The 144,179-nt window shown below is 31.5% G+C and overlaps 13 protein-coding genes across 20 annotated transcripts; 3 read left to right on the top strand and 10 right to left on the bottom strand.

Annotated features, from left to right (window-relative positions):
- The first annotated feature begins 3,776 nt into the window (after positions 1-3,776).
- LOC100816232 (probable polygalacturonase) lies at positions 3,777-7,610 on the top strand. The gene is made up of 6 exons (XM_003552363.5): positions 3,777-4,084; positions 4,231-4,566; positions 5,752-5,872; positions 6,183-6,357; positions 6,480-6,550; positions 6,701-7,610. The coding sequence occupies exons 1-6, from the start codon at positions 4,049-4,051 to the stop codon at positions 7,414-7,416; spliced, it is 1,455 nt and encodes a 484-aa protein (XP_003552411.1). The 5' UTR covers positions 3,777-4,048; the 3' UTR covers positions 7,417-7,610.
- Positions 7,611-8,199: 589 nt separating this feature from the next.
- On the bottom strand, positions 8,200-13,153 carry LOC100815697 (mitogen-activated protein kinase). The gene is made up of 6 exons (NM_001255284.2): positions 12,840-13,153; positions 11,712-11,841; positions 10,757-10,894; positions 10,119-10,451; positions 9,252-9,435; positions 8,200-8,530 (listed from the first exon to the last, which is right to left on the bottom strand). Exons 1-6 carry the CDS (start codon positions 12,998-13,000, stop codon positions 8,355-8,357), a joined length of 1,122 nt encoding a protein of 373 aa, NP_001242213.2. The 5' UTR covers positions 13,001-13,153; the 3' UTR covers positions 8,200-8,354.
- A 2,709-nt stretch (positions 13,154-15,862) lies between these two features.
- LOC100816751 (BPS1-like protein) lies at positions 15,863-20,129 on the bottom strand. 4 transcript variants are annotated; one of them, XM_041011641.1, is made up of 4 exons: positions 19,951-20,129; positions 19,744-19,813; positions 17,485-18,590; positions 15,863-16,574 (listed from the first exon to the last, which is right to left on the bottom strand). In XM_041011641.1, exon 3 carries the CDS (start codon positions 18,576-18,578, stop codon positions 17,526-17,528), a length of 1,053 nt encoding a protein of 350 aa, XP_040867575.1. In that variant the 5' UTR covers positions 18,579-18,590; positions 19,744-19,813; positions 19,951-20,129; the 3' UTR covers positions 15,863-16,574; positions 17,485-17,525. The 4 variants fall into 4 exon arrangements, with proteins under 4 accessions (XP_040867575.1, XP_040867573.1, NP_001354265.1 ...); XM_041011639.1 differs by having other exon boundaries at positions 15,863-16,633; NM_001367336.1 differs by lacking the exon at positions 15,863-16,574 and having other exon boundaries at positions 17,294-18,590; positions 19,951-20,101.
- Positions 20,130-26,437: 6,308 nt separating this feature from the next.
- On the bottom strand, positions 26,438-30,273 carry LOC100817295 (probable serine/threonine-protein kinase At1g01540). Its single transcript, XM_003552365.5, has 7 exons — positions 29,335-30,273; positions 27,936-28,040; positions 27,709-27,831; positions 27,449-27,619; positions 27,172-27,301; positions 26,870-27,079; positions 26,438-26,777 (listed from the first exon to the last, which is right to left on the bottom strand). The coding sequence occupies exons 1-7, from the start codon at positions 29,937-29,939 to the stop codon at positions 26,652-26,654; spliced, it is 1,470 nt and encodes a 489-aa protein (XP_003552413.1). The 5' UTR covers positions 29,940-30,273; the 3' UTR covers positions 26,438-26,651.
- Positions 30,274-41,994: 11,721 nt separating this feature from the next.
- On the bottom strand, positions 41,995-48,828 carry LOC100817827 (uncharacterized). 2 transcript variants are annotated; one of them, XM_003552366.3, is made up of 9 exons: positions 48,434-48,828; positions 48,260-48,342; positions 48,040-48,168; positions 47,814-47,929; positions 46,833-46,914; positions 45,839-45,898; positions 45,648-45,755; positions 42,982-43,027; positions 41,995-42,306 (listed from the first exon to the last, which is right to left on the bottom strand). In XM_003552366.3, exons 2-9 carry the CDS (start codon positions 48,335-48,337, stop codon positions 42,092-42,094), a joined length of 834 nt encoding a protein of 277 aa, XP_003552414.1. In that variant the 5' UTR covers positions 48,338-48,342; positions 48,434-48,828; the 3' UTR covers positions 41,995-42,091. The 2 variants fall into 2 exon arrangements, with proteins under 2 accessions (XP_003552414.1, XP_006602822.1); XM_006602759.4 differs by having other exon boundaries at positions 48,260-48,345.
- Positions 48,829-51,766: 2,938 nt separating this feature from the next.
- LOC100818360 (CAAX prenyl protease 1 homolog) lies at positions 51,767-59,645 on the bottom strand. Its single transcript, XM_003552367.4, has 14 exons — positions 59,484-59,645; positions 57,964-58,111; positions 57,730-57,814; positions 57,551-57,646; positions 57,158-57,223; positions 56,891-56,989; positions 56,643-56,756; positions 55,966-56,076; positions 54,899-54,961; positions 54,024-54,116; positions 53,621-53,734; positions 52,857-52,928; positions 52,573-52,638; positions 51,767-52,140 (listed from the first exon to the last, which is right to left on the bottom strand). The coding sequence occupies exons 1-14, from the start codon at positions 59,512-59,514 to the stop codon at positions 52,024-52,026; spliced, it is 1,275 nt and encodes a 424-aa protein (XP_003552415.1). The 5' UTR covers positions 59,515-59,645; the 3' UTR covers positions 51,767-52,023.
- Positions 59,646-60,874: 1,229 nt separating this feature from the next.
- LOC100818896 (50S ribosomal protein L5, chloroplastic-like) lies at positions 60,875-64,004 on the bottom strand. The gene is given in 3 exon segments (NM_001289352.1): positions 60,875-61,410; positions 63,011-63,211; positions 63,733-64,004. Coding segments are annotated over 3 exon segments (804 nt in total). The 5' UTR covers positions 63,994-64,004; the 3' UTR covers positions 60,875-61,068.
- A 3,849-nt stretch (positions 64,005-67,853) lies between these two features.
- LOC100791243 (uncharacterized) lies at positions 67,854-74,403 on the top strand. 3 transcript variants are annotated; one of them, XM_006602760.3, is made up of 11 exons: positions 67,854-68,800; positions 68,904-69,002; positions 69,178-69,377; positions 69,549-69,742; positions 69,837-69,942; positions 70,099-70,409; positions 70,929-70,959; positions 71,173-71,339; positions 71,598-71,676; positions 71,787-73,355; positions 74,086-74,403. In XM_006602760.3, the coding sequence occupies exons 1-11, from the start codon at positions 68,739-68,741 to the stop codon at positions 74,238-74,240; spliced, it is 2,973 nt and encodes a 990-aa protein (XP_006602823.1). In that variant the 5' UTR covers positions 67,854-68,738; the 3' UTR covers positions 74,241-74,403. The 3 variants fall into 3 exon arrangements, with proteins under 3 accessions (XP_006602823.1, XP_006602824.1, XP_003551671.1); XM_006602761.3 differs by having other exon boundaries at positions 71,176-71,339; positions 71,595-71,676; XM_003551623.4 differs by having other exon boundaries at positions 67,855-68,800; positions 71,595-71,676.
- A 2,054-nt stretch (positions 74,404-76,457) lies between these two features.
- LOC100791774 (protein REVEILLE 6) lies at positions 76,458-81,964 on the bottom strand. The gene is made up of 8 exons (XM_003551624.5): positions 81,627-81,964; positions 81,240-81,297; positions 80,149-80,272; positions 79,891-80,067; positions 79,642-79,761; positions 78,577-78,686; positions 78,327-78,386; positions 76,458-77,005 (listed from the first exon to the last, which is right to left on the bottom strand). The coding sequence occupies exons 1-8, from the start codon at positions 81,791-81,793 to the stop codon at positions 76,898-76,900; spliced, it is 924 nt and encodes a 307-aa protein (XP_003551672.1). The 5' UTR covers positions 81,794-81,964; the 3' UTR covers positions 76,458-76,897.
- Positions 81,965-85,334: 3,370 nt separating this feature from the next.
- LOC100819434 (C-terminal binding protein AN) lies at positions 85,335-94,343 on the bottom strand. Its single transcript, XM_003552369.4, has 7 exons — positions 93,672-94,343; positions 89,556-89,709; positions 89,325-89,455; positions 86,817-87,593; positions 86,615-86,662; positions 86,280-86,393; positions 85,335-85,700 (listed from the first exon to the last, which is right to left on the bottom strand). Exons 1-7 carry the CDS (start codon positions 94,227-94,229, stop codon positions 85,629-85,631), a joined length of 1,854 nt encoding a protein of 617 aa, XP_003552417.1. The 5' UTR covers positions 94,230-94,343; the 3' UTR covers positions 85,335-85,628.
- Positions 94,344-101,450: 7,107 nt separating this feature from the next.
- On the bottom strand, positions 101,451-105,621 carry CRK62 (cysteine-rich receptor-like protein kinase). 2 transcript variants are annotated; one of them, XM_014771248.3, is made up of 7 exons: positions 104,782-105,621; positions 104,074-104,202; positions 103,721-103,836; positions 103,379-103,589; positions 103,026-103,263; positions 102,557-102,707; positions 101,451-102,405 (listed from the first exon to the last, which is right to left on the bottom strand). In XM_014771248.3, the coding sequence occupies exons 1-7, from the start codon at positions 105,599-105,601 to the stop codon at positions 102,058-102,060; spliced, it is 2,013 nt and encodes a 670-aa protein (XP_014626734.1). In that variant the 5' UTR covers positions 105,602-105,621; the 3' UTR covers positions 101,451-102,057. The 2 variants fall into 2 exon arrangements, with proteins under 2 accessions (XP_014626734.1, XP_040868072.1); XM_041012138.1 differs by lacking the exon at positions 104,782-105,621 and adding an exon at positions 104,302-104,494.
- Positions 105,622-124,605: 18,984 nt separating this feature from the next.
- Positions 124,606-127,496, top strand: LOC100305540 (heavy metal-associated domain-containing protein). Its single transcript, NM_001249873.2, has 3 exons — positions 124,606-124,799; positions 125,237-125,312; positions 126,743-127,496. Exons 1-3 carry the CDS (start codon positions 124,794-124,796, stop codon positions 127,189-127,191), a joined length of 531 nt encoding a protein of 176 aa, NP_001236802.1. The 5' UTR covers positions 124,606-124,793; the 3' UTR covers positions 127,192-127,496.
- A 7,594-nt stretch (positions 127,497-135,090) lies between these two features.
- On the bottom strand, positions 135,091-138,855 carry LOC100775969 (1-aminocyclopropane-1-carboxylate synthase 1). Its single transcript, XM_003552373.5, has 4 exons — positions 138,594-138,855; positions 138,323-138,454; positions 138,046-138,206; positions 135,091-136,442 (listed from the first exon to the last, which is right to left on the bottom strand). Exons 1-4 carry the CDS (start codon positions 138,759-138,761, stop codon positions 135,461-135,463), a joined length of 1,443 nt encoding a protein of 480 aa, XP_003552421.1. The 5' UTR covers positions 138,762-138,855; the 3' UTR covers positions 135,091-135,460.
- Between the last annotated feature and the right edge of the window lie 5,324 nt (positions 138,856-144,179).

The following is a 144,179-nucleotide window of genomic DNA, read 5'->3' on the forward strand; positions in this document are numbered from 1 at the left end:
GCACTGTCTTTATCTTACTCCTAAAGCAAGCCTATTTCTGGTATGTATATATATATATAAAATTAAATAAATCTACTATTTTTTAGTTTTTAAACTTTTTTTAAATAAAAAAATTGTCTTTGAACTTTTTAAACTATTTTTAGTCTTTTAATTTATTTTTCTTGATTTTTAGTTCCTTGAAAGGATTAAAAATAAAGATGGAAAAAATGTTAAAATACTAAAAGTAAGAATGGTAAAAAAAAACTAAGGAACTAAAAATAAAAAATTTAAGGACTGAAAAGATAATTTATTTTAATTAAATATACAGAAAAAAAAAACACCCAGCTTATTTTATAAAATAAGAGATTCTCATGAATCTATAATTTTTAATAAATTTCAAATAAAAAAAGAATATGCATGTTAAATAGAATGTGTTGCTAACCTTCTTTAAAAAAAAAAAAGTTATTAATATATATTGTCACTTTTGCCTATCATAACAACGATAATATAACACCTAAACCGTATGTGAGAATCTTAAACGTGTTCTAGTGTTTGGATTATGGAAAATTACGTTAGTTCCACTACCGACCAAGATTTCTCGTTGTTTAATTAAGAGTACCCAACCCTTTGTCATGTGTTTCTCTTCTCAGCCACCCAATCCAAGAGGTCATTGCTCCTTGAAAAAGACAAATTAATAATATCATTTTCAAATAGTTAATAATTGATTTAATCTCCTTATCCATTATATAGATATATATAAAAAGAGTCTACACTAAAATTAGATTAATATAAATTCTGACAAGAGTACAATTTAGTGCATCAAGAAAAGGAACAGAAGGGGCTCTCGTGATGGTTTTGAAGAGAAAAAGGTGTCATCTTCATGGAATCACATCCACAAAGACCCACTAAGGGAGGTGTGTGCGACCATGGATGAATGCGTTTGTGACTCGTGAGTGACTGAGTGGAAAAGAAAAGTTTCAACATATGTAATATTATATCCTCCAGAAGCCTAATAAACCAAAGAAAGACCCTACCACTTAGCTATTAATCAAACAATTAAATAATATAGCATTGGGTATTTTAATGTTGAATTTAACTTTAATATATGCATAGTGTAAATTTTTTTATATTATCATTTAATTATAGAATGTTACATAATATATAATTATTAGCTTATGCAGATTTAGGTAATAATTATTCTAAAAAATATTAATAATTAGTTTGTGTGTAAATTCTTTGCTAATAGTGTATTAAAATTAAATTTTTAATTTAAAATAAAACTAAATATATTCTAACATTTTTTTATGGACAATGAATATCTTTAAAGAAAAGTAATTTGTTCTGGACGAATAAAATTATTATGAGCAATAAGTTATCTTTCCAAATGCAACATAAATACATACACATAACAAAAATATTTAAACTTTTTACAATATTAAATTCCAAGTTTAATGAAATCAAATACTTGATTACTCTTCAAAGAAAAAAAAAAAGTAACAACTGAAGTTGATATTAGGTAGAAGTAAAAATAAGCCAAGCGATCTAATGAAAATGGTTGGAATGTTTATTTTATGCTTGATACTAAACCAAACCGCAACACAAACACTCTAAATTTAATCCACAATATTAAAGTTGAATAAGGGATAATCAACTTTTAAATATTAAGTAAATCTAACCAGACTATCAAAGTATTTACTTTATAATATACTATTTTATAATTAGACTATACATATATCCTCACTTTTACTTTTTTTGTGTGTTACTTATCACATTTTTAAAAAAAATTCTCTTCATTTCTCTCTTTTTTTAACCTAATCCCACACATTACATGGTGGGGATTTAGTAATTTTGTTTGAAATATAGTTAGCGGCTGAAGCAGAAAGAGGTGGTGCTGAGAATTGAGATTGAGACGGGCATAGGATTTGTGCACCCGTGAAGAGGGTCGGCAAGGGTCGGGTTGAGGGACACTCACGAGACCAAATACCAAAAAGTGAGAACTCCAATAAAGTGAAACCTTCTGGGCCCACTTGGTCCCATCTCATTTAGATAAATATATTTGTTAAATAAAAAAATAATGGCTTTCTATTTTATAATATATTTGTTTAAATTGTTTTTTTAAATAATTATTTACTTAAGAAGCAAATTCTATCTATTTGTTTTTTAAAAAACACTTATATAAAAATATTTGTTTTTAACTTTAAACAAAATTATTCTAACTATAATCCAACATAATTTTTCTATAAATTTTAGATATTTTTTTAATAATTAAGTATGTAAAATCAATTATTATTATTATTATTATTATTATTATTATGTATAATACATTGCGTTTAGATAAGTAAATGTAAAGTAATTTTAAAATTATTTATTTAGTTTGAGTTGTATAAAATGATTTTTAATGAAATTATAAAATGAATATAAAATCATTTTTAATAATTCATTTTGTATTTAGATTCATTAGTATTGGTAATAAAATAGAAAAACAAAAGTTGTAATGTTCAAATTTTGTTTATCATAAAAATCATTTTTTTTCTTTTGTTAAGATTGTAATGTAAATTACCAAACAAATTTAAATATTAATACCAATAACTCTGTTAAGTTTTGTCTATTAAACATTGAATCCCTAATCCAAAGTTTGAAGTAGTAACCACATGAACCCATTAATCATCCTTCTTTAAAAAAAAAAAAAAAAACTGACTCGGAGTGACAAGACTCTTAATTAGTAAGAGCAAGAAACAGAAAGCCTACAAAAGAAGAGCAATAAAAAGAAAACTTAACAATAGGTTTCTTATGAAAGTCATCTTTATATTGCTATCCTATTATATAGTAGAGATTCTTTTCTGAATTAGGTTTAGTAAATTTTTTTTGTCATGTTAAAAGGTTTTTCATGTTAAAAATTTGCTCTTTTTTATTTCTTGTTTCAAAATTTATTTAGTGTCCATTTTAAGTTACATATAGAGCAGGAAAAAATTTTAGTTATGGTTGAACTATAGTCTAAAATCGTCTCATTATCCTACATAGTCCTACATTTGCCAACAACCCCAGATGCAGATAACTCTACAATTGTATGGAGTTACAACATTTATTCTATACGTTTAACATAAATGTATGAAGTGTAGACCAAGAACATGTGGGCACAATATATAATAAGATAGGAAAATGAAATTCTACCACAGAATAATTGACGATGTGCCGTTAACATCTCGTGACCAATGTGACAGCAGAGATGATGAGATGAAGCATGGATTTGATAGATCAAGAGTGAAGATGCAAATTCAACATACCTAATTTTTCTCGAGCCTTCGTATAAACACTTCATAGGACCACAACTTTGAAGTTGATTGTGTTAGATATGAGACTAAGAAAGTTTGTCTAAAGATTTCAAGCTGGGAATTAAACAGTTTTAAGTTTCACTTGAAATTTCAGTAATAGAATATTGATAAATTCTAACAAATATCTGAGACCAAAAAATTCGTTACCAAACGCTTCATCAATTACTAAAAAAAGAAAGCATAAACGAAAGCAAAAGATAGATTCTAAACAAAGAAATGAAGGGTTCGTAATTCACAGAATAGCTACTTGAATTTTCCTTAACATGTTCTGTTTATGAAAATCCTTCAAAGTATAAAGAAAACAAAATAAGCATGCACTCAATTTTGTGGAACGAATGACGTCAAACACAACTCCCATGTCAAATTTGCAATTAAAGATCAAGAATTGCACTATCATTCTTTGGTATGTTATGCCTACTTTTTTTATTATTCATGAAATAATTTCTACCAAAAGTGATGATTAATTCCTTGAGAATCATAAGCACACATTAGACAAATATTCTCCTACTAATGACAATTACTTAATTTGTACCCATAAAAATAGCAATCTCTAAGAACATACAGTGCTGGTATGTTTTTTGGCTTCAAGAAAAACAAAAGAAATTTGTGTAGTTTATACTATTTTTATGTTTTAGAAACCAATGAACCTAGAGGCCATAACTTAAGTTCCACTATAAATAACTGTCATGGCTTCACTCTCCACTCGTACCTAAAATTCCGAAGTTCTTTTTCTTATAATGGGGCTCTTGTGGAAAACTCACACGAGGATACACGTGAGACCCTTTTTCCTCCTTTCTTACTCTATCCACTCTAAGTAATATTCTCACATTCTGTTCTTAATATGTACACTACTTTAGTGAATATACTAGTAGCTTCATTTTCTAACAATTTTATTTTCATGGATGTGTTGTTTTTGCAGGTGATTAGAACATTTTTTGCAATCCTTTTGGTTGCACTGCTGAGTTCAGAGAGAGTAGAGAGCAGAAAAGCCAAAGTTGTGACCACTTCCTTGGAGTACAATGCTATAAACTGCAGAGCTCACAGTGCTGCATTGACAGATTTTGGTGGTGTTGGGGATGGAAAAACATCCAACACAAAGGCATTTCAGTCTGCAATAAGTCACCTGAGTCAGTATGCTTCTGAAGGTGGCTCTCAGCTCTATGTTCCTGCAGGAAAATGGCTCACTGGTAGCTTCAGCCTCACTAGTCACTTCACCCTCTATCTTGACAAAGATGCTGTTCTCCTTGCTTCTCAGGTATCTCATTTCTACTCCTTTGATGACAAATTAACCATAGACATGAGGTTTTAAGGCATAGTGTGTGTACATTTTGTGCTTTTTGAAACATTGTGAAGTTTGTTCAAAATCCATCATTTGTGCTACCCCACAAATTTTCACCACACTGATGTTAGATCAGAGACTTCCATCTGTCAGAATATGCTGTTTTTTGAACATTATAATAAAGTCTCTCACATCACTGCTGTCCAGCATTTGAATTTTCAAAGTGTTATTATTGCTCACAAGCCTTTGAAAGTAGAACCAAAATCTTTTGTTGATTCTTTTTCTACTGACTCTGGTTTTTAAGAAAGTGTTGCTGTACCAATCACTTGGCTTCATCTGCCTGTTCTTGCACCTTTCCTTTTGGCAGTATTTTGCTAGAACTGTTTCCAAAGTCTGATGACAGATCAAAACAGGATATGAAATACATTAAGATATGCTCTATGATTTCATCAATTTTGTTGCATGATACAGACATTTAAGAGATTTAATTGGGAGAAAATCAAACAGTATTCTTTGATTTTTTTTTTCCCCCAAAATCTTTAATTCATCAAAGAGTATCAAGCCTCTTGTTATTGAGAAATTATTACATGTTCTGAAACCACCACATGTTTATGATTCCGGTCAATTTTCACGTTAGTTGAAGTTTATTAATTTTTTAGTATAAATTGAAAATTTAAGTTACGCATTACGTAAAGATTGATTATAGACGCAGTTCTAGACAATACAATAATTTCCCCACTATTTGTCACTATCATAAACTCATCACTCATTTTTTAATATGGAAATAGAGAATTTTAAAGGGGTTCACGTGAGTTACATACAAGGGAAGATGTCCAATAAATGAAAGGCAAAGAATGTGTCACAAGATTCCCCACTTTCTACCGAGCATATGAGAGCAATATTAGGTTCATGAGAGCAATAGTCTTAAATAATTCAACAATACACAAAAGTCCAATGACTCCCACAACAACCTCTTTACCCTGGCCACTTTTGGTCTATTCCCACATCCAGACAACAATTTTAAGAGTGCCATAGAGTGGTCCATTACACACTTGTCTTGTGTTATCTAGGAGAACGGTTCCAAGTGTGACACATTTTTGGCACTTTCATGTATACTACTGCCAACTCTTTTTCTTTTATTGAATTAATGAAATGGTTTAGGATATAACTGAGTGGCCTGTGCTTGAACCCCTCCCATCATACGGTAGAGGAAGAGACGCACCAGCAGGAAGATTCACAAGCCTCATATTTGGAACAAACCTCACTGATGTTATTGTCACAGGTAAAGGGGAAAATAGTTTCAGTTGTATGTATCCAAAGGTTGTTTCAGTTCTAATTACAAAAATTTACTTACTCACCTACAATATAACTTAAATAAATAATATATGTACTGAGAATCTAAATTTTTTTTATGATGTCATCCAATTATAAATCCCTATACATAGTATAGTAAGTTTGTTAATTAAGTTATAATATTTTTATTGTATTGACAATATAAAAACTTACACTCATAGTACATACATATTAAACTCTTATTACTATTATTATTATTATAGATAAATGATATCAATCATGACCCTTTTTGTTAACAGGTGAAAATGGCACCATAGATGGTCAGGGTGAGTTTTGGTGGCAGCAATTTCACAGGAAAAAGTTGAAGTACACTCGCCCATACCTGATTGAATTAATGTTCTCAGACAACATTCAAATCTCAAATCTAACTCTACTCAATTCCCCATCATGGAATGTTCATCCAGTTTACAGCAGGTAATCCCACTTCACTTGTATTCAAGTCTTATAAAAAAATGTCATTAGATATACTGATATAGCTACTTTACTCTCTTATTGTCTTTGAATATTATAATAACAAATGATTTGATACTATGCAGCAATATTATTGTGCAAGGCATCACCATTTATGCTCCTGTCACATCTCCAAACACTGATGGCATCAACCCAGGTCAGTATTTCATGATCAACTTCAGATTCTTCAAATATAGAACAATGGATAGCAAGCATTTGATACAATGTAACCAAAGAATAAAAGTTTGATTTGAATTGCTAATATTTGCTCTACCTATGTTTCTTTCTTTTATCTTTTTCTCAACAGATTCTTGCACAAATGTAAGAATTGAAGATTGCTATATAGTTTCTGGGGATGACTGTGTGGCGGTTAAGAGTGGATGGGATGAGTATGGCATAAAATTTGGGTGGCCCACCAAACAGCTAGTGATAAGAAGGCTAACATGCATCTCACCATACAGTGCAACCATTGCCTTGGGAAGTGAGATGTCAGGTGGAATCCAAGATGTGAGAGCTGAGGACATCACAGCAATCCAAACAGAATCAGGTGTCAGAATCAAGACAGCAGTAGGGAGAGGAGGGTATGTGAAGGACATATATGTGAAGAGAATGACCTTGCATACTATGAAATGGGCATTTAAGATGACTGGTGATTATAACTCACATGCTGATGGCCACTATGACCCTAATGCCTTGCCTGAGATCAAAAACATCAACTATAGAGATGTTGTGGCTGAAAATGTGACCATAGCTGCTAGGTTTCAAGGAATCTCCAATGACCCCTTTACAGGAATCTGCATTGCAAATGTGACACTAAGGATGGCAGCCAAGGCCAAGAAGCAGCCTTGGACCTGCACTGATATTGAAGGGATGACGAGTGGGGTGACCCCTCCACCTTGTGGTCTGTTACCTGATCAAGGGCCGGAGAAGATCACAGCATGTGATTTCCCAGCAGATAATCTACCTATTGACATAGTGGAGCTTAAGAAATGTACTACCACCATGACATATGTTGAAGTGTAGTAGTTTATGCAAGTTATTGTTTTAGGAATAGTCCTTCTCAGATTATCAAAAAAACATTTCTCAAGTTAAGAAATGAATGGTGTTTCAAATTATAGAAATGGAACGGTTGTCTTTTCTTCTCTCGTTTATGGAACTTGGTGGCTTGATGCTGCTACAAGTTTCATAGCTAATATTAATCAAAATTTACTGGTTAAGTCTTGCTGTGAGTATCCTATGCTTATTCATTCAAATTAGGCACAAAACTGAAAAGGCTACAAACTACAAAGAGTGATCATGACAGTTGAGCAAACCAAGGTATTTTCTGAAAACATTTTCAAACACTAACAAACTGTTGCATTTTATGTCATACAGTAGGATAATGTCGGTCCCCACAAATGAAAAATTTCTCATAAGAACCTTGAGAGAACTACACAAAATATAGTTGTCATAATTGAAAAGCCCAAAAACATATAAACCCTACACTAGAATCCCATAGTTTCAATATAGGACTCAAGTCCCATACCTTGTAATTGGATCCATACAGTGTCTTGTCATAATATTTGTGTGTCTACATTCTAAAGGATGGAGAAACTGACTGAATCAGTTAACTGCACTAAAGTGTTTGTCCTAGTCTAAGCTGAAGGATAGAAATACACCAACAAGCAACAAGGAGCCAGAGCCCATGGATATTCCTGCTGAAACCTTAAAGTAATGCTAATTGGCTTCTGATTACTCCAATTGTACACCTCAACAATAAAATTATCCGAGAATGTTAAATAATAATCAAATGAAATACACCTCACAAAACCTCATTAAATCTCAAATATAATTTACCAAAAAAATCTCAGTATATCCAATACGTTAATTACTTCTGTAGAGAACCAACAACTCCTCGGTAGTGTTGTAATCCAGTCAAAAAGTATTTTTCACTATGCACAGACGATAGTAAATGCAAAATTTCAATAAATAGGTGGATCAGGATTGAATAACACAGATTCTCTCCAGATGAGTTCCTTGATATCTTCTTCAGTGAAAGATGGTTGCTCAAAATCAAAACTGAAAGGTCTAACGCAAACAGGTTCCTCATTAATATCATGAAGAGGTGCCAAGTATGGGTGACACAGAGCTTCTTTAACTGCAAAGCATCATAAGTAACATACGATTAATAAAAATATATACAAAAAGAAAATCCAACAGCTATAAAAGATTATTGCAGATAAATTGTCAACATTCAAGAAACAATAGAATCTTGACCAAAATGGTCAACCATATCACAAGCAGTTAACAGGCTCTGGATATATTAATTTTTTAACATTTTTAAATTAATAGAAACAAAGAAAAAGAATACATAATTGAGATGAAAATTTTTCTTTTGATACCCAATTAGTTTGAATTGTAACCAACGATTAGGGTATGGACAGAATTAAATGGCCTCACTGAGGAATTGGTCTTGGACAAAACACCGTAGCATAATTTGATTCATGTTACCAACCCCATATTGTGGAAAAAGGTTTTGACTGTTATTATTTTCATTGTAACCAACATTTAGTATTCAATGTTATCAGAGACTAATACATTTTCCTTTCATATTCAGATTTCAGCTACAACTTTATGAGCTTGGTATAGCAAGTTAATCATGGTAAGCATATTTGAACAGGATGAAATACAAACTACAGTTAGAAGCAACTGAGTATACCCATTTAACCAATAACAACCTCGTCATTGATTTGGTTGTTCTAACTTAAGAAATTTGCAGAGGTCAGCAAACTCTACATGGATTTAAAAGGGCAATTTATAAAATAAAATTACAAAGGTTGTACCCAAAAAGAAAGAGAAGAAAAATTATGTCATTTTACCTGTAATGCGCCTATTTGGATCAAAGACAAGCATCTTCTCTAACAAATCAACAGCACCAGGAGACATACTTGGGAATCTAGTAGCAAATTGTTGCCTTGGATATTGTGGAAGCTGTCTCACATATCTACGAGCATTATCACTTCGTAGAAATCCAAGGCTATGGTCATCAGGTGAGCCTATGAGCTTTTTAAAAGCAAGGAAATTTGTCAAAATTAAATCATTTTTTAAACATGGAGACTTAGTATGAAAATGAGAAAGAAGTTGCAATCTATAGGGGGAAATGCATAACCTACCTTCCCCCCATGCATTTAAGTTCTTAGTTTTTGGTTTAGAATGAGTGAAGAATTTTTTTTTAGGCAAACACCCTAGCCATTAATGTTGTGATGCACAGATAATAAGTCCCTTTCTCTTAGGTGTGAAAACCTAATGACACTGAGGGAGATTCTCAATTTCTACAGCTGTCTTTACTTGTCTTTATGGATCCTTGGGATAACAATCAAATCTCAGCCCTTAAGAGTATTATTCTTTGAGTGCCTGATAATTCTTTAACCCTTATTCTTTTGCTTGCAGACCATCAATCCCCCACCTATCACATATGCCTCTTCAGTTTGACTAATTCTTTTTAATAAAATTTCCCTATTTTTTACCCTTAATTCTCACAACAAAACCCTAACTTTGATCCATTGAATTCTGTGCCTTCTCTGTCCTGATTTAAAGGTCCACACAGAATTTCTCTCATTCTATTTAATTGCATGTGGATCCAACATTCTGATCTATAAAATAAAAATAAAAATAAATGAAAGAATGTTTGCAATTCAGGAACCAGATGTAAAAAGTATCATTCAGGATTTCCAACTAGCTAATACCTCTGTAATCAGCCTGAGCTGATGAACATAATCTTTCCCCGGAAATAGGGGTTGTCTTGTTATGATTTCACCAAGGATGCAACCCACAGACCATATATCGATGGCAGCAGTATATTCTGAGCAATTAAGAAGTAACTCTGGAGCTCGGTACCACCGAGTAACCACATACTCAGTCATGAAATCAGTCTCAGATGTAGTTCTAGCGAGACCAAAGTCTGCAATCTTAAGATCACAGTTGGCATTCAGTAGCAAGTTGCTAGGCTTTAGATCACGGTGCAGAACATTTGCTGAGTGTACATATTTGAGTCCTCGTAGCAACTGATAAAGAAAATACTGGAAAATGTATCTTATCAGTCACTGTGAGACAGTATAAATATCTTTGGTTATATAAACCAATGTATGATGAGTACTCTTTTAATTCAAAACAAAAAGGTGAGAGCCCAAGGAGATTCCAGACAGTAAATAAGAAAATTCAAAACTGCCAAAAGCTCTTGGGAATTTTAATTAGCCAATTCAGACATATTTTTGAGCTTCAATTTGGCGATAATACTAAAAAGAAGAATAATCGAGAGATCTTTCAATATGGTAGACATTAAATTTAAAAGGCATATGCAAAAAGAAATGGTAATAGTGCTAACCCGACAATGATCATCAGTCAATTGTTGATTGGATCGAATTATTTGATGCAGATCAGTATCCATTAACTCATAAACAATGTACACATCATTGAAGTTATCCCTCTGTGGTGGTCGTATAATGTCTTTAAGGGCTATCACCTGCATTAGAGAAGTAATTGGTAAGTGAGCAGCCTTGTTTCAAATTGAATTCTAATAATGATTGTAGAATTAAAATCCAATCAGGAAGCTCCCATGAAACAAAGTGAAAATATAACACCAATACCAACTCTTAATAGGTGCTGACTCACAAAATCCGTGTTTAACAATATACTAATTAGAAAACAAAAGAAGAAAACTTTTTTCGAAAAATTAGATATAAAATATTATGAAGGGTATAAATTTCTGAGTAAGCCAAAAACATGGTAATCAAAAGCATATATTATATAATGTAAATATATCAAAAGGTAAAAGTTCTATTCTATCAATGTATCTTGATATCAGTTAAAAACATAAGCCAGAATACACAGAAGAGATATTTTGATATGTTGCAATTTTCAAGAGTTTTGAATTTATCACAATAGAAAGCGTAACCAAAAGTACATCAATTAGTACTTCTAGAAAATTATAGATATGCTTATGAGAACTAAAGCAAATGTCCAATTTAAGCCAAACAACAGAATTATGCTTAAAAGGACCTTCATCACTAGTAAATTATGGAAAATTTGCCTATAGTTGCAGTACGACAGATACAACCAAAAAATAAGAAGCAGAAACAAAGAAATCAAAATATGAGGCAACAATAAGTCAAATAGGAAAGTCCATAGTGCTACATGGAGCACTCCCTTAATATCCAAATTTGAGAAGAAAAAAGTAAGATAAAAAATAAAAAGTATAATAAATAAATAAATAAGCAACACAAATGGGGGAAACAAGGTTTAGATATGAGAACGTGAGTAAAAAAGTTTATTTAAATTACATTTTCATGATCCATGTGCCGAAGAAGTTTAATTTCTCGTAGAGTCCTTTTGGCATCTATTCTGTTGTCAAATGCATTGCCAACCTTCTTAATGGCAACTTCTTCACGTGTCTCTGCATTTACAGCAGCACTGAAAGAAAATGAAAAAACAACATTGTCCCTCACATTGTTGATAACAGAACTAAAACCATATTAATGAGTATAGGTCATTGCCTAACACACCAAATTTAATAAACCATCCACAAGATACAAATTATCTTCAGTTTAATGAGTCTGAACATCATGAGGATTGTGTTATTTACAGTGCCAATAAGTACACCAAATTCTAATAGCCTGGCTATCACAATCAGGTAGCTTCAGCCAAATGTAAATTAAACTCTATAACAAGATAATATGAGGCAGAATCCGAAACGCATGAAACTAGATATGAATACATGATTAAATAGACCCACAAGACTAAAACTTGATTCTCTTTCAATTACTCTACTCCAATCAATCAATCCCAAACAATGATCACAAAGAATATATTTTTAAACTCAAGAAACTCAATCATCTTAGCACAATAACTCACATTCAGCTCAGGAATCACATCAATCCCATATTAAAAGCATTGAAGAAAAAATACAAATTTTCAAAATCACTTCAATCCCCTATTCACATAAATAACAGATACATGTCAAACATCTACTTCAAATAAACAATCACCTATATTCTGAACTTCCCCTAACATTCAAACATCAAATCCAAAATCAACAAAAAGGCCTTTGACCACCACCAGCAACCACTTCCTTGCTTTCAAAGCCAAGAGTTCCAAACCCCCAAAAGATGCGAAATTATTGTATGGTCCGGAACCACTACATGTTTATGGTCCTGAAAAATTTCTAAGTAACACATACCAAGTTTTTATTAATTCTTTCTGGTAAAATGAAAAACTTGGTTACATATCACATGAAAATTGGTCAGGACCCATACAAAAATTTCTCCCAAGATGCAAGCAATACATACATAGCTAAAAAAAGAGCAACCCTTTATCCTCAAAACACCCTCACAAACAACAAAAACAACACAGAAAACAAATGAATTCAGCCAAAACAAAAGCTCAACCCCACAAAAAAGTTTCTTCCTTACCAAACAATACCATATGCTCCTCTTCCCACAGGGCGAATAGGAGGAACATACTTCCTAGAGACCTCAAAGAGGTTTCCATAGATATTGTACTGAACATAGCGTCCACCATGAGTGTGAACTCCTCTGATGTCAGCTGAAGCAGGAGCAGACTCAAGAGCCATGTCTGTCTGGTGCTAGATGATCCAAAACCAGAAGATGAAAATGAAACAGACCCAACAGGGAAAGCAAGGATTTTTATGAAAAAGGAGCTAAATTGGTGAAGTGGGGGTGTGCTGAATTTACATGGAACGTGTCCGTTAGAGTAGTAAAAGTCGTTAGCATTTTCGTTTGGGTTAGAGAGAGAAAACGAGGATCTAATAAGAGAGAGGGAGATTAGGTGTGTTTTTCGTTGCATACATAAGCGATTAAGCGTGTTTATGTGAACATTCAAGTTAGGCTTTTGAACTAGAAAAGCTCGTGTGAACCCGTGAAGATGTAGCACTTTTTAGAGCTTTTGTTAATTTTTCTTCTCATGCTAATGCTATTTCTGAATTCTTAGTGTGATTTTGGACTTATTTTTTCATTTTTTTTTACTCATTTTGTTTTGACATTTGATAATAGGTTTTCATTGTGGCAAGGGGAAATCAAGTTGATGTAGTTTTTTATTTTCTTTGTTTTCATTTTGGATCAAATTGTTTTGTTTACTTTTACTTTCAATTTTCAACTAAATAAAAAGTAGAATTAAAGATGAGAAAGTTAATGTTGAAAATTGTTCACCAATGAAGAAAATGAAAAATTGGTAAAAGAAATTCTATTCCAAGTTTCCAACCGATTATATGTTAATAATAAAATTATAAATTTTGAATTATTTTTTGTATTATATTATTATATTAATTTTTATTTTATATTTTATGGTAAATATTTTTTATTCTTAATTTTTTTAAAGGAATTTGAATTTAAATTCTTTTTTATTTAAGTATACATTTCTTTCTTTTTAATTTTAAGCACCTTTGTTTTAATTTAAACTTTTTAAAATATATAGTCCGACGAGTTTAACTCGAGCGTAACTTTTGCTTGCAAGTTTATAATAGGATTGTGATAGCACCCCTAATGAAACAATCATTTTTTGCTTTATTTCTCCTTTTTCTTTGTGTGTGTTTTATTTTAAGCATTATTATAATTGTGGAACTTCCTTAGGCCTTGTCTTTCTCCTTATCTTTTTTAGTTTTCTAGTTGAGATCTCTTTAATGGTGGTGAAACTTCCTTATGCTCTAATAAGGTCTAGTATACTTTTCAAAAAAAAATGTACAACTATTATACAAATGTGTTCTTTTACATTGACAAACACATTAAAATTGTTTAAACGCGATCCTTGACAATTATGTTTAGCAATCGTGATTAAAATTACTTCATAAAAATTGCACAAAATTTCCCCTCATGTTTCTTTTTAAGAACGGATAAAAAAAATAAAAATTGAGCGTCTAGGCTCTACAAGTTAGGGCGACGACTATGATCCACCAAAAGGGTGAAGTCAACTTGTTTGGAATTAGACCAACCAACAACTACAAGTTGTATCAAAAGGGCATGTGTAAGTACGAAACAGTAATCAGATTTCTCAGCTTCATTACTTATCAAATCCAATAATTAGTTTATAAATGCCGATTTCCATATGAACATGCCATTGTCCAAAACTCCAAATTAACAATTGGTGTCAAAAAACAAAGACAAAGGAATAGTAGGGGTAGACCAAAAGGAATTTCCCCCCATCTACACGTGTTGTGTAGGATATAGGGTGTAAAAATAGGGATTTAAATATAATGCATAATTATTATACTCCTATCTTATGTAATAATAATAATTAAAATCGTCAATGTTTAATTAGTCAACCTAAAGGAATAATAACTTTTTTTAAGTAAACCTTTGCATGCTTCGTAGATATTACATTGCTATATACAATATTCAGTCAAAGTTGGAGCCAAAATGTATAATCCTCATCAAATTAAAGCAATTTAGTGTTTCCTAGTCAGTCTTCGTCTATTGTTCTTTATCTGTTGTTCCCTTTTATCTGGTCCCAAAAATTGACCATTGAATTTGAATACGAATAGAAATAGAACTTCCTAGTTGGCGGCTCTCAAGGTCCTGACTAGTGGGTCTTCAATTCTTCGTTATCACGTCATATCTAAATATTATGTGGTGAACTCTTTCATTTAAGCTTTATAAACTTTTTATTAGCATTTATCTTGGTTTCACATGAAAAAAATGGTGTGATTGTTAAAAAAAAAATCAAAGAAAATGAGAAAAGAAAAATCGTTAAAAAGTATTAGCATTTATCTTGGTTTCACATGAAAAAATGGTTTCATCCAATATTGGATACAAAACACAAGGAGAGAAACGTGCGTGTTAGTTACAAAAACAATTGTTTTTTTTTTCTTTTTGATGAAACCATAGACAATTAGATAAAATAATAAAACTAGTAAACTAAATTATTTTGTTGTACAATTTTATTTTGGCCAAAAAAATTATCAAGTTCAAAAATTGCAAACACACTCAAGTAATCAATGCTTCCTTTTGAGGATTTGTGCTTTTGAGACTACCAAAGCAACCCATTTTACAGCATAACACAACTCTAGGCTTGGGAAGTCAAGCCCACTATGAGAAATAATGGAAGGAAAGCCCACTTGAAACCATCTACAAAATGAGTAAAACAACATTTTGGTGCGTGATATGACAGATATGAGGTGAGTCACATTAGTTTCTTATTTAAATCACTATTTTAATCCCTGAAAAATAAAAATGCCAGTCAATTTAATCCATTTAAGTGAAAAAAGGACTCATTTGATTGACTTCTAATTTTTCGGGTCCAAAGTAATTTTCATCTTTCAAAATTTATGGGACCAATCACAAACCGTTTTTAGCTTTCAGGAACATGGTATGTTACTACCCAGAGAATACTACCATACAATGCTAGTAAACTTGCAAAGTTCCATCAGAACTGTAGAGCAAAAACGAGTAAACAAGGTTGCAAAGGCAGGAGCAAATAAATGTAAACAATGTAAAAATCACAGTTTTTACTTCCTCACAATTTATGCTTTGGCAACTTTCTGCAACAGATTTGATACTTGACCAAGATAAGACACGTACATTATTAAACATGAGTTCCCATCTAAAACTAATCTAAGTGCAAAGATTCAATTATAACTAAAATCCAAAAAAAGATTTAAAAAAATAGCCAAGAACAACACCATGCGAGTTTTGTGTGGTTCATGGTTCTTCCATTACCACCTCATCAGACTGAGTGAGCGACTCAAAGCAAATGTTCACAGAGAGAGACCGTTAGGAGAACTTGATTTGCTCAGTTCTCCATTTTGTGATCCATACAAATCATCTTCTTGACAAAGCTTGGTCTCTGTTCTCTTCAACAGAGCTTGCAGGGGTCACTCGTTTCAGCTCAAAGCATGATCACAATTGAGTAAAGAGGTTCACATTTTTAGTTTCTTTACCACCCCAGATTCTGAGGGGCTTAACAAGGGAGACGAGACAGATCATCTACCTCACATGACTTGGTCTCCGATTCCTTCAATAGAGCTCAAAGCTCTTATCACTACAGCTCAGTTGATATAGAAATTGAGTGTGTAGTCCACCAAAAATTCACTTCAGTTTTCAGATCTCAAAAGCAAATCACTTTTCACAGATCTGAAATGCAAGGCGGCAAGCCATAATTATTGCCAAACTGACAATTGCAAGAAATTCTGCAAGCTGAGGTGCCAGGAGATCAGAATCAGATGTGACCTTGATACCAAGGAGTTGCAACTGATCTGTGAGTTTCACATTGTCAAATGATAAACACATGCAATATGCTAAGTAATACGTGATACTTAACAATGTGCTGCATCATATGATATTCAATCAAAATTGTTCAGGGTGATTAGTTTGAGAAACATTTTGTTTTAAATTTGTTTCATGTATTCAAAAGTTTATATAGTGAAAAACAACTTATTGCTTTCTGTTTTCACTTTTTCTTGTATAAACTTCAGAAAACAGGAAATAAAATGAGACAACAATTTAGATGTAGCCCAACTGGTAAATCTGTGCTCAAGAACAGAGAGGCAAAGCATCGTAAATGAATCTGAGACTTATTTCGTATGTACCTCATTCTGCTGTCTTTGACATTCAAAGAAATTTAATCAAGTTTTGATTGTATACTAAAATGCTACATATCATATTACATGGAATCACAAAAAAAAAAACTGTTCATTGCCCTAAAATAATCTGTTAATCCAGTTTCAGGGCAAAAATCCTTCCCAATCCAGACGAAAAGATAGGTTCAGAATCAGCAACCAATGGCAGAAATTACAATCCCCTTCCCCACTCCTCCAAAAGAAAAACCACAATCACATTTTATGTTTCATGATTCTATCACAAAATGGAAAAGGCAGTGGTTTCATGAACTAATAAATAGAAAGAATTACAGGGTAGCAAATTGCAAACTTCAGTGAGCACAAGCAACTTTCTTATATATATTTTATCATATAATATTACACAGAACATCACAAATATACATTTCAGAACCATAATATAATCATATAACCTATTACTCATTCTAACTTGAATACAATAAGCCAAACATGATTGAAAACCATCAATCTTAAAACAGAAAAACCAATACCTAGATCCATCGGTATGTACCAGAGTTAGGCTGCAACACATTCAATTGACTATTTGTGCATCTCTGTTACCCGCCTGAATGCTGTCAATGAAAGTTGCACCTGACCTCAAACTAGATAGCAAGGCATCACGACCAGTCAAGACCACTTGGAAAAAGCTATCGACTTCCTTTGTAAGAAGATCTAGTCCTTGTGAAAGCTTCTCTGTTGCTCTGCCTAATTCCCCAACAATCTTCGCAAGTGATTCTGTCTCAATGGCATCTGAGACGCCCTGGATAATAGGATATAATTCCTTCACAGAGGAATCAACTACTTCCAACTCATTCAATATAGTAAATCGCCCACTTCTAACTCTAATTTCCCCATTTACAAGATCTTGCAAACTTTTAAAGGTTGGAGCCCAAGAATATACATCAGCCACATCCAAATCTGACATATTCTTTGTAGAGCCCGAAAAAGCCGCAGCAAACACACTGCATAAAAATACTGTCTGCACCTTTACTCCATACATAGCTTGCATCAAAACCTTCCCTTTAGCAGACTTTTTAACCTTTGGCAGATCAAGTGACCGCAGAAGATTATCCAAAATGCTGCCACATTTCTCAATCCTAGGGTTTCCAGAACCAATATGCTGTTTCCAACCATCAAGTGAAGAGCATGCCCGAACATACTGCTCTGAAGAGGAAGAACCTAAATTGTGCAATGCACAATGAAGTAAAAGATGACCCTGGTTCAGGCGTGATAATTCAGAGCTAAATGCAATGCATATATCTAGTAACTTCACACTAATGTCCAAGTACACATCTATCCATTTCTCATCCCAATCATGTACAGGAAGCTCAAGCTCTGTTATGAGGGTTTTAATGTCATTATGACTCTCACAAAGTGCCTGCATGGCCAAAGTCATCCAAGACAAGCTGAGGATCTCATCCTTGCTCTTGGGAATAAGCTTTTTCAGCCTCTCTTCCAAAGTTGCTTCAAAAGCATGTAATATTAACAACAGCTGTGAAGAAATTTTTGGGCCTTTCGGTGATATCATCCTAAAAGGATTTCCAAAAGGGAAGAATGATCGGTTTGCATCCTGTGCCCGGCTCATTTAGAATTTTTACTGAAACATGCAAGATTAGAAAGTAAGATGCAATATTGTTGAATAAAAACCATACAAAATCAATTATCAGTCACACATGAAGAAGTTCACTACATGTTATTTATGCACTAAGTTCATAATTACCGAGCCCAAATAGTATGTTCCAAAACAATGTTATTAAAAAAGAAAATGGAAAATGGCATACACAAAATTCTGATAATACTTGCATGGTCAATGTCAAAAAACTACCATTGGCCACTCCAAACACAATTTCTTCCCCTTTCCATGCCCCATCTAATAATTCCATTATTATGATAAGTTCAAAAGTATTTAGTTTGCTTTCAAATTCAAGCTGCAACAAGGTATGAGATAAGTTTGATCAACTAACCCTAAATAACTAAATGATAGTGAGCTAAAACAAAGTCAAAAGTACCTAAAATTCAAAATACAAAAATTCCAAGATCAGAAATTTTCACTTTAAGGGGGCATTTGACAGGAGAGAAGTAGGCCATTGGGAATCTTTGAATATGTTTCCCAGAAATCAAAGAGTTAAGCATATTTTTATTAATTATTTTAATTATTTACCACATTATATAATTTAATAAAGAATAACATGATGTTTTTACCGGAATAAAAGAAAAACTAAAATTGAGAAACCTCATGAGAAAGTTTTTGTGGGAAACTTTCTAAAAACATTCCCGGAAAACATCTTTTTCCAAGAATGTTATTGTTTTCAAATGCATGCCAAACATGGGAAATTAAATTTCTCAACCTATGATTCCCGAGAACCAAAAACTTCTTTCCAACCAAACGCCCCCTTAAGTTTTTTTTATCATCTTGAAAACACAAAAGGGAATCAGAAATTAATAGACAACTAGCTAAACTTTCCTACAAAATCAAATGAAAAAAAAAACACAGAAAATAGGGAAATCAACAAAACCTAAGACCAATCAAAATTCCTCCTTCCATTTTCCTACAATTTTTCTCAAAATTTAAAATCCTCCGTCCCACTTCGGGCTCAGGAAAGGTAAAAATTCTAAACAATATCTACCCATCACTCCCTCACCACACCTGAAGGAAATAGCCATATAAATACTTTTCAAAGGGAAAAACACTTCTCTTTTAATTTTCCAACAAAACTATAAAAAAAATACATAAATCGTCTGAACCTCACCAAACACAATAGATCGAGGAGCTGGACAATCAATCAAAGCGAAAATCTTGACCAATTCTCAGATTTTCCACTGAAAGACAAAAAAAATTGGGGGTAGGGGGATTCTATTTATAGAGATTTTCAGAGAGAACAATAAAAAAAAAAAAGATCGAAACTTTGGTTGAGAAAAAGGGTAAAGAGAGAGGATCAAAGAGTGAAAGAAAGCACCTCACAGTGATCAGATCGGAAGAGTTGAATTAGGGTTGGGTGGGTTGTTTCGGGTTTGTTCCTTTGATAGGGTTTGAGTGTGTGTGAATGAAATGAAATGAATGAATGTTTGTGATAGCTGGTGAGATGATAAAGCTACCAAGTTTGGCCTCAGATTCTGTGAACCTGGGAAACGTGGTGTCATATTGTTGGTCCGTTGCCCATCGTATTAATTTCGTTAATCATATTTTTGTTGACCTAAACACACGTTGTGAGATTATTTTTTTTCCCAAAAGTATTTTCAGTCTTATCATAGTTCTGTTCTGTACTCTTTCTCTTTAAATTATCACAGTTAATGCGTGTGAGAATTTTTTAAATTTTAATTTTAAAAAATAGAAAACAATATAATTAAGATTATTACATTTTTTAGGCATCGATTTTATTTTATTTATTTATTGAAAAAAGCATAGATTTTACTCTAAAAAATTTGCTTATTTTCTTTTTAAGTTTCGTATTATTTCTAAATTTTATTTTATTTACATTTTTAAAATAATGATTTTAAATCTATTGAAATATAACTGTCTGTATATTCAAAATTATTACTTTTAATTTTTAAGATTTATGTTTTTTTCCTTAAAATTTAATTGTTTATACTTAAAAATAATAATTTTAAATTCACTTTATTTATTAAAATAAATATAGTATTTTATAGTATTACTATATTTTATTATTTTAATGATATTCTTTTAATTTGGGCTCATTATAATGTTTCTTTATTATTAAAAAAATTGTCGGCAGGAGCGTTGAAATTTGACGAGCTTATCTGCAATATCATTCATTTCAACGGGCTAATTGAACGGATCATTTTGGCTTCCAAATTTTAATTGAACGATTCATATAGATGGGCAGTTTCACCAAGAAAATTAAGGAAGAAATTTTTAATTTTATTTTAAGAGCTTGCTTTACATATATTATTAGTACAAAAGTTTTTTCACTCTAAATTAATAAAAATTATTACTAATATATTTTAAAGATAAATATTATAGAATTAATAAATTTATTATATATAATAATTTATAATCAAATAATAATTTTCCATACATATATCATGTATTTACTATAAAAATGTTATATATATTTTTTTAGTCACTTTCATACGTTGCGTATGAAATAATAAAATTAGAAAATAAAAACTATTTTCATATAATTTTTTTAAATAAAAAACCAACTAAAAATAAATAAATTTATTACAACTATAAAAAATATAAAAAAATATATATTTTAAACCAATGTGCTAAGCCCAAAGAAATGACCGTTGAAGAAACGTCAGAGAATGGGGCCCACTCCACAGGACACTTTTCATTGTTTTAGGTTATTAATAATTAATAATTAATAACGTAGGATGCATCACCCTTCAGCCTTCAATGTCGATATGCCGCACATTTCCTCTAAATTACATCATCACTTGTGAGCACTTGTAAAACAGACAAGTTTAACTTCATTTTCCAACTTAATAACCAGAAAATAGATTGCAGATGACATCATGACATAGAATCCATATCGTACGTAAAATATGTAACCATTCCCCAAGTTAAGAAAAATGGATCCAATTATCCTCTTCCCTACAAGAACACAAATCAAGCCATACAAATTAGCTATGTGTGAGTCCTGTGACTAATCTGTGTGTGAAGGGAGAGATTCATATGGTACGTAAAATATGAATAAATTTAACTAATAATGACTGGTATATAATCAATTTAAATCTGATTTTGGATAGCTCATCATCTTCTATTACTATAATTATCATTACCACAATGTCATTATCACTTGTTATTATAATTATCATCATTCTTGGCACTATCATATTTTATATTATTTTATCATATCACATCCTAATAATCAAATATATCTATAAATTGTTTGATTTCGATTTTCACACTAATAACAAATAAAAAAATCAAATCAAACAATAAATTGTTTTTTTTTTGTTTCAGCATTTTTTTAAAAAAGTTTTGTTGAATAAATTTCACAGTATAAAATGATTTAATTCATATTGGAACACCCATGCCAGTTATCAACTTACTTTTTAGGTACAAGCATATAACTATTTTTCTTTTTTTTTTCAAACAACTTTAGCTTTCTTTTAAGAAGATTCCTTATGATACATATTATTATCATTTAAGATAAGAAATTTACAGTTACACTCCCTTTTTGAGAAATGTTGTCCCTTTCTATATTTCCCGGAAACAACAATCTTGGCCCTGTGTCATCTTTGTCCACAAACATACATGATCCTTTCCCAAACAGCGTGTTCTAATATTCCTTGCTCCCCTTAGTAAGGTTGTCTCCTTATCTCCACCTCTAAGCAAAGATGAGTAGAAAAAAAGCACCTTAATTTGGAGCATTTAAGCCAAAACAAGCACTCATGTTTTGAAACGTGGTACACCTTAGAAGATAAGCGTTAATAGTTGGCATGAACAGAATTAGGCATGGAACACAAAACCTTTTTCCCTCAAAAAGATCAAATACCCCCATCACTATAATAGCTCAAAAGAAAGGCATTAATCCCTTTCTACCAAATATGCATGAAAAGAACCACACGTCATGCTATCTTCTCGTTTTCTTTTCTTTTCCTTTTTATTAAAGATCATATGATGATAAATTAATGAATGAGTATATGGAATAGTAGTTTCTTGATGGCATCGCTTTGTGATCAATTATGTTTGATTGCAAGAAACTATAAATTTTTGTTTAAATGCAGAAAACACTTGGCATTCCCACTACTCTAGTGCCAAATGAATATGAACAGCTAACCACGTGTGCGAACATGTTCTCCCAAGAATTTTAGAAAAAAGATGTTACACACATACATAATTCAACTTGAAGGTTTAATATTCATAGAACTATAACACGTAAAGGCATGTCCAGCATATAAAAACCATATAACATAATAATTAATGCCCCTCAACTAGTTCTATTTTTGTTAAATATTTTTTTTCAATTTTTCTCAAACTTTTTTTATCAATTCAACACAATCTTTGTAAAGAAATCATATTTAGTACACAGTCAATTATTCGCTTGCGCTATTTAATGTAATGTGTTCCCAGGTCTGATTAATTAATACTTATTATAACAAAATTAATAACTTTTGATATGAATTTGATGATTTTTTTAATACAAGATATAATGATGAAATATGAGACAAAAGTTAAAATATGTGATTAAATTTAATGAATGAACTGTGTCACTGAGTCTATGCATAAATCAACTGATTTAAAATTATTTTAATTTGATTAGTATTTTGAGTTTGAATTATGAGTTTTATAGTCTATAATGATGATATTTTATTTGCTTATAGTAGAATTAGGTTTGATACTTCTGATTTATACCAAAAAATCAATAGATTGTATTATTTTTTTATTTTAACAAAATATTTGTTTTGGGCTCTATAAGCCTACTTAGGCCAATGTAAGTAAAATAAAGCAAACGTTGGTAATGTTATTACTAAACCCAATTATTTCACATGACCATAGGCCAACGCCCTATGACTTCAGAATTTTCCCCGCACAAAACATTGAATCATCATGCACAATCTGTTAATAACAAACACCACAAATAACAGGATTTAAGGATGGCAATGATCATGCTTATTTGAATTCTTCATCTATCTTTATTATCTTCGGAAACACCTAATACTCTCTGTCTCTACTCTCTTGCCAAACGTTTCTCTATAATATAAAATCATTAAAATTATAATATAAATTTATCCATATTATCTCATTTCATTTAATAAAAAAGTTTACAATAAAAATAGTATCCTAAAATTTATCCAGCACAATTAATAAATTGTTGGGTTCTTTAAACATGCGGGTAAGGATTGGATTTCATGATTTACGTATATAGAAGATTTTATTGGAAGAGACAACTCACTTACATGTCTCTATGACTTTTGATTAGGAGGATATTTTACTTTTGAAAAAAAGATGATAAATTCTTTTAAAACAATTAAAATATAAAAGTGATAAGTATTTGAAGATATATATAGTTACCAGCTTATCTTATTTCAACTTTCAAGTTATGACCAAGTAAATAAATGCCTTTTTATAATTTTGTTAAACGCTTTTTAATTTAATTAACTAGCTTATCATTTATCAACTATAAATATTCAGCTAGATTTTTAATTTTTAGCTAGTTTATCTACTAAATTTGTCACAATCATCTTATATCCTTCTACCTATCCCACTAATATTCTATGAAATAAGTATTACATAAAAAAAATTAAATACATTTAATATTTTAAAAACATAGATTGTATTTCATTTTTTTCTTGTTTAATAAATTAAAAGATTTGTAATATGTTGTAAAAAGATTTCAAATTATTATATCTATTATTACCACGTGATTCAATTAAGATGCATTTCGAAAAATAGTTTTAAAAAAACCATTTTCAATTTTTTTAGATATTTGTTTTCAGCATCTTTAGTAGAAAAACCTCCCACTTCTAATAGGAAGACATTTTCAAGGCATATGGCAAAATGTTAGTAGTTAATAGTACATGGCCTACCAGAAAAGACAATACGTTAACGATCCATTAAAACATCACATGACATGAGTGCACGCTCTTTCAACATGACAATGAATGAATTTGTCAGCAAATTGCAACACTTCAAAGTTCAAACAAGGGTTGGCATTTTTAATTTTTTTTTAGGAATAACCAAGTTTCAATTGTATATTCCACGCTGCCCCAAGATTATTCACCAAATAATGGTGTTTCTCTCTAAACCATATGCTACCAATATTTATTAGTACATTTAGTTTGCCACTTTGCCCTTTTTATGCTTGAAAGGTTATGTAAATGATAAGCCAATCAAGAAACATCATAACAGAGCAACGAATATACAGAAAGAATGAGATTGGGAAATGTTTCTTCTAAATATAATATCTTACACATAACTTTCAGGTCAAGAAGATGAGTAAGATTAACAACGTGTATCCATTGCTTACTAATTAATATAACATTTTGTTTTTATAACAAAATACATGTTATTAGTTCATTAACTAATTAATATGCGTCGGTAATCAACAAACAATTAACTTAGCATTATCATATATAGGATTTCAAACATGAAAATAATAGAACCATGAGTGTGTTTGTTATTCGTGTGCTGGCAATTAAAAATTGTTTGCTCCACAGTTCCCTATTACAGTTTCTCCATTTGGGTGTACTGAGCCAACATCAAAACAAACATTATTGCATAAAAGGTTATTAAAATAAATGGTTTTTTCTATAAAAAGAGAAAAGTATATACTAGATGAGCTTATGCTTATCAATACTGGAAGCATCACGTGGTAGGCATAAGGTGGGGTAGAATAAGCACACTGTCTCACACCGCGACCATTCAATTCTAGTATGTTACACATAGATTAGTGTAATATAGAAACTGAAAGGCTAATAGTACACTCTACTCTTTTTTAATACACTTTTTTATTTATTGAAATTTATTAAAAATCATGAAATTATGTGAATCTCATTTCTTATTTAATCATGATTTCGTAATTTTTAATAGATTTTAATCAATAAAAAAAAATATGTTACTAGTACTCCTCTTATATATAAAAATATTATTTTACACTGCCTTCTTTGCATTTGGTCCATTTGTTTACACTGTCTAAGAATCTCATGCTTTTCTGGCTCTTTTGACAGCTACGGTGATTCTTACCCAAGCCGACATCAGGCCCCTAAAGTACAGATATGCACATGATCAAGCTAGGTCTCCAAAGGTTGTAATGGCCTACTCAAATTGTTTGAACTTTGTAGTTTGCTGAAAATTTTGGTCCAAAACAAAGGTAAAGGTAAAAAGTACATGAGTGAACTGGTAGAGTAACATGGAAGAGATGTTTGCACTTGGTGCCTTTATGAGGGGTTGGTTCTATTATAGGACTTGGTGCAATATAAGAAACTAACAAGAGATTGGAGAAAGCAAATATGCAATGATGTACAAGAAGAATGTATTATTTTCTAGTCAGTTCAGGCTATTGAGCCTCTATGGATAAAGTTTGTATTAGTTTTGATAGCACAGCCTAAGCCAATAACCAAATCCAAGGAGCCTTCCCTTGTGCTACTATTTCATTGCCTGCTTGTACAATGGAGTAATCTATAAGCCAAAGTGACAAAAAGTAGCTGACAAATGTTGATATTTCATAATGGTTATAGCCGGCAATGAGAACAGGTCCATTTACCACAAGCATCCAACTATGGGGAGTTGGCAATGATGGTGCAATCTAATTGCTTTCTAGATAGCTGGATTGTGGGTCTGTTCAATGAGTTGAGCATATTAAAGTGGGGACACCAGTTTTACACTCAAAATGCCAAGCAACCCAACCATCTTATGATGGGTCCATGATAATTACAAAAATCCAAAAATGTATGAGCCTAAGGAAACTTACTCAATTTTATTGAAGGTACCCTTTTTCTTTAATTCTTATCTAACATTGTCCTGTGAACAGATAGTCATAAATATTTTTATTTTTATAATAACGAATCAGAGTATACACTTGAATATGAATCCCAAGCTGGGGCTGATAACAACAATGGAAAACTATATAATAAAGAGAGAAAAAAAGATACTATCATTTTTTTAAATTAACCTACACACAAGAATTGGCAAACTAATAGAGACCAAAAAATAAGCACGTAGTTCCATTAAATTATCAGCTTGTTATCATCTCCATCTAGTACTAGCATCTTCACTTTTATCATTGGCACCTCCATCTCTTCTCTTATCTAAATTTGAGTCCCTTTGCTCACTTTGATAGGAACGGGAAGACTCTCCCTCAGTTCTTTGTTCCTATAGAAAAGAAAGTGAGTATCACTTCATAGCAATGTTTTTATTCCAATCAAATATAATGTATAAAGTATAAGAAGGTAAAAAGAACATACAGTATGGAATAACAGGTCATCTGCTTCAAGCATGTGGATCACATGTCCCATTTTTGGCCTCTTGGTTGCATCAGGATCAACACACCGAAGAGCAATCAACAAAGCGCGTTTAAGAGCCTTTGAAGATGGCATCTCAGGGAGCTTAGGATCAACTACTTCCTCAGATTTTCGATTCCCAACCATAGTCTTCAACCATTCTATTAAATTAACCTGTAATTGTTCCAACATGCATAGTTAGCCCAAAAAAGAGAGAAGATAGCATAAATGTTAACTATGGTCTTTTATTGGCGAGGGCCTCTAACCTCTCCTTGTGGTCTACTATAATCAACAGGGCTTCTTCCGGTAATTATCTCCATGATAAGTATCCCAAAGCTATAAATATCACTCTTCTCAGTTAGCATTCCGGTGCATGCATATTCTGGTGCAACATAACTACAGAAAAAGAAAAAGGAGAGAATCAATATCATTTTACCTTTAAAAATTTGGAACCACTTACACATTGCAATCATACAGGAACTTAAAACTAATTATAATTTGGTAAGAGAGAGATAGGATAATGCTTAGCTTAATCATACTAACCCAAATGTTCCCATCACTCGAGTTGTGACATAACTATTCTCAGAACATAAAAGCTTAGCAAGCCCAAAATCAGAAACCTTGGAGTTCCATTGGCGATCAATGAGTATGTTACTTGATTTCACATCTCGGTGGACAACTTTTGGTTCAAGACCCTCATGAAGATAGGCCAATCTGAAAAGACAAACAAAAAGTACAGTGATCAAAACAATCAAGCATCATCATAGATTCCACTGTATGAAGATTAATCACAAATACGGTACCCTCTTGCTGTTCCCAATATAATGTTCATCCGTATGTTCCATGTCAAAGGGCTTACAGCTCCAACATCCCCATGCAGCCATTGTTCTAGATTGCCATTGTCTACATACTCATACACAAGCATCCTGTGAAAACAGTGCCACACTTCAAATCTTACATCTTGTCAAACCGAACAAAATTGATAGCATCAATTTTTTTCTTTTTAGTTTTTAAGAGAAGAAATCAATACCTGTAGGCTCCCTCGACACAGTATCCAAGCAACCTAACAAGATTTTTGTGTCGCACTCGACCAATTGCTTCTACCTCTACTTTAAATTCTTTCTCAGCTTGTCCCCTGAAAATAAGTTAAACATGAGGTATTTATTTCTGAGGAAGACAAATACAAGACCAGGACCGGGAAAACTTCACTAGATAGCAACATGAAATAATCAAATAAGAGAAGTGACAGAAAAATCAAATGATATAAATAAGAGTGAAAAACTCCTAATAAATGAAACATTATCAATTCAGTAGTATAGGAACAAGGAGATCAAAAGAAAAATTATTCTTTTCTTCACATGAGTGACTCACTTAAAGGATAACTTCTAAAAATACCAGACAAGGATAACACACACACACAAAAGTTAAAAAGTAGAAACACTATTTAAAGTAAAAGAAGCAAACAGTGCCCTACAACAAAAAGCAGATATCACTGCAAAGGATAAATACAGTTGGTTGCCACCAGGACAATCATTGAAGAGAATAACAAACAACATGTCTAAATCATTTCAATTATACTAGAGGCAGCTGAATATTTACAACTAGTATTTCAAGCAAAAAGTTTATAAAACTTGTTGCCAACCAAGTAGGACGCAACAAAAAACAAACCATTTGCATTGTCCTTCCCCAGATTCACAATATCAACGGGCAACACAAGGTCAAAATATCATAAACCAATTTTTCATCATCTGTGAACCAAATTAAGAAAAGCCAGCTCATACAAGGTTGAAATTGCATCTCATCCGTGAGAAAGAAATATTTGGACACTCATCACACAACATCAATAACAGAAAAGGATACAGACTCAACAGAAAAAGTTATCAATAATACACAAATAAACTAGAAGTTCATTTTTCTTGATATTTTTGAAGACCACTCCAAAATCAAACTTGCAACAAAGACTAATTGAAAAGGAACGGTAGTGTAGCTAACTTGTTACAATAAATAATACATACACTCACAATATAATGTCATTTACACTGTCATCAAATTACAAAATCACCATATATGGTAATTTGGTTGACTTAATAATAACTACCTTAAAACTCATATCAACGATAATTTCTTCTTGATTGATAGTGTAACAGATAATTTATAGAAATTGAACTCGGTTTTTATACTACCAATCAATAAGAAACCATCGATGATATCACTTTTAAGATAGTTATTATAAAAGTCAATAAACTTATCAGCTTATCATGCATGATCAGTTTGTGATTGGACGACGGTATAAAAATCTTTTACACCTTGAGAGCATACACTATTTACTCAAAAACTTAGTCATGCATATTAAACTCAATTTGACATCACTAAATTCATGTGAAAACCAAGCATATTAAGAGAAAATTGAAAGGAAAAAAAAGACTTACTTGTTATTCAAGAGGTTCTTGACAGCAATTTTGGTACCATCATTGAGTACCCCATGATAGACAATGCCATAGCCACCTTCACCAACCACATTTTCAGGACTCAACCCTCCAGTGGCATCCTCAAGCTCCCTCAGAGTGTACCACCTCCCCCACCCAAGATGTGAAACCTCAGGCCCAAGCCCAGGCCCAGGCCCACCAACACTCCCACTTCCAAAAGACGACGTCGTTTCACACCCACTCCCCACCGTGACCTTACTCTCCTCACTTGAAACCCTATCGCACTGCACCACCACCCGGTGCTCCGTCTTCTTCCCCATCTCCACGTGGATCTCCGGCGCCGGAGGCCGGAGCATGTGGGGCCCGGGAAGGTGCACGATCGTGTGGATGTCCTTCGCCGCGTCGGCGCCTCCGGCGACCTTGTAGCCGGTGCCTGCGCCGGAGCGGCGGCGGTTCCGGCGAGAGACAAGGCAGAGGGAGAGGAGGAAGAGCGTGAAGACGATGAAGACTCCGATGAGAATTCCGATCACGACCCAGAGACGGAGGCCGAAGATCGAAGTGTGCTTGGAGAGTTGCGTGTTCATGAAAGCTCCGTCGAAGATTGACATTGCTGCGGAAAAGTGAGAAAGGAGTGAACTTTCCGGCACACGGCGAGGTTCTAGAAAGTGGGTCGCATTTGTTTTGCCGGGGAATTGAGAAAAAGAATGGACTTTTCCGGCACCGTTTGTGAAGAGAGAGAAAGGTGAAAGTTTTGAATGAAGTTGAAGAAGAGAGAAGAGAAAAGAAAAAGAATTGAGGAGAGTGAGAATGTGAGATGAATAGAAAATTTAGCACTATGAAGAAAAGTATGTAAGAGAGAGAAGGTTGAGAGGAGAGGCCAGCAAAGAGTGTGGAGCAAATCTGCCTGTTGTTTTTTGTTTTCTTTCTTATACAATAATACATTGCTCAAGAACAGATCAGGTGAGGGGAACGTTATATTTTTGTTCTTTTCCTATTTTTTTATATTGTATTAAAAAATTTAAGTAAGATAATAAGTATACATAATATTTTATTCATTTAGTAATCAATCAACTACTCAAGAAAATACTATAAGAACACTTAAAATCAAGGTTAACACTTTATTGTTCCTAGAAGAAGAATTTTATTCCAAAAATGACTAATATGCTAGGAGAGAGTTAGTTGAATCTGAAGTAAGAAATGCTGTACATCTTTAGATATCTCTTGATTAAATAAAAGAAGAATTTTATTTAACTCAAATATTTTTACATCTCATAAAATATACATATGATTTTAAATGAAAAATAAATATTTTATTAAATAGTAAATACTCTAAATACATTAAATTATTGAATTTTTCTTTAGTTTGGCATATCCTATTTAGAGTAATTCATAGGATTGATGCGTTTTTTTTCGTGTGTAAATTTTTTTTGAATTAATAATAGCCACACACTGCTAGCATAATTAGTCTATGCCTCAGCAAATTGAAAGACAATCTCTAACCCAAGAGAAAAAATTATCCTATTTAGATGTAAGTCAAATAAATTTTCCTTAAATAAATAATATATGTATTAATGTTCTAAAATTTTCTTAACATTATTATGTAATTGCAACTATATATATATAAATTTTTTATAATAATTAATCAATTTCCTTAACAATTTCACTAAAAATGTTTTTCATTAATTGATTGTATAAAAACTTTTATATTTAAAATGAATGTCTATTAATATTTTAACTTAAAACTATCAATTAAATTAGGACAACTTTCTACTAGTTCATCTACTCACGTGGAGATATTAATTATGGGATATTTATTATATTTCATCAAGCATTTTAAATTATTTGCATAAAGTACTTTAATTTATAAAAATAAGAGATTAATGGTCACGTACTAAAAAAAATTACACAGGGAAAACATATATATGGTCCATTTCTCTAGAAAAATAATAGAGAAAAATATTTATATTCTTATTGTGATAAATACTTTTTATTTTATTAACTAACATTTTTAATAACAGACATCTTTGACATCATCCGTAAAATGATGCAGCATGTAAACATGTGGACAGGGGAAAGAAGGCTCCAACAAAATGACAAAGCGAAAAAAAGAAGGTACACGAAAATGAAACAAACAGAAACATTAACGTTCAAAATTGAGGAATCCAAGCTCCGGCACTGTGCCCCATGACTCAGTTAGAGCTATCCAAGTACATGTTTGGATGCCAAGCAAAATGAATTTTAGTCCCAAAACTTATTATGAATAATTGAAAATGGAGAAGCAACAAAGAATTACTTTGCTTTCACAGTGAAAAAATAATAACCCCACCACCTATCCAAACATGTGTCAATTCAGTATTATTGATTTATTATTACTTTTTGGGCAGAGACTTATTATTACTTGAAAATAAAATTAAGACATGTGCTGATAATAAATTTGGTTATTTTTTGCAATAAATGTTATAAAATTCATATTAATCATATTTTCTTATTATTTGACATGGGAAAATGTCTTACAATAGTGCAAAAAAATTAAGTTCTAAACATATTATTTCTCTTAGTTAAAAAATATCATTGTAGTATTGTATGCACTATGCATTTATAAAAAAATACTAGTATTTCAATTTGTGTACCCAAAAAAATACTCTTCTTTCAATTTTATTATCATTAATTGCAAACATCTATCACATGAAAAAAAAAACTGAACATTAATTGACAAAAAAAGAAGAAGAAAAAACTGGACTTTTTTTTTTGTTGGGATTCATTTTAGGGGGGTAGGTGGATGGGACATTGTACCTTAATTACCTGGAGCAGATTTCAGCTATCTCATGTAACACAAAAATCTTTGTATTGATCCTTGCTTGGAGAATGGAGATGACACTTCAACTATCGTAAGACCAAATGTGTAAGATATTTTCATAATACGTTTGTTTCTGTTGAGACATCTCATAAATAAAGTGATGCAACCAAAAACCCAAAATATCGATCACTCACACATATTTTCATTGTCATTATTAATTACAAATACGAATTGACAAATGACATACTTACGAAATTTATATTCATTAACATTAACTGCACACATATAGTACCCACCACAAGAAACTACATACACAGCTAAATTTTACAAAAAAGAATATATCATGTTACGTTTATTTTCATATGGTTTGTGTTAAATTTTACAATTCATACGTAATAGCAATATGTATTATAATTAAATGATTTTTATTTGTATATTATATTTATATTCGTGTATATAATTATAAAGTAATTTTTTAAAAATAAATATAACATGTTATGAGGATATTTTATATCGATTATATGAACTAATCTTACTTTAACAATTTATGTGTGTGACATATTTGTCGACTTGATTATTAATTTTTATTTAAAAATTTGATTGATTACTTTTGATAAAATTTTATTTTTCAATCATGTTTTTTAATTAACAAAGTTTAAAAAACTCAATTTGACTTAGATCAATGTAAAAGAACTATTATGTGTGTTTAAATTAACATTAAGATAAAAAATAATCAATTATAATTTTATGACAAAGGTAAAATAATAATTTGTTATTTATACTTTATATAATATCACCATGATTTGACGGGGTAATTGATTTTTGTATGTTATTTAAACCAACTATTAGTTCAATGATAAATAAAATAATTGAACTTGTACATATGTACGTGAGATACATGAATTATAAGCCTCCTCCCAGTATTCCCTGTGTAATTACTAGAAAACGTGGAAAATTTGTTACAGTAGGAAAAGGATAATCAGAGTATGACTTTGCCGATAAGAATAACACTTTTGGAGTTTTCTTTTCGGCTAAGAATGCATGATTGGATGAAGAAATTAAAGGATTCACCATATGAAAACAACTTATTATTATAATTATACAGGGTGGAAGAAAAAAAAAAGCGCACAATGATTGTAAAAACTAGTTCTCCTGGCACCACAAAATAGAAAGCATCCAAGAATCTTTAGAATCCAAATATTTCAGTGTAGTGTGGCCTGACAAAGCCACAAAAATGTACTAAAATAAAGCACTTAGACAGCATAATGCACCATGCGATTTTGAAAAAGCCATTTTGTTTGTAGTTTTGTCTTGTGACAGTTGGCCTTTCATCAAGAACATGGTACCTGAGTCTTGCAATATTGTTTACTCTATTATTAATATATGTGATTACTTCTTCCACTTATCTCTAAATTTATGAATTTGATAATTTATTGGGTAGAAAAGCATGAGGGTTTTGAGCCGTTGAACTTTTAACTGTTGCAACTATATATATTATGCAAATAATTGACTTGAGTGCCTCATTAAAGTGGGGTGCATTGGATTGGTGGAAAATATAATAGCTAGGGAAGAAAAAGAAAGGGGGAGTAGGGAGGACATAAGTGGGGAAGGTCCTTTTGGGTTGAATTTGTGAAACATTAAAACATAAAGTACATTGTAGAACATATGGAATTAAAAGGGAAGCAGATATGAGGTTGAGTGCTTATGGATTAGGAAAACTAAAAAGGACGTTGAAGTTCTTTAGTTAGGTTGATTCTACAGTGGATCATCTTGCAAGTGGGTCTATTGGCGGATCATAAAAGGAAACAGTCAGATAAATTAGGTAAATATTGAACACATGAGATTAAATATCGGTGACTTTACTATAACAAGTTATGAAATTTGTAAGTTAGTCTCTGGTTAAAAGTAACACTCGTGGTTAATTTGCAAATTTTTTATTTGAAAAATTGGGGTTCTCCACTTTTCTATCTCTCCCTTTCCCAACGCTTCACCAGACCCATTACAATATTTGACATCAAATCTCCAATTAAATTTCCTATGTTGATATAGTTTGGTCCCAAAATGGATTAATTCCAATAATTACATGCAGAACCACACTATCATGATGAATCCAAGAACCCAACGAAGCAAATAATAAAGGCAGTGAATGATCTGGCACTGTGTATTCATATGCAAGAATGCCAAACGTGCATCCAAGATGAAGAGAAACATAAACAAAAAGGAATTCTAAGATTGTATACAAATTGGTAAGTGTGTAAACAAGAGTTTGGTTGAAGTGGCCATAGGTTGTCACAACCATACAAGCATAGTGAACATTTCAAAAACAGAACCGAGTGACTCCTCCTCTTCTTGAGATTTGCCACGACGGTGCTAGAGAAAGGTGTCCTAGGCAAACCATCAAAGACTTGGTGGGCATGGAGTAATGTTATGGCAAAATGGCACAATCTAAACTACAAGAACACGAACACTAACCCAAACATAGAAAACCCCAATTTTCAAAACAAACAACTAATGAAGGTATGAACAAGCAACTTGAAATAGAAGGGTTTTTTTTTTTTTTGCATGAAATTAAGAAATCAAGGGAAGAAACAAAGAAAGGAGAAGGAGGTTTGAAGCTGAGAAAGGAGAAGGAGATTAACATTGAACTGTTGATGAAGATGAGATCATTTTGCAATTTTTGAAAATTTTATTAATACTGTGACAAGCCGGTAAACTCCATGTTTACCTTCTATTGCCGGTATATTTTCATGGTGCAGGTGGAGCATATGATTTCAAAGTCCACCATGGACTTTACCCTTTAGTTATGAACCACTAATTCATAGTTGGGGCCCTTTTTCCAAAGGGAATTTCCAATGGGAGAAGTACTCTCACAATCTATTTGTCTATATCTTATCCATCTATCTAAAGAAAACTTTAAGTTCTTTAAATAATTTAATCGAGATTTTAATCTCATTAGAGCCCTTAATTTAAGTTCATCATATTTAGTCATTAATTAAAAGTTATAATTCCTCTAAAAAAATTACAATTAAAAATAATAGTTGATTAAATTTCATCATATTTAACATTAGTTAACTATTGAATTGATTCTATTGATGCTATTTTAAATGATTTATAATATTTACTTTAATTATTAATTAGATATATAAATTAAGAAATATATACACACACACTTAAGTCTTTTTCTCTAATTTAATTGCTTTACAATATGTTTCATAAATAATAATGATCAAAATAAGAATTTTCTAATTAAAAGTAATATATTTATTATTGATGAATAGTTATTGATAAAAAAATATACTATAATATATATTTCCAAATTATACATAATTTTATAACTATGTAACTAAATTTTAAAAAAATGATAATTAAAGCTCCACATTGTAAAATCAAATTTGCATAATCATTTTAAATCTCTTTGAGACGTAAATTTTGAATCATTTTAAATTAGATTTAACTAAATTTTTAATAACCAATATCAAAATACTTCTTCATTTGATTCAATCTGATGTTGTAGCATTATTGAGCAAACAATATGATCTAACATTAATGGAAGATTACTTTTTATGATTAATTTTAAAAATTGATTTTCTATTTTTATAATTATTGAGTTCTATATACTTAATAAATAGAAATAGAAAAACCATACTTATTAGTGTGTGTGTGTATATAATAATATAATAGTCTAGATTTTAAATTAAATTATTAATACTAGTAATTTATTTTTACAAAAATTACATCATAATCTAGATTTAGTCATTTTAATCCACTTCAGACTTTAATTTTGAATCATTTTAAATTAGACTTAACTAAATTCTTAATAACCGATATCAAAATAGTTGTTCATTTGATTCAATCTTATCTAGCATTATTGATAATAAAAAATCTGGTCTAGCATTAATGAAATATTATTTTCTTATGATTAATTTTTAAAATAATGATTTTTTATTTTTATAATTATTAAATTTTATATATTTATTAAATAAAAATAAAGAAACTATGATTCTGTGTGTATATATATACATATATATAATAACCTATATTTAAAATTAATAATAATAATTTATAAAAAAATTACATGATAATCTAGATTTTAAATTAAATTTAAAAACATGTGTGTGTATATATGTAATAGATTTAATTTAGAACTATTAGATCAAATTTATTTATTTTATTAAATAAATCAATTTCTATTCAATAAAAATAAATTTATTTTATTGTTATTAATTTCACCCTAATCATATTTGCAATCGTCAACTACTTACTAAGCTGGAAAAAATACTATAAGAATTAATTTCTCATTAAATATATTTAATGAAAGAGAATGAATAATATAAATAAAAACAATATGAAAGAGAAAAGCACAAACGTGTGATAAACAATTAACAATAATTTAAAAGCGTTTTTCTTTAATGGTACAAGATTGAAAATAAAAAGGCAACAAAAAACTACACTATCATAAGAAATCTTGGCTTATAGGCTCCAAAGCAAAATCAGGCGGCATATTCTAAGTGCTTAGCCCATTGGCGAGAAGGAAAAATCCGTGATAAATAATTAGAAATAATTAAAACATTATTTAATTTAGAATAATTAGAAATAATAAAAATAATGATCATTCCTTTTTTTTTTCCTTTGATTATTTTGTATAATAGTCATCATACGGGAGTTTCATATGGAGGGATCCAAAACACGATCATGTCTAACTTTTTAAATTCTTTTAAAACTATTTATTTTAAAATTAGTTTTAAAAATAAGGTTTAAATAAAAATCACTTTTAGACTCTATTTAAAACCAATTATAAAGTAGCATTTTAGAATTAGTTTTACGTGGCTGTCAAAAAAAAGAATTAGTTTTAGGTTAAGAATTTTTAAGACACTTCGTGAACATTACCAACAACAACATATTCACAAAATTTATCTTCTTTCATACATTTTACATACTATTTTTCCTCTTTTTCTACATGTGTTAGCAGTGACTACTTTTAATAATGACAAACAAACAAACAATGGATAGTTTCAAGGATGATCAAGAAATAATAGCTACTACGAACAATGATCACAAATCGGTAGCTACTTCCAAAAATAAAATAGAGAAGTAAAATATTTCTACTATCAAGAAACAAAAATTATATACGTTAATGTTTTCTTTCTTTTACCCTTTTTAACATATATACTTTGCTCAATAATCTTTCTCTAATTTGGATGAAAAAATCATTAAGTTAAGTTGAGTTACGTTATAAATACTTTCATAATTTTTTTATTACATATTTGTTTATTTGTATTTTTTTAAATGTGATAATTCACTCCGTATGTGTTATTTGTATTTGGATCCTGTGATGATCTCGAATCTTGTGTTCGTGGGAGTAGATGACTAGGTGGATGAGTTTAAAGAACCTTGTGCTAGAGGACATTGAGACACAACACTCTAATAGGATGTGATATTGGGGATGAGTTTTTATTTTAATTGCATGATGTTATTTTATTTTATTTTACCTCATTGATTTAACAAAATTTCTTTTGTAAACTTTGACGGCCTTGTTCCGAGCCAAATATGTTTTTAATAATTTTTATTTGGTAATATTAAAGCGAATGTGAACTTTTTACTCACATGAATTTGTTTATCTGTATTTTTATATGTTTTTCTTATTTATATGTATGTCAGGATAGAAGGTGTCACATTTAGTGGTATGAGAGCAGGTCAACCCTTTCGGCCAGTGTGTTACGTGCTTACCATATTCCAATGCGCTCTGTATGATTACTTATGAATGTTTTTGTTGAGCATGCTTGAATTATTATTTGTATTTTCTTTTGCATGATTAAATGAGACTTAATAATGCTTGTGATATGTCTTGCATCCTTAATGTTTGATATAGCATAATTTCACTGTTGAGTTATGAGTAATGAGACTGGTCATCTTTATAATTCGTGAAGTGTGGTAGGAAGTCATGGCAAACCGTTAGGTGATATAAGTAGTCTTGAAAACTTGATGTGTGTATTAATGCCATCAAGAACCTTGAACTTGCAGGTGTGTTGTGAATGAGCGTGTTTAATCAATCTGTTAACATGTGCCGGCTAATCCCTTATTTTCTTTGTGTGTGATCATAAACATGATTGTTGAAACTTGTGATTCCTTAATACATCCTTAGTGTCTGTTTAATTCTTACTTCTTATATGTACGTTATATACTTGTTATAGGAACCTTATAATTCTATGTATGCTTGTAGTGTGGTGTTCTACCTTAATTGCAAAGATAGTATGGTTGTTTGTGATTCCTTGTTCATAGCGATGCTAATGCCTTATAGTTTGATGACCTGCATTAAGATATATTTCATAAGGAATACTATTTTGATGGTACCTTCTTGTTTTGGTGTAACCTATTATTTGTGTTGCGTGCTTAAGTCAAGTAATTCGATTACACTTGCAAGCTCGAGTATAATTCATTTTTTGTGTTATGAGCCAACGCCAAACAATTTGATTATTGATGTTTCTGTCACAATCAATTGATTGTTGACATCTCCACATGTGTGTACATTGTGGTCATGTCTTCGTTTCTATAATTCATTGGGAATAATTGTTGTTGATTCTGATTGAGTGATCCTTCTTGATTTAAAATTATTGCCTCCTAGTCAATCGACTATTAATCTTTTTATGGGTTGATTATCTTCTAATCATGCCTTGTTAAACTGCTTGATAACCTGTCATGTTGTTACTTTCGTTACGAATAAAGAGAGACTTTCACCCTTGTCAATCACGTTAAGGTGTTTCGAGAGGCAACACCTGAGTATGCATGAACCTGGTTAATCGTAGACGGAAGTCAAGCTTAGTGAGTGTTGTACTTGTGTTCCTTAAGGATGTGCTTAGTTTACCACCTAAGTGCAATATTGAGAATCTTGTAGGTGTAGTAGCCATAGAAACCTATAATCGTACTTCTTGGGAGATGTCTGGTATATAGTTGTTTAAGAGTATAGAGTAGTTAGAAAAGTTATGAGAAGTAGTTAGGATGCTTAGTGTGAAACCTTAAGAGAATGTAAAGTCGTTAGTAGGGCGTTGCTTTGCTGAACATAAAGGGGTTCAAGAGTGAATGTTCTTGTGAAAGGTAGATCACCTAAAGAATTAGTGATGATAGTTGTATGATTAGTGAGGTAGATATTAGTTCTCTCTACCTTAATTCGAGCAAAGTCTGAGGGTGCTTCGAGGAATACTTTAGTACCTATCGTGACCTCTGCGTGTACTTGGTCATGTCTTAACATGATGGATGCCCCTGTGTGTTCGTGGGATGCATGGACAGGATCTCCCACCCTGAGTTAGCTCTTGTAGTGGTTTCGATGATTAATGCTTAGTGTGTTTTTGGTTAATTTGGATTATGGGGTGTATCTTAAGGTTCTTATAGACCTTTGGGAATCACGTTTCGTGCTAAGAGTTTTGTTATGCATTTTAGTTAGATGAGGATGACCCTTAGAGTATGCTACGTCTAGGTGAGAGATAGTTATAAATCCTTCTTGGATCGAAGTTGTTTTGAGATAAGAGGAAACCTGATATTAAGATGAGATGCCCTTAACTAGTAGTCGAACCAAGAAATTGTTTTAGGATTCCTTGAATTAACATTAACCCTTGTTAGAGATGACTTAAGTAAATTTCTGCCATGGACAATGGGATAATATCATCACTATGGATCCCTGTCGTCTTCATTATCTTTTTAACCTTCTCCTGTATTTCCTACTTCTTCAAATTCTTTAAGCGTTTCAACTCCTCCTCCCTCTCCTTTTGTTTTATAGCCATTCTCTCCTCTTTTCTCTTTCTCTGCTCTTTCCTTGCATTCGTCTTCTTCCTTACTGATCCCTCCACCTTCCAAGCATGACCCAACACCCTATCTCCTGGATTTTCCTGAAATATGTATTCACATTCTTCCTATCTCTCGAGCTCCATCTCATCCTCTGAAATCTCTTACAATTCATCCTCTCCAACATTAAAATTCTTCCCATTCTTGCCAATCCACAATTTGACCCAACACCTTATCAAGTTGATCCGTTGTTGATCCGTAGAAGGCTTTACGGATCAACTTGATCCGTAAGCCAAACTTGATCTGTAAAAGTAAAATCAACACGGATTAAGTTGATCTGTGGAAGACTGGCGGATCAACTTGATCCATGGAAAACTCGCGGATCAACTTGATCCGCACTTGGTTCGCAAGTCTTCCACGGGTCAACTTGATCCGCACAAGGAAAAAAAACAGGAGCATTTGTGGAATTTTTAAAGGATGTTGGGTGCACCAGCAATAACGCTGGGTGCATTTAACAACACCCTAAATTTAATTATTATTAATATTATATTATAAATATAAATATGTTATATATAATTCTTATTAAACTTGATGACTTTTGTTATTATTATATTTGATGTGTTTGTTTATTTTTATTGTGAGTGTTGTTTGATTGTTAGAGTTTGTGAGAAAAAAAAATCTTTTAAAACTTGAAAAAAAATTATAAAAGTTATAAACACATGTATTTCTTTCTTGTATAATTTGAAATAAAAAATAATTTTAACTTTAGTTACAAAACTAATAAATAATTTTATAAAAGATTATTTATTAAATATTTTTTAGAACTTAGATATTTAAATAATTAAAGTATAAAAAAAATTCAGTCCCCTTTAATGGTTTCCTGGATCGGTGCCTATTCATATCCTAAGTCACCATATTTCTTACCCTATTATGTTATGTGACATCTAAATTGCAATTTGATAACGGCATGCAAATTAGAATTGTGTCACCATATTTCTTACCCTATTATGTTATGTGACATCTAAATTGCAATTTGATAACGGCATGCAAATTACAATTGCGTCACCATATTTCTTACCGTATCATGTTATGTGACATCTAAATTGCAATTTGATAACGGCATGCAAATTACAATTGCGTCACCATATTTCTTACCCTATTATGTTATGTGACATCTAAATTGCAATTTGATAACGGCATGCAAATTACAATTGCTATTCCCATTACTAGATCTCTCATTTGGGTCCATGCTATGATCAAAGCTAGAGTTGCTCAAGTGTCAATGTCAACTATGATGCACAAGAATTGCAATTAGGTCCACCATTGTGCAAGGAAAATTTCATTATTTGATTGGCTGCTAGTGTATGTTAGAAATATTTTTGGAGGAATTGGGGTCGTTGCTGATGATCGATCATGAAGTGTATTTAATGCTCATTTTTCTATAGTTTCAGGGTGATCATGAACTGCATGCATATATTGCTGATTGAAAGCCTTTCTATTTCTTCTAAAGTTTCTGATGAAGTTCATCATTCCCCTTTTGACCCTGATTTTTTCTGAGCACATAGTTGATTGGCTCCTGTGAATGACATGATGTGAAAGGCCATGCTAGTTGTTGGGGGAAGAAATAAAGTAGTGACAATAATTAATGAAAAAATAAAAAAAAGGACAAAAGAGTAAAGTAAGACCAGCTAATTATGAGTTCGTATGGATTTCACGTGCTGTTTTGAAAGAAGATTTTCCTTGATGATTTCCCACAAGTACTTTTATTCTTTTGGTTTAAAAAACATAAGGATCAGAAAAGGGTGCATCTTATTAAAAATTAAAGATAAGTTTCTTGCGACACTCATCGAGTCATTAGAAGAGTCTTTGGACTCTTTTTGGTGTCAACTAGCCATATATTCGGTTCCTTATACCGTGAGGTTTTCTTAGAACTTTTCACGTCAATGGATTATAATTTATAAATATAAAAAATAAACTGTATTTTTCGTCCCTAAATTTTTAAAATTTTTTTAATTATTAAATTTTTTATTTATATTTTTAATCTTTTAATTTTTTATTTATTGTTTTTCACCAATGATTAAAATCAACAATTCAGACAAGCTAAATCATATAATTCAGATCGCATTCTGCTACAAAAAAAAAAAAAAAAAGAGAGAAAAAAAGCACACTACACTTCTCAATTTCATCTCAATGTTCCTCCGTGAGTGCCCGTTTCTCTTCCTCCTCTAACCTTGCAAGCCATTTGAATCCAAGCTCACACCCTGCTTTTGCCGCTATCTGAAACTTTTCTCTTGCCATCTCTACTGGATCAATTGCAAGAGCTCCCTTATTCCTCCCCCGTCTATGAGCTGCAGCACCTCTCGTCAAACTGAACTTTATTACCGATTCTGGAACCTCAACACCTGAGGCACAATAATTTCTTTTATTAGTACCAAACACTAAACAGGATAAAAAAAGCTATGTACAATGCAAGCCACCAGACCCAGCTGGGAGACATTCAAGTGAGGTGAAGCTAATTATCTTTTAATCTTCAAATTAGTATGTTACGTCAGTGAGAAGATTAAATCCATGATCTCCTTATCGCTCCAACCCTTATGCCCTGCCCCCCAACCACGAAATCACCTTATTAAGGAAGTAATATGAATATCTTCCTTGCTTTCAAAGTGTGGCAGCCACGATTAAAATGCAAACAAACAGGTTGTTAGGTACTTCATCTCAAGGGCAATGCATCTTTCTCATTCATCATCGTGACTTGTCAGTTTGCCACTATAGATATGTTTTGGCAAATCATCTCTTGAGTATGCAGATCAATTGTCAATGGTATTTTGTTCTTCACACGTACCCACCCACATATCAGTAGTAGTATCCAATGTACTAATAAAAATTTAGAATCTAGTTTGTCTTCACACCAGATCAATTTCAATTTCAACCATTCCGTGGAAGACATTACGAGTAGTAGAGCTAAAGATGCCTATAGTTGCCAATCATGAACTTACTAAGACCATAATAATGTTGCCTATAACAATGATATACCACATAATTAGGTGAAAGTGGAGAACATAGAATGAAAAGCTTACCTTTAAGAAGAAGAGATCCATATGCTATAGCAGCCCCAGCATGGCCCTACATGTTTAAGGGGAGTAAAATTTAGAACCAAGGCATACTCTTTACACAAGCAGCTAAATATTTATATTGTTTACACATGCAAATGACAAAACGGCAATAAACCTATTAGGTTGAACGCTTGTAGATTAACTGGGCCATAAAATTTTCAAGGACCATATATCTAGGTGCAAACTTTTTTTCTCATAATAAAAAATTTCACAAGGCAAGATTAAATGCAGTCATTCATTAAATATGAGAAATTAATACTTATTAATATACAGCTACACATTCAACAAAATGTTCCCTTTCCCTCCAATCCTCCATCATTCATATAAAAACCAAGTGTTTTCCCAGTAGATGGAGTTGGCTATGCGGGTCAACGAAAGCCACAATGTTCTGTCATACATCACGTCTATAGAGTATAGACAAATTATGGACTTCTAAATTTTTATTTAATGTTCTGCCTATAGTTTTTCTCAGTCTTCCCACTGCTAGCTATTCAGCTACTCTTCTGATCTACTGTCCTTATAGGGGGTTATAAGTATTAAGTATTCTATAACAGGAGCTAAAGAAAAAAAAAGTATTAAGTATTCTCCACACATGCCCAAATCAAATCACATAGGCCATGTTTTCTATAACAAGAGCTATCTCAACTTCTTCCCTAGTGCATTCATTCCTAATCTTATCATGACTAGCATGTCCACCACTCATCAACTGCAACATTCTCATCACTTCTACATTGACCATTTAGATCTTCTCAGAATCTTTTCCCCTAATGTTATTCCTTGAATAAAGCTTCTAAATCCTTAAAATTTTATCTTATGGTGCTCTTCTAACCCCAACTAAGGTTGAATATGCACTAATTACATTAAATCTCCCCTTCCACTACAAACTTAAGAACTATAATCCTATCAACATCACTCTTCCAATACTTGAAGTTTTCAATGACAATTTTACCCAGCCTATTTGTTTTTAGCAATGTACAACAACTTAAAACCTACAGTGTCTAATTCTCTTTCCTTTCTCCTACAAACTTAATTTTATGCAGTCACATAAAATTAATCTTCCTACTAATCATGGTGTTTCATGGTGTTTACTACTTCAATTGTTTTACCTACAAGAGTGCCTATACTCCATGTTCCAAAGCAAATCCTCTTCCCATGAACTAAATTTTTTACCACACACACATGTAAGCCCCTGCTTATTTTTCACTACATCTAGGCAGGGATGCAGTCACTCCTTTACTCCTTTGACATATGTACTTCAGCCATACAATGCACTGCTTCCAGTCTACAGGCAACAACCTAGCATTAACATCATCATCACCTAGTTCGATCCATTTCTACAAAGTTTTACGTTGATTGTGGATTGCCTAACACAAACCTCACCTTTTATCCGGTCTTGGGCTGGCCATCAAAAGATTTGCAGCAAACAACAGCATGGCAGGTTTCATCATTCATTTATTATGATTGGGCAAAGACATCTGCATTTATTTGTGTCTTCAATATTACCTCCTCACCGATCACTAGCAACAAATCTTTAAGTATAAACAGTGCTTAGAAACTCCTAACTCCTGAACAAATGCCAACTTTGAAGGCCACCATACAAACTGAACCTTCATAATTTTTTTCAAAAAAGGTCTATTTCCCACATAGTCCACCAGTTTAGAAGACAAACTCAACAGGACACTTGATTTAAATAACACAAGCTTCAGTAAACCAGTGAGTTCTAAAAGCAAAATTAAGAAAAAATATAACTAACAAAATTTTAATTACTGCAAATCAGAGCACGAGTAATCAATTAAACTCCATTGCACTTCATGGCTCATGAAGCATTCTCTTTTGCCTTGTTATCAATTCCAAATAGTGGCACGTAGCAGCCGACCCGAAAAATGCGAAAAGCAGGATAGCACATAGGATGATCCTATATTAAAAAAATAAATACAGTCACGTGTGTGTAAGAGCATCTTCAGTGCTCTCCATATAAGAAACCCACTTTATGCCACCTCAATTTTAAGCAACCCAATCAGTTTTCCCTCTAATGGGAATTCCTATTAACAAGTTGCTGGAATCACAAATATCCCATCTTCTCCAACATCCCACTCCATATTCTCTCTCCTATCTTTCCAATTTAATTGTTAAGCAACTCTTTCCAATTTTAAGCAACCCAAAATCACATGTGGCACACCAAAATAATATTTAATTGTTAAGCAACTCAAGCATTGTAGTTAAGCAACTACATTGTAGATGCTCTAATGCTCATAAGACAAGTAAGTTAATGACTATTCATAATTTCAATAAAAAAAATAAAGACTTGCACAAAACATACAGGTAAATAACAAAAGTGAAGGAAACAGTAACATAGCATTAATAGAGACTGAAAACAGGTGAAGTGGTTATCTCCAGTGAAGGTGGGTGGGCAAGAGAAGAGGTATGCACTTCAGGGGGAAGTGCAAACTAAATAAATCATAACCAGATGATATCGAAATTCCAACATATGTTGAACTAGTCTAATTGACCAGACTAATGAAAAAAGAGCATAAAGAAAACAATGCTGAAATGCAGAACCGGGTGCGAGCATTTTACGGAAAACCAATGACTTAAATTTGATTAATTGGTATATTTTATTTCCTATTTACCTTTTCCGATGCTCTGTGGAAACACCACAATGCAGAAGCAATATCTTTCTTGACACAGTCGCCTGTCAAATATACAGCACCCAAAAGGTAAAGAGCACCTGGATGCAACTAGAACATAACATACCCCAAGTAAGGTTTAGATAGACATGCTGAAATCATGGTAAGAAAACACCTTCCATAGGGTTACGTACCTGGTCCACAGCTTTCTCCAAATAATAAAAAGCTTGTTGATCAGACTGGACATAGTCATTCTGTCTCCAAAAATATTGTAAAAACAAATAGTAAAACAAAACTAAAGAATTCTCTCTGGATCACCATACTTCCCAAAGTATTCAATGATATGTACATCATCGAAATCTAATAGAATTGCACAACTATGATGCATAGATACAATACATGTATCCAATCCAATACAATACATATCTGATATGGAAATACAATTACTCTAAAAATATATAACAAATAAGATATACATCTAGATATCTAAGATATGTATAAAAGTTCATAAAACATAATACATATATAATTGTAACTGTAAATCCAAATTAATAACACTTCTTGGCCATTACTAAAAACAAAAATAAAAATTATAATCATCATAAATCAACTCCTATTGTCTACAAATAGGAATAATATCAATCTCATTTCTTTCTTGAAATTATCCATAAAGAGGACAATTACTAATTTCGGTTCATTAAGGGACAATATTTTTATGTTTCCATATCATACATGCTTCTATGTCTCATGTGCAGCTCTATTGAGTTTTCACGACTATTTTTAAAGGCTTGGATACTTCACAGATACGTATCAGTCAAGTATCTAGGTGGAGTATTTAAGAGTATTAGTATCGGTATTGAATATGTAACGGATATAGATACGTGATGTAAATTAAAGTATATGTGCTTCATAATCAGGCAACCAAAGAATCAAGGAACTATTATCAATTCACCATTATGAATACAAAAGATCACGGCCAGGCCATTTCTTTCTGCACTTTAGCCTACCATCGCTCTCCCCAAGGTAATATCTCATTTATTAACCACAAAAAACAATCAGAATCTTAAATTTGCAAATAGTGATTCACGGAGGCATTAACGAATTATTGCAATCATAAGCTCAGTTTGCAAAGTTGGTTGTATGTACATAAATGATGTCATCACAATATAAGGGTTAGAGTACCCTCACCTCAACTCTTAGATGACAACCCAATGCATACTGTGCCTCAGGATCACCCATTTCTGCTGCTTCTACCAATAATGCTGCCCCTCTGTTTACATGGGGAAAAGGGAATATATGGTTATGCATTCATGGTTGATAGATTGAGAGTATTTGTATGTGATTTGAAAAAACAACCAAGCACAAAAGAACTCAAACTAGTCATCGCTACTCAGTGAACCGACAGGTACACTACACATAGTCAATGGAAACTGTTTAAAAAATGGCATAAAAAGAACAGTAAATAATAAAACCTCAAAAGTGACATGAAGGTCATTGATTTTAAAAAGGAAAAAATCAACAGAGAATATCTTAGAAAGCTGCATCATCATACTACACAAAATGAGATTTATAATGTATTGAGGCATTCCATTTCATGACTGATTTTTACTTGGCCCTTCCTTGTGGATTGCTACTTGGTTGAGTTCACATCAGAAAGTAGCTTAACTAGAACAATTTTGTAGGGAATCATAAGTTCCATACAGTGACTTTCATAATAAGTTAATTAAAGAGTAAATTACACTAACTGTCCAGTCTACCCTGAGGTTTCATGACATTACACAAACATCCTCTGCTTTTTTCTACTCCTACACTAACCCTCCTTAATTTTTGAGTTATACATTACACTAACCCCCTTGATTGTTTGAAAAACATTCCACCGGACTCCCCTAAAGGGAGGTTATTGTAAAGCCTAAAAAGGCATTGGGGTGTTTGTGTAATTTCACAAAACCTCAAAGGTGGTTAGTGTAATTTACTCTATCTTAAAAGAAATAAGGCTTGTTTTTCAAGTATTAGTTGAAAAAGAATGAATGTTAAATAGTAATGTGAAAACGACCTATTTTTCTGGTATGAAAAACTTAATTAAGCCAAGAAACAATAGAATTAGAATCATATGGTACAGTAATTCTACATTTATTGATGGAGCATGATGCGGAGAAAGAATTGACTTACACAGCTTTATTAGCTCCTGGAACAGGGTATTTCATATGCAATCTGGACAACCAATACCTAGCATGGGTATTGGTATTATCAGCTTCCAAAGCAAGCTCGAAATTCTCCTTAGCTGTCTAATATTGAACCTCAAATAACTAAAGGTCCTCTTTTTCTTCTCATGCATCAAATCTCAAATAAAGAAACAAATAGCAGCAAAAATAGGTGGAGAAAGCATTTTCATTACCCTGAGAAGAGAAACAATGCCCGAATGCTTGGGATCGGAATAATCGATGACTCTATCAACCTCCTTCAAAGCATTCCAGCCTTTTGCAATGAACTCCAAGGCTTTCTTGTTCCTACTATGCAATGCTCTCTGCAAAAAAAATTCCAAACCCTAGATTGAGATAATAAGCATGGATGTCGAAACAAGACAAGGGTAATACTGTAAAAGCACAACAACATGCCTGCTGATTGAACTGGAATGGAGAAACAACAGTGGAGGGTTTGAGAACGAATTTGGCCAATAATGCCCTCGGAAGCATCTTATCTGCTAAAAAACAAAGCAACAATGGGTATTCCTTTACAGCGTCTTCTAAGAAATTTGGAAAGAAGAAAAAGTTAGAGAAGAGATTGTGTACACAAATCGAAGGCTTAAGTGAAGATGTCGAAGAGAACACGTTCGAAGTGCGATTCAGGATTCACTCTGTCTCGTCAGGCGAACATAGGAGAAATCCGGCGAAGCCAATCGGCGTCACGGCGGCGCGACTCAGACGACGGCGGAGGTAAGGCGCAGAAGAGTCGAAGCATGAAGAAGTGAAGAAAGGGGATGCGCGGTGTGCAGTTTTTTCCAACCGGTCAAGATGTCCAAAACGGGTGGGTTCGAATGGGTTGACGGGTTAATCAAATGCCTTTCTAGTGGAGGGGAGGGGGAGAAGAAAGGAGAGGGGAAAACTAGGCATGGCAACGGGAAGGGTCGGGTCGGGTCGGGTTTTGTTTACCCCACCCCGCCCCCGACTCCCCATTTCTCTCTGGGCCCCCACCCTAGAAATCGACCGGGGTGTATATTTATACTCCATCCCTGTCTTTGATGGGTCGGGTTTTCCTCGTTCCGCCCCAATTTCATATTTCAATGTGTTATATATATTAATAATTAGCGGTTCGGCTACGGGTTCGGGGTGGATATTAAGAATCTCATTCTCGATCCCAAACTCGAATTTGGTTATCGGGGAAAACTTGACCCCAACCCCGACCTCGATCAACTCCAATTTTCCCGTCAAAATCGGGATGGGTCTGGGGCGGGCCTCACAGGTTCGGACCCGTTGCCATGCCTAGAGAAAACGAAGTTTCCATTGTAAAACTATTCAAATAATAATAGATAAAATATAATGTTAAAATAATAAATTAAATACTATAAGTGTTACAATGATTAAAATAAATATTGTAACATAAAAATATATAAAATAATAAAAAATAAACATAACATCTATCATTATCAATGTCTTGATTTATAACGTTAAATTAATAAAATAAATAGTATAATAATTAAATTAAGAATGTTAGACTAACTATGATCTTAAAAGCTAAATTTTATACTTTAATTATTTAACCATTAAAGGAGACTGAATTTTTTTATACTTTAATTATTTAAATATCTAAGTTCTAAAAAAATATTTGATAAATAATCTTTTATAAAATTATTTATTAGTTTTGTAACTAAAGTTAAAATTATTTTTTATTTCAAATTATACAAGAAAGAAATACATGTGTTTATAACTTTTATAAAAAAAAATTCAAGTTTTAAAATATTTTTTTCTCACAAACACAATAAAATCAAACAACACTCACAATAAAAATAAACAAACACATCAAATATAATAATAACAAAAGTCATCAAGTTTAATAAGAATTATATATAACATATTTATGTTTATAATATAATATTATTAATAATTAAATTTATAAATAAATAAATAAATAAATCTTCTAATAATACACAAAACATAGTTAGTCTATATATCATAACAATTGATGAAAAATTATATAAAAATAAGATATATATATATATATATATATATATATATATATATATATATATGTGTGTGTGTGTGAGTTATTTTATACTATTTATTTTATTAATTTATTTATTATACTATTTATTTTATTAATTTAACATTATAAATCAAGAAATTAATAATGGTAGATATTAAGTTTATTTTTTTATATTTTTTATTAATGTCTTGTCCGCATTAGGATGGTTAGGATCTCAGAAAAGTCTTAAAGAGAGTCTTATAGTATGGTTTGTGTTAAAATCATGATATATTTAATATTTTTATAAAATATTATAACAGGAGCTAAAGAAAAAAAAAAGTATTAAGTATTCTCCACGCATGCACAAATCAAATCACATAGGCCATGTTTTCTATAACAGGAGTTATCTCAACTTCTTCCTTAGTGCATTCATTCCTAATCTTATCATGACTAGCATGTCCACCACTCATCATTCTCATCTCTTCTACATTGACCATTTAGATCTTCTCAGAATTTTCCCCCCTAATGTTATTCCTTAAATAAAACTTCTAAATCCTTAAAATTTTATCTTATGGTGTTCTTCTAACCCCAACTAAGGTTGAATATGCACTAATTACATTAAGTCTCCCCTTCCACTACAAACTTAAGAATTATAATCCTATCAACATCACTCTTCCAATACTTGAAGTTTTCAATGACAATTTTACCCAACCTATTTGTTTTTAGCAATTTACAACAACTTAAAACCTACCGTGTCTAATTCTCTTTCCTTTCTCCTACAAACCTAATTTTATGCAGTCACATAAAATTAATCTTCCTCCTAATCATGGTGTTTCATGGTGTTTACTACTTCAATTGTTTTACCTACAAGAGTGCCTATAATCCATGTTCCAAAGCAAATCCTCTTCCCATGAACTAAATTTTTTACCACACACACAGAATGCTATACACTTTTAGCATTTATCAGAGGAAAGATTTAATTAGCATTGATATGGCGTTAATTGCTAAAGAGATTCCAAATTTTATTATACTCTTTCGTTACACTACAATCATTCATGTAATATATTTTGTATTTTTTATGCTAATTTTTTATAATGCTTGTTTAAGATCAAATATCTAAATGTTACTAGGAAAAAATATTGCACTTAGGTTGAAACAAAAGATTCTTCGATGTCAGAATTGACTTAATAGTTTTCAAGACATCTCTACAATTAAAAATAAAATTTAATCATATTTCTAAAAAGGAGTAGAAAACAAAAAATAAAGTAAAAACTTCCCAAAAAAGAGTAGAAAGTAAAAAAGTATAAAAAAATTGAAACCAAACTATTCTAAAAAAAAAAAAGACTTCGTACCCCATTGCCCAGAGGCTCTTCGCTATGCGAAGGTATGGGGGAGGGATGTTGTACGCAGCCTTACCCTTGCATATGCAAAGAGGCTGTTTCCGGATTCGAACCCATGACCAACAAGTCACCAAGACACAACTTTACCGCTGCACTAGGGCTCACCCTCACCAAACTATTCTAAAAACATAAAATAAAAATTTCATTTAATTTCTAAAGCCAGTTGAGAGTAGATATTCAAAATTAGTTATCAATAATTCTAAAGTTGCACAATGCGAAGAGATTGAAAAAAAAATTGTCTTTAAAAGGCGTACTTATACTAAATACACAACACTAATATCTCATAAGAAGGAATTTAAAATAGAAATGAATATGTAACTCTTTTATCCATAAATGAGTATGTAAACTAAACATTCATATATTAAGATGAATGTTTAATAGTCATTTATGGATAAAAAAAATTACTTTGTAATTTGAAGTTTAAACATTCATTCATGACGTGAAAGAGAATGTATTTTACTCTTAATCTATTACCTTCGCCAAAAGCAACATTTTTAAATGTAGTATGAAAGAAAGATAATCAACAAAAACAAAAGTGGGACATAAACCAAAGCAGAGTAATAAAACATTATGCACAAGAGTTATAAAATGCCATCTAGAGATACGTAAAACTATGTTTTTGCTTTGTCCCTATTTCCCTTCACTCTTGTAATCTAATCTTCCTGGACCAAAACATGATCACTGAAACCTAAGCTACATAAACATGTCACCTTTTGAGATATTACAGCTATTGCAGCACTCAATCATAGCAAATTAGGGTACAACCAATTTTAGCTGCTCTTCATCTTTAAGTTGCTTGCTTAGTCTTCTTTCTTATCCGGTTCGTCCAGCGCGGCCAATCTTTCAACAAGGGGAGGATGAGAATAGTGATAAGCAGAGTACCAAGGATCTGTATTCATAGCTGAAAGATTCTCCTCCTGAAAATGCAGGTATAAATCACTTTACTTCCCATCACCAGGAACAAAATCTCCTTGCACATAATAGCATGAGGAAGAATAAAAAGTGAAAATTGAAAATACATCCACAAAGCAACCAATTCACTGATAATTGGTTGCATCGATGTAGTTAGATAAAACTATGACCCTACTAGACAAACATTTTAGCAAGCACTTACAGGAGAAAAAAATAAAAAGCAAAATAAATTTGTGCATCTCAACTTTTAGAGAAATTAGGTATGAGAACTTTTAAAAGTTTAAATGCATAGGTTGATTTTTAACATGTGGATGAAATTTATCTCATTTTGCCTTTTTATTTTCTTCTAATACTAAGCATTTACTGTGAAATTTATTCAAATAAGGCCTGTCAAACCAGGAAAATAATAGTATAAAAGCACAGATAATAAATGTCACCTGTAGTTTCACAAGACCACCGCGTAGTCCAGATGCATATCCAAGCTTCTTAGCAAAGCCATCAGCCTGCATAGGATGACAAACATAAAGAAAGTCAAAAGGAGATGCACAGCACAAACATAGGAGATCAAGTCTATGCCGGCCTCAGTTGGAGTTAAAAAGGGCAGGTGAAAATGGCCACGTATTTGGCCAGAATAATGTGTAAACAGAATACATTGCTATTTTCCACGAATCCATCTTCACTCCAACAAAAAGAGATGAAAGGAGAAGAAAAGGAAAGTAACCTGAAATTCAAATGATCGGCTGACAAGGTTCAGACCAAAGCTGACCAATTGCTGAAGTGGGATTACAGTATGCTGCAAATAAATCCAGGTGAAAGGATTTTAAGTGCTTTGTAGATAAAATCTTCCATGGAACTATAAAAGAATAATGGCATGGAGGCTCAAACTTTGGATTTGTGCAAACAACCTAAATATCACTCCTAGTGACTTCATGAAAGTAGTGTTTTAAGGCACCCGATAGCAAAGATCAAATTTAAAGAAGTCAAATAAACCTCTTATTCTAAATGAGTTTAAAAGTTAGTAACTAAACATGGTTCTCAAAAGCCCAATTCTGGATGTTTCCAATGCTAGCATAGCATTTTGCTATGTAGATATGTATAATGCAACAGACTATGCCCCTTGCATGAACATTTTGAGATGTTTGAATGACCAATGCAATGATACAAAGCTCTAAAATTAAAACAATTGAACAGGAGAATATAAGTCAAAACCATTAAATTGAGCTAATGCCCACAATAGGGATGGACCAGTAATATACTAACGTACTCCAGTGCCCGAAGGTTCCTTGCTATGCGAAGTACGGGGAAGGGTCATTTACGCAACCTTACCCTTGCATATACAAAGAGGTTGTTTCCATATTCAAACCCACGACCAACCCGGTCATCAAGGCACAACTCAGAAATATTCCCATGCAGCAAGATGTACATCCAACAGAAATCCAGCAAACATTTTTTATTTAGATGGAAAGACCATATTTTGAAATGTACCTGAAATATGATGAGCCCAATGAGGACTGGCTGGGTATCAAACCCAAAGCTTCGATACAGATCAGTTGAATTTCGCACCAGTGTATATCCTCCAAATTGTAGAAGTGTAAGAATCTACAACAATATATCAAAGTGTTACAAATAATCTCAGTCAAAATATTGCAATGCCTTTTCCATTAAACATTTAATTATAATTGAATGTAACTATGAGAGATGCATTTGATGATATAACTATTAGGCATTGTTTACAGAGTTACATCATCAAATGCAATAGTAACAAGGTCTTAATGATGTCAAGCTAAACGGCTTCACAAAGTAAACCACAAATATTCCATTATCATGAATAATCAATATAGAGGCAATCTGGTATTCACTTTCAGTTCAGGAATGCTATTACACAAACCTGCATAGCAACAAACGTGTACACAGTATGGTTGAGCTTCCAGTGTCCCAACTCATGGGCAATAACAGCAACAATCTCCTCATCGTCTTTGCACTGTATAACATCATTTGATAAGTAAGGATAACTCATAACTAAACCACATTTCTCAAATTTAGTATTTGATATAGACACTCTGACACTCACCATAAACTACTAATATATTCTCCCTCATTCGGTATTCATGATTCAATTGAGATAATAAGGATCAATTTCATCTCTTTAGGTACACATTCTCTAACCCTCTTATTGTTATTAGTTATAAACATGCTATAACTGTGCATCAATTTGTTTCTTAATTTTCCATCAATTGTTATCAGAGCTAGGATTGATGCATGTTTTGCCAATTATGGTTGTTTTTGAGTTATAAAAAAATTGAAATTTTAGATCCTATTGCTACATAGTACGTACACTCTAATATTTTAAACTTTAAAGAGAAGCAGCACATATATGAAATGAAAAATATATCAGAAAGTAATAAGCAAGGAAACCATTACATGGGATATTCATTAATTCAGTAAAAGTTAAATGTGGAACAACAAATTCAATCACCTCAATCAATTTGAACATAAGCTTTGACTACAAACCAACCCTAGTCTAGCCTACAAAATAGAAATTTTACATGCAGGTAGCATCTCATTGAATGAAAGCAGGGAGAGGGAGAATGGTACAAACATTTGCAAAGATTCACTCAAGATTTATTTATTTTTTAAAAAGAAGCAGCTTGAGAGAATATAATGAATTTTATAGAAATAAAGCTCTTCCATAAGGTTAAAACACGAGATGTATAACAACCTGAAAGACAAAATAAATTTCTACAGTTATTAGTAATTCTTAACCTGTTGAATTAATGTGTCATAAAGCACAATCCTCTTGTTCTTGAAGAATCCATACATATAGGCCTGCAATATATATAGAAATTATTTCAAGCAAATTTACAAACTGAAGATAAAAATATGACATGAAAGACTATTTTCTATACTTTATTTTTTACAACATAAGAAATTTCAAATAAAGAAAAGTTGTGCAAATTTGAAAGAGTGATCACATCCAACTAAATATTATAAGACACAAAAATAAACAGCAGCCCTAATAAGCCATCTTCATGAGTTTTTTCAAGACAATGTACCCTAAGCAACTCAATATTGAAAAACCATGAGCTTGGTAAACCACTCCATAACAGAGTGATGTCAAAAGCAATCCTGTTATTCCATAAACAGAAGTATGATAAAATTTGAGCATGTAATCTAAATTAAAACAAAATCCTATAAGTACATGACTTCCTGCTGTATACGTGCTTTCTATTCTGTAACCTATTCCACTGTTATTCAGCTTTGATCTATCAACACCCATATAAAAGTCGTATAAAAGAAATAAATGTATTTTAATATAAAGATATCCATATCCCCTTTTAAATTTGGGTTGCAAGGGAAGGAGCAGTCTTCAAAACAATGCCATACTAAAAAGTTTATCAAAATAGTTTATTATATATTACTATTGGCCAACATAGATAAATCTGTGACTGTGAGGACACATCACTGCTATTCACTGCTAAATTATAATCATCTCAAGGGATTAAAAATAAAAGATAAAATGACAGCTACACTTTTTAACAACAAGGCCAAGAAAAGAAAACAAACAACAGAAGAAAATTAACAGGGGTTAGCATTTCATAAAAAATCAAACTGTTCTGGTGGGTGACAAAATTCTACATATTTGAATCCTCAGCATGCATGCAGATAGGGGAGAAAAAAAACAATCTCAAGATTTACTTGATCTCAAAGGAGGGGGAATAATGAAGAATACAAATAAAGTTAAAGTTAATCTATTTGAGATTAAAATAAGCATAGTATAATGAAGTGTAACCGTATTGGATTTGAATTTAGAGGAGATCAATATTCCTTACATTGCTGTGACTTGATCTTGTGGATCCATCGACAACAAATAGTTTCTTTAACGGATAGTTGAGGGAGGAAGCAAGTTTCTCAATTTTCTCCCTGAGTTGACCATCTGGAAGCTAGTTACCAATTATATCATGAGTGCAAAGATAAAGAATTAAAGTGTAACCAAAAATAGCAGGAAAAAGTACACTGATCTCCCCTTCGATTTGCACTAATCACAACTATACTCACTTTGCTTACATCCACCCAACCCAACTCCATTAATTTGATAATTATGATTACAGCTTTAACCCAGCAGTTATTGGTCTGTTAAAGCATTAACACAAAAACAAACACGTGACTTTTAATTTTTTTCTAGTTTTTTCAAAATTAAAAATACAAAACAAGACTATTGTGCCCTTCCTCTGGGATGCTTCTCCCAAAAACCAAGATGGACTGTTCCTCATCCAAGCCAAGCTCTAAATCCTCCCATCCCCACACCTCCACTGCCTGCACCAACCTCTACCAACTTGAGTATTTGACCTCTCCTGAAACCTCCTTCTCAGCCCCATAACCAAAAGAGGAGAGTCCGAGTGTAATTAGTGCTAACCTTGGAAGAATTCAATGTAATTATCCCAAAACTAAAATAAACAAATATGGTATATGAATTTTTTTAAAATATTATATGTTAAGAAATTCTTACTGGAGTAAACTTATTGAAGAGTGGAGCTATTAGTACTGGATAAAGGGTCATCATCACAATAGAAAGACCAAATGTAAAAGCCCAAAGATAGATGGCCAAGTATGGACCTCCTTTCTGCCAAAATTCACATGAACATTAAAATAGAAAATCAAAGTCAAAAATAACTCTAAAACAAGAGCAGCTAGAAAATCCAAATATCAAGCTAAGTTTTTAAAGTGCTAGTTATTTTAAATAGCAGAAGATTTTACCTGTACTATTACAATTATTGCAGCCACTATAGGTGGACCAATTATTACAGAAAGGAAAATTCCTTTAATCATGTCCCTAAAGAATAACCATGGTGTTTGCTGTATAATAGAAGATAAAAACGTAAGGATAGTAGGATACAAAAATACGAATTTTACAACAGAAAAACAATATTACAAAATGAGACGTCAAATCAAAATAAAAGGAGTGAACTAAAAACATGAATGAAATAATAGATGGATGGTTGAATTTGAAGGAAGAATACGAACCTTGTTAAAACCATGACGGGCCTCAATCACAAAAGTTGAGTACAGAGAAAAGGGCAAATCAGTTATCTGCACAATAGGTAGTCACACAATAAAGTTTATTAAAATGTAGACATTAAGATTGATAATTCAAATGCACAGTTATCAGAAGCAACAAAAAGCATTACCATCATCTTCCAAAACCCAAAAAGTAATAAAAAAGAAAAAAATATTCCAAAAAGTAATGCTTCAGCACAGGATATCAAAAAGAGATAGAGGAGAATAATAAATAACAAAGCATTCAAGTTGGTCCCAGTGAAGTTGAACATGGAGTAAATAAAACTGGTGGTCTCAATTATGCATAATACACCCAAAAATTACTATATTCTCTAGTAATAAAAAGTGTCAAAAACACACCTGTGACCAAATCATCACCCCAGCTAAAAAGGCAAGGGTATGCAGTATTTCATTCTCAGCATTGAGACTGGCTATTGTCATAAAATCTCCTGATATCTGTAATCAATAGACATCAAATAGCAATTTTACAATTGGCAAAGAAGGGTTCGTACTTCATAAATACCACACCAAAATCTCACCTTCCAAAACCAGGGCAATACTCCGAAGTACAAAATTGTAGAGTCTATCACTATTGTCACAAACTCGTGAACAAAATGGAAGTGGCTGAACAAAAAAAAAGGCATTTGTAAAAATGCTAACAAGATACAATAACAGAAATACACAATTATGAAGAAAAAGAAATACCAGAAGCAACCTTGAGAATAAGATAACATCATCCAATGAAAGAAATTCACATAAATTCAAGAACAAACCTTTTATCAAGACTATAGGCTCTAGATTTCTCAAATTTCTCTTGGCTGATAACTCCTTCTAAAGTCTTTGGAAGAGTAGGAAGTTTGAGGGCACTATGTTGCCGCACATCCAAGTAAGTTTCAAATATGTACATTAATATCATAAACCCTGAAAATAGATCATAAGAAAACATGAAACAGTTAAATCCTATATTTTATTTTCAATTTTGAAGGGACTAAGCAGTGAAATACAACAAAAAAGTATAAGAAAACAATATTGGACAGTCAAAACTGGGTCAAACCAAATGACACAACAAAATCATGGGGAATAGTGGTATTAGCAAAGGGACTAGACCAATGGTTGTAGGGTTTTCTATTGAATCCCAGCAGCAGTGAGTATTAAGATGCATCATGCATCAAGATTTGGGTTTCAGATTTGAGCAGCTACTCCTCATAATATTCATTTCATCAGTTTCACTTTTGCCTCTGTGTAGGTAGGCCTATAGTTTGTCACATATACATCAAACCAAACCCTAGTGGGATAAGGCTTTGTTGTTGTTGTCTGTTTTTCTCCCTAATTTATATCTTTGCACTTAGTTACAACCGTTTACTACTTCAGCAACATACAAAAGTTTCCACAATAAAAGAGCTGTGTAACATCATGAATCACTGCCAAACATGTTCCATTACATCCATCCAATTTGACATACTTATGGAGTTGTTCATACTACCAAACACACCATGTCATTGAGGCAAGCCAGCTATGTTTTAATAAATATGCGATATTATGAAGAACCAACACAAGATCAAGCAATTAATAAACCTAGCTTAAATGCCCCTGACGACATAGTGTATAGGCATAAGAACAATCATGTTTTCTACTCCCAAGTTATCTACACCACATACAACCAAATAAGTGGACTATTCTTTCCAACCAGTGAAATCTCAGATGCTGCTTCACCCGCATCTGGCCACAACACATCCATGACCACCACCCCCACAACAACAACAACAACAACAACAAAGCCTTAGGTGAGGTCAGCTACATGGATCACAACATAAATATATAATTCTACTGAGTTATAACTCTAGGTTTCTTCTCCTCAAGTTATAATTAACTAAAAAGAAAGAGAAAGACCCTGTCTATTAACATTACTCTTCCCTGTACTGGTAAATGGTCAGAAACCAAAGGGGTTACATTTTTCAAAGAAAACTCCATACATAATACAACAAGAACACAAAATGCATGTTATTCAATGGCAATGCTAGGGCAAGTAAAAAGGGGGAGGAGGGGACTCAAAATCCTCAAATGAATAACCACAGCACTTTCAATTAACGCGTCACCAGAATCCAATAAAAGGGTCGAATTACACGATAAACTCAAAAACTAGCAAATTGATTAGAAAGGATAAAATAGAAAGATAGAAACTTTATTTACAATAACATGACCCAGTAGCTGAAATATATGATTTTTGAGGTTGAAAAATAAGAGAGGCGGAAAAATTGCATAAGGGGCAATAGAGAAAGAGAAGATAGCTCACCGACAACGGCTTCCATGTAGGGAAACGCCATGGCTGAGACACACGCTGATGAACCGAAGGACAAACAACGAGTGAGAACTGAGAAATCAGAAACAGAGTGAGATCATTGGGTTTTATATTGAGAGATTGGATTTGTTTAAACCCCTTTAGGTCCCAATGTTTGGGACGCAACTCAAAATTTTGGGTGTTATGTTAATTTTGGAAATATTTTTGTTACTATTTTTTTTAAAAATGTAATTATCAATTCGGTGACAGAGAAATTACTCTTGGAATTAGTAAATTACCGGTTAAATTACATAAATAGTACTAGTGTATATTAAAAAATCATAATCTATAAATTTCATACTTTAAAAGTTATAAAAAAATATCACGCTATATCTCAAGAAAAAAATCATAGCAGTTCTATTCCTTCACTCATTCACTTGAACCCATTTAACCATTTTGTTTGATTTTCTATTTGAGGGGTTTAGAAAGTAAAATCAATTTTTGTGACATGCTTAATTACTCTCCAAAGAGTATGTTTGCACATTAAAATCTTGTATGAAAATTCTTTTTTGTAAAAATAAAATTTGGATTTCTCTTGTAAAATCAACTTACTAACTAAGTTTAACTTAAATTGAATTTTGTAAACTTTAATCCAAACATACATCCAAACTAATAAAAAATGGTTGATCATATTAGTTTTACAACATTTCTAATTCAAAAAACTAATGATTGAATTATCGTTAGTAGTCCTCAAAATGACATTTTTAAAAGAGTCAAATATATGTCTTTTGTATTTGTTCATTCGATCAATCTAAAAAAACACGTACAGCACAATAAACGACAACTCAAACATGTCCTAATTATTTTTGGTTAGATCACTTATTTCCTTTTACTCTAGTTCAATTAGCTAGTATAAACAAGTTTTGATAGCACCAATTTAAATTTAATTTTTTTATAAATTTAAAATAATTTTCAAATTCGGCATTTTAAATCTGTTGCTTTGATTATTATTGTGACATTTTAAATTTTAAAGAATAACGCATGTTTAAATTTAATTAAAAATGGAAAAAGTGAAGCATCCACAATTTCATCCCCTTTTGTGGATTAATTTTTTTTAACTAATGACAAATTTCATTAAGAATTTAATTTAAATACACTAATACATCAAATTATAAATTATCATCAATAATAAAATTATTGAATTTTATAATAATTCTCTTTGTAAGAAAATCATACAAAAACATTTTATTAAAAGTTGACTAATTTCGAATATATTCTTACCATATTAATTAGTATGGTACATTTAGGAATGTTGACTTTGATATTTGACTTCATAATCGAGTGAAAAATTGCAAATTGTAGACTAGTAGAATAACTTAAGAGTGCCAAAATAAACAGGAAATAAATGGAAATCAATTAGCAAGCAAGATCTGCAAGACCACATTATAACCTCATAGCGACATAGTTGATGGCATGTCCAAGCCTCTTACATAAAGAATCAAAAATAATATTACATCTGAATGAAACCAGGAATACAACACAGTCTCTTCTGGTTCCAACCTTACTTCCTTTTATCCTATGATTTTGCATCAAAACTATGTCACCTCCTTCCTCTTCCCTTTGATTTTGCATCAAAATGATGAGACTTAAGCTTCTTTTTCCGAATTGTCGTGGCAGGACCACTTCCCTCTCTGAAGGGCATACCCATAAGAGCTAACAATTTCTGTGCTTCTTGGTCGGTATTAGCCGTCGTCACGATGCAGATATCCATTCCCCGAGGCTTACCAACAACATCGGCTCTGATCTCTGGGAACACACCCTGGTCCTTAATGCCAATGCTGTAGTTCCCATGCCCATCAAAGCTGTTGGGGTTCACACCTTGGAAATCTCTTGTCCTAGGAAGTCCCAGGTTGATAACTCGGTCTAGGAATGAATACATCATCTGTCAAAAATCAAACAACAGTTATCGGATTTCAGCTTTATAAAGACACATGAGGTTTTGGTTTATGGTATGTGGTTCTAATACAACAGGTACTGGATGGTTGCTAAAATATGAGAGCTTACTGAAAAGTAGAGTATTAGAATTGGAATTTGGTATTCAATGATGTACTTACAGTTTTTAAATAAAGAATTTCAAACAGATATCAAATTCACATACATATATATTGCAACATATCACTAAACCCTTTGACATGACAGAAACTCCGTAGCATGTTTGGAAATGAATCGGAGACGTGATTTTTCACATCCGATAATGCTACTAGCTGTTGCTTCTGAGATTTTCACATCTGGGATGTAAATTGTTGGGGGTTGTAAATCGTGCTTCTAAACAAGTGGATAGTCTCATTCAGTAAATTCCTGATGAGAGCACTCTTTATTAAAGTAACATTGAAAATTAAACACAAATGATTAGCATAGCCTATCCAAAAGAAAACAACTTCGACCTTGATAAAACACAGACAAAACAGAAGGCCAAAATTTACTTTAACTTTAGATTCTGAAGAAACAAGTTCAGGATAACAGGAAATAATGTTACCTACTGTTCTTATAGGAGGAGAATAATGTTTTCCAAGTAAACATTTTCAGTTACAAGATAATGTCTGATTGATGGAGAGCATATTATGTCAACAAGGAATATTGCTAATTTGCAACATGAAAGCATATATTCCAAACCTAAATAGCAACTCTGTTCTAGGTTACTTTTAGACAAGTATGGAATCCGCACATTTCCCATACATTAGTTAACTTCTCAGGTTATTACCGCTACTAACTTGCCAGATCAAACGAATATGCCTTAGTAAAGAAATGAAATCCTTTCATAATCATATAACCCCCTATTGAACTATATTCCAATTCTCAAACTTCATTCTATTCCTATTTCATTTAAAGGATGTCAAAAGGCTTACACAAGATTCCTAGCCGCAGATAAAGGACAAGTTAACAAACAGCAGCACATTTATCACAGTATGGAATCCACACATTAGCAAAAGATTATTTTAACTTCTTAAGTTCTATAGTTGGCCATGAATCCATTACCAATGTTCAGAACTGCTATTAACTTACCAGATTAAACGAATATGCCTAAGTAATGAAATGAAATCCTTTCATAATCATATAAATCCTATCGAACTATATTCCAATACTCATACTTCACTCTATTCCTCTTTCTCTTGAGGGATGTCAAAAGGTTTACACAAGATCCCTAGCTGTAGATAATGGACAAGTTAACAAATAGTAGCAACACATTTAAGAATAAGTTTCCAGCAGCATATCAGCACTAGTCAAAGCTCCTTATACCGAGGCATTTAACCGTACCAGCAAAACAGCCACACTATCAGGAAAATAAATCCATGTAACAGCAGTGTAGCAGCTAGTTACCAAAAGCCAGTAACATCATGATACTCACATTGTTCTAAATATCATCTACAATAGGAGAATGTCCAGAGCATAAAAGAAAAAGCATAAATAAATTCAGTAAATCATCCCATGCCCATCAACTATATTCACTAAACAATATAAATCGAATACTACTAAATGCTCACATTTCCTCTTAGTGTCACAGCAATCCCAAGCGGTTGACCTTCCCTGATCTTAAAAGTGGCAAGAGAAGCCCTGGCCCGAGTCTTAATAGGTCTCTGCCCTGTGATCAGTGCTAGATCACTTATTGCCGCGTCCAAACCCTTTGCATTTTGCGCAGCATCTCCAATACCACAGTTCACCACAATCTTCTCAATTTTAGGCACCTGAAATGAAGGAAGATAAAACCCAACATTGCAAAAATTGAAGGCAAACCAAATGATCATACCCCCATTTCTTCTTCAACACTATTTGACATCAAAACTTATGGTATGTTTGGAAGATAGGAAAGAAAACAAGGATAACAATGTATTTTATTTTGTTTAGTTAACGAGAAAATGGGAAGAAAAAAAAATCTAACTTATAGAAATAAAAATTCAAAATTTTCCTCACTTCCATTTTCTCTTCAATTCAAATTTCAACTTTTCTCTCCTCCTTGGTCTTCTTTCCACCGTTCCAATCACATCATTAGTCCCCCTCCCACCTAATCAAACCCAAAGAAAACTGAAATTGAGCCGTGAAACCCAATGAAACCAAATCAGCTTATCATGCTTCATCTCTATCTCCCCACTATTACACCAAAGTTGAAAAAAACCCCACCAACCCAAAACCAAAAAAGATTCAAACTTTCACAGCCAAACAGTGTTAAAAAAAAACATTAAGCAAAAGTTAGAAAATTTGGTAAAACCTGGTGTTTGTTGGTGTAAGAGAACTCTTCCATGAGCAAGGGAATAATTTTCTCAGTGTAAGCTGTTTTGAGCCTATTGGCCTTCTCTGCCTCAGACTTCTCCACCAACACAACCCCAGAAGCAGAGGCCTTCACAGAGACCACGGCATTCCCATGCCTGTTTCCATGAGGAAACAGCGAAGAAGAAGAGAATTGAAAGGCACGAAATTGAGAGAAAAAAGAGGACCCAGATGAGTGTAGAAGCGAAGGAGCGGTAGCCATGGTAGTTGCTCGGTGTGCACTCTGAGCTGAGATGGATAGAGATAGCGTTCGAAGGGGTTTAGAGGGTAGTGTTGTAAAGTGCCCCTCGTGTTGAATCTTATTTACGAAGCTTAACAGCGTGGGATGAGAGTGAATGTTAGCCAACCAAAGGGTTTACAAGGGATGTTGTGTTTGGTTACGTGAGGTACAAAAATACAAAGAAGCTAAGAATGGATAAGGAGGAGAAAAATGACTGTAAGTGAATATCCTTTTTATATATAAGTCATTTTTTTTAAAATAAAATTATTAAAGTTAAAATATATTTTTTGATCTTATAAAATTAAAAATGTTCATTTTTATTTATGTAAAATTTAGTTTTTATAAAATTGAAATATGTGATTGTGAAATATGGAGTCTAGCTTTACGCTAAATAATGATATATTTTAATTTTATATGAATTAAAAATATTAGGTTTAATTATTTTGTGGGTCATCATATTTTTATCAAATTTTTAATTAGGTCTTTGAATTTTTTTTCTTTTAATACGGTCTCTTAACTTTTATATATATTTTAATTGGATCTTTCTGTTTAATTGTCCTTTATAAACACTTGATTAGAGGTTCAAATAATGGATTGATGCTTTAGAAATGTGTTGTAAAATTAATTGTGATTTTCTTTTACAAAATTTCAACCTTTTGTAAAGTCAAGTCATATAATCGTGAGAGGCTTTGAAAAAAAAAATACCTTGAATTGAATTGACATGATTGAAATCTTGCAAGTTAAGTGATATATTGATATAGTGGTATATGTTATCAGCATTACATAAAAAAACATAATTAAAGTGAGATAACTTACTAAACAATAACAAATAGTATTGTAAGTTTTATGTATGCAAGTTGGTTCCACCAAAACAATGGATTAGGGATTTTTTTTTTGGTATAATGGATTATGGATATATTTTAACACCATATTAAATTATCATTAGTTTTTGTATCACATAATGGTTTCTATGTTATAATTTGGTTTATCAAGTTTGTATACATATGATGTAAACAAATTCTTTTCCTAGATAAGGAGACACATTTTAAGAAAAACATTTTTTAAAGCTTCCTCAACGTGTGTCTCTTCCCTGTATTTAGTTTGCTTACCACAAAATAAAAGCAAAGGACCTTACTTAAACAAATCGTTGATTCAAGTAGTCTTGGACTCGATTCCCTTAGATAAGGTCTCGGGTTCAAGTTTTGTAGATGGAAAAACGTGGTTTGAAGGAGAGACCCCACTAAAGATGGTCAGTTAGGTTTCCCGACAAAGATTAGTCATTAGTAAAACTGATGAATATTTTGTACTAATGTCATGGTGATACAAAATTGTTAAGTTAAATGGTTAACATGAATAAAATTTTCACCTAATCACAATATTGGCACACCATCATTAGTTAATTGTTAAATTAAACCAAAATTGAGGATTAAATAAATAAAATTATAAAATTTAATAACTAAAATTCCAAATAAAAAAATTAAAAGGGATTAAAATTATAATTTATGCTAAAAAATAATTTGGATAGATAGAAATGATTTTTAAAGGTCTCATAAATTTTTCTACTTTGTCAACTATCAAATATTAGAATAAAATAAAATGATTTTAATCAACAATATTAAATTAATTGAAATTAATAAGAATTAAATGTAATTAGTTCCTTGAATTCTTTGACTTTTATTTACTTTCATAATGTAAATTGTCAATTTACAACAAAGTTTTCAATGAATTTCAAACAAAATTCATGCATAATTATTTAACTATATTTTTTTTATAATTATTTTTAATCAAGCTTATGTTATCGATCAAGAAATGACAAGTGTTACACTTGGCCAAGGCATTAATAGTTTTGTTCACTTCATGAAATACACAGTTTTAGGAGATGTAATCACTTTGTTGGAAAAGACTCTTTGTACTTGAAATCTTGTGAAATCAAATGTGAATGTATTTACATCTAGAGGATATTAATCTCATCACACTCAAGGAATTAGACTTTATCATAATGTTAGATAAGCCTAGCTGCTTTAAAGGATCAAGCTTTGGTATACGGTCCAAGGCTTAACCAAAACGATTGAACAAGTGTCCAGGTTGCATGAAAATTACAAGAATAAGTTGGACCTCATATTCTTTAACTACTCCATGCATAGTCTTGGTATTGTGATTTTGCACAACTCCATCATTGTTTAATTTCACCCATGATTATGGTGGAGTTACTATTTTGTCATTATTATTATTATTGTCACCATTGTTACTCTATCACTCGCATTACGACAACTTCTTATTGTAGTAATAGTCGTCATTCTATTTTTTCATTAACTGATGTTGCTACATTTTTATCCCATTATTGCCCACCTACAAAATATATTTTCTTACTCAAACCTAGCATAATCCCACATATAATTACTTTCATATATGAATGTCAAATGAAATTGAAATTTTAACTTACATCTATAGGATATCAATCTCATTGCACTCAATGAAATAAACTTTATCATAATGTTGGGCATGCCTAGTTGCTTTAAAAGATTAAACTTTCATTTATGACCTAAAGCTTAGCTAAAATGATTGCGCAAGTTCCCAAGTTGCACCAAAAGATTAGAATAAATTGGTCCTTATGGTCTCTAACTATTCCTCCATACATAGTCTTGGTATTGTGACTTTGCACAACTCAATCACTATTTAATTTCACCCATTCTTCTAGTGGGGTTATTATTTTGTTGTTGCTATTACTATTATAATTGCCACCATTGTTGTCCTATCATTGCCACCAATTGTAACAACACCTAATTATGTAATTGCCATCATTTTGTTTCCCCATTAACTATCATGACTACTTTTTTTGTCTCATTATTGTTGTTGTCAACACTTTTAGAATATCTTTTTTTAGTCAACCCCAACATAATGCCACCTATGATTACTTTTATTTAGGAGTATCATATAAAGTTGAAGTTTAACTTGCATTTAAAGGATATTAATAATCTCACTAAACATAATGAATTGCACTCTTTCATAATGTTGGGCAATGCTTTGACATGTGACCATGAGCTCAACCAAATTGACTAAGCAAGTGTCCAAGTTGTGAACAAAATTCCCTCATAATATATGACACTCCACCATATATATCTTAATATTACTACTTTACACAAATTTATCATTGATTTCACTCATCTTTTGAGTGGAGTTATTATTATGTTGTTGTTACTATTATTGTTGTGATCATTACTGTTCATCGTCGCCACTAATAAAGACAATTTCTATTTTTTTTTGTAATTGTCATTATTTTATAATCTTATTAATAATTGTTGTGATTTCTCATCATTATTCTGACTAACACTTGCTAAAATATGTATTTTTTTATTTAAACTTAACATAATCTAACCTATGATTACTTTATTTACGAGTGTTAAATAAAATTGAAATTAATTTACAATTATAACTTTACATTCTAATTCTTTTGCTAACTCAAACATAAAAATATATTTATGAACTAATTCTAATTTTATTTAAATTAGAATAAAAATTATCATTTTGAAATACAATTATCATTTCACGTGCTAAATAGATCCTCGTAGCTATCTTAATTTTTTTAATTGTACCTCAAATATTATGTTCATTAAAATAAAATATTAAAGTAATTATCATAAAATATTTTTGATTTAATAATGTAAAAATCTTTAAATTGGATACACTATTTACTCATGTAATTCTAGCAAAGTAGTAAGAATTAAATAACGTTTTTGTAAGTAAGATTTTTTTATTAAGAAAAACAAATTTTTGTAAGTAAGATTAAGACAGTAGTTCTAATTATTACTAATTTATTTATCATCGTAGAGAAAAAAAAGCATTCCTATCCCATAGCTTGCCGTAGATAATTATGACACCACAATAGTAACAATTTTCTCTCTCTCACTTCAAATCTCCTTCTCTTTTCGCTTACTCCCCCTTCCTTCTTCGCGATCCATCACTGCCAAATCTCCCCAAGATTTCGATTCCACACTGTTTCGGTGATCGATTTTCTCCATAACCCTCGATCCACATAGGTCATCTATAAAAATCCAAAACCCTAGTTTTTTCTTTTCCTTAATTTCATGGTGGAGTTTTAGATTAGGCACAAACCCTTCAATGATTATGGTCCCTTTCGTTTTCCCTCGGAGCAAAATTTCATGGGTGTTCCTAAAGTTTTTGAATTGAATCTCTTTTCCCTGTGATTTTGTGTTCTGATTTTGGGGCGATGAAGTGTATATATCTATCTCGCGAATTTCATTGAAGGGGAGAGTGTTTTTCATCTTTTTAGGTGATGGTTATTGCGAATTTTTCACAAAGGAGGAAGCTTGGGAGGGTTTTGGATGGTGGGTCTTGTTGATTGAGTTTGGATCAGTGAGTGGAATTTTGCCGTGTATATTGGTTCTAGGTTATTTGTTTTCTTGGCTTTGAAGATTTCCATATCATAGATTGTAGAAGTGGGTGGTGGAAAAGCAGGAATTGACCTCGTGCTTGCACTAGAATAAAAATATTTGAGGGTTTTTATTTTAACCGTATTTGGTGTTTGGAGCAGAAGAGTATTTGGTTATGGTTCTCATTAGGGTGAGATTGTGTTATGAATGTTGTAAGTGATGATAACTATTGACTAGTGCTCTTTGTGGTTGATACTTTGCATTATTCATTGGTTGGAAATATTTAGCTGTTTTCATCAACTTTGTGGAGAGGAATTATTGGGTTGAGAGAACAAAATGAGCTTTGAAAGTGAAGATAAGGGCTTGTTGGATCAGGCAACTGATCAAGGATTGGAAAAGTAACCTTTCTTCTTTGATCAGCTTTTTGCTAGTTATACATGTTTTCCATCAAAATCAAAATATGACGCGTGTTGTAACACTTATCTGTTGATGGTGGTTCAGGAAGTTAAAAATTTCATACACAAGGGAGTTTTTGTTATCGCTAAGTGGATTGGACATATGCAGAGAGTTGCCTAGTGGGTTTGATCGATCACTTTTAAGGTAAAGATTGTTATGCTGCATCATCTGTTTCTACCTGGTGTAATGGACGCAATTCAATGCACTGATGCAGGAATGCTGCATTTTTCTTTTCAATTATGGTGTATCTTTTCATTATGGTGTTATGGCCTTGTTTTTGTTGGTGATCTTTGTCCTTTATTTTTTATTTGGAAAACAGTGAATTTGAAGATGCTTCTCAAGATCGGCAGAGAAGTACAGGTGGTTTGTCAATGCATAGTTTTAGTCGACGCAATGAGTATAGTTCATCCCCTCCCACCAAAGGCGATAGCTTTTCCCGGGGAATACATGGAAAATGGGAAACTCGATCTTCAGGACTGTCTGATAAAGACAGTGATTCTCAATCTGAATTGGATTCAGGTTTTTACACTTGATCAGCAAGAATATTCCTGTCCTTAATTCTCTACAAATTAAACTGTTTGGATTGAGATGGCATTCTTCTATATATCTATGACTTAGTGATGGGTGTTGAAGTAGAAGTTTCTTTAAAAAGGGTTATTTTGATCTATTTCATTTTGTGTCTATTTGCAGATTTTGGAAAACGTTTTGGCAATCAATCGCGTAGATCTTGGCAAGGTCCTGAGCATGATGGGCTTCTAGGTAGTGGTTCTTTTCCTCGACCCTCTGGGTATACTCCTGGGTTGTCTGCCTCGAAATTTCGAGCTAATGACAACTACCAGCTAAATCGGTCTAATGAGCCTTATCATCCTCCTCGCCCTTATAAGGTTAGTTGTAGTTGTTATATCTCTTGCACCTGTAATTTTATTAACTTCAATGTCTAGTACCTTATTTTTTTATTTTGCTTTGGATGCTTTCCAGGCACCTCACTCACGTCGGGAGACTAATGACTCTTTTAATGATGAAACATTTGGTTCTTTGGAGTGTACAAGTGAAGACAGGGCTGAAGAAGAAAGAAAAAGAAGAGGTAACTGTTCTTTTCCAGAAGACATTGTGGTTTGCAGTATCTTTTCTCATTATTTATGGCTTTAGAAATTCTGTTTACCTTTGTAATTAGGGTCATTGTTAAGTTTATGTTTAGTGAATTTTAGGCTAAATAAATGGATGACAACTTTCTTGCCAGCTTCTTTTGAATTGATGAGAAAGGAACAACATAAAGCTTTCCAAGAAAAGCATAAGTTGAACCCGGACAAGAATAACAGCGATTTTGACACAACTTCACTTGCTGACGACGATGAGAAAATGCTAGTTAATAGGAGCAACAAGTCTGTGGAGCCTCATGTGACTCTACCAGCTTTAAGCAATGATGAGAAATCTTCTTCCCTTTCACAGACTCCTTCAGCAGCAAGACCACTTGTACCCCCTGGTTTTGCAAGTACAAAGTTGGAACGCAATTTGGCAACCAAAACATCCCTTAACACTCATTCAACAGAGGTAACTAGTTAACATTTGTTATCCTCATCTTAGTTGTGGCCTTTTGTAGCTTATTTATTCTTTAAAGCTGTTATTTTTCAAATGTTAAGCTAAAAGATTAAATTCTTGATGTATTGAATTAGGAATTCAACTTGGTTTTACTTCTAATTTTTAATTTTTGATATCGTCTATTATAAATGTTGTGTCTTTGTAGGGAATTTTAGTTGTTACTGTTAATAGTTATGATAGAAAGTTGCCAAGTTGATATTTCTTGTTTGAGAACTAAGTCCATACTATGTGATATTTTGAGATGGGAATCATAGAGACAGAAAACCTAATATTTGAGGACCCAGTTTTAAAAAATGAGAAGAATAGTCTAATTTCTCCCTAGATTTTAACCAAGTTAACCTTTAAAACCATATAATGTTATTTATTCAATGTAGCTGATAAATGAAGTGTGCTTTATTATAATATATTATAATATGTGCCATTATGCTGGCTCTTTTTTAATACATTTTTTTTATTCTGATGCTTGCATAGGTTGGACGACCTGCGCCTGGTGATACTGGAGGTAACCATGTATTCAGTATAAATTCTGACAATAAAGAAGGAAAATTGTTAACCATACAAGTGGATAATGATCAACAGAATCTTCAAAATACAAATCTAAATATTTCAATTAACCATGAGAAAGAAAACATTTTAAATTTACCATCAATTTTGGATATTGCCGACATTAAAATTGGAATGGATGATCAATTGAGGAAGAGATCTGCTCTTTCAGAAGTCTTGGAAGCATCAGATGACAATGGATTTATTCAACTTAATGCTGAAGTAAAAGGAAAGGAGGCCATGGGAGCTTTCAATCCAGACAATTCAAATTCTATCCTATACAAGCTTTTTGGTAACGCTTCAACGCTAGACAATGACAAATCAACTAGTATTGTTGAGGTAATTCTCGAACTTATTGGAATTTCCTTTAAGTAATGTCAAAAAGTGTTAACTGAACTTATTGTCTGCATTCAACTATGCCTCACGTCCTTGGGGTTATAAAAGCTAGAGAAACCACAACTGGCAGATATCTTTGTGAAAACAGATATTTAACCTACTTGACCATATATATTGTGATATGGACAAGTGTTCTGTTTCTGCTTTTATTCTGCAACATTATTATGGATTTGATTATTTATGCTCTTGCTCTTACAGCAGCCTGATCAAAAAGCAGATGAGACATGGAGTCCACATGCCTTCCAATCTTCCAAGTTTGCTCATTGGTTTGTTGAAGAAGGTATACTTATAAAAAAGGCTTTAGAGCTTTCAATGTTTTATGCTTTTCAAGTTGTGCTTTGTGACTTGATTTTAACTTGTTTTGTTCATTCCCTACCCACCTTACTGCAGAAAAGAAGCCAGTGGATGACTTGACACATAGGCCAAATGACTTGCTCTCACTTATCGTTGGTGGAGAAAAAGGAGGATTGCAGAATTCTAATGTAGAAACACCCGAGCCTATAGCAGCTAATTTTACTTTCCTAAATCCTGAATCAACTGGTGAGCATATGACATCAAATGTAGCACATACTACTATTGATAACTCTGAGCAATTGTACAAGAGTGATAAGCCTGAAGTTTTACCAGCAGTTCTTACATGTGAAGATTTAGAACAGTCAATTTTGTCACAAGTTGGTGAAAATGGTTCATCACGTCCACGACCCATTCAGGACAAAGATTTTGATGCAAAAACTGAGCAGTTGACTCCAGTTGATAATCATGCATCCCAGCACCTCCTTTCTTTGTTACAGAAGGGAACCTCACTCAATGATATGGAACTATCATCTATTCTAGATTCTTCAGACAAGGTGCTTAATACTGAAGGAGTCACTACCGGCAATGTTCTTGATAATCCCAGAGAAGCAAATGTTGATGTTTCCAATTCATCAAAGACATTGACACTGGAAACACTTTTTGGGTCAGCTTTTATGAAGGAGCTTCAATCAGTTGGAGCACCCCTTTCTGTTCAAAGGGGTTCAGTTGCATCTGCAGGGCCTGATGTTTCACAGGCTCTTTTGTTTCCTTTCCCTACCTCAGACAATGTTCACCCTCCTACAGGTGAACTTACGCTGAACAGGCACGGAAGTGGTGTCCTGCCATCAGAACAAACAAATCAACCCAAATCTAATAGATTTGAAGAGCAGTGGTTGGGGTATGGTGATTCTCAGGGAGATGGTAATTCATCATTACTTCAGAGTGAAATTTCCAAAGCTAGTGGTTTCAAGGGGCCTCATGATGTTCACCTTCTAGAAGAAGATAGCTTGATTACAGTTAGTGATCCTCTGCAAAACTTTTTATCTGCTGGAAATTTAGTTAAAACAGATTTGTCCCAAGACACAACAGTTGACATTACTAGAAAACTGGCAGCTCTGAATTCTGCATTTAGAGATGACCGACTCATTATGAGAAATCAAGAAGGTCTAGCTTTCCCTCGTGGTCCATATGATATGAGGGAACCTGGTATTCCATATCAGAATCTTAATGTCCAACGATCTCCTCAGATCCACTCTCAGTTGAATCACAGTGGTCCAATGTTTAACCAACTGGATTCTCATCCTCCTCATATAAGTTCTTATATGAAGCTTCCAACTCCTGAGAGCATGGTTCATCATGACTCACCACCAAATCATCAATTTCCAGGAAATATGCTTCGTCCTCCTTTCCATCAAACAAACAATGGACTAGCAGGGTTTGATCCTCCCGTTCATCATTCTATGTTACAACAACAGATGCATATGCAAGGAAACCTTCCCTCACCTCATTTATTACGTGGATTCCCAAGAGGTGCACCTATGCCACCTCATCCCAGCAATCCAATGACTGGCTTCATGCAGGAACCAAACCCTATGCAAGGTCAAGGCTTCCCATTTAATGGTCACCAGCATCCTACTTTTGGTGGCCCTGGAATGCAATTACAAGGTAAAAATTTGATGTACATTACTATTGTGCTTGCTTTTGTATGATTATAATTATTGAAGCTAACTTGATTGCATAAAAAATTCACAATTGTGCTTGCTGTCGTACATTTTGATGACAATTGATCCTCTTAATTGTTTTTTTTTTGTTTGCTATGTGGCTAGGTGTTTTCAGAGCAAATTTAATCAATAATCACTTTAGTCTGTGACTGCCATGGGCATGCCAGCAAACACAATGCACACATAAGATGCATACATCCACTAAAGTGTGTGTACATTAGAACACACAATGCACATAATAAGATGCATTTGCACATTCACATAACAGTGATAACTCGCTCATCCACCAATTCAAATTATTAGTTTTGCTTTGTTCTGGTTTACACAGTTGCTTCTACTCTGAACAAATTAACAATATTCAAAGCCATGTATGCTATGTTTGGAGTGGCGGTGCATTAATGACACCACAATTCTCTTTCCACATTCACACTCAAAGCTACATTTTATTGCTTCTGGTTTTTCATGGTGACACCACTATTTTTGGTTGCCCAGGGTGGCACTCAAACACACTAGTAATCTAGTACACTTGGGTAGATGATATCATGCCTGATATGATGATGACTAGTATTTTCTCATTTTGCAACTGTTGGATCACATGACACAAACTTTCATCCTCATTTTTAGTCTGTTGATCTATTTTCAATTCCTGATATGCCTTTTGGCCATTTCATTAGCTCCTGATGTTGGCGGTGGAAGAAATCATCCAGAAGCACTTCAGAGGCTTTTTGAGATGGAGCTGAGGTCAAAAAACCCAAAGCCAATCCATGCTTCAGGTCACAGCCAGGGGATGTATGGTCAAGAGCTAGACTTGGGTTTTGGGTATAGATAGTGTATTGTCATTGTTGATGTGTATACTTAGTTTGTATTCACCTGATGTTGTGCTTCTCTATACCCCCTGCATGGAAGATGGGTTTCATATGATGCTTTCCTTTGAAAAAATTAGCTATTCTGTAAATGATTTTTCATCAATTTGCATTTTGCTGGGATTTCAATTTTTGCTGCCTTTTTTTGTTAACATAATTAAAGTGCTTATTAGCAGGAATGTTTGTTCTGAATGTCTGGTTATGTTTTGGTGGCATGAAAGATGCCTGTTCCGATTTTAGCTTATTCTCATGAGAGGAATGAAGAATAGAGACTATACAGATAAATGGGTAAAGATGGATTTTCTTTTGGTTGATGGAAAATGAAAAGGGGAGGAAGGTGGTTTTTAGAAGCTAAAAATTTAAAATTTACTTACTTTGGAAATTTTCTTCAATAAAATTTGTTTTTTCTCTCTCCCTTCGTCTTCATCATGTGGCATTTATGTCCAAGCCAATGACATGAAGCGTGATTGGAGGAATTTATTTTGAGAAAAAAAATTATACCATTATTATTTTTGTAAATTACTTAGTGAAATCTTTAGTAATCAATCATGCTTCATTCTGTGGCATACACCATGTTATGAAAAAATTAGACTACTACGAATCTATAGTCCTAACTAATAATATGCAATTAAATTTTTCAATGTACAAGAAACCTAATGACATTTCACTACGTGTCACAAGTAAATTATATGAGAACATGATAGTCTTTGAATTATATAATAATTTTTCCATCACGTTTAAAACATTTTTGTTTTATCTTTATAATAAATTTTTCTTAAATACATTTTAATGTAAATATACGTGTGGGTGAGATTAATTTAGGTGCACATTTTAATTACAGTTAATTCACCTTATTTTCATATCTCCATGCCTTTTCTTTTTTAAAACTTCTGTAATTATTGTCTTTACATAAGAAAACAAAGTTATAATCTTTATACACAGAAATTTCAACTTTTGAAAAAGTGAAAACAACGAAGTTACTTTACTAAATAAGAATTCAAGACAAAAAAGATACTTTTTTTTTGACAAAAAAGATATAGCTTATAGAACTTCGTAAATATCTTATCACTAATCAGGATTCTATTTTCTAAGAAACGCATCATAAAGCAAGCATATTAAGGTGGTGGAACGACCATGTGACAATGAGTAAAATAACAGTATTATGTCAGTAGTTGGAAAATTTTAAGTAATTTTTAAATAAATTTTTTCTAAGATTACATATCTCTCTATCAATAATTTTAATGCCATATTAAGATGATATATACAACTTATATAACAATAATTTTTTGATTAGCAATATATAACGATACTAATCATTTTCTTTTTTAAAGGTATAATAATATCTATTATATATAATCAAGATTATCAAACTTGAGAATTTATAAACTAGTCAGAATTTCATAGACTCCATTTATAGACTCAATTCATAAACTTGTAAGAATAAATTTTATATGAAAATAATAATAAAATATTTATAGATAACATATCCATTAAATATTTTAACAATATAATAAAACAAAATAGTAAATCATAAATTTCACAATACTTAATTAAGTCTAGTAATGCATCACTACTAGATAATAACTTACCGATGTGATAATAGGATAGAGCATTCCCATCTAGGATTTGATGTCGTTAAATGTGAGAATTTTTCAATTTAGGACCAACACATCAAATAGAGTATGTTGAACCCTAAACGCACAAAAAATAACAAAAAAGACCTACATCTTAGTCTAGTTTTTTTACTTACTAATTTGGTGACGCTGATAAACTCAAGAGTATACTGAAAAGAGAGTTTGCATAGTTAATTTGTAGAGAATAAATAAACTCATAAACTTGGAAGAATTAACGAGTTAATTTGAGAGTTTGATAATCATGTCTGAAGTACATATTTTTCTTCCTTAATGATTGATGTGTTTCTCTCCTTGGTGAACTCATAATTTGCAACAAAATTTCTTCCTTTAAAAGTGAACATTATGCTATTAAAAGGACTAAATATATTTAACACTTTCAAAATTAATTTGCATTCGGCTATTCAATGATCCGGTTATCTATCGTTAGCGTGAAAAAGGAAAGAAAATAGCTCACATTTGATACATACTCTTAAAAAGCATAACCTTTTTCTTTTGTTGATAAAAAGAAAAAACTACTGTGCATGTGCATGTGCATGTGCATGCATGAAATAATCACAATTTATATATGCTCTTTATTGCTTTTGGTTTATATACAACACAGGTAGCACCTCCTAAATCATAGCACCGCTCTTGTATACTAAATTGTAGAAAAAACCATCACAACATTACACACAGACGCTCTCAATATTCTGTACAGTACAGCCTCCAGGTTACCTTAACAGGACTCTGGACTCATTATCCTGCATTCCTATGACAACCATCTTCATAAGATACACACATAAGCCTAAAGGACAGTAAACTACATACACGTGCACGCATGCACACATGCAAGTATCTGCAACCTACAAACTGTTAGTAAAACCTGTAATCCTTTCCCCTCTTGTGCCCCATATTTCACCATTTGGAGTTAGTGGTAGCTGAGAGGAAAGCTTATTGTGTTTTTAGAAGATATTTAAAAACTATGTTCCTGATAAACCATTGGTAACACCTTAAGCAGATAAGACAACACTCTCTGATCTGTCAGTGAGGGGTTGGCTTCGATGACTACTGGATTTTTCCTTCTCCATGTTAGCATAGTACAATGACAGCATCCTTCTCTGCATTAATTCCGAATATTTGGTGAAAATTGAATCATTGAGTATATAATATGATGTTATATCATGGAAAGTCAAATGCAATAAGCCAAGATTTTTATTCAGCAAAATGATAGGACAATGAATACTTGTAGCAAAAACACGGAGACCGCTGCTAATTTTGAACATTAACCTCTTTCTTTGTTATGAAACCAAATCTGAAAGTAGCAAAATTGATTAAAAATAGCAAAATGGAGGGAACAACTTTTTTGAAAGAAGGAATCTGAATAGGGAAAAAGTCAAAAAGAGACTCTCTTGCTCGGTTCTCTCCAAAATACAATTTCTTGAATGCCTCCTTTTTCTACTATTAGCCCCCTATTTATCTAGTTGAGTCTCTTCTAACTAACTACCCTTAGTCCCTAACTAATCCTAACTACTACACTTTATTCCATTCTTCTACCATAGCACAGAACATGAGAATAAAATGCAGCTGAAAAAATGCTGTTGGGTCCCTTTAGGACACTAGTTGAGGAAACAAAAGTATAATGTGTTAATAAAGGGAAACAATATTATTTTGAAAGTGCAAATATCATTTAAACTTACTTTTTAAGTGATTGGAATTAAAAGCATTTAATATAGTTTATTGAATACTGCTTCAAGTAAGATCCATTAATTAAACAGTAAGTAATTCATCTGCCATTTAATTGCCTGACTGGCTACCTTTCCCTTACTTTTGCATATGTATGTGCATGTGTGAAAATAGCATCTGTGATTTATTTGACATGGTGCCAAGGAATTTCTCTCTTAATGGAATAATATCCATTATCTGCTGAGGGAAGTGCAAACTAGCAGCTATAAATGAATTTCAGAATGTTAAAGTCAGATATAATGTACAATATCAGAAATGGTCTGAAAGCTCTTATTTTATTATCGACAGACAGCCTTAACTAATGTTGTATAGTTCAACATTCAACACTAAAACTATAGGCAAATATAAACAGCATAATTGAACTTTGTTTTGTGCAAAGAAAACATGCAATATAAAAAAAATCAAAGATTAATTCGGCATAAAGAAGTGTTAGAGGAAAAGTTCTCTAATCCCAGACCTAAGCCTTACACTCTATGCAGCTACCAATAACAGAATACCAAGATTGAAAAATCAATATGTTGATTGCATTAACATAAACATACAATTGAAAATATCATCTCATAACAAGCATCATAATGTATAATAAATGAAGTAGCAGATCAAAATATGAAGCAGGCATCCAAATGCAATAAATAATTATGTTTGTTAAAAAATTACCAAGAGAAGAGATGCATTATGTTAGGAAAAAAAACTTACTTCATTCTCAAATTCAGGACTCCTTAAATTGGTGGAGAGGTTTCTCATCAATAGCAATACCTGGGAAAGAAAAAAAATATAAGTCCCCTACATTGGCCTTTTAATTTAAGCCATAAACATTAGACTTCCCTACCAAGTATAGTCTGATTGCTCAAACCTCGGAAACTCACCTAGTTACCATTAAAAAAAGGGAAGAAAAAAAATAAAAAAATGATATGGAGACAAAGAACATAAGGTTGCGGTCACTTACAGTTTTTACATTTATTGGGTCCATCTGTTTCAGCCTCTGTAGATGATTAATTGCATTTGGATCAAATACAGTGCCAATGAAGCTATAGACTTGTGCAAAATCTGGCATTACTGCTTAATAGGACAGGTGAATTTGTCAAGAGAAGAATGAAAAGAATCACGAGCATGCTAATAAAACAGATGATCAACAGTGTAAAACCAGGCATCTTGCATATGCTACACACATCATGATGAATTTAATAGTATTAAACATTTATCTTTATGGAAGAGAAAGAATGAGTTGAACAATAGTAAATTCATATAATAACTACTACAGTATTAATGTTTGAAAGATTGACATTACATATTTGAATGTGCTGCTTACCCAGGAAGTAAATTCAGAATGGAGTAATAATTATACTCTCACTTCCTATAAGGTTTGTAGGTGTTACACATTAAATACTTCTTGCTCAGACCCTCTCATTTCTCGCAGTGCAAACAACACATCAAAATGCATGAGCCGAATACTGAGGGCAATGTTCCAACTCCTTAGTCATCAACGCTAAACCAATTCTTACTTGAGCATTTCATTTAATGTGATGCAAGTGATACAGAAATTTTACTATTTTTACCTCTAGTCCCCTGTCCAAATAGTTATTATATGGCTCTTTTATTTAGTTTCTTTCTACATCCTTATGGATTGTTTCTAAGGGTTTCTGGCAGTGCTATGCATGGTCTTGGAAAATTGTTTTTAAATGAACAAATGGACTTAGAGATACTTTATTTTAATTTGTTTTCACTTCCTTGAAAAGAAAGCTTCAACAGGCAGTACCACTTTCCTATAAACTTTTCCTGTTGTTTTAATTAATTCAGTTGAAGTAAAACCCAAAATGCCTCTATAGCACAACCAAAAAGTGATAAGGTACTTGTAGTTATAGAAACAAATGAATATATGGAATTAAAAACTATATATATACTCATAAAATTTTGTCATAATCCAAATACATATCAGATGTTTACTATTCACACTTTTCAGTTAATTTAAGGTTCTATCAAATTAAAATTTGAGTAAGAAAAGCATTCCTACCTATAGTTGGCTTGCCTTGGTCACCCTGATCTGTCTGTTTGCTAATTGGCCAACCCCTAGGAGTGCTCTCATTACTACTGCTGAAAGGATTGATTTGTTGACTCATCATCACCATATCATCTAACCATAAAAATGAAAATTCATGTTAACAAAATTTCCACATATCTAAATTTGTCATAGAATAAATTCAGAAAGGTAAATACATAGTTGAAGATTTAAAAAAAAAATAGAGTTCAGGCTAAAGAAAACCTTTAGTCACTCGGGGAAGACTGACTGGTGGTGTAACATTATAAACCCAAGATGGCAATGGCACACTGCTAACTGGAGTTCTAACCACAGATGATGAATCTGGCCTATAGATGTGTGATGATTCAGATAAAGCAGATGAAGATTGCAATGGCCGCGCAACTTGGGATATAGTAAGAGCTGATAAAATGCAAACAATAAAAGAGTTATTCATAAATTGACTAAGGTCACTGATACCTGAATGAAGTTAGCCACACAAACCATTTTTAGATGCCTTTTGTGGGTAGGGATGAGCAGCTTTTCTCTTTGGACGAGGGGGAGGTACATGTTCACTTGTGCCATTCTTCTGAACTTTCATGAAATACTTCTGTGCATGACTCCTTATCTGCCAAAAAGTGGAAGGGGAGCAAACAATCAATTCTGAAGTTTTGTATAGAAGCACCAAATACATTAAGGAAAAGAAAAGCTACACTGTATTTTACTATAAAATGAGGAACATCCCACCCCTTGCCACTAGGACTGTAAAGAAAAACAAGGCAAGTATAAGTTGTATTTCGCTTAAAAAAACATACAACGATTACAAAAGTATTGATTTTGTGGAGAAAAAATTAAATTAGTATTCTAGATAACGGTTGTATTTATTAAAACCAAAAACATACATAATGTTACCTATGGGTAGAATTTAATGTCATCAATTCATCATTATGCGGAACTCAGGTTTGGGGTTTCACAACTGGCATTTTTTCAGGAAACTATCATGTCAAGTGTCAACCTTCACTCATTTTAAGAGATCCTTTTTTTTTTGTGTGTGTATGTGTTCACATCACATCAAAGGTATATATCCCCAACCAATCACCAGAACCTAAATCTTTTAAGGCGGAAAAACCACTAAAGTGGGTATAGGTTCTCTTAAGAAACCTTTTATTCTTACACACTTGTAAGAGACTAGAAATCAAACTCTTATCAACATATATTTAAGAAATATGATTACCTACCACCTATGTTGGACTTTTTTTTTAATAGATAATCTCTTGAGGAAGGGACTAGAAACACAATCTAACACATTTTTTTATTATTGGTTAAAATTTATTAAAAATCATAACATCATGAGATATTCATTAAATAAGACATGGGTCTAATAAAATTTTATAATTTTCAATAAATTTCAACCAACACACTGTAGCAATTATCATTTCCTGAGATAATCTTAGAGCCCTGTATTAAATAATGGCATTAAAATTGAATAATAAGTTTCCCCAACTGCCCAATATAGGAATTAAAAAAATGCGGAATAACCAATAAATGTCTAACTGTTAATTTTCACGCCCACTTCTTATTGGTATAAAATTCACCTGGATAACTGTTTTTGAACCTACAAATGCTTCAATCTTCTTCCAGTCACGGTCGAATCTGAAATCAGTCAGGAGAGAAACACAAAGTGAAAACCATAAGCAATAACATACAACAACAAAAAAGAAACGATTTTTAGACCCCCCAGTTGAAAAAGGAACCCAAAGTACAACCCAAAACAAAAAGGGTCTCCACTGCAGCAAAAATCACAAACACAAAATCCTTGCATAATTCAGAACCCAAAATTCAGCCACCATGATCAACAAAACAGAAACACAACATCCAAACACTGAAACAAGTCTTAAATTGTATGAAACAAAATTGAAACTTAAGAGCAAAAAAGGAAACTTCACCAAACTGAATGAATCATAAAAAGAAAGAAGACATACAAGTGAAGAGCTTCGAGAAACTTGTCATGCTCCTGGTCGGTCCAGTTCTCTCTGGACTTGGTAATGGTGTAAGGTTTTCGGACCTTCTTATTCTGATCCTCCATGTTGAAGGGGTCGAAGAAGTGAAAAGTTTGAGGTGGGTTTGGGTTGAGGTTGAGGGACACCATAAATAACACTAACACAAACACTATGTATCTCTATCTCTTCAACAACCTCTTCCTTTAGTTGTGAACTATTGTTCGCTTGTTTGTGTTTTGTTGCTTGTGTTGCGCTAGCTAAGTTTGAGTGGGAACGAGAGGCAGTGATTTTAACTTCATTTTTCCACAAGTTGGAACCGACCTTTCTCTCTCACTATATATACAGACACACACACAAACATGGTAAGACATGTGGCAACAGTGAGTTGGTTGTTTTGTTATTCTTGCTGAGAAAATAACGTTTGAGGTTCAGCCATAAAGAAGCCTTTACCTCTCTCTCTCTCTCTCTAATTTATTTCATGTTGGTAATTTTCAAAAAGACTTTCTTCCGTACCATTTTATTTGATGTTCCAACAAAATTTATTTTTTCTATGTTTTTGTCATTTTATAATATCAATGAAGTGTTAATTTTTTATTATATATTTAACTACTTATATGGAGTGGAAAAATAAAAAAAATAAAAATGAAAGGGAGTCTATTTATTTTTATAGAAAATATATAATATTTTTTTATAAAATATAAAATATTAATTTTATTTTTTAATTTTTGTATCAAAATCTTATACGTAAACAATATGGACAAAGAGAATTAGTTTGGAGTTTTCAACATATTTTACTTTATAGTTAATAAAACATATAATAAGAGTTTAAATTAAAACCGCGATCGTGATTGTAAATTTGTTTTAATCGTTGACATTGTAGTTGTAAATTTGTTTTAATACTTACAATCAATGTAATTATTCACAAATAGTCCAAAAACAATAAAGCTGTGATTGAAATTATGATTGGAAACTGTTTTTAAAACCTTAACACAATACTAGAAAAATGGAAATTAGTGAGGGACCAATTCCGTCACTAAATATAAAAGTATAAATTGTTTGTACCTCTCACATAACTCGATTTCGAATGGTAGAGTTAGTGAGACATCATGTTTAAGGTGCAGTTTGAATTTGATACTTCGAACCAGCAAAATATCACACCTTCCCCTTCACCCAATCAGTATCACTATCCCTCTTCCTTGGATCAAAAAGAGGATATTTAATCATTATTAAACGCAATAAGATATTTATAATATGTTAATCAAATAACATTTCACTAATTAAACAGTTTTTTAAAAATAAAAAATTCTCATCAATAAAGTAATCTTTCATCAAGTAAATTGATATTTTATTAAATAATCGCTAAATTTATATTTTTTAATGGTTTATCTATTTTTAAAGCTAGTCATTATACAATGTACGCATGGAAAATATAGATACAGTTAAAATAAGAATAAAGAAGAAAAAAAACAAAAGTAGACTTTTTTTTTTGGGTGAAAAGACAACAAAAGTAGAATAAAGAAGAAACAAATAATAATTATAATGTGAGGATATTTCAAAATGTACAAGATAGGCAGAATGTATATTATGAATATGGGACCTTATTCAGACCTCATTCGAAACTTTTCATTTTTTTTAATTATCTTAGTATTGAATTTTTTTTACGTTAATTCAAGTAATTTGATTATCTGGATGCAGAATAAAGATGTAAACAGTACATGTACTAGCTAGGAAAAGATGTCACTAACTAGAAAGTATCTTAAACATCACTAAACTCAAAATATCCTTTTGTAATCATAGAATAAAATGCAAGGTTTGTTAAATGGTATTTGAAAAAGTATTGATGCTGCGATTAATATGATATGTAATAAATATTAACTTGAAAGATCTTAAGTTGACTTTCACCAATATGAAAATGATATATAACCCATATTGAATATGAATCCATGTTTGTTTGTCCTTTTTTTCTTTGAGAAGGAGAGGGGGGAGAGGGGGTTGAGTTTGGCAAGAGGGAGGGATCACAATAGAATCTGTTGAAACTAAATTCAGGGGGAGTAGCAGTATTAATTTTGCGGAGACCTAAAAGTTGGCCTCTACCTACTTTTCAGCTTAGAATAACATGCTCTATGTCAACTTCAAACAATAAGTGTTTATCTTTTCTAAATAAATACAGTTTTGCTAAGTTAATAAAACATGTCAATAATGAGTTCAAAAAATCTATCAAAAATCAGACCAAAACAGTTTATTATAATTTAGTTACGATTTGTGTGTTGATTATGGAAAAAAAAAAGAGGGGATACATTACACATCTCTTTAGGTGGTTCATGTCATTTTAACTTTTCAAACATCAACTTTGATTTTCAAGACAGTTTTGTTATTTTAATGTCTCATAAAAAAGGAAATTATCTTTTGAAGAGGAGTGGTAGCAACATTAGAAATTATATATATTAAAGAATAGTCAGATTAAGAACAAATAAGATAGGATAGAGATTTTTATTTTGTCCTAAGATGAGATTTTCTAAACAATACAAGAAGGCTGCAAAGTCTTTCCGCTAGCTAGATGAATTCCAAATTTCCAATGTGTTGTCAAGAATGGTTAAATTACATGCAAATCTTCAACTACTAGTTACTGAACAAAGCCATTTAGGTTGGAAGTGCTAGTTTTGTTGAGAGTCCATTGGAGATATCAGATATGGTTGTTTGTCACGGCATGTTACAATTTCCAAACATAATTATTTGAATGGAAAAAGCTTTTAAGAAAGGAAATTGAAACTTAGGTATCACATAAAATATACTATTTGAGTTTATGACACTCCTTTCTGGCATGAATTGAATATCATAGCTAGATATTTCGGCATAGATAAGGTGACATGGGATTTTGTTTTGCTTGGTAAGATAGGTTACCACTAATGTTAGATCTAGGTATGAAAGACAAAATCTTTCCGTAAATAAACTCATATTTTAACGATTGATAATTTTGTCGGACTTTAGAATATGAATGTTCTTCGACAGATATCATGTAGTTATGCAAACGAGTTAACTCAAGTCCAACATTAGACATTTAAGTTTGAATATGATAAAGATGAACTACTCACTTGCTTGTTCATGTTTAGCTCATTTTATAATTATTTGTTATTTTAATTTTGTTTAACTTTATCAGTTACTAGTATTTAATAAAATATTTTAATACTAGACAAATAACCTACAAATATAAATATGCGCTCAAGATGTGGCATAATATAATGAGATTTATATAATTTTAATTTTTTTTATGATATATACAAATCATTCACGAATTGTTAATATCAGACTTATAAAACTTTGATTTGATTCATTTAAATAATTAAAACTAATCTCAAACTTGAGTTTATTTATTTATTTAAACAAATAAGATTGTAATAAATCAAACCCGAATACTTCACAAACCCATTTACACCTATTTTTTCGTTTTCAATTTGATTGTCTTGGCTTTTTTATGTTAAATGGATACTTTTACCCACTATTTTGTATCAAGTTAAATTTATTTAATATATTATTTCTAAATGTTGAGTTTAATAGTAATTAAATAACACGCTAATTAAAAAAAACACAAAAAATTAAAATATTTGTGAAAATTAATAATATTAATTAAAAATAATTTTATAATTACAATTATAATTATATATAAAAAGAAAAACAGTTAAGCCATTAGACTGAGTCAATCACTACCTTGATTCAATACTTTCGATTTTCAGAAGCTTGATAATAGGTGTTACAAGGCAAAGCCAAAATATCATCACACGAGGGCCAAGTTCATCACTCCAATGGAAAGTTCCTCAATTAGTAATAAAGAAAAAGAAGCAAAAAAATGAAAAAAATAAAAATTATGCTCTACACTATGAATACATTCCAATCTTTCACAAAGAAACATTTGAAAGATCATTAAGTCACGGGACTGGAGTGATTTACAAGCTCCTCCTTTTTGAGTATTACAGACCTACAATCACTCTATTCAAGCCAACGAGTAACGCCATCTTCGCCTACAGTGGCCAAAATCTCAACGCGTACATCCAAAACAGCCTATTATTTGTGTCAATAGGAGGAAACGGAGAGATAAACCAATCAGCTTGCAGAAATTTTACATACTAAATTATCAACTTATATATAGCTACAACTATCCGACAAACATGTGGATATAATATCACAATGAAGCAACACAAATTAAGGTATGTATAGTGTAAACTGATGAAAGAACCTAATAGTTTATCAGAATATAATGCCTTGTAAGGACATGACTTATGTAAAATGCCCAAAAAACAAAGTTTACAATTGAAAATTCTTCATGTCAATCAAAGATTAAGACAACCAAAAGGACAAACGAAGAAACAAAACAAGCCCTTGATAAAAGCAATCTTCTACATCTCTCTGACATATGTTTCTTATACGAAGAGAACAGCTTTGAGGAAAATTAAGAAAGATGGTGCTGAAAAATTACAAGTTATAACCCATTTTGGAAAGCCTCATGCAACACCCTATGCAGCCAACTAAACTAAAAGTTTTGTAACTATTACCAGATTGCAGAGGAACCCATCTAAATCTCATATATGTATCAAATATAGATTGCAACAGAATTACATAAAGTTAACAAAGAGAACTTACTGATGGGTTTCTACAGTTCACCAGTCTGCATTCCTGTAAGGAACCTTCTAGAGTCCAGTTCTCCCAAACATCAAAACTATGACTAGCAAATACAAACTCCATTCTTCTATTGATCTGCAAAATGACAGTTTACAACCAAATTAAGGGCATCATGTTTGCAGTGTAATATAACATGGTAGAGTTAGCCATATATCTAAATATTTAGCTTTCATTGAAAATATACTACTCAAAAATAGAAATACAGCATGCAAAGGAATCAGCATATATGATAATAATCAAATCTAGAGGAAATCTATGATAAAATTGATAAACTCCGAGCATTTTAATGCACTTACCTGCAACAATTTTCCACCAGCAGCAAGGGATCGCAATCCAATTGTGTCCTGAAGCAAATGTATTAACATTCAAATATCAGCAAATTTGCATCACCCGTGAGATAAAAATACAGGTTACACCATTCTAAACTATTTTGAAGCACATGCTGGCATATAATTATATTAAGTGCCTTGGATAACACAAAGTTCCTTTGAGACGAACCTTGCTTCTGAAGATGATGAGGAACTGCGCAGCAGGGTCTCTTTTTGACACATTTGACATGGAATCCATGATCCAACCTCCACCTTTAACTCTTTGCCTAGAGACATGAAGTGCAGAGCGGTCTCTTGCAAACAGAGCTATAATATATCCATCTTTCAATAGTTCAGTACAGTTTCCACTAAGTCTCACAGTTGACTTTATGAATTGAGCACCAGTGGGTTCTTGCATAGATTCTATTGGAGTTTTTCTACTTCGTGAATCTTCAGAGCTAGAGCTCAAAGCTTGGTCAGTGCCACTCATAGCAGTATCATCTCTCCGAGACGTGCCTTCTTTCTCCGGTGCAGAAGGATCTTCAGGTTTTTGTTGGGACTTCTGACGGGTATGCCTTTTTTTGGCCTTTTTACCCGACCTGCTGCGCCTTCCTTCAGATCTGGCAGAGGTACTCTGAGACAAACTTGAAACCTGATGCTGGGACGAAGACTCTTTCATTTGAGTACTTACTTTCTTTTGGAAATTGTCAGGACTTACATGAACATCATCTGTTTGCTCTCTAACAATAATCTGGAGAGCATTTTCGTTGTATTGCTGATCAGATAGTTCACTTTCATTGTCAACCTCACTCTCTTCTTCCACATCTGAAATGGCATTCTTTGGTATAATTCCATCAATGAAGAATGTTTGTAGTATAGATATAGCTTTCTCCCTTATTTCCATCCAAACCTCTTCACTGTAATCTGCACTTTGGGGAAGTATCAATACGTTAGGCATCTCCTTCACCTGATGCAGACATGCACAAAGTATGTTAGCATCATCTATGTATTAAAACTATCATTGTTGTAGACTGATAGACATATATATATATATGATTGTGAGTGGAAAATATAAAAGCAAATTCCATTATGTCAACAAACTTTTGCAAAACCTATTTTATTTTGAAAATACAGCTTTTCCATTCATCCCATTATTGCTTTGATAAAGAATATTCATATTCTAAAGCAATGTGTTTGAGAATGCATTGCATTTCCTAATTCACACTTTCCAAGACAATTTTCCACTTTCCTAGGAAGTGAACATGACTGGAAGAAAATGTAGCTTTTGCGTTCAACGGAAATCTAATGTGAATACAAACATAACCCAAGTCTACTGGATGAAATGGGCTGAAGACAAGTTTAAACGTAACAACGTGGGTTTGTAAAACTTTAGTAAAGATACCTTTCACCCTGATTATCATTTTCAGTGTGGTTAGAATCGCACGAATTGTATGATTCATATCCTGATTTGATACAGAAGGTTGTAACAGGATTCATTTTTGACCTTGAATTGTCTGCTAAATTGTGCAAATCACTTCTGTATTGGAAGAATTGCTAATTGGAGCCTTATCATGTGATTTTTGCGCAGTGGATCATGCACAAAAAATGGGTTGGGTCACAAGAGCCAGTTCTGAGAAAAACCCCATTTTAGGGTCTGCATAACAATAACTACATTACATTTGTCAATATGCCACAGCCTGTTTACTAAGATTGTCATAGAATACTAATGTGTGCATTCCGTTATTGTGGAAAAGGTGCCTCATCTTCCTAATCAGGTAGGTTTGTGCAAAGACCATAGCTACCAATCATTTACAGTAATAACATCAATTTCTTGGTTCAACTGTCAAACTGGTTGGTCTAGTCTGGTTATTTCAACAAATTACTATCATTTTTTTCTTCAATTTTTTTCCAGGTGGCCACAGTGCACCAATTTCACCATATCCCCTTCTTGGAGAAACAAATTTCATTAGGATGCTTTTTCTTTTCCATTTATGCAGAGAACTATGGCAAAACTATTGAGTTCATTAGATATTGATTCCTATACTGACAAGTTTCCTACTTTTTAATTAATTTTCTTTCATCAGATGCCCATATTCGGTTGTATAAAAGATAATTATTTAATCACTCTATTCACAATTCAATGTACACCTATATACAACATATATCGATCAAGTTATATTCCCCTACTTCTATCATTTTTTATGTGATTTGGAATACTCAAATGGTCAATTCCTTTTTTTTTTTTTGGGTTTTCCATCTTAGTTTTTCTTCTACCCTTGTGAATGAAAACAAGGGAATCTTCCATTATGATCTGGATTAGTGGATTGGACTTTTAGAAATATCTCTAACACTCTTTCTTTCACTCACTGTATCCACCACAGACAGTGTTGTTTACTACGAAGAGTTTGATTATTTCACACACAAATACAAGGATAACAACTGCAAACATGTACTTAAGACCATACATGTCCTGCTTAAAATTGGCCATCACCCCATTTTTTTAAAAAAAGAAGACATGGTTAGATCCTTGAGGATAGTTTTGTTCTTCTGACAGAAGTAAAACTTCCTCTGAAACATTTGAGTTCAAGTAAGAAAGGAAAGGAACAGTAAGTCGTGAATGAATCAGTAGTTTAGACATTTGTGATTGCCTGCATCATACCTTGTAAATTAAAGAATTAAAAACCTAAATTTACCGTACCCATGCTTCCATCCATTGAGGCCCTTCTGCCCCATCCAAAGCACATCCAGCTAAGGTTCCATCAATCAAGAGCTGCTTTACAGCACAATCATCCAAAAGTTGACTACTGCCCGTATTTACAATAAAAGCTCCTATGAAAACATCAGATACATTATGAATTTGTGAAGATAATTAAAACCGCAAATAACTAACAAAATCAAAGAAATATATAACATATGATCAAGTAAATACCAGGCTTCACATGTTGAAGACATTCAGCATTAATAATCTGCATTGTTTCATTTGTTAAAGCACAATGGAGTGATATAAGGTCACTTGCAGCTAATAAATCATTAAGAGTATCCATTCTTCGTGCTGCAGGAGGGAACTTTACTTTTCCTTTTCCCTGTGAGTGTAAGGTTGAAGAAAAAATTAGCCAAAAATATAGAATCCAGTCAGCTGTTTGGGATTAGTATGTTCCAAAGAAACAAAAGAAAAATGCAAATCAAAGAGCAGACTATGAAATACACATTCAGAAGATGTTAGGACTGTGAGGAAAGGGGAGTTAGTTATTTCAGTTAGGATATTGATTAGTTAGTTAAAGGGGTTAGTTAGATATAAATAGGGGAGAAGGATAGGAGAGAGAGAGATCTTATCATTTGTAGATTGAGCATTAGCTTTTTGTGAAAGGAGAAATCCTTTGTGAAGGGAAAATCCTTGGAGGAGAGTTTTCTCTCCTATTTTCTTTTCTTTTCTTACTAGTCAATAAAATCCTTTCTTTTCTTTCTCATTTCAATTCTTGGTTCCTAACAATTGGTCCGACTTGCTGGATCTTCGAGGGAGAGCTAGTGTTAGAGATGGAGGAAGCTCAAATTTGGGCTAAGAAGGTGGAGCTTTCAGCGTTCATGGGGACAAATCCAATTGGTTGAATTGCTAGGGCTGAAAAATTCTTTGAGGTACAAGAAACTCCTTCATTCTATAAGCTGCAATATGCATTCATGAGCATGGAGGGTGCTGCGACATATTGGTTCTACATTTGGAGCTAAAAGAACCCAGATTCAGATTGGGAGTCATTTTCCACAGCTTTGATAAAAAAAATTCAGAGATCGCTATGGTAACCACATCTTTGAAAGATTGAGTATCTTGAAGCAAGAAGAGCAAACTAAGATGGAAACCCACATCGAAGAAATGGAGACTTCCACAGTGTGCTTGAAAGAGAGGACAAACAATGAATCTGAGCTTAAGCAAATGCTGCAACAGTTGGTGAAGAATCAAGAAATCAAACAAGAACTCAATGGGTCATTGAAGAAGGTGTTTGTGAGAGAGGCAGCCAATTTGCATGGGTTGCAACATCATTCTTGCAAGACCAGCATTTCGAGTTAAAGCATAAACTGCACAAGACACTGAAGAGTCAAGAAATCATTCTTGAAAAGAAAAGAATGAAAGATGAGGACAGGATGGAGATGCATCCTTCTCACATAAAAAAGACTGAGGGAATAAAAGAGATCAAGTTGTGGTCGGAAAGGTGGATGCAGGAACAAGACATCATGTTGGAGGACAAGATTACAAATAAGCAAAGCATTCAAGAGAAGATCAATGCCCATTCAACCAAGCAGGTCAAGAAGACCATGGAAGGGAGTGGGTCAGAATGCTGCAATAATACAGAGGTTCATTCTTGGACAAGAAAGGCGCAGTTAGCCACCTTTGGGGGTTGCTCAGAGGGAGAAACAAAAGAGGATCACCTTGTTTGTGTGTTACATCAAGCATTAGAAACAGAACAATACAATGAAGTGTTGAAGGAGAGCAAGATAGGGAGATCATCAGAATCCTTGAAGCCAAAGAAGGATCTTGTTTTCTTTGAGGAAGAGTCAGTCAGCCCATCATCATCCTTGGAACCACCAAACAGAAAATCATCAGAGGTAGACATTTCTATCAAAGGCACTCGAGATGCAGAGCTAGTTGTTGAAGAGTCTCCCATCAAAGACCACCCAATGTCTCAAGTTGGAAACCTCCCATGAGCTCGAATTGGATCTTTGTTTCAAACTCCAACAGTGTGCCTCATACAACACTCACCCAACTCAAGTCAAGGTCAAACCACATTGGTCCCAGTCAAGAGCACATTTGGCCCAACACATAATGCAAACAAGGGGAAATCAATGAATGGCTACAATGTGATTCAGTTGACTGCAAAGGCCAATGAAAGTCTTTTGTCAAAATATGAAAATTGGGATGAAGATGGGGGTACTGGCAAGTAGATTTTGGCGAAACAATTACATGAAATCTATATGTTATCAATTGGTTGTTTTCAACCTGGAGAACAAGGTTGTGTTTTAGGAGGGGTGGTATTGTTAGGACTATGAGGAAGGGGGAGTTAGTCACTTTAATTAGGATATTGATTAGTTAGTTAGAGGGGTTTATTAGATATAAATAGGGTAAGAAGGATAGGAGAGAGGGAGATCTTATCATTTGTAGATTGAGCATTAGCTCTTTGTGAAAGGAGAAATCCTTTGTGAAAGGAAAACCCTTGGAGGAGAGTTTTCTCTCCTATTTTCTGTTCTTTTCTTACTAGTCAATAAAATTCTTTCTTTTCTTTCTCATTTCACTTCTTGGTTCCTAACAAAAGTAGAAAAATAGAACAACCAGGCCTTATCTGTAACCCCCTTTCACTTAAGCTACTGGTACTCAATTGATTGTGTACATGTACGCCTGTGCATGTTTGTTAGGGAAACAGAAACCTTAAGGCACAAAAAAAGCCAAAATAAAGACAACATTTCATAATTGTTTGAAGAAATATGAAGGCTCAATCCCCCTTAACAAAAGTTGGATCTGTATCTCATCAAAATTAAGAAATAGCATACATAGTTAATAGTTAATTAGTTACACTACACAATTTACCAACCAAACAAAATTCAAGCCCCATGTTTGAACAGAGTATCTTAGTCTCATATATTTACTAAGGATTTATACCAACTAGTCAATTCGTCTGCTCTCCAATTGGCATGTTAATCATCAAACACAAACTACAAATGTACTAACTAGTAACTACTACTTCATTTTTTTTTTTTTAAATATCCTTAGGGATAATGGTTATACCATCTAATCGTCAATTGTCACAATTAACATTAACATGTTAATCACAACATTTGAACTAAGAAATACTAATTACCATTTCAATTGTGTTATAATAAAAACACGTTAGGAATTTCCACCAACAATTTAGCTTAAATTTGGGGGAAATAATCAATTATTTCTTTAAAATAAGTTGAACCAAACACACACCAAATTCTCATGTTAGAACACAGTATCTTATTCTCATAGATTTGCCTGAAAAGAGAATTTACAGACAAAAGCAACAACATGCTGGAATATGCTGACCAAGGTAAATAAGGAAATGAAGGGCAAGATAATTAAGACAAAAGCAACATAAGAATAACATGGGATCAAGTGGGCCTGGATAGGGACAGCAATGGGGAGTAGAAGTTTTGTACATTAAAAGGCACCAAATGCTATGCTGAAGAATTTTGTATGGGAGAGGCAAAATGTAAATGATACATATAATGTAACTGACTATACAAAGAGATGAGGTGAATGATGATGCAATGAGTACATTTCTGTTTCCTTCTGTCTTCTCTCTCAAGACTGTCCTTTTCCTTCTTGGGCTTAATGCAAGTTTTCAGTATCAAGAATTTGCTAGTTCCCAACAGCAGTTCCTAATACAGTAATACAGACTACACTACTTGAATAACGAAAATGGTTGTTTGTATGAAAAGAAATCAACAAATTTATGTGATCTTAATGGCAATGCAAGCTTTCAGTATTAAGAATTTGCTAGTTCTCAATAGTACTCCCTAATATTGTGAATAACTAATACAGACTACACTATTCCAGTAACAGAAACGATTGTTTGTCCGGATCAAAACCAACAAATTCAAACATGCTAATTCTGTCAAAAACGGAAACTCATTCTCAACTAGCAGTGTACAGTCATGCGCCAATGGCAATGGTCAAAGAACATTCGTCATTTTCCTGTACAAATGATTTCATACCAAACAGCATTTCTATTCTAGTAATTCCACTTTTTTTGTTTGGTTTCTTGTTATACTTCAATACGGTTACTATACTGTTACTACACATGCTACTCATGAAATCCAAACCGTTAAACACAAGTTGCAATTCCACAAAAATCCTTCAGAATCATGCAACAATAAGCACATCTAACCACCAAGTAACCACCAAGTCTCGCAAACAATTGACATTCTAATCACAAAATCAAAGCATAGAAAAATCAATTACTACTTAAAATTTCAGCAGAAAAAGGTTTTTCAATCAATTAAACAGACTGATCGAAGAAGAATAAATAGAAGGTACCGCGCGAGCATCGAAATAGAGCACGCTCATTTTGAAGGCCAAGCTGCGAGTGGCCAAAGACCTAGCGGAAGCGGAGATTCCGACGATGCCGAGAACGAGGCCGCGACAGCGGCGCATGCCGCGGCAGAGCGGCTGGACGGAGCCGAGCCAGCCGGAGGCGGAGAGCGGGTGGCGGGAGAGGAGGTGCGTGCGGCGGAGGAGGCCGAGGAAGAGCGCCATGACAGAGTCCGCGATCTCCTCGGCGCGCGAGGTGTCAACGTGGACGAGGCGGAGGCCGAGGTCGGCGGCGAGGGCGGAGTCGACGGCGCGGTCGGCGGAGCCGAGGCAGAGGATGAGGTGGTAGGGGCGGAGGCGGCGCTGGGCGGCGCGAGGGAGGTAGGCGAGGGAGTGGAGGAGCACGGCGGCGGCGGACTCGATCTTGCCATCGGATAGGCAGCTGAGGGGAACATGCTGGACGGTGGCGACGCCAGCTAGGGATTCGAATTCGAGGGAGCAGTCCTCGACGCAGTTTAGGGTCACGACGAGGGGGAGAGGTGCAGGGTTGTTACGGTGAGGCATTGCCGCACACGATTGGATCTACTACTCACTCCTTCCTCTCTTGCCTTCTCAGTTATGCTATTATGCTATGCTTCACTTTAGAACTCTGTGTCTGTCCCCACTTTTGGGACCAGCCATTTTCAAGCGCCTAAGAAAATGGGATTTTATTTTTAAATTATCTTCTTTTTTCTTTTTTCTTTTCTCTATTTATATTTTTAATTTTTTTAAGAAACGAATATATTAGCCCCAAAAATATAAATACTTATTTTATATAATTGAAATAATTATAATAAATAACTATTTTTAATGTATAATTATACTTTAGCTTATAATCAATGATTTAAATATGATAAAGACTATTTTTAATTATTAAACCCACAAATTAGTAATAATTGTACCGTCTTGCATTAAGTTTCGTAAGATAAATTTAATATTAAATTATATAAATTAAGAATTAACTTATCATTAAGTTATATACATGATGTAATTGTGATGCTTTCTGCACATTATTTTTTATTAGTTACAAAAGAATGTTAATAATTATTTTTTTATTGAAAAATTTAAAAGTGAGATAATGTTTCTAAAGATTTGATCTGTTAACTGAAGAAGTTATTTGATGCATGTAGTCGACTTCTTCAAACAATGAGCTAAGTCAAAGTGAAAATTTATAGGTGATTAAGATTTAATTTCAAGCCATGATTGTAACTTGTAAGGTATACATACTACTCAAAGAGATTACTTATTTTTTTTTTCCCCAATTGTTAATAATGGCAATTCTTGTCATTTAAGCTATCAAATACTAGAGTTTAAGCACTGATTTATGGTTCAGGCGACTAAAATGGCGTAAGAAAGTGGTTTCCAGTAAACAAATTACTTTGTAGTGTTAAACTAATTTATACAAAATAAATGCAATATGGATGAGAGACCATATTTTTGAACATCAGAATTACATTAGCATGGACAGAGCACCAAGCACAAGCAGCACTGATAGATAACATAATAAACCAAACCATACATACACTTAAAGACCTATAGAACATTAGTATATTACATGTTAAACAAACAGGTTCTATGGTCCATTTAAGTACAAGACTTTGCAATGACAAATCACAATAGTTCCAAAACATTTTATTAAAATATTGATGATGAATGAACATATCACCCTTGTCACCAGAATCTACCGAGGTTGTTACACCGACTTGTGTGCTGGTGTTACACCTGAATTAACTTCCCATGACATGTTTGGAAGGCTTCTAGTTGCACTATCCATAGAAAATTCAGGTTTTGAGGGCACTGGGAGAGTGGTAGAATTGCTATTAAGCATGAGTACGTGCAACCATAGCCATGGTTGGTCTGTTGACCAAATTTTCTTGAACAAAGAGTAAACCAATATGGATGCATCTTATCATTTCATTCTGCGAACTATTGTTTAATATTGGATCTATAATATTTGTAACTGTCCCCTCTTGTCAGTTTCTCCATGCCTGCAAGAATTTGCACAATTGCAAATAATCAGATATTAGTAGATTACCAAATTCTGTTTCTTCATTAATACTTAGGAGCACATAATACTTGCAAGGGCAAAATAATATTGGGAGAAAATAGACTTATGAAGCTGAATAGATTTTCTCCATTTTCCTCATGACAAATACCATGAATTCTTTTACCACTTACAATCGCAAGAACCAGAACACCAAAACTAAAGACATCTGATTTCACGGAAAAATGTCCATTCAGGTGCCATATATCCGCTACATGCCAACACGGACAAGCTTAATTAGTAAACCATGTTATAACTCTTTACGGTAATAATAAAATAGCAAAATTGTACTTTTGGTCCCCGAGTTTATCTCTAATTTTGGATTTGGTCCCCCTATAATTTAATTTATAAATTTGGTTCTCCAGTTTTATAAATCTATGCATAATTGATCCTGAAAGCGCGATTTGGACGTTGACCGTTAACCTCAGACGTTGATCGCCACTTTGTCAATGTCTGAGTGGTTCCTGTAAAGGCTTCATTTTTTGTAGGTAAAATTGTACTTTTGGTCTCCCAATTTTACTCCAATTTCAATTTTGGTCCCCTTATAATTTAATTCACACATTTGGTCCCCAGTTTTATTATTGGAGAAGTTGTATTTCAAATTTCAAACAAAAATATTATTGTCATACATAGGTCACTTAAGTAGTCGTATACACATAATACTGCATGGGGGAGCAAAAAAAGAAAAAAAAAAAAGAGGTTATTACAGAACCTGTTAAAGTAAGAGATCTGAAAATTTCAGACCCAGGTTGGAATTCATGCGCCACTTTCCCAAGTTGAACAACCCCTGAAGTGGGAGAGAGACAAAGAGTGATTTTTCTCTGGATTCCAAGTGAGTGAAAAACTTGCGATGAAAAAGCAGTGCGAGATTTATCAAGACCTACCATATCTCTAGCACCAGTGGCTAAACCATTCAAAAGACCAATTTTACAGGCATAATTTATAAAAAGATTTATAAAACTGAGGGACTAAATGTGTGAATTAAACTATAGGGGAATCAAAATCGAAATTGGAGTAAAACTGAGGGACCAAAAATGTAATTTTACCTACAAAAAAATGAAGCATTTACAGGAAACCACTCAAACGTTGACACGTAGCATTGACACGTGACATTGACACGTGATAGTCACACATAACATTGACACGTGACAGTCAACGTCTGAGGTTAACGGTCAATATTCAAATTGAGCTTCCAGGACCAATTTTGCAGGGATTTATAAAATTGAGGATCAAATTTATGAATTAAATTATAGGGAGACCAAATCCATAATTAAAGATAAAATGAGGGACCAATTTTCCAATTTGGCCTAATAAAATCTTCACTGTTTCAATCGCCACATACGACAATTGATATGGATAATGATGTTATAATTTTAATTTCGTACTAATGTAAAAGTAATTAATGCTATCACTCAATAATCTAATATTTTTAAATAATGTTAACGTTTATCTTGTGTTTCGAAATATGTGCATGGAATAATAATGATAATGAGCAGAGCAACAACAGCGAGAACAGTAGGCACAACTAAGGTGATTGTAGTTCGCAAAGAGTTGTTCTTTCCTGCAAAAACCAGAATATCTTTTTCTCGATGAGACATTTTTAAATAGGATAATAAAATATCAATAATTCAAATAATTAATTACTGAGGGAAAAAAGCCAACATAAGAATAAGGAAAGCTAAACCTAACAGAGAAGAAAATATTCCATGTTTCACAGAAAGATTCTTTGAAGTTTATGGATTTCCCATATATATCTAAATGTCTTATATATCTAAATTCTCACACATGGTAAGGAATATTTAAACATAATTTTTCATAAAACTAAGAGTTTAATAGATATGTAATGTAAAATAATTTCCTCTGTCAACTAATTAAAAATAAGTTTTGATGTGATTTTTAGGATAACTGTCAGCAAAGTTAACAAATTTATTCTCTATAATAATTTCTTTTATCAGCTCATTCATAATAATTTATAATTGTGTGTAAAAAAAATAACATTGTTAGGGCATATATATTTTCCTATAAAGCTAGCTTTATGTGGAAAAGTATGATGGAATGTAAATGGATCATAGAAGAAGGGACAATTTGGCAGATTGGAAATGAGCAAACAGCAAAAATCTGACAGCATAAATGGGTTTCTAATGTAAGGGATAATTGCATCCATGGCGATATCCTGAAGGAGGTTGACCCCAATGCTTTGCAAAAATCTTTGCAGAGTACGTAGGAGGCAAATGGGACCATCAAAAGCTCCAAGAATTTTTCCAATATCAGGTAGCTCTTAACATTTCATCCATTCCTTTGCCTAATGTGCTTTCACAATGTGATATTTGAGATAGACAATTTACAGATTCACAATGTCTGGAATCAGAATGCTAATGAAGCCCAACGTAACTATTTCCAAAGTTTGATCTATGACTGCAATTCTTAAAAACATCTTTTCTCTTTTTGTAAACTGTCCTTTACCAAGAGATCTTCTAGCTAGCCATGCTTCCTTTTTCAAAGAGAATTTTATTTTTGGTTGGAGGACTACCCTCACCAAATTAGTGCTCCTATTTTGTCGACTGATATAATTAACATTTGCCTAATGTGCTCCTATTTTTGGTTGGAGGACTAGCCATGCATGCTTCCTTTTTTCAAAGAGAATTTTATAATGCAGTTTTTATCGTAAAAAACAAATGGATTTTTAATTAAGTCTAATTTCCAGCAAAAACACGTAAATATTAGTCAGAACCAAAAATGTGTGGTGGTTGTATAGTTTCTAGGGCTTGAGAGTTAGTTTGTGGGGTTGAATTATAATTATTATTCTATAAGCAACTAAGACTTCTTAGGTTTTGGATAAAAATTGAAAAAGTGCTTTAAAGAACTTCCAATGTATATTTCTGAATTCCATTACACAAAATAAGGAAAAAAAGAATTGCGTTTTGTTTCAAAATCCAAACATGCTGAGCTAAGGGTTTATTTGAATAATTTTCTCTACAAATACTTCTATATAGAAAAACAAAAGAAGAAGAAAAAAAGAGAAATAAGTTCATCCATCTATATATATAAGTTAAAATTAGCTGATAAATAAATCAATCATTTTTTGTCTATTTAAGTTAATGTTTTTTATTTTTAGTTTATGAAAGTTCATTTTTTTTAATGTTAATCGATGAAAGTTTGAATTTTTTTAAATTTGTTTTCTATAAAATATTTTACTTATTTTTAGTTCTTATAAATTTATGTTTTTTTAATTTATAACTTAAATACCAATTAATTTAGTCCTTACATTATTCAAAATGCGTTAAATGGTCTCGTCTCAAATTTTTAAAATGCTTCAATCTTGATCATCTTATTTTTAAAAATGTCAATTATGTTTTTTGGGTCCAACCACCGAGGTTGAGGCGATTAAAGATTGTAACTTCCAACAATTTTCAATTAGAAACTGTGAGGATTTTTTAACTGCTAGTAGATTTATTATTAGTTTTAAATAATTTTTTTAGTAACACCCAGATCCGCCACCAACACCCAGTGTGCGCCACCACCTCTTCCTTCTCCGTTCACGAACTCTCCGGCACAGATCAAGCCTCTCTCACTCCTTCGTGAACCGCACCACCTCGTACCAGCTGGCATTTGGCGACCCCATGGCGTTTTTGGAAACCGGCTACATCAAACCCTTAACACTTGGAGACCGGAGACTTAACATGTCAAATCAAACTCACGTAAAAAATACGATTTTAATAATTGATGGATCAAATTCTAATAACGTTTAAAAATTAGTGAACTAAATTTAAATAATCTTAAATTTTTCAAAGGAAGACCTGGGTAGGTAGTATAATGAAAACTAAAAGGTATACTAACAAAGGTTAGTTGAGCAAGAATATGAGTTCGATTTTCATTATTATTAAGAAAATCTTGTTGGTAACTAATATGTAAGTATTTTTTGTAAATATAAGTATTTTTGTAAGTGGTTGGAGTAGCACAACATGCACTTTTCGTCCCACATAATTCCCTAGGTTTGGACAATATTTGTGTGAGACTGAGTCGAGAATTGTTGAAGCAGTTGCGACATTCGTCTGGCTTAAGATATCCCCTGCATGATCCTATGGCGTATACTTTTTGTCTGGATTTAGGGCATGCGAGAAATTGTAGAAACCATAGTCGATTTCTGTGTGGGAAGTGAGGGTGGATAAGAGGGTATTGAGGTTGCTATGGTACGTGCTATTGGCTGTGTAGTTTATAGTCGTGAGTGCAGATTTTGCTGTTTTCGAAATCTGGTCCTGGGAGGGCTGCTGAAAATATTGTGATTAGTGCATAGAGGCAACAAAGAAAGGAAAGAGGCATGTAAGAAATAGTAGCATTATTATTATTACAAATTGTCCTCTCGGAATGATCCACAAGTGTTACTAAGTGCTATGGGACAGGAAAAAAAGTTATAAGAGAAGAAATTATAATCTTAATATTATAAGGTTGTTTCCATATCTTATCTGATCTTGCTTCTTCAATGCTTCTCTTCCTGCATTTGCATGCCTTGCACTATTTTGTAACTGCACACTCTCCCCTTTAATCTTAGTAACTCTCAAATCTTTATCTTTCTATGCTCCTTCTCTTCCATATGCATCGTTATTTGTTTTCATAACATCTGAAGCCATGCATGAAACCTTTTTTTTTCTTTTGTCATTTTTTAAACCTACACTATTTGTTACCACCAAATGCTATGTTGCACAACATATTAATTGTTTCCGAAATAATAGCTACATACAATCACTAATTTGTCTTCTTTTAACAGAGCCACGCTATTGAGGAGAAATGGCTTTTGATGCAACAATGGAATGGCTAGCATGTTTGCTAACACTTTTGTTATAATTTTAAATTGAAAATTAGCAAGTACAATAGGACGAAAATTATCAATAGTGTCAACCCCGTGTACCTTGGGAAAGAGAACTATTAATTAGGTTTGAATTCAAATTAGGAAGGATACAACTTTGTGAAAAGAATTGAAGCATATAGTGGAATATATCATTTGCAATGATATCCCAAAACTTTTGATAAAAGAAACCACTAAATTCGTTAGGCCCAAGAGCACCATCACTATTGGTGCTAAATACAACATGCATGCTTAATTAACCTTCTCTATAGTGGGAGTGTTTGTCAAAGAAACATTATCCGCATCAAAACTAACACAAAATTGTTTTAGGATCAATGAGAATAAGTTGATAGGGACTAAATAAAAGGAGGAAAAAGTTTTAAATGAAATAGAGCCCACAAAAATTAAAGGAGCAAGAAGTTTTAATGATGAAAAATAAAATAAGAAAACAAACAGGGAAACAGAGAAGAAGGAGGAATAATAAAGAAGAAACATGTTGATAGTGATTAAAACATAAACAAATATGCTTCTACAGGGATTGAAACAAGTAATTTTACGATGTAAGACACGTCAATGCCATGGCAGTACCACTTCATCCATTGTTAATAATATTAAATTTATTTATTTTTGATAGTAATAATCAAGATAGCATTTAAAGTGCAGGTATATAGCTACATCAAATGGTTTTTAAATGTAGGGATTAGTAAAATTTGAACAAAAACCAAAACATAAAAATAGTATATGTATATAAACTAAAACATAAAGCATAACACACATTAAAGTCGTGTAATTTCAAGTTATTCTTAACAACAAAGAACAAGATGAAACTAAAAGATAAAATTTATGCAGACTAAATGAATAATTTAACCAAATTATTTTTACTAGCCATTGTAACACTGCATACGCCAACCAAACAACTTTTTTTGGTAAGTGGAGGAAAAACAAGAAAAGAAAAAACAGAATTACAGTCTTAGGAAACTAGTTCCATGAGCATCTGCTTGGAGCATAGATTTGAGACCTTGCGGAACACTTGCAACCAGCTGAAGCTGCACCCCTGAATTAGGACCAAGCTCAGAGATGAAATCAACACTCCCTTCCCTTCTCTGAGAGTATGACGAAGATCCACCACCCACGTCCACGCCAACCAATATATAATTGCTAGTAAAACATTTTATGGTCATTTTAATTGCCATTAAAAGCAATATTTATTTCCATTGAAGGTGCTTTTCGTTGTAGCTGTGGAAGCAACACCAAGCAGCACGGATAGCATAATAACCAAACCATACACTTTAAGACCAATACACCATTCATTTATATTTCATGTTTCTGTCTTAGTTGACTGAAACAATTAAGTTCTATGGTCTATTTAAGTAACCATACTTTGCACAAATAAATTACAAGTTCCAAAACATGTATTAATAACATTGACGACAAATGCATATATCACCCCTAACTATGACCAGAATCTAACGAGGGTATAGCTCAGAAATTGAAGCCTCACTTAATGAGTCGTGAGCTGATTTGGTTGTGGACTGATTCGATCGTGTTGTCCCTGAATTAACTTCCCATGACATGTTTGGAAGGCTTGTAGTTGCACTATCCATAAAAAAAGCAGGTTTTGTAGGCACTGGGAGAGTGATAGAACAACTATTTAGCATGAGTGCAACGTTAGCCATGGTTGGTCTGTTGGCTAGATTTTCTTGAACACAGAGTAAACCAATGTGGGTGCATCTTATCATTTCATTCTGTGAACTATTGTTTAATATTGGATCTATAATATTTGTAACTGTCCCCTCTTGCCAGCTTCTCCATGCCTGCAAGAATTTGCTCAATTGCAAATAATTAACCAGATATTAGTAGATCACCAAATTCCATTTTCTCATTTTAATATTTAGGAGCCCACAATCTTTTAATTCATACATTTAATTGGAAGGGAAAAATAGTATTCAATAAAGCAAGACTTACAAAGTTTAGTAGATCTTCCACATTCTCCCCATGACGAATACCATGGTTTTTTTGGCCACTTACAATCTCAAGAACTAGTACACCAAAACTGAAGACATCTGATTTTATTGAAAATTGTCCATGCATTATATATTCTGGTGCCATATATCCACTACATGCCAATATGGACTGGCTTAATTAGTAAAGCATATTATGATGATTCTTTACGGTAGTAATTTTTCACTATTTCCATTTTACATACATCCATTGATATTAATGTTCTAATTTTAATTTCATACTAGTGTAAAAGTAATATATGCTATCACTCAAACGTCAAATATTTTTAAATGATCTTAACTATTAATCAAACGTTAAACTCTTTGAGTAAATTATGAATACTTGACTAAGTAATAATGTAAAAAAAATTGATACTTGATTCAAATTAAGCTCTCATGGCAATTAGGAAGCTCTAGCATGTTATAATACTTACTAGGTTCCAACAACTCGACTTGTATTTTCTTGTGTTTGACCTGCAACAATCAGTCTTGCCATACCAAAATCTGATATTTTAGGAATCATCTCTTCATCTAAGAGAACATTGCTTGCTTTGAGATCACGATGTATAATGCGCAATCGTGAATCCTCGTGAAGATAAAGAAGACCTCGAGCAATACCTCGAATGATTTTGTATCGTCTATCCCAATCCAGTCGTGCTTTCTTTGTTGGATCTGTATGTGCGTCAAAGCCATATGAGTTTTAGAGTTATGTTAGTGTAGTTGGCTGTTTTTTTCATGAACCAAAACTGAAGTAATACAACAATAGACTAATCATGGTAATATTTACCAAATATGAAGTAATCAAGGCTTTTATTTGGAACAAATTCATAAACAAGTAGCTTTTCTTTCCCTTCCAAACTAAAACCAAGTAGCCTAACTAAATTTCGGTGCTGAAGCTTGGCCAGTAAAAGGACTTCATTCTTAAATTCCACGCCACCTTGGCCAGAATCGCTTGACAACCTTTTGACAGCAATCACTTGTCCATTAGAGAGCCTGCCCTGAAAATATATTACTGTTAGGTATATAATAAATTCTTTGCAATCCAATTTACTGGTATACCATATTTTGATGAAGAGGTTATATATATATATATATATATATATGAATGAATGAAACAATGTTATCTTACCTGGTAAACAGCTCCAAACCCACCTTCTCCGAGTTTATTAGAGTCAGAGAAGTTATTTGTTGCAACTTTTATTGTGTCCAAGTTGAATTGCAATGATTCAGCCAATTCAATTTCATCTTCAAATGTGATTCATTATTCAAGCACATTATATATTATAGTTAGTGTCGTCAAAATAGACAGAACATCAGGAGATATAACTTCTGAAATCAGAACAAAATGGTCATTGATTTCTCATGATAGATGGCATGTCCCTTTAGAAAGATTTTTGTGCCTATCTCTTCGAAATTCATTTTGACAATAGGACTTGGTTGAAAATAGAAAGTATTGATGAATCAAATAATACTTAGACCTACCAGCGAGAAGATTTTTCCTTGCTAATTTCCTCCTCCTAAAATATATGCTAATGAAAATGAGCAAAGCAACAACAACGAGAACGGTAGGCACAATTATGGCGATTGTAGTTCGCAGTGAGTTGCCCTTTTCTGCAAAAACCAGAATCTTCTGCTCAATGAGACATTTCAAAGATTAAGGATGATAAAATATCAACAGTTCTAATAACTAATTATTGGGGAAAAACAGACCATCATAAGAATATATAAGGAAAAAATAAACCCAACAAAGAAGAAAATATTCCATCTCTCGTAGGAGATTCTTCGAAGTTTATGGATTTCTCATATTAGCAATCTAAATTCGCATATATGGTCATAAAACTAACATTCTTAAATGTTTTTTAATCAAGTTTTCGAGTAAAATATTCTCATCAAGGGATGGGAATAGGGAACCATATGAAGGCAGGACACACTTTTTCTATAATATTCCCAAAAAAATTTAGGAAAAGGGCAAATGATATATATATACCATTTGTTTTAAATATCAGACCACTGCGATCACATCAGTCTTTCTTAGTCATCATAACCGTGACTGCGATCCAAATTTAAAATCATATTTTATATATATATATATATATATATATATATATATATATATATATATATATGTAAAGAATTAGTAATTAAAACAATTCCACCAAATTTGCAAGCAAGTAGTACAATGAAAAGTACCTTTTAGGGAAAGTGGTACCGATGCTGATGGTGTAGGTTCATCGTAGAAGGGGTAGATTTCATATCTAACATTACAACTTGGTCTAAGCACTACAGCACCAACTTTGTTTTTGAAAACATTTCCGAAATCTGCCAAACTCCAATGCAAGCAGTCACCGCAGTCTTGCCTTGACAAATCAGGCGTACACTGCACAAGACCGTATATGGTTTGGAGATTCGCAAAGACTGCAGTATCCGCGGCATACTTGCGCCGAGAGTCACCTGATGCAGCTTTGTCACTCAGATTTCTAAGTAACTCACCCAACACTTTATTGAACTCTTCCGCATCCGTTGCATTGTTTATGTTGCTCATAGGATACGAAAAAGAAGCATCCATGGTGTGAAAAATTGCGCGGTTGGAGTAGCGCAACATGCACTTCTCTTCCCACTTGATTGCCTCGAACTGCTTTGGACACAACCGTGTGAGACTCACTCTAGAATTGTTGAGGCAGCTGCGACATTCGTCTGGCTTAACATCTCCTCTGCATAACCCTATTGCGTATACTTTGTCTGAGTTTTGGCCATGCGAGAAATTGTAGAAACCATAGTCGATTTCTGTGTGGGAAGTGAGGGTGGATAAGAGGGTATTGAGGTTGGTTTGGTAGATGCTATTGGCTGTGTAGTTTCCATTACTGTTATTACAGTATTTGGAGTATTCATAACTTGGTCCGAAGCTGGCTTCACATATTACTATTATTAGATACAAGCAACAAAGAAAGAAAAGCGGCATACCAGAAATAGTAGACATTATAAATTGTCCTCTGGGAATGACAAGTAACATGCATATGACTGAGCGCAAAGAGTGTGGTGTTTATATACACAAACGTACTATAAACACATGGCTACTACTAAAATTATGTCGTACTAGGTACCTGTATCGGGTACTTGTTGTTGGTACTCTTAATCTTAGGTATGTACCAAAAATATTTTTTAAAAAAATAGATACTTTTTAGAAACGTAAATATTTAGCTCGTATCTAAGTTTTCTTGTTGTAAGAGAAATTGAAATACATTCTTTTTTTAAGTTTGATGTCTATGTATTCAAATTTAATTTTTTTTATATTATCATTCAATAAATTTATCATACATAATTGATTATGATTAGATGAGTGCGCATAATTCTTTTTCTTTTATTTATATTCATATTATGAAAAGAAATAGGCTCAACTTCAAGAGAGATATAAATATTTTTTCAATGTGAAAAAAAAGAGATAAATATTTAGGTTTTATACATACACAAATCTTTCTTTTTGATGGAAAATACATTTATTTGTATTTCTTTATCACTTATAAAATTGAGTTGTGTTTATATTAGATTCTTTTTTATAAGTATTTTTTACTTTTTTTTTGTCTTATTATAACTGTCATCTGAAGGTTGTTTTACACATATTAAGAAAAAGAAATAAATGGATAAAAAAGAACACCAATTTTTCAAAATTAATCCTATCATTGTTAATTTATTTTTAATTTTTGTTACTCATAATTAATATTATAAAAGATATAAGTGAAAAAATAATTAATGTTACACTAAAAAGTTAAAATAATAAATTTTTTGAGATAATTTTTTTCTTATACCATAATTATTATAGAAAAAGCATAGTAAGATTTATATTAATGTAACCATATCCTAGATTTTTTAACAATCTTGTTTTTCGTACCCATCCTATACTTTTACCGTAGGCATGTTCATGCAACTTAGTATACACGGATTCATCAAGTGTTTGTTAAAATAATTAAGACAAATATAGGAGAGAAAATATCATGATCACCCATTTATTTGCGTTAGAGAGCAAATTTATAAACACTTTGATAGTATTTTTTTAAAAGCAAACTTTAATAGTATATTAAATATCTTATCAAGGTCCTTTAAAAAAAATACCTTATCGATCAACATCCATCATTTTTATATCTCCCTTTATTATACCTTGTTGATGAACAAATTCGTCTAAAGTTAAAGAAAATTGATTTAAAAATATTATGAAAAAAAATAATTTAAATTGATAGAAAATTAAATCAAATAAAAAAAATTAAATAAAAATTTAAATTAATTAATTAAAAACAGAAAGAAAAAGAAAAACCAATTAATATAGAAGTTAAATTCAAAAGATGAAAATGTTAAAAGCTTATCCTATTAAAACTATTCTTTGATGTAATGTTAATGATTTTTTTTTATTTATAATTATTTCAATTTGCACATGTCTTTAGTCATATATTCTAACTTTGCTTCTCATATGAAATAACTTAATTTATCTATTTTTCTCTCAACTCCCTTTGTAGAGCTAAAATAGTAAATTGAATTAAGAATAAAAATTTATAACAAATTAAACAAATATCAACTTATCTCTAACGATGACTTTATTTAGATACTATTTTCTAGTTCTATTAGAAAATAATATTTTTCAACATTACCTCTAAAACTTATCATGCAAATGGGTGAGTAAGCCATAAACAATAATATTAAGAACAAGAAAAGATAATGCAAATGTAATATTTATAAATAGATTAAAAAAAAATTACGAGTGTCAAATTTCCAACAAATGGGATTTAACATCTCCCATTTTCATAGATGTTTTACAATTACAAGAGGGGAAATATAGTAAAGGAAAGATAAGAAAGGGAATGGAGGGAATAAATGACCTAATGCTTGCTTATCAATCTTTAAACTTTTGTCTTCTATATATAAGAAATTGTATTTTTTTTAAATTTATGTGTATTTTTTGTTTCTTTCTTCTTTTCTTTTACAAGTGCAGATTGGGTTAATACTAAGCGGCCTTCTTATGCTAAGTTTGCCTTTCCTGTGTTGAATTAGTCTATTTTTCTTAATTAGTGTTGTTTTTTTAAGTATCCTGCTTTTTTGTTTTTATTTTACTTAAAAAGTATTATAAATTCTTTACTTTTAATATTCTCGATCTGCACAAAAAATTAAATGATATTAATTTAATTATTATTTACTCAAAAACAAAGAATTAGAAGAAAAAAATTATAAATTCCTATATAATTTAATCCCAAAATATACTTATAATGAGTGATTATCATACCCATATTCTTTTTCTTTTTAGTATTAATTAGCACCTACCGTATGCATGAAATATATATTTTTTTAGAAGATTCCTGGAAAAAGAAAACAAATATCAGAGAAGAAAGACAAAATGTGACGTGAGTGATATTCAAGCCACGGCAAAGTTTTCTGGCCTCATGTGCGAAGAAATTAGCAACGGGAGGACAATTTTACTTGTGTTTCCAAATTGACCCAAAATTTGTTCCTGTATAATGCATGATTATGTATATAAGCATATCAATTATTTCTATCAATTAAAAATATTTTAATATTTTAAAATTTCAAATTAAACAAATAAAAGACAAAAAAGAAAAAAGTATCACAGTACAAAATAATGTAATTAATGAAAACGAGGGAGCTAGAAAAACTAATCTTAGTGGAAGACAGACCCCACCACGAAATAAACTGATCTATATATATTTGCTTCTTTATGTGTGAGACCTGGACTTGTTCAAAGTCTTCTGATAATTTTTAGAGTCACTGTAATCAACTGTGCATGTTGACTCGCGAGTCACCACTCCAAGACATAGATAATGCATGCATGCATGGTAGATGAGGCCAAGGCTTAATTTGTTTGATACCTCAACCCAAATGCAAACCAGAGAAAGGTGATTCCAAATTGATCATGTTATCGTTATTTAGAGTACTATATGCTCCCAGCTATCCATTCCAATTATGGCTCGCCAATCTTGCATTTTCCATCGGGATTAATTATTGCATTTTGTTAGGAAAATCATTGCATCACATGAAAGGCATGTAAGATTTTTTCAAACATATATACATTGCTAATTGCTTGCTACACCTTCTACTTTATCAATACGTCTTCTGCCAGTGACAAATCATGATACAGATCTACGTGAATACAGGTCTATATATATTATTAGTAATTTACAATTTAGAGGGAATCACCGAAGAAACTTCGTGCATATGCTTTTCTAACAAATATTGATAATTATCGATATTTTACGTACCTAAAAAAAATCAATCTTTATTCTTAACGAAAGGTCAAGGAAAGTGCGCGCTAGAATCCGCGTGGAAAATGCAAAATTAAGTGTGCATTAACACATATCTATCCTTTGTAGCCAAATTTCTCATCAGCAAGCATGAATGTAGCAAAATATGGACCATTAATTGGCTATTAAAATGGTAGATAACAAAGAGAGAGAGTGTGATCGATGGCTAAAATTCCTGATTGAGAGGCAGCAGAGGATTTGAATATGCGTGGCAAATAAAACCTTATCATCTATGCCTGCGTAATATATGTGTCTTGGAGGGGTGACTCGGGAGTCATACACAACCTAAGAAAATGTTCTCGTATTAATTGGACACGTTCTTTTTTACACCGACATATTTTGATATTTGTTTAATATTTATCCGACATTTTTTATTTAAAAATTATATTTTTTTTAGTTCGAACACTTAATTATTACATTTACACGATTAATACACTTGAATAAACATAAAAAAATACACTTAAACAAACATAAAATGTTTAAAAAGATGAATATACCTTTGATTTAAATATTTTGTTATATTTTACTCATTTTATTTTATTAGAATATCTCTATTTATCTATTTGGTGTTCTTATATCTTATATTTTAAACATCAATTAAGTTAAAATATGATATCAAAGTGTATGCTCGATGTGCATAATATTTTAAACATCAACTGTGTCCAAGTGTGGATGTTCGTGTGTTCTTGTTGGTGTCAGAGTTTGTGTTTAATGTGCACTAACACCTCACGAAAATAAGCTCAAGAGTCAACAAGGGACGAATTTTGGGTAAATTTTGTAGCACGGGAAAAATTGCCCACTTGCTTGTTTTCTTCACACAAGAGAAGCGATTATTTTGTCTTTCTTCTCTGAGGAATCCTCTCTTATGCAAATGGGTGATCGATCATAACATTTCCTCTCTTTTTTTAACAAACATAGCCTGCATGTTTATGAATGCGTATATATAAACCACTACTCTAGAGCACAAATTATAATGGCTACTATTTCTTGTAGACCACTTTCGTTTCTTTGTTGCTTGTATCGAATAATAGTAATATGTGAAGCCAGCTTCGGACCAAGTTATGAATACTCCAAATACTGTAATAACAGTAATGGAAACTACACAGCCAATTGCATCTACCACACCAACCTCAACACCCTCACTTCCAACACAGTAATCTACTGGCTGCTTCTGTTTCGTATCCCTTAGATCAAGTTCTAATGTTAGATTTGATATCTACCCCTTCTACAATGAACCTACGCCAATATCATCATTATCAGACCCAGTCGCAGTCCCAGATGTACCACGGTCAACACCGGTATCACTCTCCCCACAAGGTACTTTTCATTATACTACCACTACTTCATTGATAATTGTATTTAATAATTCAAGTTAAGGTACATAAACATGTTAATTTTTAATTTTTTAATTAATTAAAAAATTTATTTGACTCATGAATAAATAAGTTTTTTATTTAATAATTTTTACTGTTTTTAGAAACAACAGTTGAAGTTGTATTTTTTTAAATGCCAACTTCTAACTTTTTATATTTTGTTTCATTTTTTATCTTTTATATATTTATTCAATTTTTTAATTATTATTTTTAAATAAATTGTAATTTTTATTTTATTTTACTCTTTTCTACAACTTTAATTATTAATTTTATTATACACTTATAATTTAATAAGTTAATTTTTTAACTTCTAATTTCTAATTAATAATTTTATCGAACATAACTTCAGTCCCACAAAACTGAACCCCAAAGAAGCTCACCTCATGAATAATATATGGGTCACTTTCACAAAGCATGTTTGGATAACCATTGTATGTGACAACAATACTCCTTTAGGATGCTGAACGTATTTTTTTTGCAAGCAGGTGCAACGGGAATCCAATCATAGTTTTTAGTGCATGTTTGGAAATTGAGTTTGCAAGTTTTTCAAGTGTTGTTTCTTTGAAATTGAAACAAAATTTTACTCTAAACATACTTTTGAAGAATAACTAAATATAATCACAAATTGATTTTATGTTTAAACATACTTTCAGAACATATCAATCTAAATCTTAACTCACCCTTATTGTTACCCTCTTTGTCTTAAATTGGTTAATGTTTAAGATTTTTTCACATAAATTAAGAAAAATAAATATTTTAAGACAATAATGTTTATTAGGAGATAATTTCATTAAAATATCCTTATTAGCTTTCTTGCTGTCGATAAATATAGGATTGATAAATCTTTTAACACAATTAGAGAACAAAATCAAAATAAATATCTAAATATCTCTTGAGAAGATCAATAAATATATTTTTTTAATGCCAAAATGTCAATCAATTTGAGGTGAATGGAATATTAAGAAGAATTTAACTCTCATTGACACCTATTTTATCTTCTCTTAATTTCATCATTTTTCATTTATTATCATTTTAAAACTTTCTCTTTTTTCAGTAGTTATAAACATACATTTACTCTATTTTCATCTCATTTTCATTTTATCCTTCTCTTCCTTTCTCATTAAATTATTTATTACATCTATCACTTTTTGTTTTTATCTAATCTATTTTTCCCAATATGTCCCCTCTTTCCCCTAAATTTATCCTAAAATGGAGTAGATCGAGTAGATGTTTGACTCTCATAATTTTCCTTTTATTTATTTTCTTAATTATATCACCTATATTGTAATTTCATTTTTCTTATTTCCTCTCTTCACTAGATCTCAAATACCTTCTTGGTGCCCAGTTTTTTAAGAGAAACTATAAAGAAGAGTTTTCCACCTGCATAGGAATCTAGGATTTCAACGTTTGATGGTGAGAATTAATAAACTTCAAAGAAAAACCGAGGAAACCGAGACTAAAATAAATAAATAAATTAAAATTAAGAGATCAAATTAACACAAAACAATTAGACTGAAATCAAAATTATATTTTAGTCTGCTAAGAGAAATCCATAGACTTCAAGAATCTCCTACGAAACATGCATGAAATATTTTGTCCTTTGTTGGCTTTAGTTTTCCTTATTCTTGTGTCAACCTTTTTTTTCTCATCAGTAATTAGTTTTGAGAATTATTGATATTTATCATCATTAATATTTGAAATTCTCATCGAGCAGAATATTCTGGTTTTCGCAGAAAAGGACAAGTCGTTACAAACTACAATCACCATATTTGTGCCTACTATTCTCGTTGTTGTTGTTCTGCTCATCTTTATTAGCATATATTTTAGGAGGAAGAAAGCAAGGAAAATCCTTCTATTTGGTAGGTGTAAGTATTATTTGATACTTTATATTTTAAACTAAGTCCTATATTGTCAAAATGAATTTCGAAGAGATAGGTACAAAAAAACTTTCTAAATGGACATATAATCTATCATGATTTAGAGTAATTCCATCAAATAAATAATACTAGATAGTAAATACGATAATAAGTATGTGTAATATGAAAATCTTGAATAATATTCAAAGCACCTCAGTCATCACTTGGGAAAAGGAAATCAATGGTACGGTCATTTTGTTTTGATTTCACAAATTATATCTCCTGATGCTCTTTCCATTTTGACTGCACTAATTCTAATATATATTGTTCTTTGAATCATATTTGAAAAAGAAGATGAAGACAATGATGAAATTAAAACGGTTGAATCATTGCAATTCAACTTAGACACAATACAAGTTGCAACAAGTAACTTCCTGCTTTTAATAAACTCGGAAAGGGAGGGTTTGGAATTTGTTTATCAGGTAAAATGACATTGTTTCATTCAGATATATATCACCTCTTCATCAAAACCTTTTTTTGTTAGACCTCTTCATCAAAAACAAGGTATACCACTAAATTGGACGGCAAATAATTTATTATATATCTAAGGGTAATATATTTTCAGGGCAAGCTTTCTAATGGACAAGTGATTGCTATCAAAAGATTGTCAAGCAAATCTGGCCAAGGAGACATTGGATTTAGGAATGAAGTTCTTTTACTGGCAAAGGCTTCAGCACCGAAATTTAGTTAGGCTACTTGGTTTTAGTTTGGCAGGGAGAGAAAAGCTACTTGTTTATGAATTTGTTCCTAACAAAAGCCTTGATTACTTCATATTTGGTAGCCATAGATATTAGCAAAATTAGTATTTTTTGCTGTATCACTTTAGTTCTACACTAACATAGCTCTAAAATTCATGGCTTTGACACATATATAGATCCAACAAAGAAAGCACAATTGGATTGGGAAAAGCGCTACAAAATCATTAGACGTATTGCTCGAGGCCTTCTCTATCTTTATGAGGATTCACGATTACACATCATACATCATGATCTCAAACCAAATAATATTCTCTTAAATGAAGAAATGATTCTTAAGATAACATATTTTGGTATATATGGATTGTTGCGATCAAACACAAGAAAATACAAATAGAGTTGTCGGAACCTAGTAAATATTAGAATATGCAATAACTTACTAATTGCAATGAGAGTTTAATTTGAATCAACTATCAACTATTTTTTTTTTACTATTACATAGTCAGATATTGATAATTTATTCAAAGAACGTTTAATTAACTGTTATAATAGTTATGATCAGTTTAAAATATTCGATGATTGAGTGATAGGCTGATAGCATAAGTTACTTTTTTACTAGTATGAAATTAAAACTAGAACATTCTTATTAAAATCAATGATCGTACATAGCAATTGAAATACTGAAATTTTATTACTGTGACCAGTCATAACATGTTATTACTATTAAGGTTGTCTATATTGGTATGTAGTGGATATATGGCACCGGAGTATTTAATGCATGGACAATTTTCAGTGAAATCAGATGTCTTCAGTTTTGGTATACTAGTCCTTGAGATTGTAAGTGACCAAAAAAACTATGGTAGTAGTCTTGGGGAGAATGGTGAAGTTTTGTTAAGTTTCGTAAGTCTTCTTCACTAAATATTATTTCGCCCTTGTAAATATTATGTGCTACTGAATATTAATGAGTAAATTTGAATTCGGTGATCTACTAACATCTAAATATTGCAATTGACCAAATTCTTGCAGGCATGGAGAAACTGGCAAGAAGGGACAATTACAAATATTATAGATCCATCATTAAACAATTATTCACAAAATGAAATGATAAGATGCATCCAAATTGGTTTACTGTGTTCAAGAAAATTTAGCCAACAGACCAACCATGACTACTGTAGCACACATGCTTAATAGCCATTCTACCACTTTCCCGGTGCCTTTAAAACCTGCATTCTTTATGGATAGTGAAACTATATATTGCCATCAGTATTAGTTGCAAAATGAGTAATCTCTTAGAGTAGTATTTATACTTTACAATCATGCCTTAAAATTTAATCTAAATCACCCATAAAATATCTATTTGACTTAATTAATAGAATCAGATAAGGCTGATATCATTACTGGAGCTTCAACTTCTTCTTCCAGTTCCAACACTAAAAAGCCAAGATTGGTATCTTGGATTCCATGGAAGGCAAAGTAAAAACTAATGTGAATCTGATTCACTAGTAGCATTAATATTAAACCTAGTGAATGCTGATTATAACAGTACTGTCATCCTTAAACCTAGAAGATTTGCACTCTCAAAGATAGGAATTGGAATCTGCGGTTGCAACATTTATTCAGAGAAGCAAATCAATGGGCTGATTGGTTGGCTCGTCATGGATTTTCTTTATCCGAGTGCTTGAGTACTATCCTTTCTTCCCCTCTGGTTTTGAAACCTCTTCCTCTAGCTGATGATTGTTCCTTATTTTCTTACTAATAAAAAAACTAGTCAATGTATTGTAAATGGTAAGCTTTTAAACTATTATAGGGAATGAATTTCAGTTCATTCCAAAGAGCTCTTTCTAGCCGTAGAGAATACTAAGGTTTATGATACTTTTAAAGAATTTGCACTAAATGAATGAAAACGGGTAAAAAGCAATAAAGAAGGAAATAAATGAAAGATAAAAAACTAATAAAAGAATATTATATTTTTGGATCGTGTCTTCTACAATCTAATAAGTCTTATATATAATCGTTCTTCCAATGATTACATTAGCCGTGGCACTAACTAATTAAAATCTCTAAAATCTAAGAAATCACGGCTAACATGATGCTAACTACTTCCTTGGTCTCCAAGCTGTTCTCCAAGTCTGCCAATAGAGTTCACGTTCTACTCTTAATAACTTCCTTCATCAGTTTTACCAAATTATCCCAAATCAGTTTTGTCAGCATAGTTGGCTAGTTCACTTTAATCATATCTAATGGGTGATCTTATTTTCACTTTTTAGGTATATCATCAAATATATATATATATATATATATATATATAATAAATGGACTGAGTAAATCAATGGAATACTTTTATTATAAATTACTGTTTAATTTTGTGAATTTTTCAACTTTTTCAAATGCTCCCCTTGAGCGTTTCCAAATGCTACCATTAAATATAATTAAGTTAAAGCTACTTATAAAATAAGTTAGAAACTATTAAAATAAACTAGCATATCAAATTAACCAATTTAAGTTAGCCAATCTAGATTATAAGCTCCCAAAGTGGCTTGCTAAACATGCTCAGTATGTAGGTGATAGAGATAAACTAGTATTTTACGCAATGCACGCGCATGATAAAATTTTATTTTATATAATTTAAATTTATAATATAAATAAATAACTTTTAATATATAAATTGCATGTTAGATTTATGATTAACAATTTATATTGTGATAGCTTGTTTTTAACTATTGGTAATTTATTTTATAAAAAATATTTAAATTTAATTTAAAAATAAAGGTAAAAATAATAAATCAAAAGAGATAAGGGGTTAAGAAAATTTTCTAAAAACACTAATTGGAAAAAACCCCAAAAATCTCAATGAAGATAACAATTTTAATTTTAACAGAAGATTACATGTATGGTACTTTCAAAAGGTAAATTTGGACTGAAAATGGAGTATTTGTTAACTCTTATGCATATCATATCTTGTCCTCAACTAATTTAGCAGAATTATATTTAAAGTGGATAAAATAATTTCAAATCTTTTTTATATATGTAATATTTTTTTCATTCATATTATTGAGATTCTTAGATCTTGTTTAAGGAAATTAAATTTAGTAGTATATATTTGGACCGATATTGATTTATTGGTTATCATATATTAATTATTTTTTATCTTAATCTTTCAATTTATTAGCAAAAATGAATTCTAACTAATTTGAAGTTCAACCCAAAAAAAAAAAAAGTCTCAAAAGAATTTTGATAATAGATTGTCACTGGAAAACTAAGATAAAAAGTTTCCCAATGGATAGCATGGGCATTCAAAAGTATATTCTTCCGAAACTCTACTTATGAGCCTTAGAAGCTAGCATCACCTATGATTAATTATCATCATATCATCAAAGAAAAAGTTGGGCGGCTATCTAGTTAGCTAGCTACTCATCACCACCACGACCACTAAAATTGCTCGACAGAAATAGAATCACGTATCAATGTCAAAAACTCAAAACAATAATCTAAAAAGGAAGAAAAGGTCTGTGATTATAAGCTACAGATTGATATACGTTAGCAGCAAGTACGTGCATTTGCATGGTGGGACCAATGAAAATGGTATCTGAGATTGATGATTTTCTTTTGGTAATTAAAATATACATAATTAGGATGTGTACTCTAAATCATCTACATTTTAAAATACTTATATAAAATTGAAGTGATTTAGTTGTTATATATAGCGAACTTGGTCTGGTCTATGTGTTTCTACTTTTCAGTTTAGGCTGAGTATTCTTACCCTTACTTGATGATAAGTCCACAATGCCAAGATCTTAACCGGCCCAAAAAGGACCTGGAAGCCCCGTATACAAACTCATGTGAATGGGCTAAACAACGGTTTAACAAATAACTTTAAAATAAACATTTTTTTAAAAAATAGATAGGATTTACATCTTAAAATAAAATAAAAAATATATTTTTTAAACTGAAATAGTTTAAATAAACAAAAAAAACAGAAACTTATTTATTTTATTAAAATAAACATTTATTTCAATAAATTTAAACAAACTGATTCATTATTAGATAAGGATATATAAATAATTTTTGGCTTAAATTAGGGTAGAAATAAGTCAAGTCAAGTCAAACTTTACTAGGCTTGAGCTCGGCTTGAGTTGAATACTCAAGACTTGAGCTTGGCTCATTACCTGTCATAGCCTTTTTTAAAGGCTCGACTCGACTTAGATGATGGAAGGCTGATTTGACCTACGAACCTATTTAAAACCTGTTTAAAGATGTCTTTGACTAATTAATTATTTTAAAACCTAGTGAAATACTAATTAAAAAAAGAAACTTATAAAATTTCGTATAAGTAATGCACAAATTCAAAAATAATTGATAAACAAAATTATATTGAATTCAAGTTGTTAAAACACAAAGTATAACAAAAGAAAATGAAAAAAAAAGCATAATATTAAGTATGGATTAGAGATGATTTATACTAATATAGCCAAATAAAAATATTTAAATTATCTTTAAAAAACATTCTTTTTTTTGAAAATATTAACCTGATTGCATTATCCTTTTAACTTGAGTTTTTTTTTTTTAAATTTTTTTTATATGCAAGTAAACTTTTTAAGCACTTTATGCCACATGTTATTCATAATGTCATAAAAATGGTATAGATAATAATAATAATAATAATAATAATAATAATAATAATAATAATTATTATTATTATTATTATTATTATTGTTATTATTATTATTATTACTTAAACAAACCGACTTACCAAGTTTAACAAGTTTTTTTATGGTTTGACTTTGATCTTTTTATCTAAAAAAACTTTTTAAAAAATTTGAGTTTGACCTTTATACTAAACAAGTCAAGTCGAACCAAAGGTCCTTGACAAGCAGTTCAACTCATTTCCATCCCTAGCTTAAATAATATTTTAATTTTCCATTTTATCAAATTTGAAAAAATAAATGTGGGTGTTTTTGGTTCTTATAAGTTGGTATTTTTTTCATTAATTTTTTATTTCAATAAGTTCATCCTTTTTTGTTTTAGTTCATGTATATTTATGTTTTTTAATTCTAATTTCTGTCAGATATTTTATTTATTTTTAATTTTTATATGTTTATGTTTTTTTAATTTTGATAGCTAATGTGAAGTTAAGAAGATTATAAATAATAAAAAAAATTAAAATCTTAAAGGGATTGAAATAAAAAAAATATAAACTTATACAGACTAAAAATAAATAAATAAAACTTACAAAAATCAAAATTAAAAAAAATCCAACTTACATAAACTAAAATTAAAAAAAAAATAAACGTACATATATCAATAATAAAAAAATTATAAATAAAACATATTTAATTCTATGTATTTACTTAACTCATAGTAACTCTTTCGATTAGATAACTCATTGTACAACATATTTTCTTATAATTAACGAATAAAAGGATTTCCATAACTTAAAAATTTTGACAGTTTCAAAGCAGTCTTATATTTAGTTATAACAGAAAAATCAGAATGCAATATAAAAATTGAATACCTCTCATGCATCTATGGGCTCATGCTCGTTGAGATAACCATGGCCATGGCGGCGTCCGGCGGCCATTCTAAAATATACGGCACCAGCCGCCGCAGCCGCCAAATTTGTAAAAACCCGCAACTGTCACATAGAGCTTCAACCGTGGGACCCACATATTAGAAAACTACCACTCTCACGTGCGAAATTACACACGCGAAAGTTCTCCCACGCGCTCACGCGCCACCCTGTGTGCGTAGGAAGCTATAGGGAAAACAGAAGTATCTTATAAAATACTAGTGTACTGTATACTATACTGTACTCTACGACACTGAAAAAAGTGATAATGACACTACTAGCATTCTGGCACCGCCCACTGGGCCCACCAGACGTGGCATTCTCAAATTTCTATTTATTGCTGCTTGCACACTGTTTAGAAATTATCATCCAATTTTCTCAAAAATAAAAATAGTTGTATTCTACCTTTTCTATAATTAAAAAATTATTCTTCTGTTTATCCTGCAGAATGATAAATTAAATGGAAAATGTTGCATGAATTTATTTAATAAGATAATGGTATATATATATATATATATATATATATATATATAAGTGTAAAACATTTGAGTAAATGATTATCATCAAATATAATTAAGTTTTAATTTTTTTTTCTTTCTCCTTTAATAATTTGTTTTAAGCACAGAACAATTTGGTAATTACATGTTGTGAGACCCATCAAAGACAGAATTATCAGAAGAAATAAATTTGCTAATAATTGGATAATATAAACCCTACAATGAGTTGACATATTACTCATCGCATTCGAATTTCAAACGCTACTCATTACATTTCAAATTAACTTTTGTTGGTTTACTTTTGGTATGAAAATAACATTGGTATATATGTTTGTTTATTTATCAATTACGCATTGAATAAGATTCCACTACTCTTCGTAATTTGAAAGCAGGTTTCGTGTTCTAAATGTATCCAACTACTTGTTATTTTCTTATTAATAATATTTCGATAACACTAAGCACTTTTGGTTTTTGATGAAGCTATGAATAATATATTTTATATTTCCTTCTATTGAAATGAGTTAGGTGGATTGTAACTCAAAAGGATGCTGTTTAACTAAATAAAAAATATTAAAATTATTTATTATATTAAAGATATAAAAGCTATATATATTTAATACCATTTCTTATAACTAATTTTCTCAGAATACTTGTATATAAAATACAATGAATTATTCAAAAGTTAAATTTGTTAATTTTTAAAATTATTTTTTTAACTAAACAAAGCTCAAATTTATTATGATAAACATATGGTATAATCTCCGAGTATATGTAACAATCAGCATTTGGAATATATATATATATATATATATATATATATCACACTGGTTAATGTTCAGAATGTTGTCTAGACTTCAAATTTGTGACGGTTAACATGCCAACATTATGTCCTAACACAAATATGTTAGCAATATTATAATATTTATTTAGTTTTTTCTCTTTTGATTGACGGTTTGACTCATGTGATACAACTCAAACATGCAAAATAAGAATATTCATAGGGGGAATGCAGTATCTACCTAATCACCCAACATGATACTACATTGGCCATTTGAAAATTTAAGGGCGAAATAAAATATGTGGGCAATTTGATCATTTAGTCCAGTATGACATTATGGTTATTAAAGTAATGCCATGCGTGGTTATAAAAAAGTTACAAAGCAGCATGATACTATATCTTATACTATGCACATGATAAACAAAGTATTTGCTTTGATTTTGTTTTATATGTACTTTGACAACAAATTACAATTTGTGGATAATATTGTATTTGATTTGCATGTAGTATAATGTACTATTTTTTTATTTGCTAATATATGCGACCTAAATACCCATTAAATTAATGAAATGGAATAATGTAGGCCCGGCACTAATAAATATAGTTTGCCAGTCATTTGTTTTAAACGAATTGAACTAACCAAAACTATGTGATGAAATCATGGAACATGCTTACTTTAATATAGCTAGTGCTCTAGAATTTACATTATTTTATTACCCGAAAGTGATATAACATCATATATATATATATATATAATATGTATTTTCTTTTGGGTTATTTTAATTAATTTTCTTGTTAAGTGATAGTTTACATTGTGTAGTACATTAAAAGTTAAGGGAATAGATTTTAATTTTTTGATAGGCAAAAATTTTATTAAAATGGGGAAGAAAAATTGTTGGGGCTACCCGAACCAAGTATTTTCACTAACGACAGGGGTTGAATATTGTGGACAAAGATTTTGGATTTCCCTCTCAACCTTGTCAAATTCACCTTCTTTCTCTTCACATCTAGATCATTCTTTGAACAATTACTAATCGAAATGATTTCTCTCCTTTTCCATCAATGAAGTGAAAAATGATTTGCATTGTAGCATTGGCCACACACTTGTCTTTGGAAGGCATTAAAAAGAGCATATATATGCAATGGGATTGACAATTGCCTAATCCTTAATTTGCGTCTTGTGCCATAGGACTTCACGGGTATCAAATTTCCTTTCTTATTTTCTTGTTTCTATCTTCTTCAATTCCTTTTGATTAGAAATAAAAAAACATTACTTTATTTTTCAGTTAAAAAAGATAGATAAAAAGTAAGAAAAGAAAGAAGTTAATTTGAATTAAGTGAACTAAAGAAGCAGGGCCCATTTTCATTGAGAAGTTACAAAGTTCTTTATATTCATGAGAAAATATATATATTTTTTATCTTGACCGAAAATTTAACATAATTATATATTTAAAATTAAAATTTGGCAATACTTTGTTAAGTAGATATAATCCTTAGTTGATCTACATGCTTAATAGTAAAAAATGTTATAATATGAATTATGTAATAAAAAGAGATAATAAAAATCTCATATGAATAATAAACTTAATTAAATATATAGTAACTATATTTTTTATGCTATTATTTAGGATTAAATTATCTTATATAATAAGCTTATTAATTTTATTATACCTTTTTTCAAAAATCATATATCAAATTCACAATATATTAGAATTAAATTCATACCCTACCCTCTCTGCCCCTTGGGGTGCGGTATGTATTTTTGGAATAATGACGCAATACCAATTCTTATCTTATCCCTTTCTTGGACACTTTTGACCTCATTTTGTATTTGTTGATGCGTTTGGAATAAGCTGTCACCTTTTCATATAGTGTAGGTAAATATAAACTATTTTTTTCGGAGGAAAATATAAACTATAATAAACTAATAACTTTTCTGTACGTTGTACAATTTTTTAAAATTTTAATAAAAAATATAAATAAGAATTAAATAGGTTGTTAGATATTTTATTATTAATGGTTAACATTCTACTATTTTAAATAGAAATAAATTGAAGAAATAATACTTTTAAAATATATAAAATTATAGAACTAAATTATTTAAATACAGATTAATTATCTTACTTTACAATTCCAATTTGATACTCAAGCCCCCTTTTGTTTATCATTATTTTTTTTAATTTGTTAAATAAAACACATTTGGCTAAACTCGACCCTACTCACTACTTTAATAAAGTATTTTTTTAGGAATGAGAATGAATTTTGTTAGTTTAATTAACACTAGCATCTTATATACATCGTCGTCACAACAATGATTCCAAAATTTTCCTTTTTTTTAGAGAATTCGAAAATTTTCCTAATTAAGCCGTAATTTACTTCCATCTCGTGTAACTATTGTTGAGTTTTATAAGTCATTACCAACATTAATTTACTTATACACAAAAGAAACATTATTCATTATAAATTAAAACTATTTGTTGGATAAAGTGTTACTTAGTTTTTAATTTTAACTGTAAAAAAAATTGTGAATAAAAGGGATAAAAGCTTTATAATCTCCAAAATGATGCAACCAAACTTGCGAAAATGAACATTACTACATCATTTATCACCATTGAAAAGAGTCAGGAACCTTTTCTCAAGCTAAGAACCAATCTTTGTTTGGCTTCAATTCACTCTTAAGAGATACAACTTTTTCAAGGTCCTTTCCAATAGTTCCTCCAAATCTTGATTGACTAAAGATTCCCGAAACAACTTTCTCCTACGTTCAATTCATGAAGCCAATGGGAGGAAGGTTCCATGTGATAGAAAAAGCTAGAGAATTATATATAGTAGGTGTTTTGTAAAATATATGAATTTAATAAAAAATACACTTGTCTTTAAATTATGTGATACTCTTTTCAAAATCATCTATAATAAATTAAATAAATTATATGTGCATGTGTGTTTGTTTAGTTTTTTTTATTAATGTTCTAAAAATATATTTTTGTTGAAATAAAAGTACAAAATGAATTGTTTTATAAATAAATGTTACTCTGAAAAGAGAAGACTTAATTAGAACGCATGCTTTAATAAATTGTCTCACCCTTGGGTATTAGTATTGGAACTGGCCCTTAATTATAGCATAAAACATGAAATTAATGTGGGAGATATTAACCTAAATATTTTACATAATTAGTTTATGATTAGATCTTATAAATATGTTATTAAGTTCAATTTTAGTGTTATCTCAATAAAAAAAAGTTCAATTTTAGTGACTAACATGAAAAATACTCGGTTGGAAAATATGAAGCTTATTTTGGTGATCTTTATATTTTAAAGTGATTAATCTCTTTGGCAAGAAGAAACTTATGGATAGTGTTTGATGTGAAGGAAATAATATTAAATAAAAAATTTCATGTTTTGTAAAAGAAAATATTTTCTAGGTATTCTTAAGTATATTGTTTTTTACTGAAAGGTATTATTAAGAATGTTATACCTACATAAATAGGAATAAAACTCTCATCCTTCCAAAAAAACAAAAAAGAATAAAACTCTCATATATAACTTGTAAAGTTATTAAATTATCCTTGATTGTTTCTAATTCCACTACTATTAATATAACTTGTAAATTTATCATTATTATTAAGATTGTTGATATCATACCCTCTATTTTTGCTATTACTATTTCTACCATTGTCATGCACTATTATCATTTGCTTTTATTATTGTTGAAACGCCTATTATTTGAATTTGGTAAAATCAATATATTGATAGTAAACTTTTAATTCTTTTAAGTATTTAACTTAGTTGTCCAGGATTGAAATTAGAAACCTTTGGTTAATCTAGAACAACCTCAAGTTAATTAATCTACACATTATTATAAATGATAAAAAATTTCATTGAATAACTAATATAACTACACATCCAAAATTTAAACTAGAGACATTTTGTTAATCTTAAATAACCTTATATCAATTAGTTAACCTACATGTTTGAATGATATCGAAATCAATATTTTTCATCATCAACATTAATCATATTAATGCAATTAAAATCATCAACATTAATCATATTAATGCAATTAAAACAATCACTATTGTCACCTTATATCGTTTTTACTCTAATAATTAATTATTTAATTCTTTATGTCAATTCAGAGAATTTTTTTAAATATTATATTTTAAAAGAAATATTTTATTTAACTAAACACGACAATCCAACTTGCTAGAAAACAATCATATTGAAACAACTAAGTAATTACTAAACTTTATTCATAAAATTTCCTAAAAGTTCTATAGGTAAAAAATGTCATAATTCTTCGGGTCAATCATCACCTAAGTACAAAATGAGAGACGTTAAAGGGAAACGTTGTACATCCAAGTATTTACCTAAAGAAAACAAAAATTTCTGTTATTTTGAAAGTATAGATGTATATTTTATACAAATCACAAGTATCTGTTTTCATAAGTAAGCTTGTTTGAGAAAATAAGATTACTCTAAGCTACAAAATTCTTTGTCCATGTATTTCATGTAATTATACATTTAAAATTCAAACTCAAATCTATTAAGTAAATTGGATTAGCTCTCCACTAATTAATTTACACGCGCTTCGCGTGGCTTTTTGCTGAGAGTGTCAGAGAGTGATATATGTTTTGTTGACAGTTTCATGCGTAGAGGGGCTCACTCTGTTTCTCATGTCATGGCCTATAACCCTCCACTTGTTACCATTACATTACACTACTTACTCCTACATTATTTTCTGTAAATATTATTACATAGTACTACTTGATGGTTTCCTCTCTCTCTCTCTCTCTCTCTCTCTCTAGCTTTTTCTTTTCTCTCTCCTATTCTGCAAACCTTGTTTTGTTTCGGATTTTCCGGTATTAAAATGTGTCCAACTCCTCACTCTCTATCTTTTTCAACATAAGTGCATTATTCGATTTCCTATTGCACTCTCTCATCTCACATCTCATTCTAGCTAACATCCCCTTTTCTTCTTCTCACTTCTCTCCAAGTTTTTTTTTCTTCACATTTCTCTGTCTGTCTTTGATCTGCACACACAACATCCCTCTAAAACATTGAGGGATAAAATAAAAAACATGAAGGTATGATTCCCACTTTCTACTTCTGTTCTCTCTTTATCCTTTTCAGCAAAGGATAATTCATAATATATAATTTATAACTCATAATTCACTTCTGAACTTTGCCTCCAGAACCTTGATTCACTTTTGATTCTCCTTGAACTTTATGCTTTCCTTTTTTCTTCTTCTTGTGTTTCAATATAAAGATCTGGGTTATGTGTCTGAAATGAATATGGGTATATTCTCCATCAGACTCATGGTTGTGTATTTAATTGAACATATGGGGTATGTGTTGTGAATTTAATTTCCATAAAAAGGTGTCAAGTGTGTCACTTTTAATTGGATGATTCAGATTTGATGGGTTATTCTTATTCTATCAATATTCTTTGGTATCATAAGGTTATTATTATTTGAATCTGGGACTAATGAACCACTCACTGATTCAATTTTTTTGTTTGCAGAAATTTGTACTCAGGTTAGATTTGCCAGATGACAAGGCAAAGCAGAAGGCCCTGAAAACAGTTTCAACACTTTCAGGTGCCAAATCATTGTTCACCCTTTTTCTTTCTAAATATTCTATGATATCTAAATTTCTGGTTTGGGAATGCCCAAATCTGGAGAATGTCACCAAATTTTAAGATCTGGTGAAGAAGAGTGATAGTTAACCTGATTGCTGACGCAACCTCCAATCATTGTCACGTGACATTGGAGCAGAGATCTATATATATAGTTATTTTCACGAGTTTAATTTAATTATTTTTGTCCAGTAAAATATTTTAGCACTATTTTTTAAATCATATTATATAATCTTATAATCTTATTGCAGAATTACAATTTTTTTAATAGTTATCATGATTGTGATATTCAAACTTGTTGAATGTGTTTCGTACATGATGATGTGATAAGAGTATAAAAAAATTACTCTCAAAATGAGTGAATACAATGTTATTGTAATTATTATATTAGATGCAACCATATTAAATATTTGGGCCATTTTGTTACAGAGTACTATGTCGTGTCTTTGTTTAGGGATGAAGACATACCAAATGCGTTATAATTAATTATGATATTTTCTAATTTTTTATTCTATAATAATTGACAGCCATCCAATATATTAGTTAGCATGTCATGAAATTCTTTTTGTGGTTAGGTTAAAATATTTTGAATTGGGTTTTCGTGTTGTGGAAGGGTTGTGGTTGGTTGCACTCTTTCATATAACCAAGAGTATAGGAATTTTATGGTGTCTCTTATTAGTGGTACCTATAAATTTTTTTTATTATTTACTAAACAAAATATTTTTTGCGTGGGCTTAGATTAACTTGAAAATTTATTAGAAAATACGTGTGGATGTGTTTAAAAATAATTAAAGGACAAGAGTCACAAGACCCATTATATATATAAAAAATTCAAGATCCAAATGTTCTTCTTAAACTTTTAATTTTTATTTAATCGGCAAATAATATATATATATATATATATATATATATATATATATTATAGAAGGAGTACCAGAATTATTTGAAGGAAAAGTTTAAAGCTCAAATAAAAAGTTACTGAATTCTTAAACATATAGTTAGAGATTCTTTGTTGTTATTGAATAATAGTTAGTTAGAGGTTTAATCTTCATGATTGTATGTATGAAAAAAGATATGTAGTGAGACTTTCGGTTCTATGAATAAATTTTTATACTTTGAAGGATTAGTCTTTTAGTCTTACTCAAAAGATATCTTAAATTGAAAAAAAAGTGATTATTTATCATGCACACACTATAATTACATTAAATAAAATATTATTCAATTCTTGGACAAGATAGTTCTTATTTGACTTGTTCTGATTAATTGGATTGGCTTGATCCACATTTGAAGTTTTGGATCATTTGTCCTAAGGCATTGTGTTGTTTTTCATTTGAATTTCCTTATTCTAAGGCAAAGAACTCCTAACAATAATCAAACTGTGCAACAATGTAGGGATTGATGCCATCTCTATGGATATGAAGGAGAAGAAACTAACAGTGATAGGAACAGTTGATCCAGTGAATGTGGTGAGCAAACTCCGCAAGTACTGGCAGACAGACATAGTCTCAGTAGGTCCAGCAAAGGAGCCTGAGAAGAAAGAGGAGCCAAAGAAGGAAGAGCCAAAGAAGGAGGAAGAGAAGAAAGAGGAGCCAAAGAAGGAGGGTGAAGCCAAAAAGGAAGAGGAGAAAAAGGAAGAGCCTAAGAAAGAAGAAGAGAAGAAAGAAGAGACAAAGAAAGAAGAAGAGAAGAAAGAAGAGGAGAAGAAGAAAGAGGCACCTCCCCCACCCCCAGACCCAGTTTTAGAGCTGGTCAAGGCTTATAGGGCTTATAACCCCCACATGACCACATACTATTATGTTCAAAGCATGGAAGAGAATCCCAATGCTTGTGTCATTTGTTAAAATACCAAGCTGTGGAAGAAAGACATATAAATATATATATCAAACTTTCTCTACTTGCAAATGGAATCAATTAATCAAGCCAATTCTCTTTCATGAATCATAGGAGTTCATAATATCAAGAGAAGATAGAAAGAAATTAAACAAACTCCTTTGTATATATTTTGGTGGTGGTGGTGTCTCCTTTAGTTTTGTTTTGGGACATTAGCAATGTGTAGAGAGAAGGAATAAAATTTTGGGGGATTTGTTTTGACAATGATCACAAATGTAATCATATACTATTATGTTAATTTCCCTTTTTAAGCTCCTGCCTGCATGTATATAAACTAGTGGAATCAGCAATTAGTAATTTTGTACGCTGCTGATGTCAACAAGAATTTATGTGGAGAAAAGAAGAGATTGAAAACGCAAAGCATATGATATCATAATGGTCAAAATGGTGCTAGAAGTCTCAATCTCTTATCACATTCACCGCCACATGATGTCATAAAGAAAAATGTTTCTTTTTCTTTTATTCCGTGGTATTGTCATGTCCTTTGTCATGTGGGACACGGTGGCTGAAAAGCAAGGTGTACCCCATCACGTAGTTGAGATTTGAGGGTGGGACACGAATTTTCCCTCCCCTTTTCAGAGCCCTGCATTTGTGTTGCAAATGCAACTTGTTCAAAAGTGAGTTACACATAGCCACTCACACGATTCTATGGTCCCTTTGCTTCATTTCTACATCCAATGATCTAAAAAGAATAATTCCCTATCATATGGTTGACGGGTAATTATATTTCTTAAATATGTTATTAGAGGTTGGATTTATATATATATATATATATATATATATATATATATATATATATATATTAAAATATTAACTTCTTAAATAAATTTTTTAATTTTAAGAAATTAGTGTCTAACTCTAATTTATGAGAAGCTAAAAATAATATTGAATGATTGAAGTTTCAAGGTCCCCATATAACCATGTTGCAAATGGTCGGTCGAAGTTATTATTATCATCATCAATCTTTACATCGTAGGCTTCGAGTGCTATTGTGCATCACACCATCTATCTTGTGGGGAAGCAGGTAGTCTATGGTGTTTTCTGCTCATAGAATCATGGTTTGTTTGATTATTTTAAAGGTGTGCTTCATGCCTATCTAGTATATCTATTTGCTTGTTTTTTAATATATTTACTTAGTGGTGTACAATTAAAGTAATCCCCTAAGGCCCTTAATCTCAATTCCTTTTTGTTTTTTCTTCCTTCCAAAAGACAGAACAACCTAAGCTACCCCCGTAACTTTTTTAGGTGGCATGTCATTTTTGCTTTTGTATTCATCCTCAATCCACATGGAGACTGTTTGTACTTGTACATTGCAAAGCAAAGGCACGCTAGATTGTGATTAACTACTTGTAAATAATGCTGTGCAGATTCCGATTTTGTATTTAGCATTTGAACTTTGTCTACAGCTTACACATGTATGTTGTCCCTCTTAAAATATTCTGCCTACAATACAACAGATCCTTTGGTATAGTATTACTTTAAAGCTAGAGTCCGATTTAATTTATTTTCACCTATGGTTTTAAGCATGATGAAGGAAAATTTAATGGTCAAATAAATCGAAATAAGGGGAATATAACCTCTAAAAAAAAATAAGAGTGTGTTTGTTTCACAAAATAAAAACTTATTTCTATAAATATGGACTTGGGAATGTAGTATTTCCATGTTTGTTCGGAGTTTTAATTTAAAAAGGATATTCCTGGGTATGCCATTCTAGCAAAAATGACTACAACATGATTTGTTTCTTTTGTATTCCTATGAAGAGGGGTGGATAAGTTGTATTCCTATGAGAATGTAAAGTTATTTTTTTAACCCACTTATAACTTTCATTTTAACTCATTTTTTATTTCAAAAACATTCTCAGGAATGAACAAACAAAAAAAATCAACAAAAAGAAAAAGAATGAACAAAAAAGAAGATTGCCTCTACCAAAACCTTGGTAAAAAAAAGGACATACTAAAATGCCTGGTTTCCAATTTCAACAGCCTTGAATGCCTTAGGCAGAATTCCAACCGTTAAGTACGACAATTATTCAATTCCACATCATTATGATCTGTATGGGAATGACTAGATGAGATGGTCGGTGAGTTGATGATTAATCTTCGTCATCTTTGTCATTCATTCCAATAATGTAAACACAAAGTCAAGGGGGGTGGTGAGTGGGAAAGGAATGAACAGATTCACAGGTTAATGCAGGATATAGCCAACAGTTACAACTTAGGCAAAAGTAAATGTTAAAAAATAAGTAAATTACTGATTACATTTCTGTTGCTCAAAAAGAAAAATACTCATGGAACATGTTCTGTAATGAATTAACAATATTCCATTACTTGAGCATGTTTTGTAGTGAAATATACCTCATGAAAGAGTTAAGTCTATGTGTGAATGTTTGTCACTCTCAGAATTATCACTCATGCATGATTATGAAAGATCCTTATGATTTAAACTAAAAAAACAATTTCATTATTGGAACATAAAAGATCTTAATACCATATGTGATATCACGTATAATTATCTCTACCTATCCTTTATCTTCTACTTTTTTTTTATATAAATATCTCAAAATCTCTAAGAGAAACAACATTTTAGTTGTTGTTCTCTAATTAATAAATGTTATCATAAATTAAAAGTTAATGATGATATATAGTAAAAGTGGATTATGATTTCAAGGGAACTTTATCTATAATTTTAAGAGTTTAAATCCTGAAATCATCAATACAGGGATAGACTGGACTAAAGAAAAAAAAAAGGATAGACTTTAGAGCCACCACTTTCGACCCAAGAATTAATCTCACGGCTATTATTACGAGGATTCACAATCAAAGGAATGAGGAAATAATTATTATCTCCTTTTTAACTTTTTCCAAAATTTATATGCCTGAGACTTTTTTTCTAAATTTTAGATGTAATAATTATTTTTTTATATATCTTAATTAATTATTTTTTCTCTAAATATTAATGAAAAACAATTAAATGAATAGAGAGAATAAGAAAAAAATAATTTTGGAAGGATTTTATTAACTAGTATCCTTAGAATATTGAGTAAAGAACTAAAAGGAAAAAGTGTTTATTGCTAACTAGTACCGTTTATTCATAAGAAAGAGCAAAAAAAATATAGACAACATAATTTTGTGCACCTCAATAATTTTTTTTTTCTTAATCAATATCTTAAGAATATTAATTAACATTTATCATTTTGAAATGATAGTATAAATAATTGATATATTTAACATGATTAGTTAAATTAATTATTTTTTAAAAAAATGTAAATTAATTAAAAATATCTTATAATTAAGAATGAATAGAGTAAAAACAAAATTTCTATATTTATATTTTAAAATTATATAGAGCTTTCAAATGGATTACTTTTGCCCAATTTTTTTTTAGCTTATATGGGTGTGGGTCAAAAGGTCCATAAAATAAAAAAGTCCACAAAAATGAAAAAAAAAAAAAAACTCAAGGCAATGAAAACTTAGGGGCAATTTATAAAATTATTTAGAAAAATAAAATTAGATGCTAGGATTCCAATCGGACTCAACCCTCATTTGTGTCTTTATACTTTTGAATTTTGACTATAGTAATATTTGACTAAAAGAATTTATTAACTCACCATTTTTTCACTAATTAATAAAAGGTGTAAATATATATGTAATTTACAAAAGGCCATGCATCACAACTCACAAGTACAACACATTGTACCACTCAGTTATATCACATTTCAAATTTCAAGTCACTGGACTCACTACAATTAATGTTCCTCGTGGGCTTTCAAATTGATAGGCAAGGTGGACAATAAAAAGGAGGCAGTACATAGTGTACGTGACTATAGTTATAATTCAACACACAGTAAATATCTATATACACACTGCGGTACATCACATTGTACCTTCACTAATTCCATATATATCATTCAATTATTTCAGTTCCTTCAAAATGTTTGGTAAAACTTCACCGATGAATGATTCAAATGAAAAAATAAAATAAGAAATTGATTTTAATGGTTAGATTATAATTTTAAAAGATTGATAGTTGAGATTAAAATTTTAATTTTTAATATATTATATTTCTTTTTCTTAACTAATTTAAAATATTTATTTTTTATATTGGCCACTTAAAGAATTGATTTAAATACATCACTTTTAAGATCAATTGATAATCGATTTAAAAAGTCTAATTTTCAATGTCACATGTGCATAGATATTAATTTTACAACTGATGTAAAATATATTTTTTAACCGATATAAAAAGTTTTTTCTATAATAGTCCTCTCTCAAGTAGGTAAAGGTAATGTATTAAAAATTGAAATTTTAATCTAACCATCAATTTTTTTAATTATAACTTTCTCATTTTTTATTTTAAATTTTTTCTCATTTAAAATTGAAGTTTAACTTTTCTTTTCAGCTTTAAACATAAATATACAAAAGGGACAAACACATAGGATGCTTATCCTTAAGATTGGAGTACATATCCAGTAGTGGTGACTAATATGGCAACTTGCAACAACAACAAGGCAATGAGTATGAAAGAAAAGGACAATGTTTTAAGACTCAAGTGTGCATAATGAAATAATTTTCACCATGAATCAATATGATTTAATATTTGATTTATCAAAAAATATAATTTAATATTTTGAATATGGGTGAAGTAATTAGCACTTCAATATATTTATTACACTGTCTTTTTTATCCTATTTTATAAACTTATCCTTATTTACGTTTTCTTTTAAACAAATTAAAAATAATTTAAGTTAACCTCCTTAATTATATATTATATATAAAGTTAAAAGATAATGAAAAGTAAAATAAAATGAACAACATAACTGTATTTTATTTATGTAAATATGTATGATAAAAATATTATAATTATGATAACATATTCAATTAATAAAAAAAGTTGGAAATAGTAAATAATATTGATAATTGATATTTTAAGTAAAAAAAAAAGTTATAATTAATAAATGTTATATTTGGATTGGTGGAAATAGGAAGAGAAAAAAAGAAAGGTGAAAGATAAGATGAGAATATTAAATTTTATTATTTATTTAAGAAAAGATACTAAGGATGAATGAATTTTGATCGAAAATTTTGTTATTTTATTTTATTTTTTCATAAAAATAAATAATTTCTTTGTAATATAAAAATTAGAAATTCACTAACAATTTTATGTTAAGAAAAAATAGAGTAAAAACTTCAATTTTTTTAGGTTACGCTAATTTCAATTAGTATAAAAAATTCATATAATTTCTTTCTCTTTTTACTTTCTTTTTCACTCATCTAAGTGAAGATTTTTTTCCAACTCCTTTCCATTGTGTTTGTATCTATCAACACAACTTTAAAGTCTGATGTTGGCCTAATTTTGAAGTCGTGTATTGGCACTTGTTTGGAGGAGCATCCTTAGTTACAACGACGCCGTTTGGAGTGTTGAGTGCTTCTTCTTCTTCTGCAACTACCTCTCCTTGTTCTCAGGTGCATTTGCTACCATTGGAGCTTCTTTGTCCTCGGCTTCAACGACGTCGTTTTCAGGGTTTGCAAAGCCGTCAACTCAAGCTGCTAAAAAAATCATAAAAAAGTTACAAAATTAATAAAAATAATTAATCAAAGAAAAATGAAAAAAATTATAAAAAAAATGAAAATCATAAAATAATTCACGATTTCGTTAAAAAAATTAATAAAAAAACAAAAACATAAGTACATAGCTAATCATTCATGTGACTTATTCTCATTTGATAAATAATTAAAAACTACCTTCATTTCATAAATTTCAAAAAAAAAAAAAGAATTAGGCCCAAGAATTATATTCCGGTAAAGTGTGACTAAAAAAAAAAAAAAAAACTCAATCCAAAGCCATGATATGATCATGAATGAGCTTAACCAAAGAAAAATGAAGATGATAATGATCAAAGTAATGATGAATTAACTGCAAAGCAAGCTTTGAATCCGATTCACTGGTGACGGACTTGAAGACCGAAGGCCTTGATTGTGAAATAAAATAACTTTTTTTTCTCCTAAACTTCTGCCTTAAGAAGATTGGACAATTATGAATGGATTGGAAAAAAAAAATACAAAATACAATACCCTTCTTAACTCATCACGATTTATAGTTTATGAATTCCGAAAATAGTTTTGCATTCTTTGTGGTTCAAATTTCTTAACCTTGTTGATAAAATAAGTAATGTATAAATTTGTCATCAATTACTTTATAAATTTATCAAAAAGTCTAATTCAATTATTGTATAAACTTTTTGATCATATCTTTGATTTTTATGAATAATTATTATAAAATGTTTAGATTTTGTAAATTAAATCTAACATCTAATTTAGTATTTAATGATCCTCACGAGATACTATTTATATTTGAATTATTATTGAAAACGCAAAACAACACAACTTTGATGACATAATCAGAATTAGAGAAAGAGACAATTGTTTTCTTATAGATATAAGAAATGATTATCGTTCTTTGTTAAACTCTACATTACTTGTCGCAAAGAAGAAGAGTTCCCTTAAAAATATCAAGAATCAAGAGATCAATACTCTCACTTTAAACTTGAAGAGTAAATGACAGATTTAGACAGGAAAATGTGATTTGCTATTATTTTAATTCTCAGATTTAAGGAGATACAAAAGGTTCAAAAACTAATTTATTTCATTTCAATACTTAAATTTAATTATCTATAATCATTTTATTCCTTCAATATATATTAATATTATCATTTAAATCTCATGTTGCATGTAACTTTGAACTAAAATTATTGGCATATATACTTTTTTTTCTTTCAAAAAATGAAATTCATTAATTATAGATACTAAAATGATAATAAACTATAATTTTAAAGACTAAACTAACCATTTATTCAGATTAAAAACTAATTGTGTCACTTTCAATTTCCATAAAAGCTCATAACTCGCTGTGAAAGGTACATAGTTTACCCCTACAAATATGATGCAACTTTCTTTGCTTGATGCTCTAGTTCTGTGATATCACTGTCAAGGCTTATCAGGTAATTCCCATAATGATGTAACTTTCCAATTGGTGAGATTATTGTGAAGGCACAGTAGAAGAAGAGCAGCCATGTCCCAGACGGCAAGAAAAGCTCCCAATCAAGTCAATTCCTTGCACCAATTATGGATCATCAAGCCACCAAAGTGTAAAGGCAACTTCAATTGGGACATGCAACTCAACGAAAACACTGAAATGTGTCCATTGTGTGGGTCACTCTGTCCCCAACATGGTAGAAAATGACCTCAATTGAAAGTTACACTACCCTTTAAGTCAATATTAATGCACGTATGACCAAATAAAAATGGTATCTATCTAATTGTAACCACCCCTCTAAAATAGGAAATCCATCATCTTCTCTAGGTAAATTTCTTGAGCATTTCATGCAATCACGTTGTCCAGATAATGAAGACAAACACCCAATACAAGATACAAGATGTGAAGATTAATGAAGATAAGGTTCTGGTTAGATCATTCCAAGATAAATGATAATTCGGTAATTATACTTTAACTAGCTAATAATGTTTTTAGTGGGAACGTTATGAAGTTGGATGAGGAGAAGATTCACATAATATTTTGTGGTGTGTATATTATTGGCGACTATTGGTTATTCAATTAGTTTTCAATTCTCAGACGAACCTTTGTTAATTATGATAATAAAGAGAAATTATATGGTACCCTCCAAAATTCAAGGATTTTGGTATTGTTACTGAAAACTTCTTTCTTCCTCCATTTTTCTCCTTCTTTTTCTTGGTCTTGGTGTGCTTATTGGCCCGGTACCATAACACTTGGATTTCTAAAGATACCATAGCAACTCTCTTGTTATAAAGCCTGGATTAATATAAATACCCTCAAATTTTTTTGCTGCTGTAACTTTTATTTTCTGCTAAATATATATACCCTCAAATGAGTAAAAGGAAATAACACTTGTTCTTAATATACAGGACAACAGTTACCTAATTGAATAACCAATAGTTGCCAAGCTTAATACTCTTCTTCCTCATGAGTTGTACCTACAATAGAGTTACCTAACTTAGCCGTCCATGAACTGTAATTATCCAAGCTAATTTTACAGAATGGAAGAACATACTGCGGTCCACATATACAGGACAACAGTTCAAACATAACAAAATAACATGATAGAAAGATTAAAGAACATTTTTGTAATTAACCCTTAATACATATGAATCTCTCAAGGTAATGAAGGTATGCTTGCTGGTCCAACTAAGTGGCTCTGACAAGAGGTGAGTGAGGCATTGGTGAATGAGGTGACATAACATTCTCATCAAATCTTCTAGAGTTGGAGAAGCTGAGTCTAAGGTTACTTTTCCAACGTTTGAGTTCCTTTGGTGGCTTCCCTGTCTCCTTGCCAACAAAAGCCCTGATTCTCATGAGTGCAACATCCACAGTTTCATCATCCATGTTTGCAAAGCACACCCTATACCAACCAGGCTCAGAACAATTGAAAGCTGACCCAGGTGACACATTGAGCTTCACCTCATTGATGATCACACGCCACAGCATCATTTCACCCTCAAATGTTTTCTCCTTGAGCAAACCCCTCAAGTTCATCCAAAAGAAAAGCCCTGCATTACTTGGCAGGCAAGTAATGTTCACCTTTTCAAGCCCTTTTGTGAAGTGGCTATGCCTTGCAGCCAACCTTCTTGCACTCTCTGCCAGAAACCTCTCCACGAACTCGTCGTCGGAAAGCAATGCAGCAAGAAAATACTGTGTCTGAGATGAGACCAATCCAAAGCTTGACATTTTCCTACCACTGTTCACCACTTCATCATTGTATGAATAAACTATTCCAACTCTGAACCCTGGAAGTCCCAAATCCTTAGACAAACTATAAATAATGTGAATGAGGTCTTTTTTGCAATGCTCAATGTCTTGCATCACCTCAGAGACACTCACAAAGCTAGGGGCTCTGAACACTGTTGCTGCATAGATTTCATCACACACCAAATGGATGTTCTTTTCATTGATGAACCCCACTATGCTCTTCAGTGTTTCCCTGTCAAGGGTGGTTCCCAAAGGGTTTGAAGGGTTTGTTATGATCAACCCTTTCACGTTGATGTTACCCTCTTTTGCTTTTTCATATGCTTCTTCAAGAGCCTCTCTTGTTATCTTAAAATTGTTGGAGCTGTGACACTCTACGGGAATTAGTTGCGTCCTTGTTCTCCAACACAAGTCTCGGACAAATCTGAAATTACAAAACATGCAGAATATATGTCAGTCAAAATCAAACATGTTTTTTTTTTTCTTGTAACACGTGATGAAACGTTGATACAGTATAATTTAAGTGGAATATGTTTAACTCTGACACTTTTTAATTAAGTCATAATATATGAAGCTATGTTCAAATTTGTTGACCGATTGCAGTATGGTGGTCTTTTTGGTCAGACAAATTAAAGATTTAAATTACTTGACTAGAGATTTTTCCACGCACGGGCAAAAGCTAAGAAACATTCATTATTCGTTTTCATAGACTGTAATTTTAGAAAAGTTGTGATAGTTAATAATATTCCGGGCTTAGCCACGAACAAATGCCATGAAATTTCTTTAACGAAAATTTTGAATTGCTTTGCGAGAAGATGTTCTTGACCGTGCAAAATTTCCAAAGGTACGTACAGCTGTTTGGGATTAGGATATTTGCTAAATTCCAATATGATAAATGGATCGTGAGCGTGTGCTAGCTATGGTATGATCATCATGATTTCAAAGGTCAAAGGCAAATGTCCACTCAACTATATGTGTATGATTTATTTATCAACTGTCTATTTTGTACTTACATCTGGGCAACACATGTTTTTTTGTTGACTTTTTTTATCACTTGTTAGCAGCCTAGCAGGTTAACTATTATGAACATGCATTTATCGTTCTTGGAGTACATCATAAAAATATTCATTATGATTAATAACTTTGATTAAAATGCAGTAAAAAGAATTCTTTTGTTTTAATAATTGAAAAATACAGCAAATAAGAAGAATGCTGAATTTTAATTGTGTGTTAAAAAAAAGACTTGTTGTCAATCAAGGGTATATTTTGTCTTTTAAAATTAGAAAAAAGGCATTGATAATGACTACTGGTGGTGGTGGGTAATATTGGCGCAAGAACTTGCTTATTTAAACGCATCTCTTAAAAGCTTGTTTGTTGTTTTTTAACAAGTGTTCTAGGACACTTACTAAAAATTATTTTTAATAGCAAATCTTAACCTAACTCATAGAATCGAATGATGTATATATATTTTTTTAAGTTGAATGATGTTGGGTATCGTGCCACTTAAATAAATGTGAAACCTTTAAGTTTTAGATTGACACCTCCGTGGTTGGTACGTAGAGGAGAATTGATCAATTTTTTCTTAATTTATTTCAAACAGAAAATATCAAATTTTCCTAATATAATATTAAGTACAAGGAATGCAGTACATTTTAATAAGTTTCTTTTTTTTTATTTCCATTTTAACTGTACAAAAAATAACAAGGATTTTACAATTCTGATCAGCACCACTTAAATGACGCCACCAGGTATATATCCTTTTAATAAGTTTCTTTTTTTTTTATTTCCATTTTAACTGTACAAAAAATATATGTGTGTGGTTAAAACTAAAATTTTGTTGAATAATTTACAATTCTGATCAGCACCACTTAAATGACGCCACCAGGTATATATCCTTTTAATCAAGACAAAATAGTTATTACATTTTGTGGTTGCTTTAATTTGTGTCCACGATTAACGTTTTGATGGGTGTGAAATAGTGTGGTTCATTGAATGAAAACAGAAGTGATGAAAGAGAGGGCACATACGCTGGATAATAAGGGCTAGGAACCAGAAAAGCATCTCCAGGATCAGCCAAACAGAACATTATTAGCTCATTTGCTCCAGTGGCCCCCCCACTCATCAAAATACGGTCAGGATCAAATCTCACTCTCCCACCTCTCACTTTTGACATAAAATTTGCCACAGCCTGCATAAAATATCAAAAACTCATTTATTATATTATATGATAATATGATATCAATTTTAATTTCATAACTAAATCATTATGATCATATATAGTCACAAATTAATTAGTTAGCCTACATTTCTGAACTCTGGCAATCCATGATAGTCTTGAAAGTTTGCAATATATTTGAACTGGTTCACTCCTTCAGCAGTGCAAATGGAGGCCTTGGGATTGTTCCTTATCCACTCTTGAATCAGATCAAAGCAGAGCTGCAAAGTTAAGAGAAATTAAAAAAAAACATACCCATTTTAGTCAAATTATCAAATCTCATTGTGGGTGCAAACTGTGTACGTATATATAATATAAACTGTGAAGTATAAAAATATATATTGCAACATTTATGTGTACCTGATTTTCTGCAAGACCCATCTGGATGACACCCTGAGGATTTTTTGTGGGGTGAAATGGGTTTGAATCATAGGCCTTCCAACCATCAAAGTAAGGAGAATTTTCTCCATGCTTGTCATTGGTTGCAATTTTTGACAGAAGCTGGTGACTGTTGTTCCCCAAAGCCATGTTACTTAGTATGTTTTTGTTTTGTTTCGTGGAGGAGTGAGGTTACTCTTGGTATAGTAGCAATGGGAATGCAATTTGGAAAGTTAAGTGGTGCAGGGAAATGGGAGGGAATACTGAGAATTTATAGAACGGAGCGTGCGAGAGATTCGATCTTGTTGGTATAATAAGGTGGAAAAGTCCACTTCAAACATTATGAATATTAAGTTAGACTGATCACAAAGAAAATAAATATGTAACGGGTTAATGACTGTTTTTTTTTTGGTCAAATAACTCCTAGTGCTAGCTTCCGTGTGTTCTTACGATGTCTTGAACTTGCCACATGGGGAAGAATAGTAAAGTGCACGACAAAGTTTAACAACACAGATTCTTTAATGCATTCTTTATTATTAATTAATTTTTTAAAAAAATTATAAAATTATTATGTATGACATATATTTTATGGGTGTGTATAGATGCCGCGTTGTATTGTGTTTATTTATATATTTGATATATATAACTCTATTTGTTCTATGGATATATAATAGAAAAACAATTAATCATTTTATGAAGACGTAAACACAACTTAATCTATTCGTTAAATCATTGTATTTGTAAGTATTTGTTTACTATGTTGTTTAACAAAAATAATGAGTAAAACTAATTAATCAAGAGATGAAATCCATAGAATTTTGTAACTTTTAAATGTCTTCAAAGAAGTGTTACTGATATTTTTCAAAGTGCATTCATAAGAGAAAAAAATGGTTTATCATTTTTTAAACTAGCTAGCTTCGGACTGCATTTCTAACATGCTGACTTACTTTAGCCTTGAAACGGAAAGTAAGCAGCAAGGATCCAAGTCATCCAACTCTAAACAATTTAATCATAGAGACCCGAATAATATATCTCCAAGGATAAAATTTAAATACAGTACGTATAATAAATATTGTTAATAGGGCTTTTTAATCAAAATTATTATTTTATTTTAGTAATTGCTGATTTAAATTATTGAATTAAAAGAAACATGTACCGAAATGAACATTAAATTTAATTAAAACAGCATTAATAATAGTTATATAGTGTTAATTATATCGAAATTTGGTACATTTATAAAACTTAGTAAAATAATGTAGTATGAACAACGTATGTTTGGTAACTTTCTTTGGGGGAAACTATGTTAACATGCAAATATTATGAACAACGTATGATAAAACAAATATTGTGGGGAAATTTTTGTGCCACGGAAGTTTCCTCTGAAGCTACCCATGCTTCGTTCAAAGGTGAGGTGGAGAATTAATACGAGAAATAAGATGGAAATGAGAAAGAAGAAAAGTCTAAGAGAATAAAGGAATATGTACTTTGAGAATACATGTTACATCAAAACATGGTTATTATCAAACTCTCCAGTTAATTCGTTAATTCTTATGAATTTATGAATCTATTTACCTTCTGTAAGTTAATTCGTGTGTAAACTCTCTGTTTAATAGATTCTATAAACTCTAAGTAAAGTCGATAGACTTTCGAGTTTATCACCGAGTTAACGAGTCAGCAAATTAAAAAATAAACCAAAATATAAGTTATTTTGTATTATTTTCTGTCTATTTAATGTTCAACATACATTCAGTGTGTTATTTTCGAATAAAAAATTGTCACATTTTATAACATTAAACTCTTGTTCTTTAATAACATCAAACCGTCGATGAGAATGATCTATCACTATTATAATATCTTTAAATTATTATTTAGTAATGATGTATTATTAGACTTGATTATTTAAGTATTGCGAAATTTATGATTTATTATTTTATTTTATTATATTGTTGAAATGTTTAATTTGTATATTATTTATAGATATTTTGTAATTATTTTTATATGAAATGGACTGTTATGAGTCGAATCTATAAAACTTTCACGAATTTAAATAAATTTTCGAGTTTGATAACATTGATAGACAATAGTCTCAACAAAAATACTGTGACAACTTATTTACCTACGTGAAATTAAACCCTTCCCCACGTAGAGAAATTCTAATATTTGGATGGCGTCTCATAAACGTTTCAATTACTGTTAGCATACATAAATATATTGTTTAAAAGTTATATATTTATTATAGTCCATAAAATTTAAATTATTTTATTTTTCTACTTGTATATAGATGAGAATACCCCTTGCACTTTTAGTAATAAAATATATTTGCCTTTAAAAATATATAAATTAAGCTTTTTACCACATGGACTTTTAGACTTGCACATCACATTTTTTTCTTCACTAAATGTAATTATTAATTAATTTCTACTCTATAGAATAGTCCAATTTTCGCATATGAAATCTGCAAGTGTGTCAGTGAATTATATAAAAACTTATTATTATGCAAAATTTAGATGAAAAAGAAAAACAATATAAATAAGAGATAGTGATTTTTCATACCTAAAAACGGGAGTGACTATTGTCACTCCAATACTTATCATCATTCTTATTTTAATTACATTAATTTATCTAAAATACCCTTCTTCTACTTTGTTAATCAAATTAATAGGAGTATTTTTTTTAGATAAAAATTACTTGCATAGTTAAAGGTGGCAATAAACATAAAAGAGTGATAGAATTCATTTTTTTTATGCCCTTTCAATAAAAATTATAGAGCTGCCTCCCTTTTTTTTGTCCCTAATATACAGTAATATTTTAATGGGATCGAAATTTTGGGTCGGTAATGGACTCTACTCTCAAAATGGTAGAGTAGCTTGGTGGAGACACAATGCATTAACCATTTCCACAGAGGGAGTGCCCTTAAATTATGAGACGCAAACATGTATATATATTGCAATGGTGTTAAGGGGTCGTTCCCCACGCTTAGTTCCACATTTTCCCAACGTTACTTATCTTGGTAGCTTGCTTCTAGGCACATGAAGTCTTTGTTGCTCCATTTAGTAAACAAGAAGTATGATGAAACACTTCCAATTTTTCTGGGATAACTTGACACTTTTTGGACGTGTATCACACACTGAAGTGATGCGTTTGCAACTCATGGAATGCATAGTACAATTTAGGTATAAAAGGGAAAAACCTCACTTGCATTCAACTTTGTGGGGATACCAAGTGAGATCCGCGTCACGATTCTTACACCTTTGATTATCCATCCTTTTCAAAGGCAACACCTTAATTTCATTGCCAAACTTTCCTTCTAGCAGTTCAGTTTCATCAATTTTACCTTCTTTTTTTTAATAATTTTTTGGTTTTTAAATCTTTGTGGCTAATAAAGATCATGTGGGCTCCAAAATAGCAACACTCTCCCCTTACTAATAATTGATATGAATGGCAGAATATATATGTTCAGTTTTTCCTTGATTAGTTAACTTAATAAACATCTCTTTTATATATTCAAGTTTGTAAAATATTAATGCCCTCGTTTGGGAGCAAAAATATCTTACAAAATCATTCCTTATGCATGTTTTCTGGTATTCTTTTCACTTTAGCTAGTTTCTTCTTTTATATATATATATATATATATTTGATATAATATTATATCAAATTCGAACTCAACCTCTTATGAATTGTCTTGTGATAATTATCCTACAAATCAAGAATCTCAGTATTTGATATATATAATATCTAACAAGAATTTATATTATATAGTTTATTTATCAAAATATTAGAAGTGAAAAACACATATACAAGATAAAGACATATCATTGAGAATATGGATTAGATATATATAGAAAATAGATGATGATAAAATCGTTCTTATCTGCTAGATGTAAAGAAAGAAGAAAGACAGAAGATTTTTTTATTTTCCTAGAACCAAAAGGGTTCACTTACTCCACTTGGTAGTGGATAATATTATTCATTACCCGCCTTTATTTTTTAAGGAATATTAATAATACATTCTATGACAATTTTTTTTTTATAATACACTCTATATCATTGGTTAAATTAATTTAAAATTATAAAACTTTGTGTGAGAGTCATAATTTGTGTATTTCGAATAACATTTTAAAAATTATTTGAGAAGGATTACTTTTATATGAATGGATCTATTTTTTGTGTGTAAATGTATGTTTTCGAAAATTTTACGGGTCTTATTTATATAATCAATTCTAACTATTCAGAAGAAAAAAATCTGTTATTTTTTCTCTGAAAATCAATTCTTTTAATCAAAAAATAATTTTGAGAAACCAAAATCATAACCAAACAATACCGTAGAATATCATTTTTTTTTCAATTTGTTGACGAAAGCGCTGCCTCAAAACTAGCCAAAATAATGCTACAAGTAGAAGAGTGAAGAGTTAGAAGGGTTAATTGGAGAATCCTTTTTTATTCTTTCTCCCTTTTCTTCTTTCACTCACCTCTTTCTTCTAAAAGTTAATTATTACTAAAATTGAAAATTTGACATTATTAATATAGTTTTTTTGCTGAATTTCTTTTTTTTTTTCCGAATAAACATTATTAATATAGTGATGCAAATGTTTGAATATAATAGGCCAAAAAAGATTAATTAAATGGGTTTTAAAAATATTTGACATACGAGGGACGACATAATTAGTAGAAGGCCATAGATTCAAGTTGAGATCCACTAAAAACAAAATAACTCTAATGACAAAATCAATTTACACATAATTTTTAAAAATTCGTCACTAAAATTTTATTGAAGCAAATAATATCAGCGAAAATTACATTTTGTCACTAAATTTAGTCACTAATAAGATACCCACTGCTATTAATTTTCAGTACTAGTGTAGACTAGAGAGTTAATTCTTATGTTTTTTTAACATTATAATAGGTCAATAATGTGATTGCTGAAGTTTAATTCTTTTACAAATGACCGAGTTAAGAATAAACGTAGTGTGGAAACCCTTAAAGAATGAATCAAAATTTTACATGCAGCAGTTTCCATTTCCTTGAATAACATTAAGAATAATTACTGTTTGAAGGATATATATCATCTTAAACACAGATTAATATGTGAATAAAGTGACAGAAAATTGCTGGTCTTGGCTTCAATAAACGTGTCTACCAGCTCAGATATTTATGAAGAAGATTTTTGAGGTTGGGCGTGTTACTCACCAAGGTTTCTTTGTCACGTGACCTCCATTGTTCATTCGTTGCTTCCATGACCGTGCTTCTCAATCACAATATATATTCACACTGAATTGATCAGGAACTGGCATAACGTACATGTGGGAAATTAAAATAAGAAGGAAGCAAGAAAGGGTGTGAATCTACACTAATAATATGATGTACGTTCTAATAGTATATCAATTTTTATACTAATATAATTAAGTATTAGTATATATGATACAATATGTCTGATTAATAATAATCTTGTTATATTAATGCTAATAATTTAATTTCAATTAATTAATGAATATTTAATAGAGGCCATCTAACCTAATGCATATGTGACTTTTTTAATAACACTATACAGGAAAAACAAAATTATTTGAC

The sequence above is a fragment of the Glycine max genome, chromosome 18, assembly GCF_000004515.6.
Source record: "Glycine max cultivar Williams 82 chromosome 18, Glycine_max_v4.0, whole genome shotgun sequence".
In the NCBI taxonomy this organism is placed as follows: domain Eukaryota; kingdom Viridiplantae; phylum Streptophyta; class Magnoliopsida; order Fabales; family Fabaceae; genus Glycine; species Glycine max.

What these genes read in the sequence shown, in the direction of transcription:
- LOC100791243 (XM_003551623.4), top strand. Translation starts at nt 68,739, where the DNA reads ATGAGCTTTGAAAGTGAAGATAAGGGCTTGTTGGATCAGGCAACTGAT. An exon ending in AATCAACTAGTATTGTTGAG is followed by an intron (nt 71,340 to 71,594) that starts GTAATTCTCGAA and finishes TTGCTCTTACAG; the next exon opens with CAGCCTGATCAAAAAGCAGA. An exon ending in TCATTGGTTTGTTGAAGAAG is followed by an intron (nt 71,677 to 71,786) that starts GTATACTTATAA and finishes ACCTTACTGCAG; the next exon opens with AAAAGAAGCCAGTGGATGAC.
- LOC100791774 (XM_003551624.5), bottom strand. Translation starts at nt 81,793, where the DNA reads ATGGTGTCCCTCAACCTCAACCCAAACCCACCTCAAACTTTTCACTTC. An exon ending in GTTCAAAAACAGTTATCCAG is followed by an intron (nt 80,273 to 81,239) that starts GTGAATTTTATA and finishes ACTTTTTGGCAG; the next exon opens with ATAAGGAGTCATGCACAGAA. An exon ending in TCTTCCCCGAGTGACTAAAG is followed by an intron (nt 79,762 to 79,890) that starts GTTTTCTTTAGC and finishes TTTTATGGTTAG; the next exon opens with ATGATATGGTGATGATGAGT.
- LOC100816232 (XM_003552363.5), top strand. Translation starts at nt 4,049, where the DNA reads ATGGGGCTCTTGTGGAAAACTCACACGAGGATACAC. An exon ending in CTGTTCTCCTTGCTTCTCAG is followed by an intron (nt 4,567 to 5,751) that starts GTATCTCATTTC and finishes GAAATGGTTTAG; the next exon opens with GATATAACTGAGTGGCCTGT. An exon ending in GTTCATCCAGTTTACAGCAG is followed by an intron (nt 6,358 to 6,479) that starts GTAATCCCACTT and finishes GATACTATGCAG; the next exon opens with CAATATTATTGTGCAAGGCA.
- LOC100817827 (XM_003552366.3), bottom strand. Translation starts at nt 48,337, where the DNA reads ATGCTTCCGAGGGCATTATTGGCCAAATTCGTTCTCAAACCCTCCACT. An exon ending in CCAGGAGCTAATAAAGCTGT is followed by an intron (nt 46,915 to 47,813) that starts GTAAGTCAATTC and finishes CCATGTAAACAG; the next exon opens with AGGGGCAGCATTATTGGTAG. An exon ending in TGGATCTCTTCTTCTTAAAG is followed by an intron (nt 42,307 to 42,981) that starts GTAAGCTTTTCA and finishes ATTGTGCCTCAG; the next exon opens with GTGTTGAGGTTCCAGAATCG.
- LOC100818360 (XM_003552367.4), bottom strand. Translation starts at nt 59,514, where the DNA reads ATGGCGTTTCCCTACATGGAAGCCGTTGTCG. An exon ending in TCTTCAATAAGTTTACTCCA is followed by an intron (nt 56,077 to 56,642) that starts GTAAGAATTTCT and finishes ATTGGTAACTAG; the next exon opens with CTTCCAGATGGTCAACTCAG. An exon ending in GTGGTCTTGTGAAACTACAG is followed by an intron (nt 52,141 to 52,572) that starts GTGACATTTATT and finishes CTGCATTTTCAG; the next exon opens with GAGGAGAATCTTTCAGCTAT.
- CRK62 (XM_014771248.3), bottom strand. Translation starts at nt 105,601, where the DNA reads ATGTTACTTGTCATTCCCAGAGGACAATTTATAATGTCTACTATTTCT. An exon ending in GGTACCACTTTCCCTAAAAG is followed by an intron (nt 104,203 to 104,781) that starts GTACTTTTCATT and finishes TGGTTTTTGCAG; the next exon opens with AAAAGGGCAACTCACTGCGA. An exon ending in AGTCGAGTTGTTGGAACCTA is followed by an intron (nt 102,708 to 103,025) that starts GTAAGTATTATA and finishes ATTGGCATGTAG; the next exon opens with TGGATATATGGCACCAGAAT.
- LOC100305540 (NM_001249873.2), top strand. An exon ending in AACAGTTTCAACACTTTCAG is followed by an intron (nt 125,313 to 126,742) that starts GTGCCAAATCAT and finishes GCAACAATGTAG; the next exon opens with GGATTGATGCCATCTCTATG.
- LOC100819434 (XM_003552369.4), bottom strand. Translation starts at nt 94,229, where the DNA reads ATGCCTCACCGTAACAACCCTGCACCTCTCCCCCTCGTCGTGACCCTA. An exon ending in TCATCATCTTCAGAAGCAAG is followed by an intron (nt 86,663 to 86,816) that starts GTTCGTCTCAAA and finishes CATTTGCTTCAG; the next exon opens with GACACAATTGGATTGCGATC. An exon ending in CTGGTGGAAAATTGTTGCAG is followed by an intron (nt 86,394 to 86,614) that starts GTAAGTGCATTA and finishes GTCATTTTGCAG; the next exon opens with ATCAATAGAAGAATGGAGTT.
- LOC100817295 (XM_003552365.5), bottom strand. Translation starts at nt 29,939, where the DNA reads ATGTCAATCTTCGACGGAGCTTTCATGAACACGCAACTCTCCAAGCAC. An exon ending in AAGAACCTCTTGAATAACAA is followed by an intron (nt 28,041 to 29,334) that starts GTAAGTCTTTTT and finishes ACTTATTTTCAG; the next exon opens with GGGACAAGCTGAGAAAGAAT. An exon ending in CGAGTGATGGGAACATTTGG is followed by an intron (nt 27,302 to 27,448) that starts GTTAGTATGATT and finishes CTTTTTCTGTAG; the next exon opens with TTATGTTGCACCAGAATATG.
- LOC100775969 (XM_003552373.5), bottom strand. Translation starts at nt 138,761, where the DNA reads ATGGCTTTGGGGAACAACAGTCACCAGCTTCTGTCAAAAATTGCAACC. An exon ending in TGGGTCTTGCAGAAAATCAG is followed by an intron (nt 138,455 to 138,593) that starts GTACACATAAAT and finishes TTAACTTTGCAG; the next exon opens with CTCTGCTTTGATCTGATTCA. An exon ending in GATTGCCAGAGTTCAGAAAT is followed by an intron (nt 138,207 to 138,322) that starts GTAGGCTAACTA and finishes TATTTTATGCAG; the next exon opens with GCTGTGGCAAATTTTATGTC.
- LOC100816751 (XM_041011641.1), bottom strand. Translation starts at nt 18,578, where the DNA reads ATGAGCCGGGCACAGGATGCAAACCGATCATTCTTCCCTTTTGGAAAT.
- LOC100815697 (NM_001255284.2), bottom strand. Translation starts at nt 13,000, where the DNA reads ATGGCTCTTGAGTCTGCTCCTGCTTCAGCTGACATCAGAGGAGTTCAC. An exon ending in GGCACATGGATCATGAAAAT is followed by an intron (nt 10,895 to 11,711) that starts GTAATTTAAATA and finishes TCTCTAATGCAG; the next exon opens with GTGATAGCCCTTAAAGACAT. An exon ending in TGACTGATGATCATTGTCGG is followed by an intron (nt 10,452 to 10,756) that starts GTTAGCACTATT and finishes TACATTTTCCAG; the next exon opens with TATTTTCTTTATCAGTTGCT.